Raw genomic sequence first — 144,179 nt, forward strand, 5'->3', positions numbered from 1 at the left:
GTCATCTAGGTACTGTTGGACTTCAACTCTCATCTGCCCTAGCCAGCATGGTCAGCTGGTGTGAGCTGGAACCCACTAATGTCTGGCAGATGACTTAAAGGAGAAAGAGGCTCCCTGATACCGTAGTGGGAAAACCAGGGCCTAAGAGGCCTAATCATAAAGCATATTAAGGCAATCTCTGCTAGTTTGTGTCTGTTAGCTAGCTGAGTGAGTGAGAGCATGGTGCTACGAACACCAAGACTATGAGTTCAAGGTCCACACTGAGCTGACAGAAGCCAGAGGGTCCCAGGTTTAAAAAAGCCCATTCACAGACGTTAGGAAAGATCTGACCAAGCTGCCAGTCAGTGTTGACAATAAGTGGATAAATACAGTAGCCTGATTTAACATAAGGCAACTTCCTGTATTCCTTGTGCAATGTCTTTCTAAGATTATAATGGTATGTGCTGGGCTACTGTATTATAATTCAAGATGTCGCTCGGAGACAATCAGCTGTGGAGGCTGCATAGCTGGAAAGAATGATGCAAAGGCACAGTTGCAGAATACCTGGAGAACTGGTGGAGTTAAGGATGAGATATGATCAAGTGCTTTCTGTGACCCACTTTAAGGTCAACCCTGAGGAACATGGAACACCCGTATCTCTCTTTCAATAGGCTCATCGTAAGGCACACAGCAGGAACAGGCACAATCCTAGTCTCCGGTCCCCTCTCAAGCCATGAATGTAGGCTGTACAAAAATACTCCATGCATTCAACCCAAGCCATTGAAGCAGAAGGAAGAATCATGTGTGCAGCACACCCAGTTCCCCTTCCAGCTCATCAACTGGCAAGACAACGGAGAGGAGTAAGAGGATCCCAGTGAGGGGTGTAGCTGGGACTGGGACACCCCCAGCAAGAAGGGGATGAGGAAGCAGAGGTTGGTGTAGGAAATACTCACAGGGTGGCAGAGGATGGCGAGGGGGTCAGTGCACAGGAACCAAAGCAGCAAGGCCCATCACAAGAGCCAGAGGGGCCCCTGTCTCCACAAACATGGCAGGCTCTGAGGCGTAGGGACTCCAGGAGGCTGAGACAGACTCCCTAGCTGACCAGGTGGGCTCACTAGCTCTGGGAGGTGGTGTGTGATTCCTCAGCAGGTGTAGGCTTGGAGCAGTTGAGGGCTACCTGCCTCATCAAGCCCAGATGTTGCAATCAGCTTGCCAAGCACAAAAAGGAAGCAGAGCTGAGGGGCTGGGTCTGCTCAGGTGCCCATGTTGATGGATCTCAGCTTGGATACTCCAGGATCTCTGTGGGACTGTGCTTCAGTCTGGACTTTGGACATGTGGATTGAACCTGGACTGGGGACTTGACATACTGACTTGCCGCCAGGTAGGCCAGGGGTTCAGGACACCTGGAAGCAGATATTTTCCACAATTGTTCTTACTGCCTAGAACACCCTCTACTCTGAGGTTCACAATACATAATCAAGTTATCTGTTTTAGGTGCTTTGTTGTTGGTTTGGGTGTGTGTGAGTTCATCACAGAGAATTCTCTTGTGCACTCAATCTTGGAGAAAGTAGGATTGAAACCTCCCACACTCACCCACCATCTGGGTGGTGATTTTTGCCTCAGTCTTGTTTGGTGAGTATCCTCCCTCTGCTGGCTAACTTAGGCCAGGGGTGAGTGTCAAAGTTGCCCCACAGGCTGGCGGGAAATAAAGATCTGGCCCACCAGGCCAGAAAGGTTTCCCACCACCCCATCCAAAGAAGAGCCCAAATGCATAGTAAACAGCTTCCCAAAATCTACAATCGGTAAAGGAACTGTGATTAGCTGCCATTCTGTGTTGAATGCACACCTGGTGATTAATGCAGACCTGCCTGTGCCATCATTTGTGAAATGCCCTTTCAAGAGAAAGGCTCTGATAGATTCAGCTTCTTGTAGAGATCAAATGTCTATGCTTGATACATTGAAATGAGAAGGCTTTGCAGACTCATAACACAGCCACCCTCAAATGAGTCAGCAGCACCAACAGATGGCTTACGACATACACATGAGGTGTTCATACAGAAGAAAATTAAACAAATAAAATGAAGATTGGAGAGGAGTGGCACTAGGCTCATCTTGTCAGATGTTTAATTAGGCAGAAGAAACGTCCTAAATTTTAATTGCTTCCCTTTTGGATGTGCTGTGCAATCCAATTTAAATTGTTTCAGTAAGGGCCTTTGAGAGCAATCCAAAGATAGAGCAATCCAAAGTGGATGGGGGAAGGTTAGGGACGCAAGACGCCCTGTGGCCTTCTTCTAAGGGGCTCTAGGACTGTAACCTTAGAAAGGATTGGCACATACAGCACCATCATTTACAGGAAAGGTCATAGAAGTTAAATGAGAAGACTGTATGTGTATTTGTTCACATAACCACCCATTCACTCAGGTTGTTTCCATCTGTTCTGATATTCACAGGGGATTTAATACATTGTGGTGGAGAGGGCAGCATTTGTGATACTCTCCCTTCTGCAAATATCACAACCCATGTTCACATAGTTATATGATTGCCCTTTAACTAATGTAGTTATGGAAATCACAACATCTTTTTCTTTGTCTTCCCAGTCCTCTAAAACTAGCAATGGACTAAAAAGTTCCAAAATGGAGCCCACTATTGGCACGATATTAGGTGTATTTGAATATTAGGTGCTTTGAAGATGCTAAACTGGCAGTTTCAGATGTCGTAAAGACTGGCACTCTAATAACACTCACAAACTCTAAATTCATGACAAGGTTAACTGTGTCAGCTTAAGGCAGGGCTTGATTTTATTCTCATTTATTAGTTGCTTTATCAGTTCCTTTCTGCTTTTGATTGCATTATTCTTTTAATCACACTGCAACATGTTTGTAAGTTTTCCCTGCTTATACCTTGATGGGTTTTCATCATGCACATACCGTATTTTTCGCCCTATAGGACGCACTTTTTCCCCTCCAAAAATGAAGGGGAAATCTGTGTGCGTCCTATGGGGCGAATGCAGGCTTTCGCTGAAGCTTGGAGAGCGAGAGGGGTCAGTGCGCACCGACCCCTCTCTCTCTCCAGGCTTCAGGAACCTATCAGCAAGCCTGGGGAGCCCGCGGGAGTTCCCACAGGGCTCCCTAGGCTGCGGATAGCAGCCTGCTGCCCGCGGCACACTGAAGCCGCAGCTGGGGGGGGGGAATAAATTTTTTTCCCTTTATTTCCCCCCTCAAAAAAAAAAACTAGGTGCGTCCTATGGGCTGGTGCGTCCTATAGGGTGAAAAATACGGTGATCATCTGAACTCGCACTATTATATCTCTCCTGCCCCTGTATTTAGAAATGTGTTTCACTAAACCTTTGGCACAGTGACATGACAGTTTTGCCTAGTCTTAGTAAGCTTAGCCGAAGTCCAGTTTCCTCATATCATCTTAGGGTGGTGGCCAACTGGGTGAAACAGGATTAGTGTTATAAAAGGAACAATGATAATTAAGTAAATACAATTGACAATTGTAAAGGTTATCTTCCTCAAGCTGCACATCCTCAGCAACACACACAGATGCAGAGTAAACTGCAGTATCTAAACAGACTTTGGGGTACAGCTGGGAAATGCACCTCTGCTTGCATTCTACCTACAAGGCTGCATTTCTGATTCTTTGTATAATTTTTGAAATCCAGCCAAACCTCAGAATCCCATCAGCTTCAATTCAAATAATGTCTGCAATCCTATGCACATTTATTTGAGAACAAATCCGAAATAAATGTACACAACACATAGATGCTTTGACTAAATCCCTCCTCACTTTGGAAATTAAGGAGAACTTAGAAGATAATGTAGCCAAATCTAAAGTTCTTAAAGTTAAAAGATGCTTACCTGTAGCAGTGTAATGCTTTCCACTATTATTTTTTAACACCTTACTCTTCCATTGAATTATTCCAGCATGGAGAAGTGTGCTTGCCAATATCGACAAAAATGCAAATAGTATTGTATAATAAACTTTTTCTGAAGGTTTTAGATTCCAGAGAGAGGGGGGGGGGCAGTTTTGGTTGTTTATCAAAATGAGAATTTAGTAAGATGGCTCATATGAGCCATCTAGTGCCAAACATAAAACAGTACAAGAGTGTTTTGTTGTTTTTCTCATTCCAAAGGGTGCATGGGCTCACTGAAACATATCAAGCCAGAAAAGTAGGAAATCATTGTCATAGTTGTCACATTATTCTGAACTAGTAATGACCTAGTTCTGCACCAATCTGTTATGCATGTGAACTGAAGTCATACTTTATCTCTGGCCTGAAGAAATGCATAGCATTTCAAGCTCCAAATCTTTGATAGGAAAGTTGCACAATTAAGGAAGTAAATGCAATATTGGCGTACAAGCACGTAGGCAAGATGTGTTTTGCTTGTTCTTAAAATAAAGCAAGAGACTAGTTTCTGTCTCCCTTCTTCATCTTCCTCCTCCCCATTAGAAAATCCGCCCCCCCAAAAAAGCCTGGGTTGTGAGGAGGTGTGTGCATCAGCTTTGGATGAATATGGAACCAAAGGGTAGGGGCGCTTTCTTGGAGGTAGTCAGTCCAGTCCAAGGAAAAGCACACATTTCCCAAAAGAGCCTAGAGCAGATACACACACACCTCTTCAAAGCCTTTCTCTCTATAGAAGTCTGCTGGTGTCAAAGTGCTGTCTCCTCTGACTTCCGGGGGGGGAGGGGGAATCTGCCCCTCCAAAAATGCCTGCTGGATAAGTTCACCCCTTGCCAAGGAGTGTGTTTTCCCCAATACTTCTCAATGGAGAAGCTGCTTCTCCCCGTTTTCAGGGATACCTTCTATATTCTGCCCCAAGGAACTTGATGGAGGCAGTGCTGTCTCCATTGACATACATGGGGAAAGAAAGCTAAAGTGAGACTCTGCCATTGTCTTGAGTCAAAGCGGTCCTTGACTAAAGGGGACTCACATGAAGCAACTTCCTGTCTGAAACAGTCAGAGTCACAACCAGCCTCTACTCCACTCTCCCATGTTATAGCTCTGGAAGCAGTGTAGCTCCCCACTAATATAGACCTAGCTAGAGGAGCTGTTGCTACCCAAGAAAAGATACTCTTAATATATATTTTTAAAGATAAGTAGCTCTCAGCGCAGTGATAAATGCCGTTCTTGAAGGTTTGAGAGGAAGCTGGCAACCCCTGCCCTCCCCATTTTCCATCCCTTTCATAGTGAAAATTGTCCATATGGTAAAGATGCTTGACATGAATTGCTACCAGCAAGCACTATTGAGTCTGTGGTATTTTCCTTTATTCAACAGCAGGAAGGGTTTGAATAGCAAGTAAGAAGGGCACCTGCTTGGTTTCAAGTGGATAGTTTAATCTCACTACAGTGGTAGTGGCTTCAGGTTACAGACTCCTCTAACCTAGAAATAGTACCTCGGGTTAAGAACTTTGCTTCAGGATGAGAATAGAAATTGTGCTCCGGCAGCACGGCAGCAGCAGGAGGCCCCATTAGCTAAAGTGGTGCTTCAGGTTAAGAACAGTTTCAGGTTAAGAACACACCTGCGGAACGAATTAAGTACTTAACCCGAGGTACCACTGTATTTAACAGGGTTTTTAAAAAAGACAAATATATCCACATTCATTTTTTATTATTTTACATTAGGTTCAATTTTGAGCCCAGCCTATGTGTATATTATCATTTAAACATTCTAAAGGCAAACAGGTATAGGAAAAGTGCAATGTTAAAGCATAATCAAAGAGAGAAATAAATAGTCCTATGACTGGTAAAGTCTCATCTGGAATTCGCTTCTGGTTGAACATCCCAAAGCCCAAAGGTTGTAAGTATGTTCATATGTCTGCCACATTCAGTTACCGAGAAGGCTAAAAAATGGGCCTCATTAAATCACAGAGCTTTCCCTTCACACAGGCTATGATGGGAAACACATGCTCTTGTGGCCATTTGGATCTAGTGCAGAGGTCCAATGATCTCCAAGAACAAAATGGCTTGCATCAGACTTTTCAGCAAAATGGGGCTCAAGACGTGCAGGGAGCAGAAAGTCCATGCACGTTTCAGGCAAGAATCCAGGCTTCCAAACTGGCAAATTGCTTCTGGTATATGAAAATCCTATCTCTGATATTACTGTTCAAAAAACTTCATCTTGGAATGTAATCACAATGCTTAATATACACATACAGTCAATTGAAATGCGCAAATTACAGCTAATAGCACCTGAGCTGCAATCCAAGCAAGAGACACCTGTCATTCAGTAAAATCTGCATGCATTCTATGTGAACAAACTCTTAGGTCTCAATGTGACACATCACCATCTTAGATGAGGTATTCCGTGTGTGACTTCAAAACTGCAGGTTTTGCAACAAAAAACAATGTTTGTAAATCTTATAGGGCAGGTGCTACCTTTTATCCCATCAAGTATTAATATAACTAATCCCATTGTATTAAAGGCTGTTCTCAGTTAGCTGAAAGTAAGCCTCAGTAGACATATGCAGGATTACATCAACTTAGGCAGTTTTACTTAGCACCAGTGCCTAGGCTATGCAGAAGTGACATTCAGGTTGGAGAGGCAGCACAGGATCCAATTTGTAAGGAAGCAGTTGGGTAGAAGTGGCGCACAGAAGGGCAGGCACAATAATACCAACAAGGCCTGGCGTAAAGGGCCTCTACAGCAATGGTGAAGCTATGTCCCAGTGTGCAGAGGAATTGTGAGGTATTTTAAATTTAAACTTTTACTGGTGTTTAATCCCAGAGGAAGGGACGTGGGTGGCGCTGTGGGTAAAACCTCAGCGCCTAGGACTTGCCGATAGCATGGTCGGCGGTTCGAATCCCCGCGGTGGGGTGCGCTCCCGCCGTTCGGTCCCAGCGCCTGCCAACCTAGCAGTTCGAAAGCACCCCCGGGTGCAAGTAGATAAATAGGGACCGCTTACTAGCGGGAAGGTAAACGGCATTCCGTGCGCTGCGCTGGCTCGCCAGATGCAGCTTGTCACGCTGGCCAAGTGACCCGGAAGTGTCTGCGGACAGCGCTGGCTCCCGGCCTCTAGAGTGAGATGAGCGCACAACCCTAGAGTCTGTCAAGACTGGCCCGCACAGGCAGGGGTACCTTTACCTTTACCTTTAATCTCAGAGGATGGGGTTCTGGTTTCAATTTGCTCTTAATTGCTGTTGTATTTTTATTGTCCTTTAGTTTTTTTATTGCTGTTTTAATATATTAAGTTGTTGTTACTTTTCTGTCATACACTGGCTTGGAATGCTACATCAAAGGCTGTATAAAAATCCTTCAAATGAATGTGGCAGGGACCTGTTCAGTGGGAACCCCAAGGCTCAAGTTCTCTGAAGGAAGAGCAAGAAATAAAACATGTGGTTTTTTTAAAAAAGATAATTTTTTTTTTAGGGAACATTCAGATTGTTTCCTCAAGTAGACCTTAAGAAGGGAAACAGAAGAGAAGAAGGTATCTTGATCAGTGGCGTGGGTGAAAGTGTCCAATCCAGACCTGGAAAAGCAGCATGATTTAAAGCACAAAGAGAAAGTAAAGGAAGAAACCACAAGAGATTAGTCTATGCTGAATTTGGGGAGCCAGGGGAAAAGGAAAGACAAACAGGAATCCTTTATGTACTTTCAAGGGGAATCCTGTCCTTTATCAAAAGGTTGATTACCTGCACATGTTTATATCAAACCAGTAATAATACAGTTTAATATGAACAGAAATAGATTCTCTGATCATAATGAACATTCATTTGCTTCAAGCCACATGAAGACTGGCTTCTTCAATATTTTCAAATAAATAATGTTTTAAAATTCACACTGGTGCACAAAAAGGGGACTTAACATTTCTCTGTCATGTGGATTAAAAAGTGCTAGCAGTTACAATTACAAGACCCGTCTGCAAACAAGCTTAGAGCATTTACCACGCAGCAATGCTGTACCTAAGGTGAGGGAAAGCGTCTTGAGTTTCATGGTGTCTGAAAGGTGGGATAGAGTCCTAATAAGTTTCACAAAACTTGTGTAAGGGTTGCAGCTGTTGTCCTCACACTGAACTACTATGTTGTCCTCACACTGAACTACTAATTTGAGACACATGGACTTCAACAGGGTTTTCAAAGGGGTTCTTGTCGGCTGATTGTGCCACAGCAGAACAAAAAAAAGTGCAATTCAACAGAGAGGACTGGAAAAATTAGGAGTTTGTAAGCAATCTTGTCATCTTGGCTCTTCATAATTCACTGTGTGTGTTTAATCCCGAAAGATGCCACAGCTACATCATTTCTAAGACCGCCTCTCCCCTATTTCTGGCTGGAAAGTTAATCAAAGAAATAAGCTTGATCAAAGGAGGAAAATGGCCCTGTGAAAACGGGGTTAAAATTATAGATCAGTGCGTTGGTCTCCTCACTTTTGTTGGGAAAGCGGTGGTTGCTCTTCCGGGCTGCAAAACATTGAAGAAATATGGATTACGTCTATGTTATCAATTGTGAAAGAACAAATTTTGTCAAATGCACTTTAGCAATCCTAGACTAAATGTAAGACTTGGGTCACACAGGGAATTAATGGTCTCCTCAGAGGCACTTCCGGGAAGTGCCAGCCACACACAGGTGTCCCTCTCTCTTAGAAGACAACAAAAAATCCCCCCCTACTTTTAAGCGCTAATTCTGCTACACAAATGCACACAGGATGTATGTTCTGCTGAAATCAACCTTAAGAAATTAGTCTAGAAATTAGTCCGGGTTTTCCCAGACATTTTTACCAATTTTCAGAAATTCCGCCCCGACATTCTTTTCAACGGACGAATCCTGGATATGTCCGGAAATCCTGGATCTATGGCAACCCTAAGCTAGTGTAGTCCTCTTGACACCAATGATATTGGGATGGAACAAGCAGTTTGAGTACTGCAGCTTCCAATCCAGACCAATTCTTCAGTATTTATTAACTTGAATGGCCACTCTATAACTTATGTTCTGTGGGTAGCTCACAAAGTTTGAAGAGTAAAACATAATTGAAAACAATGAAAGCAGCAATTTTTTTTTTGTTCTTTTTCTGGCCTATATATAGTAAAACACAAATCGTAAAGACTAAGAGGCATTGTAAACACTCAAGTTGGATAAAAAGGCCTGGGTAATTAAAAGAAAGAGATGGTAAGGATGGCACCAAGCAAGCTTTTCTGGGGATGTTGTTCTAAAACCAGCATGTCAAGAGCAAGACAACCCTAGAAGATGCCTGCCTTACTTTACTACTAATCTCAAAAATTCTACAGTTCCTTTGACTAGGTCTCTCTGCTCAATTGTTAAGATCAAAACATTAAGGAATGCATTCAGTGAAGTTCTGTTGGTGCAAGGAAACCCGTCTGTGCAACAGAACTTACCTGCTCACTCTCTCAACCCTCCCCACTTTGCCTAAGCTGATCTGGGGTTCCCCCGACCAGGTAGAGGGAAGAGAAAGTCCTGCGAGCAAGTGGAGAACAGGACTTCATGGGATACGACTCTAATATTGACCCCCGCATTGCGTGGATAAAAGCTGGCATTGTTTTGTCTAATTTTTCTTTAATCAGAATATGTGGTTGCACTGCCACTAACTATTCCAATTTATATTTTCACAGCTTAGCTGTAAGAAAAAGCTGCCACTCAACATACAAGCGTTTCTCCTTTCAGGTGAAATTTCACAACTGCCATCTAAAAACTTTTAATACCTTCACTGACTAAGAAGTCAGCAATGTAGTATGCGACTTTTACAGCTGCCTTGGAATGTGGAATGCCTGTTGAGTTCTTCCATTCATATGGGTTTTTTTCTGGATGCCATTGGACGCCGTACACAGGGTATCTGTGAGCTAGAAAATAACCAATTGGTTTCCATCAACTCATGCACATAAGACAAGAAGTTTCTCTTAAAAGTTTGGATGTAGAATTTATAGTTCTAAACAAGATTATAAAGGAATTTCACACAAAATATTACCATTAACAACAAGCATTTAAATAGAGCTTGGGTTGCGTCCAAAACACTTCATGGACATTATCCTTGCATGCTTCCCAAGACAGATGGATGCCGACCAACAACCTTACAAACTCCAAGGTAGGTCAGGGCTATTACCTCCATTTCGCACTGAGACAGAATGGCCAGCCACTCAGTGAATTTGGTGTGGAAGAGGCAATATTCAGGCCCAGAGGGAGAGAAGAGGGGTGGAAGGGTAGAACTGATGGAGCAATGAAAGGAGGAGGAGGAGGAAAGTCCTCTGTAAGCTGCCAGTTCAGATCTCTGGCAAGAGTAACGTGTCACACACATAGACACACCCCAGCAACCCACTGGGCTAGGAGGGAGGAGCATGCAGCCCCCCACCCCCAGGAAGAAAAGGCTTCTGCACTTCTGATTTACATTACCTTCCATGGTAGATATGAAGTCCACGTTGTTATGAACATTAGTTGTTAAGATCTTATAGAAGTTGCGCAACTTCTCATTATTTGTAAAATTCTGTAAGAGAAAGGTTTTTTATTTATATTACAAAATATTCTTTTGGATGGGGTACTTTTATCCTTCTACTAATCCCTCTCCTATTAACATGTGCGTCTGTCCTGCTGCTACTATTTACACCTTATCTCTCACACCTTAGCATGTTGCTTTGTGAGGTCATAGCTGTAGAAGGCAGTTTGGTATATTTTAAATTAATGTTTTACATGCAAACTTTAAAAGTACCTGCACAGAAAGGCTCCAGAAGTGGAAGTTTGATGTCAACGGTTCAGAAGCCATCTGTTGCAACAAATCAGCAGGAAAATCCTGGAATATTCCACTGTTTTTGGCATCTTATACCAAAAATAAAAAAGGCAAGAAGAGTTAACATTACTACCTGCAGCATGCCCACTTGTTTAAAGCATGCCTGATCTGCAAGAGCTCAGGTAGCGCTTAGAAAAACTGAACTGATGTCAAATGACACACACACAGATACACACAACAGTCAACAGCAGGTACCACATTGGTATCCTTTGGGGGTACCTTCCAACTCTACAATTCTATGGTTCTATGATACTGGTGTTTATTTTGTCAGTCTGCATTTCTTAGTGCAGAAAGTATTGATGTGATTTGTAGATATCTTTCCTATTCTACTTAATTCAAGAGGGTCCTGGAAGCTTCTGTGTGAAAGAAACAAGCAGAAGGTTCATGATGATCCTTCAGAGACACTGAGTACAGCTGGCTTAAAATGGTTCTGTTATCTCTTCCATCAAGGTCATGCTGACTATAAAAACAGGCCAGAGGGAAGCGTGGGTTTTGCTTTTCTCTTTCTTTCTCTTTTCCTGGTGTGGTGTTCTGTATAGAGTTATTGTAAGTTTAAGTTAAGTCTGCCACAACTGGATTTCTTACGGACAGTGCCAATTCTGAATGTATTGGATTTGTGACCATTATGCTCATTTGCCTTCAGTAGCAGTAAAACTCTGTTGGATGAAATATTAATTGCCTCTGTTCTATTTTTTAGGAATCCTGCAACATTTTAAAGTTTTTACTCTGCTGACTATAAATTGGAATCTACTCTGGATCAATACTGAGAAAAATTTCCACGACATATTTTGCTCTAGGAGGCTTAGTTTGGTCAGTATCAAGTAAACGTCCAGAGTTAATGCAAAATTATATTGCTTTTGTTAAATGAGCCACCATAGCTGCTAGCTAGAGGGCCATGAAAATTTGTGTCCTGGGCTTTTTATACTTGTCTACTCATCTACTGTCTGGAACCAAAGTGGGACATTGGTTGCCAGATGTGAAATATTTTGACATTATTTTCAACTCTCCCTCCCCACTACATAGAACCCTTTATCAAAGTGTAAATCATAAAACAAACTTCATGAAAAAAAACTCTTTAAACATTGTGTTGAACCAAAGGTGAATTGTTCCAGAAACTTTGCTAACTCCATCTTGGTAGTCAAGATAACACCACAATTAATTGGCTGTTGTTGCGGCAACAAGTTCATACAGTCAAACCTCGGATCCCCAACACCTCTGTTTTGGAACGTTACAGCTCCCGAATGCCGAAAACCAAGAAGTAAATGCTCCGGTTTTTGAACAATTTCGGAAGTCAAACATCTGACGCAGCTTCTGCTTGAGTTCAGGAAGCTCCTGCAACCAAATGGTAGCCGTGCCTCGGTTGTCAAACATTTTGGAATCTGAACGTGCTTCCGGAATGGATTACATTCAACAACGGAGGTTTGACTCTATATGTTTATATTCACTTGCTTTTATATAAGCTAGATGTTATCCTCATCTGTAGGCCTGGGGTGCTGGGCTCTGAGCCCAGAACAGGGAGCTGTCTGTAAGGTTTGGGCATTTGCCACCTTTGCCCTCACCTGGGCAGGTGAAGCAGTGGAAGTCGTAGGAAAAGGGACGCAAGCTGCTTTGTTTATAAATTGTGAATGTTTGCTTGGGCACAGACAAGTCATCTCCTTGCTGCAGAGTCCGTCCTGCATCTGCAAAGGCTCGGAGACCTGGCAGGCTGATTTGCTGTAAGTCTACACCTTCTCTAATAAAGCACTAGTACTGATCACTCCAGCATTTTTGGCATCGTCCTTTGGTACATCTGCACCCAACCACTCCCATGAGTCCTCCTTTGTGCCAGTAGTTCAGGGCATGCATCCCTCGTTGTTTGTTTAATACAAAGCAAATGCTACCCAATCTGCTAAATACTGTATTCAGAGTCATATTCTGGGTCATATTCACTTTAGTGGAATGTATTATGACGCATAGATTCAGGATTAACTCAACAAGAAGACAAGCCACCTATTAATTGCTGGAAGAAGAGCCACACCAGGATTTGGCTTAGGACCTTTCAATGACACAGTCTCTTATCTAAGAACATCAGCCCAGCTTGTTTTCCTGCATTGGCCAATCAGATGCCTCTGGGAATCCCACAAGCAGGGCATTGAGGGCAACAGCTCTCCCGCTATTGTTCCCCAGGAACAGGAATTCGGAGGCACGCTACCTCCAAACCTGGAGGTGGCACAGCATATAGTCATCAGGGCCAGTAGCCATTTCCTTATTAACACATTAGTGCAATCCAGCATCAGCCACACTGTATCCCATTTGCAGTTAATGGAGGTGGGTTAACCATGCTGCAGTGCTGCAAGGAGAGAGCTGTGTTTATTTTAGTAGCAGGGGCAGGAAGGGGTATCCTACTGGGCTCCAGGACAGAGGAGAACAACCACTCAGGCTTCAAATAAACACAGGCTGAAAAATGGTGGGGAATGCTCAGCATCTAAATGTAGTTGTTTAAGGCAATTAAAAACAGTAAGGCTTTTCAGAAATCCATAATCATTCCTCTAATCACTGACAGCATTACAGGCACTGTCCACAACACTTGCGCCCTCATGTTCCCCTTGTGCTTTGCAATGCTCAGAACTGTAATAGAAGCACCACTTTTCAGCGGGGGGCGGGGGGGCGGAGTTGCAATGTGAAGGTTAGAAAAAAAGCAACATTCCTTCCTTAAAATGCAAGAGCTTAAGGGCGTTCCTTTTGTGGTCAGCATGTAGGAACCATGGGTTTAACCATACCAAAATTGTTCTGGGAAAACCCTCACTGACTGCTAATTTCCTGCTTTGCACAATGACTGCTGACTTCCTGCTTTGAAGGAAGACGATACACCTGCTATGTAACACCACAGGTCAGTGCTAACAAAAGTGGAGCTGCCATGTGAAAATTAAATATGAAAAAGACTGCAGTGTTTAAATCATTTCCCCCCCTAATATTTCGACATTTTGCTTATAACCAGATACAGGTCTGATCTGTAGCATTCCAGATAAAGAGTCCCCCCTCCCAGTTCACTGTAATTTTCAAACAGAGGCTCAAGAAGTAACAGCATCCCACACATTATGAAACTCTTAATTTCCACAGCTGCTCTAAACAGCTAGCAAGTGTCATCATTAGCTCTAAGGAGACAGAGCCATTACTCTGGCGTTGGGGCCATCAGTGGCTCCAGGCCAGCAGTGGAGAACTTGTGGCCTTTCAAGTGTTGTCAAACTCCCACCAGCCCCAGACAGCATGTCTAACAGCCACATATTATGGGAGCTGTAGTTCAGCAGCATCCAGAAGGCCACAAGTTCTCGACCCTTTTCCTATCCTTTTCTTAGAGTCCCCTAAAACTCATTATACAGCACAGCTGAACCAACAGCAACAGTCTGCTCCAGCAGAGTTCATGGAGCCAGACTACAATACCAAAGAAGGGACTCTTTCACCAGACCCTGGATTCTACTATCGATCTCCAGCGCAGCACAGTATCAGGCCTCTCAAGCTTATGAGATAGAAGACTAAACATCTCCAGGACCTCAGAGCTTAATGCATTCTCAAAGTCATTATTTCACTTTGACTCGCAGAATTTATTATCACCCCCCCCCCGTCATAAGTCTTCTGTGAACTGAAACTCTTGAGTTTTTACCTGGAGTAAAGTTCAGCGGCAATGCAAAGCCATCCGTATTAGTCCAGGTGAGCAGGTCTTCCCCGCAAGTGAGGACGCTAAGCAGCTGGTGTCCCAGGCATGTCCCCCACACAGGAAAATAGTCCCCTCTATCATTAGCCTGGAAACAACAATAAGGGGGAGAAATCAATAGCTACAGATCCTAGACATTTATATTCCCCATTATTTAACTACCTAGGAAGATAGCAGGATAGTTCCTTAGATTTCCTAATGTGCCCCCAGGTCTCAGAGGGGTTGGGGACTCCCCATACATCACCAGGATAGAAACTGGGGCAGCTCAGTTGGTAGAGCATGAGGCTCTTAATCTCAAGGTTGTGGGTTCAAGCCCACGTTGGGCAAAAGATTCCTGCATTGCAGGGGGTTGGACTAGATGACCCTAGATGAGTCTATTTACATCTTACAGCCTAGTCCCAAAATCATGCACATAAAGATAAGGCAGAGTTGTATGACTGCCCACATGCCAGCTAGAAAGGTGTGAAAATAAGAGGCACCAACAACTGTCATTCCTCAACATTGCCAATGCCCCAATGCAGACATATTGGCATGCTCCAATATTTACCACTAGTGCTTTATTGTAGAATATCTTTGCAACTCTGGCAAATTCAGAAGTCTCAAGGCTAACACCACCTCCGGGATAGAGAATCCTAAGCAAACAAAATGACAACACTTTCGTCAGCAGCAATGAACTGCCGATTGGTCACACAAAGGTAACATGGATAAACCTGGATTGTAATCACGGAAGGATCTGCAATACAATCTTTAAAGAAAAAGTGACATACTCAAGTACTATAAGGAAGGGTTGTTCAGACAGTCATCGTGGAACACGGTGGGAGGAGCAGGAAGATAGTAGTTGGAAATAAAAACCTCAATTTCCAAGTTGTAAAGGTAAAGGACCCCTGACAGTTAAGTCCAGTCGCGAACGACTCTGGGGTTGCGGCACTCATCTTGCTTTACTGGCAGAGGGAGTCAATGTTTGTCCACAGACAGTTTTTCCTGGCCAAGTGGCCAGCATGACTAAGCCGCTTCTGGCGAACCAGAGCAGCGCACGGAAACACCGTTTACCTTTCTGCCGGAGCGGTACGTATTTATCTACTTGCACTTTGATGTGCTTTCGAACTGCTAGGTTGGCAGGAGCTGGGACCGAGCAAGGGGAGCTCACTCCATCATGGGGATTCGAACCGCCAACCTTTTGACCGGCAAGCCCTAGGCTCAGTGGTTTACACCACAGTGATGCGAACTCCATTATTGCATGAGCATTTTTCCATAACCACATTTGTTTTTCAAATGGTTGTTACCTGTAATAAGATCACCGATGATGAAAGGTGGGTTGGAAATTGTGTAAATAAAAAATAAAAATCAAGTGGCTAGCAGCTGTGAATGCCAAATCAGCTCAAATAAATTTGTGTGGAATATGTAGGCAAATATGCACTTTTCATTAGAGGAAGTATCACCCAGGATTCTGTTTAATACGCCTTTTGACAAGAAACCAATGTTAAATGTATATGCTATGCCTGCCACAATAACGATTTGTTCTGTTTGTTTTCATTTCAGCTGGTCTCTTATTCTGGTACTGACAGCCCCACATTTCTGCTTGGAAATGCTAGGAACTGCACACTCAGGTTATAGAATACACAGAATTATCACCAAGCAGAGCACAAAAATGCCACCAGTACAGACACTATTATCAGTACACTATTATCTTGACATCTTTTTCATTATCTATTAACTTCTGTAACACTTTGCATATGGCAATGTACTTTGCAAACCTTATCATCTTCCCAACAGCCTTTCAAGGTAAACTGCTGAGCAACAGACACCCAATGAGATTCAAGGCCTGATAGAAATTGGAACCTGAGTCTCTGATATCGTCTCAGTTGCCTTCCTTCCACTTCACTGCTCTTCACTTTTACTACCAGTAGCAACAAAACAGATGTTCATTAGGACGCTTACCCATTGATAGAATTGAAAATCTTATCATATTCTTCATCTGAACGATTCAGTCTGGAGGAATTAAAAGGAAATGAAAAGTTGCATTAGAGATGTATAGCTTCCCTGCATCAGTTTAGAATAGTTTTTAGTACAGTACCTAAAAGGTTAACGCCAATTTCCTGTGCTACAATTTAAATTCATGTTAAGTCAGTCCCTAGTGCAGACTTCCTGGAAAGTGTCATTAATCAGTCACATCTATGTCCTCTAAGCACCTCAAGGCAGTTTACACATTTCCCCTAATCTTCACAACAACTTTGCAAAGTAGGTTAAGGTGACAGGTTGTGACTGGTCACCAGGTGAACTTCATGGCTAAGTAGAATTTTGAACCTGGATCTTTCCAGTCCTAGTCTAACTCTTGAACCGCTACAATGCAATTGATTCACAAATACACCCATACTGAAGAGTGCTAATCTGCTTCTACCCTAAAGACTGGCAAATATTGTCCTGAGAAAATTTCTACTTTGCACTGCAGGATGTGAGCACATTATTCACACAAGCTTACCTGATTGGTACTACCCGGGCTCCAGCAGATTCAATAAACTTCACATATGAAGCCCCAATGTAAGAACTTCCAAATTTTTGGAAGCTTTTAAAGTCAGTTTCCTGTGCTAATATTCCTAGAAAGATCCAGAGGAAAAAAGTTAGGCATCAGTGAGGTCACAGGAAAAACTGAGATGCCGCTGATAAACTAGCAGTAGGTGGAGTGTGATGATTAATTTAATATTATCTAAATTTGAATCCAAGAAAGAACATGGTGTCTCATAACATCACAATGACAACCCAGCAGCAGCAGCGGGGTAATTACTTGTTCAGATGGTGTTAAACACAACTATATTTAAAATTGGTTTGCATGTTACTCATTTTATACTCAGAAAGCATTTATGTGAAAGCAGGAGTAGATTCCTTTTGTAAACTCCTTTGGGGGGGTTGTTTTTGTTTTTTACAAGCAAACAGTATAGAAATGATATGATATAAATAAATTACATACATGAAAATTGCATGTATGTCTCACTATGTGTTTGAGGAAGTACACCCTGAAAATCTGTGATAATCAGACATGACTGTCTACAAATGGATTTCATGCTACGCTTAAATACTTTCTATATGAAATATGGAATAGCCTGTAAGTCAAAGGTCTGCTATATTATCATGAAAGCAAATTTTTCATACCATATTTTAAAGTACCTGCATTATCCTTTTTAAACTGACTTGTTGAAATACAATACACTTTTGACTGCTTGAGTGCTTCACAATTTGACGCACACAGCTGAATGCTTAGATCCAGACAACAGACAAGTTCCAGCAAGCATCCTATCACACTCTCTATATCAGAAATATGTTTGTTTTTTTTAAAGGAATTTAGAACCAGCTTTCCAAAAGTTCACAACCCAGACACAGCAGAACATGATACCAGTAATTTATGCAATGCTGTCAACAAGACCCATTGCACCACAATTGGGAGGGGGGGAGGTTGAGGCATTCCAGGTTGCCAGCTCATCAACTTGGTGTTGAACAGGCACTTCTTCCTTCTGGAATCAAACTGCAAAATGAGGAGGAGGAGAAGGTGGTGGTGGTGTGTGTGTGTTTTACAGAAACCTTAGAACGAGGAACTTTATAAATTTATGGGTAGTCACACTCTCTCCAAAAATCACTGTTACTGACATAGTTTCCATCAGGGAGTATAGAACAGGGATGGGCAGACTTTAAGTTTGTTAGATCTACTTTGCTTTTTGCTAGAATCCCTATATATACCACAGAGCAGATCTGCCCCTAAAGTCAGGCACAGAAGACTCTGAATGAGTGTTCAGGGTGCCTCCAGTAACATTTTAAGCCCAGGAATTTGTTCTAAGTACCAGAACTGAACTGAGTTCACAGTCCTTTTGCGCAGTCCTTTTCCACCCGATTAGCTTCCTACTTTTCAGCAAAAGTCAATCTGTTGCTCTTGTAAAACAACTGAGGAGTCAGAATCCTTACCAATCTACTTACTGCAAATCTTCTGGATATCTGCTACATACCCTCTGCCAACAACCCATCACAAATCAAAATAAATAAAAGTCGCTAAAAGGTGGATTTTCAACACACAGACTTTGCTTAGTCCAAAAACATATGGAGGACAGCCAATTGATAAAGGCCTCATTAAAGATAGTGAGCCTCTTTCAGAAATGACATTCTTAGTGTTGTTTCAAGATTTCTACAGAGGTACATTTCCCCCAGTAACAGGTGATGTCTGGGTGAATGTGTTGTCTTTCACTACTTGCACAGATAGGCTAAAATCATTATTACATCAATCGAAATATTTTGAAGACTAGGACCATAACCCTGTGCAATTTCTCTAGCAGCTGCTGCTAATGAATTCACTGGGGTGGCTTACTTCCAAGTAAACATACCTATAGGAACAGGCTGTCAACCACGGGAACACATGAATTCTTGTACCCCCTGAAATGAAGACGCTGGAAATGGCAGGAAAAATCAAAAAAGTATTCTAGAAGCTACAGCTGCCCAAGACACCTGAAAGATGCCATGTTTACTTGCTTGTTTTAATCTACCAGTGAAGTCTCGCCAGTGACAGGTGAATACTGATTGATCTCGAACCAACTGCGACAAGGCGGCACCTTGCGGATCTTCCTACTCAAGCCTAGGTCATTTGCTTGGAAAGTAGCACTGCATTTAAGAGCCGGGATTCGTGGAAGACTTCATCCGAAACAACTGGGGTGATAAGAATCAAGTGCGAAAGAGCCACCTGGTCTCAAAAATAATCCCCTCGGGTGATCCCAGTGCAAGCATAACATTGTTATTTTTTAAAAGCAGAAGTTGGATGCTCATCTGTCATTCATGCTTTAGTTGGTCCCTTCCAACTCTACAATTCTATGATTTAAAGGTGCCCGACCCACCGAGCTAAAGGAGGGAGGGAGACTTTTTGCATTTCTTTTATTCCCCCCCCCTCTCCTCTTGCCCTCGTCCACATTCCCTGGCAACAGGACTCTTTCTCTGGCTCTTTGGAGAATCCCGGGGATCCCCCCTTACAAGCGCAGAGCGCGGCGACTCACCGATGATGGGTCTCTCGTTGATGATGGCTTTCTTGTTCGCGCCCTGCAGCGAGAAGGGCAGCGCGGCGCCGCAGAAGAGGCCCAGGAGGCAGCAGGCGCCCAGCGCGCGCCCGAGTCCCGCCCAGCTCGCCATGTCCGCCCGCAGCATTCAGCGACCCGAGCCAGACTCCGCGCGCGACGCCCTTCTTATGGCGCGCGCCTCTGCCGAACGCTCAGCCCCGGCGCCGAGCGGCTTGGCAACGCCATCCAATCAGGGCGCATCTCGGCTGGGCGGCCGCGGCATTCTGGGAAATGTAGTCCTCGGCAGCCGTGACATTCTGAGAAGGCGCGCTTCTTCGCCGCTGCGCCTTTTCTTCCTCGTTCCTTCTTTGCCGGCAACGCAAAAAGAGGCGGAGGAGGAAGAGCTGCTGGAAATGCCTGCGTGGGAATCGGTGCGCGCGGGAGATTTAGGCCGGGTGGGGTTGTTGGAGTCAAGATTTTATTTTGTTTATGTCCATCTTGCTGTTCGTGATATTATACCACTCTTTATAGATCTCGTTATTACTTGTGTGGGGATTGCTTAATTTCGTTGTGGGCGCTTTGATACGGTTTCTTATGAGTGCATTTGGGTAATTATGTAAATGTTGCCATGCCGTAAGCCGCCTCGAGCATGGTTTTTAACTATGGAAAGGCAGCATGCAAATGACGATGATATCTAGGGGGGTTTCTAGGCAGCCAGTAAGAAAATCGCGTAGGAATAAAGGGCAGTTCTGCCCAACAAACTTCCTTGACATTTATTTGGCTTAGTACTACAGCCTAGCAAACTGGCCATTGTGTCATAAATGGTGTAGCACACCTATAACGAATGATGAATTTTAATAATCACCATTTGGGTGTGTCAATGTTTATTCATATTTAGAAATAGTTCCTTGAAGACATAGTAGCGCTGCTGTTTTCTGTGGAAGCAGTGTGTTCGATTTGTATTTGTACTGTATAATGTACAGAGAGAAGCAATAAATGGACTGTTCCCCCAATAGGACATAAGAAGTAATTGTATCCACCTAGACCTGTATTGGAACTGATGCTTCTTCACTTGTTCATAAATGATATGGGATCAAGGGAAGCAGCGTGGGAACCAAGTTTGCTTAACTCAGCACTGTAAAAATGGGGACTGTAAAGAGCTCCAAAAGGGTAACTCCAAACTGAGTGAATGAGCAATAAAATGCCAAGTGAAGCTCAGTGTAAGTGTAAAATGACACAATGGGGCAAAAAGTCACATGTATGCTTATGGGGTCTGAGCTGGTGGAGACTGAGCAGGAAAAAGACCTTGGGGTTGTGTTACATAGCTGATGAAAACTTTTAAGTCACTGTATGGTAGGTGTGAAAAATGCACATTCCATGTTAGGCATCATTAGGAAAGAAATTTAAAATAAGGCTGGCAATATTATATTACCTTTATACAAATCCATGGGGTGAACATGGGGTGAATACTATGCAGAATTCCAGTTGTTGCATCTCAAAAAAAAATACATTGTAGAGTCAGAAAGTTCAGAAAATGGCAACCAAAACTAGCAGGGGTTCATAATGCTAGAAACCAGGGTAATCCGGTGAATCAGGAAGGAAGCCATCCTTCACACAGTGTATTCTTCATTACAAGGCATGTTGCCGCCTATGAACTTAAATGATTTTAAAGGGGAATTCGACAAATCCATGGAGGAAAAGGTTATTGCTGACTACAAGTCATAATGGATATATGTTGTTTGCAGTATCAGAGACAGTATATCTCTGAATACTAGTTGCTGGGGAATAGCAGCAGAAGAGGGCTATTGCTTTTGGGCACTGCTGATGGGCTGAGGGTGGGTGGGAATCGGACAATACCAGTAGACCACACCCCTAATTCACCCAACCCCTGCAGGCCAACTTTGATAAATGGGCTGGCTAACCACCTGTCAGTCACCGGCTGTGATAATAACATCAGATTATTGACACTCATAAAAGTTTTAGAGTGGCAGCTACAGCAACCTCCTCTGAAGATGCACATTCAGCAACCATCAGCTGACTGGCGCTGGGAGCTTGCCTTGTAATGGGCTTGCTGCCACTGCTGATCAGCTGATAGGCAGTTACAGAGAGTTCCTTTGAAATGTTTCTGGAGGAAGCATTTTGAGTGTAAATAGCTTCCTATGTATGGGATGTGGGTGACACTGTGGGATAAACCACAGAGCCTAGGGCTTGCTGATCAGAAGGTCAGTGGTTCAAATCCCCGCGACGGGGTGAGCTCCTGTTGCTCGGTCCCTGCTCCTGCCAACCTAGCAGTTTGAAAGCACGAAGTGCAAGTAGATAAATAGGTACCGCTCCAGTGGGAAGGTAAACGGCGTTTCTGTGCACTGCTCTGATTCACTAGAAGTAGCTTAAGTCATGCTAGCCACATGACCCAGAAGCTGTAAGCCGGCTCCCTCGGCCAGTAAAGTGAGATGAGCGCCGCAACCCCAGAGTCGTCCACGACTGGGCCTAACAGTCAGGGGTCCCTTTACCTTTACCTTCCTATGCAGTAGAAAAACTGCTCCGTTTAAATGGAGCATCCCCCATGCAGACAAAAACATGCTGCTTGGTGGAAGTACTTTGAATGCAAAGCACTTCCTCCAGCCCTATTAACAGAGTTTGTCTTCAAATTTTGACTGCTTAATGAACTACTCTTAGTGTAGAATGAACAGAAATAGACTGTCGTGAAATAATATTTAGTATTGCAATAAAAGCAAGTGGTGTTAAGAAAAAAATACACACTCACAAATGATGGGACAGCTTGGCTCATTTATAATGTTTAATTTTATATGTACAAAATTAGGGGGAAAATACAGCATATAACAAATTGTATCTGCTAACATGTTGCTGGTTGGGTTGGTTTTTTTAGGCACACTTGGTACAATTAGAGTTCCTTTATCATTTCTAAATTACATGATTTCTTCCTTTCTGTTCTACTGATGTCATGCTACCCTATAGGATTCTAAAACTGCTGGATAAAATATAAATTAGGCATCTGAAAATTATATATCTTTCCCATTAATAAATAATTTGCTCAGTAACTGTTAATAGAACAATGTTGGCAAATGCTTAAGTATTTATCACATGTAACATAGAGTATTGTGACACTTTAATTAAAGACTATTTTTTTAGACTGCAATCCAGTGCACTTAACTCGTTGGGGGTGACTTTTAAGCAGAGATGCATATGATTGTCCTGTTATTGCAGAATAAGCTTTCTGAGCCCAAAGCCCATTTTGTCAGATGCATGGCATGGTAAGAGGTTTAGGTAGACAGAGAAAGCTGTAGATCTGTCACAGTAGTTTGTGGGTAATTCACACAAAATCCAATGAAATAAGAAAATTTTATACATCCTGAGGACCTAAAGCTATTGTAGTTGCCACAGAACCATCAGAATAGGCTCATTGCCTTGTGCTGGGAAGTGACAAGGCACTGCAGCGTGATAGAGTTTTCCTTTTTGCTTTGCAGAAAACACTGTTGTAGCAAAACTGTTTCATATTAGCAGGTATTCACATCTTTTCAGGGTGCTGGTCCAAGAGGATAAGCAATCAGGGCTTACCCAACTAGGGAATTAATAAATACGTAACAGCTAAAATGTGGCTTTTCCCATTAGTGCACTATGCTACCAACCCCTCTCTGGCAGCGGTAGCTAAGTATTTCACAGATAATCCACCTCTCCCCATAAAATAATTTCAAGGAATGATAATCTTCTGAAAGCAAACAGTAAGGCTAAAAAGTGTGTCTAAGCACAATCACTATTCTAAGGACTATGCTACAGCTGGTGCATTTTATTTTATGTATTTACTTGTTAGCCCCTTGCCAGCTTGTACAATAAAGAATAAGTAAAACCTGCAATCCTATATTCACTTGTTTGAGAGTAAATTCCAGTAAACCCAGTTGCAATTACTTCGGAGTAGACAGAAGGCTCAGAAAAAACTTCACTGAATATAACAAAGATTAATTTTATGTAAACATAAGCTTAGCCTGCAAATATATCTAAATTACTAGCTATTGTTGTATAAAAAGTTTGATCCCTCTCCAGTATCCCAAAGGCACCATAATTGAAAGTAGGTTCATGATTGATAATAAGACAACTTTGTGTATGATGGATTATTTTATGGCTATTAGTCATAACAGCTGAAGTCAGCTTCCGTATTTAGAGGCACCATATTTCTGAATACCAGATACTAAGGCAAGAAACTGAAAATGGCTACTTCCACTTTGCCACACATGCCAGCTTCTAAAGGGCATCTAGTTGGCCACTAGGAAGAACAGTGGGGTAGATGAGCCTTTGATCTGATCTTAGGCTGTTCTTATGTTTGTTTTAATCGTACATCCAGCAGGCAATTCAATTAACATATAAGAAGCTGCAAAGTGCCTTCTAGTGGAAATATTCCCCTTCCTGTAAAATGGACGGGGAGCCTGTGCCCTTCAGACATTACTGGACTAAAACTCCCATCATCATCCCTGGCCAGTGGCCGGGCTTGCTGGGGCAAACAGAAGCTAGAGTCCAGCAACATCTAGAGGACCCACACATTCACCACCCTTGTTGTAAAATTTCCATTTTACTTGTTCTCTTCCTTGCCTTAAGAAAGAATGCAGCAGATAAGGCATGTATTCTCCAGAAATATTATTCAGATATCAAAACATTTGACATTGGTCTAAAAGCAATTTCACATTTATCTAAGTCAAGTCTGCATATGTAGTTGTTTGTTTCACTAACTTCTGTAGTCTGAGCCAACCTCAACCCCCATTTAATTCTTCTGTAAATCACACTGAAGCTATCATTGTCATCGTCACCATCATCTCTCTCTCATATTTTGGTTAATAATCAAATAACTGTGCTTCTCCCAGAACATACTACTTAATCAGAGTAATACTCTGAAGATAACTTTCAGAATCCATTACAAAGTTAGTCCATTCTTGGGAAAGGCTTTCAATGGCGACAGCTTCACCGCCATATTCTTTTGGTAGAATGCTGGCTGGAAAGTGTTGTTGGAGAGTAGGAACATAGTTACTCCCATGCATGTGGATCTGCAATAAGAGGAATTGTTTCTACCTTTACTTAATACTATTCAAGAAGACAAAATTCACTCTCAGAGCATTGTACAGTTTAATTCCTGTTAAGGCAAGTGGCTTAGTTAATAGGGAAATTGATGTGTACAGTTGTTCATGATGAGACCACTGACTGCCTGTTTCCTACTAGGCCCAATTCAAGGTGTTGAAAGTGCTGCACTCTACCTATATGCAATGCTATTTTTCTAGAAAAAGAGGTGCCAGAGCTCACCATGAACTTCTCCCTTGTTCTCTTGGAATGGCAATGGCACCCACCTAACAGGTGCTGGAAGTGAGCTCTGGTGAGCTCTGGCTGAAACAAAAGATCTGCCTATATGACTTATGATTGCATATTATTTTTATCTGATGTTTTCAAGTTTCATTATTTGCTTTGTGATACATATATTTTTATTGAATTATTTTGTAAACCATCCTAGGATCTGAACAGATTAAGTACAAGTCTGTGAGCATTTTGAAAATGATGCTGTGATTACAAAGACCCAGCATAAGTTTCTCAAAAACAAGTAATGCCAAATTACAGTGGTACCTCACAAGACGAATGCCTCGCAAGACGAAAAACTCACAAGACGAAAGAGTTTTTGGTTTTTTGAGTTGCTTCGCAAGACGAATTTCCCAATGGGCTTGCTTTGCAAGACGAAAACGTCTTGCAAGTTTGTTTCCTTTTTCTTAAAACCGTTAATACCCAGGGTGCATTGCTTCGCAAGACGAAAAATTTGCAAGACGAAAAAACTCGCAGAACGAATTAATTTCGTCTTGCGAGGCACCACTGTAATCTCATTTCTTTTTTCGATAGAGTTACAAGCTTGGTGGATCATGGAAATGCTGTGGACATAGTGTATCTTGATTTCAGGAAGGGTTTTCACAAAGTCTCCCATTATATTATTGCAGAGAAGCTAGTAAAATGTGGCCTGGATGAGGTAACTGTTAGGTGGATTTGTAGCTGATTGCTGCTAAAAACTAAAGAATGGTCACTAACAGTTCCTTGTCATTCTGGGGGAAAGTGCTAAGTGGGGTGCTGCAGGGTTCTGTCCTGGGCCATTGTTGTTCAATGTCCTTATAAGTGAATTTGATGAAGGTAATGGGGTGATGCTCATCAAATTTGCAGATGACACCAAACAGGGAGGTGTAGCCAATGCTACTGAAGACAAAATTGGAATTCAAAATATCCTGACCAGATTGGAGAACTGTGCCCAAACTAACAAATGAATTTTAATAGGGACAAAGATAAAGTTCTACACTTAGGCAGGAAGAACCAGCTGCACAAATATAAGATGGGATTGTCAGTACTACATGTGAAAAGGATCTATGGGTCTTAGACCACCAGCTTAACATGAGTCAACAGTGTGATGAAGCAGCAAAAAAAGTCAATGGTCTTCTAAGCTGCATCAACAGAAGTATACTGATCAAGGGAAATAATAGTCCCGCTCTATTCTGCCTTGGTCAGAGCACACTTAGAGTCCTGTGTCCAGTTCTGGGCACCACAATTTAAGAAGATTATTGACAAGCTGGAACATGTGCAGAGAAGGGCAACCAAGATGATCAAGGGTCTGGAAATCAAGCCTTATCCGGAACGATTGAGGAAATAGTCTATGTTTAGCCTGGTAAAGAGGACACTGAGAGGAGATATTATAACCATCTTCAAATATCTAAATGGGTGTCACATGGAGGGTGGAGCAAGCTTGTTTTCTCCTGCTTCAGAAGCTAGGACCTGAACCAATGGATTCAAGTTACAAGAAAGGAGATTTTGACTGAACATCAGCAAGAATTTTGTGACAGTAGGAGCTGTTTGACTGTGGAACAGACTCCCTCGGGAGGTATTGGACTCTCCTTGGAGGTTTTTAAGCAGAGGTTGGATGGTCATCTGCCATAGATACTTTAGTTAAGATTCTTGCATTGCAGGGTGTTGGACTAGATGACCCTCAGGGTCCCTTCCAACTCTACAATTCTAGGGTTCAATGTGGAGCATCTCTACAAGGGTTGTTGTTCTTGTGTAGGCAACCCTTTGGAGACAGTGGGAAATACAGTGTGGCCTACATGGGAAACGTGCATGAAAATAGCTTGAATGGCACCATCTTGTGACATTTTGAACTATTGTATGAACCCACATTAATGAAATATAAAACTTATAGAACCCTATTGGAATAAAAGAGGTGTAGTCTCTTTTTATTTAAAAAGAAAATGTGTTGGGATAATGTGTGAATTTCATAGAAAAAGAATTAGCATTTACTCACCCGTGCTTTGATCTTTTCTGAGAGGAATGTCTTAATTAGAGCAAAGACCGGGTGAAAGAGCAAAGGCTCATTAACCAAGTGGATTCCACGAACTTTTAGTGGAAAGGCATCCTGCGAAGAGAGCGGAGAGAAGCATGATAGAAGACTAGGACCTTCATATTCTAATGCCTGCATTCACATGAGCAGACCTGCCAAAATGTCAGACTACATTTGATTTTAAGCAGAAGTTTTCTGACCATAGCCACCCCTGGGTTTTCAAGTACTTAGGACTGCATTTATAAAACAGTCACAATGTGCCTATCTCATAAGAAAGAAAATAAATGTGGGGTTGAGAAAATTCAGGAGAATATGGCCCAGTTCAGATCGATATATCTTGCCTTATTAAGCTGAGATATGCCTGTGCCTTGTGCTTAAGCGCTCCAGTCTCACGCTGCCCTCCTCCCTTCTTGGCATTCCTGGGTTAATTAATAATAGTTTCCCCATTACACCTGAACCACCACCAACACTTTCCACCCTGAGCAGCAGGACTTAAGAGGCAGCAGTGCATCCACACCTCTGCTCAGCCCCACAGCTCCCAGTCAGGAGTTATATTGGTTCCCTAAGAAGGACGTGACACACTCTGCCCACTTGACCAAGTGCTAATACTGTAATACTAAATATCGGTAGTGGTGTTGTTAGAATACCTCAAGCCATCTAGAACAGCAGAATTAGACTGTATTAAAAACACAGGAGCTATCTGATGCTCTTGTTCTCCAAAAACATTGGTACGTGAAAGCCACTATCTGCTTACAGCATAGCTACAATTTAGAACCAAAGCTCACTGTGATCGCGGCAGCTATTATCTTGGCAACCGTAGGCGTGATCTGAAATGCATGAGCGAATCTCCATCCTTGAAGATCAAAGATACCCTTGACTCCATTCCGCTGTGTTTCTAGCTCTCTCACAATGAGCTCAGATGTGATAAGACTTAAACGAAACAAATCAAATGCTGTGAATGTCTTTGGGTCCCATTTTTCTAATGACAAAAGAGAGGAGAGAGGGAGATGAATAAAGTAAGCACTTTCCCCCCCAAAAAGTCATTGGAACTAAAATGTCTTAAAAGTGGTACTTTGGCTTAAACTGGACAGTGAATAATGAGCAAAATACACCCGTTTGCTGATTTCTCACCTGCTTTGACATGATGTCACTTAAATAAATGCCTAACCCTTCATGGGCTACAAAAATGCTAAGCTGATTTTAACCTTCAGCCCCTTTTCCCTTCTCTCAATTCCTGCTTGCACACAGACCATCCCCACTTCCATGTCTCCTCCAGTGTCCTAATTCAAAGCCCACTTTGTCCATACAACCCATTATTTTTACCTTCATCTCCTTTATTCCTACCTCCTCCTTCCTACAATTCTCCCTTGCACACAGATCCCCCTCCATTTCTGGGCTTCCTCCTGCCTCAGATTCCACAGCCCCCTTTGCACTCACATACCCTGATGCTATATGTTACTGTACCTTAAAGATGAACAGAATCTTAAGAGCAAGTCTGTCAGTTAGCTCGTTCAGTTAGAGAAGGTTCGACTGAGTTGATGGATGTTGTCACCGTATGAGTGTTTGATAATAAAATATTTGTTCTAAATTTCTACATTGAATCTGGAATGTCATGTTGAAGTCAACACATAGCACCAGGAACTAAATACACTGTGTGAAAGTACTGTGAAATATTTGAGGGCTCCACATCCTCTATGTCTCTCACACAAGGCAGCTGAGGAAAAGAAAAGGGGAAAGAAAAGGGAGAGATATTGAGAGGAAAATGCAGGTTTTAAACAAGTGGCAGAGGTTTGAATAAAGAAAGTGGAAGTGGGAGACACTGAGAGAAAAAGTGACAGTTTAAAAGAAGGTTTCAATGCTGCAAGAAGGGAGCTGGGAGCAGCACTTTTTGTGTTTGCTTTTTGGTGTTAATTTCTGTGTTGTACCCACCTGTGCTACTTTTGTAAACAACCACGACCACAACAACCCTCCCTTTCCAATCTATTCAGACCCCTCCCACAACTTTCCATTCTCGGAGTCCTTCCTAGCTTCCTGCCATGGCCATTGCTGTTGTGAAACCTGCCTTCTCTTCTGCCTCCTCCACCCTAACTTCATGCAAATCCAGGATTCTGATGAAGTACTACAAATCCACCAGTGGGGGCTGCGAGACGACAGCCTTACATTACAAGAAGTCAGAGGCAGAGCATACTACTTGCCAGTGTTGCAAAAAGAAAAGCTACTTGCCAATTCTGTAAATGAGAACTTTGCTACCAGCTGGGTCCCTCTCCTTCAGAACTCCAAGGTAACCAGATTTCATCAGACCAAGGACAGAGAAAGGCCGTACATCTCCAACTATTTCTGGGAATTCAGCTCTCCACTTGTGATAGTTTTTCAATAGCTGGGAAAGAAATAGCAGAAAGAGGGGGAGATAGTACCGCAAAGCAGTCAGTTGTAGAGTATTCTGTTACATGATTCTTATGTTGTAAAATATTACTGCCCTTCCCGCTAAGTATATGCATACTTTTATCTCAGTTAATTTCACAAACTGTGTGCAAATATATTTTAACATTTAGGCTGGTTTCCTTTTGTTGAAATTAATCTCCTGTAACACTAGACTTGACTATAGATAGCTTAGTCGATAAGAGTGTGATGCTGATAATGACAAGGTTGCAGGTTTAATCCCTGTGGTGCAATTAGATAGCAAGGAGTCTGGATTTTAATCCCTACTCAGAGATGAGGCTCACAGGTTAATCCTTTACCATTCAATATACAGCATCTCAAGCTAACCTGCCTCACATGATTGCTGGGGGGGGGGGGCTGGAGAAGCAGGCCCTCGTGTTCATTGCCTTGAACTTGATGGGAGGAAGAACAGTGCACGATTGTGACAGAAAGTATAAGCTTCCAAAACAGGACCAGTATAAGGTTTCCAACCCAGCCTTCACCATAAAGGCAGTGGCGTAGCGTGGGGGGTGCCGGCCGCACCGGGCGCAACATCTGGGGGTTGGGGTTAGGGGGCGCAAATCCACGGGTTAGGGGGCGCAAATCCACGGGTTAGGGGGCGCAAATTACGTGCCTTGCCCCGGGTGCTGACAACCCACGCTACGCCACTGCATAAAGGGTATATAATCATACAACTGAAAACAAGTAAAACTTGCTTACAAGTATACAATATTAAGAAGCAAAACAATTTCAAATAAAAGCAGCTTGGTGTGGGTCAAACAAAGCAGCAGAGGCATGGGTCCCACAATTATTAACATGGTCACTTAGGCTGAATCCTGTGCTCACTTACCTTGGAGTAAACCCCACTGGATCCTATTTGCATCATGTAAGGAAATCACTGAAACCAAGCATGTGGGTTGTATCCAAAGAAGACATCCCATGAGTGCAAAGACTTCTGCCTGCACAACGTGACTTCCCTTCCCCTAAATCTCTGGAAGGTTGGGGGAACCCTCAGAAACAGACTGGGAGGTGCAGAAGACAAGGGAGGAAAAGTCCTGTTGTGCAGGTGAAAGTATTCGTGCTGATGGGATGACTTCATTGGATTCAACCCTACATTTTCCCACACACCACCAGTAAACAATGCAGATAGCAACACCTTTTTACAGCAAGACTATCAAGCACTATAGAGATTTTTCTGGTTGCTAGCCTAGTTCAGAGACAATGTTGGTCTTTCTTTTTGGAGGAAAAGAAAACAGATCCTTTCCCCATTGGTACTGTATTCAGAACAAGGTAGAATTCAGGAGCACTACATAACTATTATCTAACCAGAACATGATTTTTACATAAGTCTTGTCTAACAGGAATTTTACTTGGAACAATATTTGCTACTTAATAGGTTACACTTAGTAGGTAAACAGGGAAATATCCATAGTTTATTTTAAGACTTATCCAGGTAGATGAAGCTACCTTTCAATTACTATTCTTCTGTCAACAATTCATTTCTTTTTCTTTCTCATAAATGCAAAATAATAATACAAGTTTTCTCCTTCATTTTTTGGTCCCATTATCAAATCTGTATAAATTGTCTCACTTTCATTAAGAACAAAGCTTCCAAGGAGTGATTTGTTGATATCTGAATGCACTTGCCCCATGATCAACATGAAGTAAGTCCCTTTAGGCAATCATTCTGGAATATGGAGCAGTTTTTGGTACCTTCAGAACTATGTTAAGTAGCTAAATGTGCTAAACAAAGAAGCTAAATGTACAACTGTGAAGAAGTGCCTGGAAAGAATGAAGAAATGAGCCAAGCTTCTCTTTTAATAGAGAAATCCAGCATCCTCTTTCTGCACTCTCACCTAATGAATACATTTGGGCAGATGATCTTATCTTGCATTCATATCAGTGTACGTACAACCTATAATTTCATTCGAGTTTTGTCTTTCATTGTTCTGATCAGTATCTGCATGTTTCCTGAACATGCACACTTCTTATGTTGGGACAGAGGACTTTGCTTATGGATTTTCACATTTGTACCAATGCACCCACTAACAAATCTGATTCAGTTTGCTCAGGTCATCTGTAGAGTGATCTCATGATCTTAGCCATCAACACAGTTATTCTAAGGCATGTTCATTTACCAATTAAACCAGGAATGACAAGTACCCAGGGCTCAAAAGATAAATTAATGTATAGCTTTAAAGGTTTATGTGCTTCTCATATGAGAAATGATTTATTCACATTAATCATCCTTAGGCTTTCAACCGGAGATATTTGGGTTGGAAAAAGTCTAGCCTCACAGTTTGTTTCCAAATGTTGGAGAAATTCTTATGAACTTTGAATGGATATTTCCCAATGCTTAATTCTTAGCCTTTCCCCCATTTTCAACAGGATGCTTGTTTTTCCAATAACACTTTATGTTGTGACATAATCCTCCTTATTTTGAATAACACTTATGGCAAAGGAAACAGATTTGTTAAGTTTAATACACAAGGGTTCACAGTTTGGGACTGTATTAAACAAACACCATGATTCCTTATCTCTGGATTGTGCCGAGCTCCTAAATCAGGAATACTGTATCACACTGAACTAAAATTGTGTATACATTGCAGGGGTACCATGACCTAAGCCAGTGATGGCCAAACTTGGCCCTCCAGCTGTTTTGGGACTACAACTCCCATCATCCCTAGCTAACTGGACCAGTGGTCAGGGATGATGGGAATTGTAGTCCCAAAACAGCTGGAGGACCAAGTTTGGCCATCACTGACCTAAGCCATATCTTCCCAAGTGCTTCCACTGATGTGAAGTACCTTGAATGAAGCAGTGTGGGAAGGAGACTGATCAGTCAGATCAGGAGGAACCCTTGTGGACTATTAATGGCAAGAGGAAGGCATAAAAGGAAGGCTCAAAAGGTAGGAAATGTGCACAACAGGGGATGGAGTTGGTGGGTGGATGTGGTCTAACAGGAGACAGAGCCAAAAGAAGAAAAGGCTGACAACTGGTATTGGCAGCAAAGTTGTAACAAGGCTTAAGTCAGCCAAGCCCACACAAGCAGTTGTTGTGAGAAGCCCAGACCCTACCTGGAAGTATGTACTTGGAGCAGAAATCTAGAAACAGATTGCCCTGGGAGATTAAGAGAGCAGAGACGTTCTTATGTCTATTTCACCAGGCATATTCATGGAGCACTTATTCATTCATTTATACAGTTGTTTTGCACAAAACTGCTTTTGTACAAAACTGCTGCATTAAAAATAAATTTGACCTATTTACAATTACCCTATTTACAATGGTTACTGTCATCTATCTATAGGGCCAATTGGTATTTCAAGATTCCTTACTAGCCATAGTTCTGAAGGAAATCCTTTCTTGAAGGCAGTATTTCTTCTTTTCCAACTTTGACACTGAGGGTTGTCTCTGAGTAATTTCACTCACTTGAAGTTGTTTTCTAATGTTGTTAATATCTATCTATCTATCTATCTATCTATCTATCTATCTATCTATGCAAAGCATGGGTACTATGAATGTTGCCTTTCTCAATTACAAACCGTTTCTATCTTTGCCATTTCTCAACTACTCAGAGGAAAGCTCCTAGATACAATAGTGATAATAGATTTTCTGTCACAGCCACAGCAGTAAAGAATGTTGGCACACTTGTGTGCATTATTGATCCAGTGAGGAGTTAGGCTGGAGACCAAATGTATCACTTTGCTAGGATCCCCATAACAGTATGAATAAATGTTGCCATTTGTAGCAAAGTATTAGTTGTAGCGCTTGTTCTATTCTGACTGTGAATCAATAACTGCACAAAAGGAGTGCAAGGCAAGCAACTAACTAACATTAACTGATTCAGGAGTGAGTATAATTACCTTGATATAATTCAAGTGGTGCAACCGTGTGGTTTTTCCTCCTCTATCATATAACTAAAGTACACACCCCAAATGAGTAGATAATTGTGGATGCTGGAGACTCCCAAGGCTTTAAAAACAACAACAACAACAACACTGTTGGGAGGATGCCAACAGTTCTATGCTCCCCATCAGACCAGCTTCATATAACTCAAAAATTGTGCTTGCTTGCAAGGTTTTAGGTTACCAGAGATCCTTAAGTTGCCAAGGATCTGAGACTAGTGCACAGGAGATGTTTTTTCTGATAGGCCACTGGAAGTAAAGGTGGTCAGTAGATGGCCTTCCAGCTGCTTCTCTAGCCCACAATGCATCAACAAACACCCTCATCCTGGACCTCTTCCATCAAAGACTTATGGGAGATGACAGCATGTTTCTTCCTGCAAGCACCAGTAAGGGTCTGGATGATGAAGAAGAGTAAAAGAGAGGTGGGGGGATGAGAGAGAGGTCACATGGGTTTGAGGGGCAGGAGAACAGAGAGGAAAAGCTATGGGAGTACTCATTTCCTTTCTGTACTCTTGTGAGTATATGCATGCATACATGTGAGGAGAAATGTGTGTGTGTGTGTGTGTGTGTGTGAAAGGAAGTGTAAAGGTGGGATTCCATACCTATTAAATGAAGGTTTTATATGCATGCTAAAATGTGGGAGAAATGTTTGCATGTGTGCTATGAGGTTTTCTGCAATCAAGCCATATATAAATTTTATGAAATAAAATAAATCAACACACGGGCATCTGTGAATCAGCAAGAGCCCTCTTCCTTCCTGTGCCCTAATTTCCTGTACATTTTTCCTAGAATGAAAGAGAATCAGGTAGCCTTGTATTATTGATGTATGAATGGCACTGCAAACAGACATCAAATAAACTTTGTGCTTTTATATTATTGGAAATGCAGGTATAAGCATTTATATTATCATCAGAAGCTTAAAAGACAATACAGTGGTACCTCAGGTTAAGTACTTAATTCGTACCAGAGGTCCGTTCTTAACCTGAAACTGTTCTTAACGTGAAGCACCACTTTAGCTAATGGGACCTCCCACTGCCACCGCGCCGCCGAAGCATGATTTCTGTTCTCATCCTGAAGCAAAGTTGTTAACCTGAGGTACTATTTCTGGGTTAGCAGAGTCTGTAACCTGAAGCGTATGTAACCCGAGGTACCACTGTATGGGTTTTCAGCTGAGCCATTCAGATCCTATATCCTTCTTCTGAGGATATGTTCAGCTAGCCACTTCATGGTCTGAAGATCACTGTTTCCTTTCTTTTTGCTTTCCTCTGTGCCTTACCCACTGGCAGCATGACTTACAAAATTTAAAGAGATACACAAACATATTTATTCCTTCTTCAGTCGTCCGTTAGCATACATGGCATTAACATGAGTCCATGTTTTATTTGTGACAAAGGGAGGTGCTTAATCTCCTAAATAATCCTTGAAAATTTGTCTTTCTTTTAACAGTGGTAGAGTATCAGTGCTGCACACCCCAAGGTCCAAGGTCCAATCCTCAGCATAGGTCTGGCATAGATCCCAATCTGAAACCTGAAAAACTGCTGCTAATCAGTGAAAACAATACTGAGCTGGGCACTGTAGTAGATAATGGTCTGACTCAATAGAAGACCATCCTATGTTACTATTCTTTGCACCAACCAAGAACCTGGAACTGCACAAACCAGCATGCAACGTGTGTGTGTGTGTGTGTGTGTGATTAGTTTTCCAATATACCCCCAATAATAGCCAAATTATAACAATAACAATTAATCCCCAAATTATACAATTATCAAAATGGCAGTCAACTTCCAATTAATACATTTTAGTTAAATTGGCTCCCTGCATGGTGGTTTGGGTGCATTTCCGATCTTAAATCACTGCATTCCATAATCTTAATGAATGTCAGTTACTTTTCAGTTATAATAATAATCCCTTAGTTAACAGCTACATAATCAATGATTTCTATTCATGATGTTACAATATATAAGTTTATAAAGTTTCAAGTGACAAACTCAGACTATTATCTTTATTCTGTCCTGTGTGTGAAAACTGTTACGTCCCTGGAAATTCCTTCTGTCCATATATGGTGTTGTCTCTTTCACTTCTCAGTTGTTGTTTAACACCAAACGTTAAAAACTTCCCTAAACAGGGCTGCCTTCAGATGTCTTCTAAAAGTCAGATAGTTGTTTATTTCCTTGACATCTGAAGAGAGGGTTTCCACAGGGAGGGCGCCACTACCGAGAAGGCCCTCTGCCTGGTTCCCTGTAACTTCGCTTCTTGCAGTGAGGGAACCAGCAGCCACTTCTCTCTCTTTTCTTTGCAATATGATGTGACATTGGGCTGCCCCAACACCAGCTGTTGGTAGGGCAATGTGCAAGAGCAATGATATTGCATCACACACTGTGTTATAATGGCAAACAAAGAGGGACGAAGAGTGACAGCAGCTCCATATTTGTTTACAAGACATGTTACATGGAGTTCTGTGATTGTAATACTGCACATGCTTTCCCACCCCTTTCAGAAAGCAGCCACAGGGTTGTGTGGGTGTGTGAGAGAGAAATCTGAAAACAAGATTTGGCCAAGTACCCACCAGTTTAGCATCCTGTTCTCACTGTAGTTGGCTATATACCCGTGGGAAACCCATAAGTAGGATGGGAGAACACAGTGTTCTCTCCCAGTGGCAGAGGAAGGGGGTGCGAGGGGGGGTGCGGCTCACCCGGGTGCCATTACTGTGGCAGGGGTGACAAACTAAGGTTTTTCTTTAATTGGGGTCACAAAACTTTTTAGGAGTGACGTGGTGGCTTAGGTGCCTGCAGGTTTCACTCTGCCTGAAACGGCAGCGTGGGACTTGCGTCTGCCTACTGCCTCTCCCTCAGCTGCCCTACAGCTGAGGGAGAGGCAGCGGAGAGGCTCAAGGCATTGGAGAAGCTCGCCCCAACCCATGGGCAGTTCGCCCTTCCCCTGGTTGCAGGACACGCACCTGCACCAGGCACCCAAGCGGCTAGCTATGCCGCTGTTCTCTCTACTTGGGATTCCCAGCAACTGGTACTTAGAGGCATACTGCCTCCAACAGCAGAGGCAGAACATCTCAACAGCTTCTAGGCATAATGGCTACCATTATCCTCCATGCATTTATTTATTTAATTTAGCTAATTTATCCAATGAGAGCCAGTGTGGTGTAGTGGTTAAGAGCGGTAGACTCGTAATCTGGTGAACCGGGTTCGCGTCTCCGCTCCTCCACATGCAGCTGTTGGGTAACCTTGGGCTAGTCACACTTCTCTGAAGTCTCTCAGCCCCACTCACCTCACAGAGTGTTTGTCATGGGAAAGGAAAGGAAAGGAGAATGCCAGCCGCTTTGAGACTCTTTCAGGTAGCGATAAAGCGGGATATCAAATCCAAACTCCTCCTCCTCCTCTTCTTCTTCTAATTATCTTTTAAAGGTGGTGACTATAACTACATCTTTGATCAGGAACAGTGTGTGCGTGGATTAGCCCTTTGCAGTGCTTTTTTCTGGGGGAGACGCAGGGGTACACATACCCCTAAACATTTTGTGAATCTTTGTACTTTTGTCCATTTACTGTACAGTGGTACCTCGGGTTGCATACGCTTCAGGTTACAGACTTTGTTAACCCAGAAATAGTTCCTCGGGTTAAGAACTTTGCTTCAGGATGAGAACAGAAATAGTGCTCGGGCGGCGCGGCGGCAGCAGGAGGCCCCATTAGCTAAAGTGGTGCTTCAGGTTAAGAACAGTTTCAGGTTAAGAACGGACCTCCGGAACAAATTAAGTACTTAACCCGAGGTACCACTGTATTTATTTTCCCTGATTTGAACTATAAAATGGCGGTTTTCTTGAGTCAAAACGAGAGTACTACTCCTAAATATTTTTTAAGAAAAAAAGCACTGGCCCTTTGTCCCCATGTAAAATCCCTGAATTAAAGCACCTACCCAGATGCAACTGGTCTTCTTAGATGTCTGCCACACACCAGAGGAACAGCTAGCATATTAGTATCCTACCTACTGCTTGCTTCAGATAACTTTTGTTTTTTTTTACTGCTTCTTGCCATACTGAGAAGCACAGGCATTACCACGGATGTTTTTACAAACACAAAAAGATACAGAAAGAATACAAAAAGGGTAAGAAAAACAGGCAATTCTAAACAGTATCCTGAAATAAAAAGTTCCTTAAAAGCAAGTGCACCTGGGGGGGGGGGTCACATTAACTGGAAAATATATAAAGTTGAAAGGTTCTAGCCAATAGGGTCCAAAGACAGATGCAGTAATCTATTAATGATGAACTATGTTTTACAAGACCATGTCTCTGGAGTTTTATATGCAAACATAGAAGTGTGAGCTTCAGGACAAATAAACAATCCAAAAGAGACCAGTGGACTTGCCTCTCACTGGGCTTTATAGGACAAACTTTGGACTATTTGCTGCACACAACATGGTATTCTTTATGTGATGCTGTGCATCTAATGCCATATATTTTGTTTTTTGTGATGTAAAGAAACTTTGGGAACTATTTTTTCACTACGCCTTTTTTTAAGGACTTGTATTTTTAAAACAAGTATTTTACTGCCCCTCAAGAATAGTAACATTAAGCAGAAACTGTGCAAAGCAAAAATATACCATCAAATTATTTCATTCTAACATTTAGCAGGTGTGGTGTGTTTCCAGAGCAAGTCCACCCATGAGGGCAGGTGAGGCGACCAACTCAGGCCACAGGGCTCACAGGGGCAGCAGACCTCAATGTTAGTCTTTCTCGCCCCCCCCCCTTAGTCCTGATGTGGAGCTTCACTCACCCCTTCTTGCCTGGCCAGGGAAGGTTGGCTTCAGTTGCCAAAATGTCCTGTGTGTTTGTAACAAGGTGCCTTTGAATAGGAAGCTGATGCTGTTAAATAACTGTAGTGCCCATCCTTAAGCTTGTGAAGGTAGGAAGCCCCAGAGTGGGGTGGGGTGGGGTGGGGTGGGGCCCAAAGCTGCCATGTAAAGCTGCTTTAACTCAAGGTGCTCCTAAATGTCCTGTTGTATTATTGCATGTGCATACACGGCGGTTTCCAAGAGCTGTTCTAAGAGCTACTTTAAATTGCAATGTGATGCTTGTTTCTGATGTGGCTAAGGCCCTCTCCATAGCCTGCCACAGTTCAGCCTGGCTATAATAATAAATAAATAAATAATTTTTTATTTATACCCTGCCCTTCCCGGTTCAGAAAACCGGGCTCAGGGCGGCTAACAACAACTTTAAAACACTTAATTGATGCAACAACAAAACAACATAAAATACAGTATAAAACGTGAATAACAATAAATTCAGAATTCAAAAATCAATTGCACATTACACAGAAGTGCAACCGACCCATGTCCTCCTCTTATGCTTTGCAGTGGGCAAACTGATTCTCTGCCTGCATCTCGCTTGTAGTGAGATACGTGCTGTAGTCACAACCTGAAGCTTAGGCATCTCAAGAAAGCGTGGTAGTGCTGCAATCTTAGGCAAGGTGGGACTGAGTCCCTGATATGTGTGCATTGAAAAACAGAGTGAGCCAGGTAGGTTTCCCCGCGCGCGCTCAGCCTTGAGCAGCCGGCGTCCCCCGCAGCCCGGGTGGGCTAGACGCGCTTATCGTGCACGCGCCCGCACGCTCCCTTTACCTTCCATGCCAGCTCGGCGTCGAAATCCCGAGCTCGCAAGAAGCGGACCAGGAAGGCGTCGGACAGGGACCAGGGCGAAGGCTGTACATTCTCCTCCTGGGCTCGGCGCCTCAGCGCGGCCACGGCGGCCCTCACGACCGGGGAGCCGTCGGGCAGCTCGTTGAGGTTCCCTTTCAGGGCGCACGGCTCGTCTTGGCTCATGGCGCCACCTCCCCGCCGACTCCCTCGCCTCGGCCTGGCGCGGCTGCAACTGAGGGATGAGCAAGGGCTTCCCGCGGCCCCGCTCCTCCGGCCCCATTACATAATAACGAGGGCGAGGAGTGCCTGGCGCGGCTGCCAAATTGGCGGGCGAGCCCGCTGCCAAGCAAGCCGTCGAGTCTGCGCCGCGCCTCCCCATGGAAAACAGGAGCCGCCGCTTTCTTTGGCAGCCTTCGCCCACTCGGCTCCGAGCCAGGCTGCCTCGACTCCTGCGCCTCCGCAGGCGCAACGGACGAGGGTCCCCCGGGCCTGGCGTAACGCACTGTGAAGCACTAGGGGCGGAGAAGGGACAAGGAGAACCCAAGCCCGGCTCCTCCCGTGAGAACCTCGTGGGCCACCAAGCGCAGCCTTGGCTCCTTGTCAACCTTCTTAGCACGTACGTGGCTAATGTAGGACCAAACCACTGGGGTCCTGGATTGGAGGGGTGTGCGCATGGCTTCTAGCTTATATTCAAGACGGTGAAGGGAAGAGTTCAAAATGAAATGCGAGTTGGGGTCGGGGTCACCGGCATTTCATTTCCCTTTCCTGAAGAAACAAGCCTCACGCTCCCTAGCCCTGTAGCAAATGAGTGCCTCTCATCATGTGTAGAGGGGCTTTCCCTTACCCGCTAAAGCCCTCTTCCAGCTGGGAAGTTCATTGAAAGGGCTCGCTCTGTACATCTCCCAGTAAACAATAAGCATGGGATGAGGAAAAACAACTCCCTAGTACAATAATATTAGTCTTGTGAGGGGGCTATTATTCTCTGCAACAACGTTTATATCCAGCATGGATTTCAGAGTACTTCCATGAGGTTCCCGGGTCTTCCATCCAAACACCTGCTCAGCTGTAAAAGTCTAAAAGAGCAATCAGTCATGCTGAGTGTCTTACTTATGAGCAAGGTCATTAAAGAGTGGAATGCCGCAGCACAACTTTTCAAAGCTAAAGGTGGGTATTAATTAGGCCAATTCAGTAGTCAGTGCTTCCTTAAACCATTTTAAAGTAGCCTTGTGCTGATTTCAGCACTAGTTGAGTTGGAATACAGATACAGAAGAAAGCAAAACAAAAGACCTAATTATGTTTGTCACTAAAGCCACTACAGAATGTCACTTGGCCCTGAAAGCCTATGTTACTCCCCACCAGGGACATGGGTTTCTGGGAAATTTTCAAGTGGAAATTTTTCAGTTTGCAATGGGAAATTCTCTTATGCCCTAGAGCAGGCATGGGAGGGGGGAGTGTCTCATGCTATATTCATTTTATTTACTATATGTATATCCTACCTTTCCTCCAAGGAGTTCAAAAGGAAGCAGGATAGTTCCCCACCTCTGTGTGCTATGTTTTTCAGAGCCAAGTGACAATGTATTCTAGCAGGGCCTCTGTAGTGGCTTTATTAGTTGAATCAGGTCTGAGTGCTCTGCTTCTGTTAGAATATTTACTCCATTTAACTGTGTGATGTGTCCTTTAAATGTTTTGTTTGACCATATCCTGCCCTTACGTAATGTCTTATGTATATAGACCCTGGCCTTTAGATTTAGATTTATAATTTGCCAGATTTTTAGGCTCTGAGATTTGTATTGTTAATTTAAAGCTGCAAGCCTGTGCATTCTTATTTAGGAGTAAGCCCTACTGAACTCTGATATTTACTTCTAGTCAACAAAAATAGGATTGAGCTGCATCTTGGTTACATCCAAACTGTTGAACTGAAATCGCCTGAGAAAATGGTTTAAATTCCAGTACTTCCATCTGACTGATTTATGGTTAAGACTTACCAGAAGCTAATTAAATGGAAGCATGAGAATTCCCTAAGGGTGAATATGGAGAAATAAGATCAGGGCTTTCCTCTCCTTTTTCTTTTGGTGTGTGTGTGAGAGAGACAGTAATCACTGTTATGGAGTACTGGCACCTTTTTTTTTTACCCCTCCCCCCAAAAAAAAAACACTGGACATGATTAAGTTGTTGGGGATAAATTGCTTATACCAAAAGCTTGAAATACTTACTAAGTATTGCTATTGAAGTTTAAATGTTTCTATATTGTTTTACTGAATAAACTGATGAAATAAAAAAGGAGTTAATTGGAATCCTAATCTCATGAACTCTCAAATACCTTCCAATGTAACTACATCTATGTAGCACTGATTCTGTAAGGTAAAGGAAGGTCACTACAATTTTTCAAAACAGCCTGCCTTGAAATCTAACAAGTGTGGTGTAGTGGTTAAGAGCGGTAGTCACGTAATCTGGGTAACCGGGTTCGCGTCTCCGCTCCTCCACATGCAGCTTCTGGGTGACCTTGGGCCAGTCACACTTCTGTGAAGTCTCTCAGCCCCACTCACCTCACAGAGTGTTTGTTGTGGGGGAGGAAGGGAAAGGAGATTGTTAGCCGCTTTGAGACTCCTGAAGGGGAGTGAAAGGCGGGATATCAAATCCAAACTCCTCTTCTTCTTCTTCTTTGCTATAACTTTTTGGTTTTAGAGCTGTTATTTGTTTATAAGTCTCAATAGCCTTTTGGTATCACAGCTTCCAAAAATGGTTAAACTAAATTTTCTTCATAAACAAGCCAAATCTGAAAAACAAGCTGATCATTAACTAAGATTGCAACATTCGACCCCACAATCTCTAGAATTTTTAGGTAGATCTTGCTTACTTGTCCTTTTGATCAGACACCAGCCTCGTGGGGAAAAAATGGCTCTATAAATATTTGAGTATCTTTTCATTATTGACTTTGGTGATGTCATTAGAAGTCAAGGAAGCAATACCTATGAGTTACTGAAGTGCAAGATTGCTGCCAGACCAAGGGCTAGATGTGGCTCTCCAAGCAATTTTTTATGCCCCTCACCCTCAATTTTTTTGTGGTTGCACCAAAAACAAAACAAAACTAGAAACAGGGCAGGAAATGTAAGTTTAAACTATTCCTCAACCCAGTCCAGCCCAATAATGGAGATGCGAATTGTCTCCTATCAGACTGATCATCTTTTGATCAGGGAGATGACAGCTTCCATTCTCAGCTGAACTACACATGTGCCCGTATTTGTGTATGCATGTACATGCAAGTGTGTTCTTGTTGGGAGTACAGGGTGACCACACCCACTAGAGCGGGCCTTGCCTGCTCTAAATGAGTGAAGGATTGAAGCCGACTGAGAGCCAATCATCACAATTCTCAGATGCCAGTTCCTCCATGCTTTTAACTCAAAATGCAGAAACCAAACAATGCTAATAGTTAACAAAAAGAAAACAGACACACACCCTTTTTGGAGGCATGCTGCATTTTCCTCTAGCAGTTCTGCCATTTGCCAAAACATTCCGGGAACCAGCAGAGTATCTGTGCTTGTGAATCTGGGAGGAGCTGCAACTAAATGCTTTGAGTGACCTTGTTATGAGGGACAAAATGAGAGATAAACTGTTCATGAACAATGATATAAAGCATTCTTTCAGAGAGAGCTGTGGACCTGTGCACATGACAGAAACATTACAGAGAGCTTGGTTCTGGCATGAATTATTCTGTCAATTTATGCTTTCTCAAACAGATCATTCTTAAAGAAAGCACAAAAGAAAATGAGATGCAATGCAGCCGACAGATCAAGATTACATAAAACTGGCCAAAGTTTATTGACCATAATAAAACTTGTTAACAAAGGAGACCAGATCTGAAGCAGCTTATACTTCAAATGAAATCCTCCTTTCTAAGGCAGCACTTAAATGAGTAGTTTTTTATGCTTCATCCTCAGATAGCAGTTGAGGTACTTCCATGGAATGTAAGTTCACTCTCTTCTCCATATTAAGTGTAAATGTGTAACTCAGGCATTGAATAAGCAACACTTTGAATTCTTTTTACTTCAGAAAATTCTGAAGTTTGATCTCATTCATAAACTATTAAATAAAAGTGGAGATAAAAGTGGAGCTTAATTAAAGCTATCAATTAGCTGCTGGTTTTCAAGTCCAATGCCTTTTACTAGATCCAAGGAAGACACCCTCAGTTTAAATAAACATTTCGAAGAGGATCAGTACATGCCCCTAATAAAAAAACCAAGCATAGCTTTTTACAACTTTCTTCTATTACTGATTTTTCCCCCCTTCCAAAGCTGCAGCTCCACAGGCACAATGGATTTGTGTGCACAAGAGAGCTTTCTTTCCCTGCCAATCCCCACCATGTGCACTCTCAGTCAGCTCCAGAGGGTTGGGAGAACCTGTTCAGCACACTTGGCAGCATGTGTGTGCATGCACAGAAGAAATAGAAGTCTTGTTGAATCAGCAGAACCCCACTGGCACAGCATTAGATGTAACCCACTCTATGTGTATTCCTCCTTTCTCAAAGCTGCTCAGTATTAAGCCACCGATAAACCCACTATCCAACCTGACGTAGTTTTTGTTGTTTTTCGTGTGGCAAATTGCAGTCACACAGAACTATGTCCAAGTGCTAGTTAGTGTATGAAGGGGCGAAGACAACAGGGTTGATTCCTAGGCTCAGCTAGGTTGCACACCCTCCTCTGATGAGAAAGGAAGCGAAGCCTACTCTTCTTGTTCTCTCTCTACACCACGTAACTGGCAAGCGCCGATCTTAAAGCATGTTTGAAACTATCTTTCTGTATTTTCTACCCAGGAGTATTCTGCCTGTGCTCTCTCTGCAGCTGCTTGCACAAATACATGAATGTGATCTTTGGAACATTTTGTAAGTAATGTATTTTTAAACTTACTTAACTGTGTGTGGTCTATTTATTGCAAGAGCGGTACAGAGGGTCTAACAACTTATATTCCTAATGCTATACTGCTGCTTGACTTTTGTGAATTTAAACTCTGTTCTTGGGGGGCTCTCTCCTGCTGGACAGCGAGTTTAGCCCCATGTTTTGAATCTAGGCACCCAACCAATTCTTTTATTTATCCCACCCGCATGGGTCACAGGAATTCTTATTTTCCTCTTACATTTTAAATAAGAATTTGCAATTGAGTATGGAAGCCAACATGTAACAAAAAGTATTGTGGCACCTTAAAGGTGAACAGATTTATCACAACATAAGCTTTTATAGACCACAGCCCACTTCATCAGATGCATGAAAGATTATTCTCAGTTGGTAGATAAATGTGTAACTTAAGTGTCACCTCCCATAGTCCAAGGAACAGTACTCCAGATTGTTCCATGGCCAATTCCAGATACTAGGTTGTATCCAATTCAGGACAAAGCTTTCCTGAGACAGAATACACTCTGGCAAAGCCTAAAATGTGGGGCTAGGAACTTTTGCCCAATATTTCAAACTCCTGCCCATTTACCTTGCACAACATTGCATTGGATATAATCCAGCATGTATTGTGCAAAGTAAGAGGCAAGTTGTGCTTGTGTTCTTCAACAGCTATACCTTTAAGCTTCCAAGTTTCTCCCCCTGCCAATTTAGAGGAAGAAAAAAACCTTTATTTTCATCTGCAGTTAAAATTTATTTGCCTAGATTTTATTTGCCAAATTAAGATTCCAAAAAGCAAAGCTGATATACACAAAAGGAATACATTTAAATAAGAAAAAAATATACAAATTTACAAATGGAAAAAGAGAGGCAACAGAGAATTAACTATTTGTTCTTAAATCCATGCATCTTAAGCTAGTATCACTTGCCCTGAAACCAAAATGGCTTTTGACAATGCAGACAGAATGGCCTTGTTCAGACACAACACTGAACTATGATTCAGTGTTACATGCACATGTCTCAGGCTTATGTGCTCCCTTCCCCACTCTGTCAGTGAAGAGGGTAACGGATGATGTCAGTTCTGTTATAATCAACCACTGTGCTAGCATTATGTCCAAACACAAAACTCTGGATAATCTCAACTATGGATTAATGAAACAATTCAACTTTGTGGTGGAACTTGGGTTGTTTTAGTATAGTACAGTGGAACCTCAGTTCTCAAACACTTTGGAAGTTGAACGTTTTGGCTTTCAAACGCTGACAACCCAGAAGTAAATGCTTTTGTTTTCAAACGTGCCTCGGAAGCTGAACAGCTTCCGAGTAGAGTTTCTCAATTTTTTCAGTGGATTTTGCCAACCAGCAATTGCACCTTGGTTGTTGAATGTTTTGGAAGTCAAACAGTCTTCCAGGACAAATTACTTTCTACAACCGAGGTTCCACTGTACAGTGAAAACGAAACATTTTCCTATGTTTGGACATAATTCTGAACTGTTGCTAATTAAAAATGAAAGTGAAAGCATCCTCACTGTCACACAGACAAGGGGAAGGAGCAATTGATGAGCCCAAGGCTTATTCAGGTAACATTAAACTATAGTTTAAAGCCACAGGAAGGTGCAGCTACAGTGTGCTAAATTTGAAGTTAGTGCTACGAACTGTGTGCTCTGTAGATAGAACATTCAAACTTAGCACTCTTTTTTGTTAATCAAATATTCAGGTAGAGGTATACCATATGAAACAATATACTACTAAAGTATGAATAGAACTGCACACCCTCTTAAGACTAGGGAATAGGTTTATTAAATCATTTATAACTCCTGATGTACAGCCCAATCCAACACATTAGATGAAAAGCCTCATTCAGTTCAATGGAACTTACAAGTAACTCTCTGTAGAACTGCATCCTTACTTCCTTAAAATTCCCAAGTCTTGCCTTTGACAAGATGGATAGCTATTTTGCCATGGATTTTAAAGTGTACAGTATTAAGATTTAATGGCTGATGTTTGAACTGATACATTTCTAGATGCCTACTGAAATGGCTTTTACCAGTTACCAACTTGAACTTTTAAGAAATTATTCAGTTTTGAATTATGAAGAACCAAAGCATCCCCAATATGTGAGATATATTTTGCTAAGCTGGTGGAAGATATTACATGAAACATTTCTCAAACTCCATTATACAATTATTGTGGCCCTTAAAAATTCTCAGTGGTGCAGGAGCTGCAAATCTGAAAGCACCACATGCTGCATCTAAAGTGCTCAGCTACACTGGTAGCATAATCACATGGTTTGGTCATTTAGATGCAGCCCTGAGCCATATGCCTAAAGCACCTATGATGAGGCCAGAACCTCTGAAGGATACCTATATCAGTGAAAGCTAAAAATCGTGACCCTTTAACTGTACATTTTTCTGCATATTTAAACTTCTGAACATGAACTTAGTTTTTCTATCATAACCCAGGAGGTTAGAAGGCATCTAAAATTTTCTCTACAGCTCCAACAATGAGCAAATATTCTATTTTAAATGCTTGCTAATATTTGTATACTTCTGATTTTATACTATTACATTTTGTATACTTTAATGGACATTGCATATTAGTGTAGGTAAGGACCCATCTTTCCTGTTTTTTTCAGTATGTTCCTGACAGAGCCTGTGTTTGTGCAGCTTGCACAGCTCTTTTCTCCCTGCTGATGGAGGTACTGGGTTTTTGTTGTTTTTTGGGGTGGGGGCAATTTCCAGTGCTTCCCTTACAGAAGAAATAATCTGAAGCTCAGAAAATGGACTTGCGGACATACTTCAAGCTGCACTGTAATGAATATGAGAAACTTATCTATTAGCGGTATAGAAATCCCATGAAGCTAATATGCCACGGCTTTACACATGAAAATAGAAAGTAATCAGAAAATGCTTAGTTCTGAACTTAGTAAAGTAACTAAATTCCATATAGCATCAGCTGTCCCCTACCTAGTGCCCTTCAGATGCTTCAGACTACTATTTCCATCAGTCCCAGCCAGAACAACTGTGCTAACTGGGGATGATGGGAGTTGCAGTCCAAAACATCTGGTGGGTACCAGATCTGAGAAAGCTGCACAGCATTCTGAATACTGTCAAATGGCAAGCAGGCCATGATGTGACAGTTTTCAAAATACTGAAGATTGAATCACTTATAATTAAGCATGTCCGCAACAGAAGATTCTTAAAATGTTAGCTAATTAGTACATTAAGGTTTTTTTGTGTTTTGTTTTATATAAAGCTGTTTAGCATTATATCATGAGTATCTAACAGGGCCAAGATAAGTAACCACACCTCCCCCCCTCCAGTTATAAGATGTGCACATACAAGATTTGCTTATAGGTATGGCTGTAACAGCCAAGTATTTCTTACAGATAGCCTTTGTCTTCTGCGTTGATTAAAAAAGGCATCCAAATACAGTATTTACACATCTGATATTGCAAGTGTGTTGCAGTATGATTATAAAGTCAGGTCCCATATGAAATTCTGAAGTTTGGTATCAATTCTTAAAGAGTGAACAGCACAACAGTTGCAGGTTTGGTAGTAGTTTGCCACTTTTACTTGTACTATCATGATCATAATGACTCCAAAGTCCTGAACAAAATGCATGCACACTGTCCCTCAAAGTGGTCAATACATTTTGCAAAGGTTTCATTCAAGTTCTTTGAAAGTAACACAGCAACACTAGCTGCTTCTCACACACTGTACTTCAGCAAATGTGTTGGTACGAATATCAAAACAAAACAAAACCCATGTGTAGGACTGGCCAATAAAAAGGCCAACTAGAAAAGGTCACAAATCAACTTCACAAGTGGGCACATATGTGATCTATAACCCTTTGTTTGCAGAGGTATAAGTTTATGCAGGATCCACAGAAGTTCAAGTTAGATTCTTCAGAGAAGAATTTAAAGCTTCATATATAAATTGGATGATATTGTTTAGAACCAAGCTTCTTCCTACAAGTTGGGCAAGAATTAGCATTTCTTAGCGAATCACGGAGGCACTGACTACAAAAGACATGACCACACTTTGTTGATACAATGAGCCGCCCACTCTGCACAATTTCAGAGTAGCCATCCATGCAAATTGGACAACTCACGGTACCTGAACGCCGTGAATTTGAAATTCCATCATCAAGCAATTCCAATTCTCTGGGCAATGTACCGGTCAGCACCACATCATTATCTCTTGCGTCGTCATCATCACTACTTAGTACACAGCTGTCAAGCAGTTGTTGCCTTCTTAACTCTTGATTTCTTCGTCGAACATTTTCTTCAACTATCACAACAGAATCATTGTGCGTCAGATCAACGACTACTGGTTCTGAAGATTCACAAGTAAGGTCTACGACTTCTTCACAAGCACCTTCTTCGAGGTCAATTGGCTCTGCCTGTGAAGCGGCCTGTGAAGCTGCTTCAGCAGCTGAAGCAGCCATTCTACTTTGCTTGCGTGTTTGTCTGGAATTAATTGTCCCTCCACAACGCTTTTTGGGCACCTCGGTCTTCCCCATCCTTTCACTGGAAATCACAGGAGTGGCTGCTACATCATTTCCGGTGCTAGAAACTGTTGCTGCAGCAGCAGCCATTTGCAAGGAGGCCACAAAGGAAGTTGATGGGGATGAAGAGGGAGAAGCAGGGGTTGAAGCAGCAGGCCCTGCAGGCTTGATCTCCAGGGCACCAGAGAGACTTGCTAAGCCAAGGCCACTGCCCTTCTTATTCTTCTTGCGCTTGGCACTACGCTTGGCATCAGTAGGGCTCATGGTACATGGAGGCAGAAGAGGCGAAACTCCCAATTAAACTAGTATTCTAGGAACAAAAGAAATGCATGATAAATCCTGACACATGACATAGATTGCCCATATACATATTTCCAAGTGACTAGTCACAAAACACAAGACTGTACCCACCCACATTGTGGTATGTGAATGTACTTTTTTAAAAAAAACAAATGCTCTATTCCTAAGTATGGTTTTCTCACATTGTTCAACTGTCCCTTAGTCAACTGGGCTGTGCTGCAGCTGGAATGGAGGTTGATGGTTCTTTGTGTCTCTGCCCCAATTCCTGGCTCAGAGAACAGATTCAGAACTGAACTAAGTCAGTATGCATTCCCTTTCAATGCACAAATAAGCATCAAGTCTACCTAAGTATCACCAAGGCCTCAGCATTAAATAATTAAAATTGCCTACAATCTATTATTAGCAATAGGGCACTGGAAAATATATATCTATGCAGATACTGCAAATAAAACCCTTGCAAATGCCTTAAAAGCACTGAATAGTGAATCAATAAAACATTCAGATTTTGAGAGGTATCAATCTTAGCAGCTCAGGTTTGATGAGGGATAAGGAATATTATAAAAGAGTTAAGACAAGCAGCAAGAGACTGCATTTTGAACTGCCCAAGAACTCATCCTTAGAGACAATATCGTGTTTAGCTTGTCAGAGGGCAAGTTTAAAGGAAAGGTTCCCTGAAAATTCCCAACTAACAAATGTCTAGGCTGCTGATATTAATATGGCTAGAGCACTTGCAAAATCCCAGGCACAAGCAATGGCTACTGATCCATATGAAGCAGAAATGTATGTCGTTTTTGGAACAGAAAATGTACAAAGAGTTAAAACATAAAGCCAAAAGATGGCAATGCAGCACAGAAATTAGTTGCACAAGTAGTTGACATGTTCCAAGCTCAGATCAGGCCCAGCATAAAGGTCTACATGCTATAACCTTTTTGGAACCAACCATTTTGCCCAGGCTGGCCAGATGCTTTCTGCTACTCAGGAGCGCCCCCTTGTGACAGTCACATGGTTTGCAACTGAAATCTCCTCTGGCTGGGCAGGAGAGCTTAGGTAAGCAAACTGAGAAGCTCTTTCATACCATTACATGGATTGCTTCTCTCTTGTGGGCACGGGACATGTTGTGGTTTGCAAACAAACCCAACCTGCAATGGATTTTTCCTGTGCTGACTGATTATTTAAGGGGCTTCTAATGATGATCTTGCTTCTCAAAAGTGAAATGGCTCTAGTACTTAAGCAGTGCCCCTTTTCTTATTTTGCCTTTCATGTCTTCTCATATTTTTGCTGGCTTGATTGGAAGAATAAAGGTTTGCCCCCTTTATTTGGTTTCTGCTGCATCGTTGCTGTTTTTTCCCTAGGAATGCAGGTTGAGCCTGGGGTTGGAGAGAACAGACTGGAAATTGGGGGGGGGTGTTGGGGGGTGTTCCCTTTATGTGTACCTGCCCATTCTGAAATTTTATTTTGCGTATCTGGTGGCATATTTAGTACGGAGAGAGGAGTGCAAATAGAATAAATATTCTTATATTTGAAATAGATAAGAAACCCATTCCTGCTTATTTGTGACAGTGAGATTTACTATATGTGTGCTGTCTGCTTTTTGAACCCAAGTCTGAAGCATGAGACAGAGCATCTTTCTAGCCCTTCCTGGGGATGAGTTAGCAAAGTTTGCTGAGGACATCAAGTTGTTCTGGGTAATTTTTAACTAAAAGAGGCTGTGAGGTGCTCCAAAAGGACCTCTCCAAACTGGGGGAATGAGCAGTAAAATGGTAAATCTGATTCAGTGTTAACAAGGGTATTGTGATGCATGTTGAGGCAAAACACCCTAACATTGTATATATGCTATTGAGGTTTGAGTTGACAGTGGCTGACCAAGAACAGAGATATTAGGGTCATAGTGGATAGCTCAACTAAGATGTCGATCCAGGTTGTGCCAGCAGTAAAAAAACAGGAATTATATTTTAGGGGAAAATAGGAAATGGACTTGAAACATAATGCTACGTTGGCAACTGAAGAGCTTATTCACTGCATTTATATCCCAGCTTTTTCTCCAAATAGTACACACTTCACCCCCTCCCCAGTTAATCCTTACAATAACCCTGTGAGGTAGGTTAAGAGGCTGTGACTGACTCCAATGTCACTCAGTGAGCTTCATGACTGAGTGGAGATTTTAACCCTGATCTCTAACCACTACACCTCACTGGCTTGCTAGAGTACTTCTGCTACTGGGCAGCTATAAATTAAGTACCGTATTTTTCGCACTATAGGACGCACTTTTTCCCCTCCAAAAATGAAGGGGAAATGTGTGTGCGTCCTATGGTGCGAATGCAGGCTTTCGCTGAAGCCTGGAGAGCGAGAGGGGTCGGTGCGCACTGACCCCTCTCGCTCTCCAGGCTTCAGGAGAGCCCCACCGCCAGCCCCACAAGCTCGGGGGACAGCGGGAGAGGCGCAGCGCGCCCTTCCCGCTGTCCCCCGACTTGGTTAGAAGGCTGGCGGGGGGGAGAAGCCTGCTCCTCCCCGTCGCCAGCCCCGCAAACTCGGGAGACAGCGGGAGAGGCGCAGCGCGCCATTCCCGCTGTCCCCCGACTTGGTTAGAAGGCTGGCGGGGGGAGAAGCCTGCTCCTCCCCGTCGCCAGCCCCGCAAACTCGGGAGACAGCGGGAGAGGCGCAGCGCGCCATTCCCGCTGTCCCCCGACTTGGTTAGAAGGCTGGCGGGGGGAGAAGCCTGCTCCTCCCCGTCGCCAGCCCCGCAAACTCGGGAGACAGCGGGAGAGGCGCAGCGCGCCATTCCCGCTGTCCCCCGACTTGGCTAGAAGGCTGGCGGGGGGAGAAGCCTGCTCCTCCCCGTTGCCAGCCCCGCAAACTCGGGAGACAGCGGCAGGGGCGCAGCGCGCCCTTCCCGCTGTCCCCCGACTTGGTTAGAAGGCTGTCGGGGGGGGGGGAGCCTGGTTTTGCGGGAGGCGGGGGAATCCCCCCGCCTCCCAGGAAAGCCAGGAGAAGCCGTGCAGCCCTTTTAAAAGGCGCGCGGCTTCTGCCGGTTTCGCGGGAGGTGGGGGAATCCCCCCGCCTCCCAGGAAATCCAGGAGAAGCCGTGCAGCCCTTTTAAAAGGCGCACGGCTTCTGCCGGTTTCGCGTGAGGCGGAGGAATCCCCCCGCCTCCCAGGAGATCCAGGAGAAGCCGTGCAGCCCTTTTAAAAGGCGCGCGGCTTCTGCCGGTTTTGCGGGAGGTGGGGGAATCCCCCCGCCTCCCAGGAAAGCCAGGAGAAGCCGTGCAGCCCTTTTAAAAGGCGCGCGGCTTCTGCCGGTTTTGCGGGAGGTGGGGGAATCCCCCCGCCTCCCAGGAAAGCCAGGAGAAGCCGCGATCTCTTTAAAGGGTTTGCACGGCTTCTGCGGGCTTTTGGGAGAGGTGAGGGAATCCCCCCACCTCCCAGTAAAGCCAGGAAAGCCCTGTGCAGCCCCTCCGCCAAGGAGAGGCTGCACGGGGCTAAAGGGGAAGCCAAAACAGCGAGCGGGATCCATCCCGCTCGCTGCCTTGGCTTCCTCCATAGCTGCGCGCAACCCCTCTGCCAAGGAGAGGCTGCACGGGGCTATGGATTCTTTAGCCCCACGCAGCCTCTCCCGGGAGGGAGAGGCTGCACGGGGCTAGGGGAAGCCAAAACAGCGAGTGGGATCCATCCCGCTCGCTGCCTTGGCTTGATCCATAGCTGCACGCAACCCCTCCGGCAGGGAGAGGTTGTGTGCAGCCTGTACGCTGCTCTTTGGGGCTGCGGGGGGGGGGGAAAGATTTTTTTTCTTGAATTCCCCCCCTAAAAACTGGGTGCGCCCTATGGTCCGGTGCGCCCTATGGTGCGAAAAATACGGTAGATTAACAAACATGGGGAAAGCCAAATGTCACTTAGAGAAGGATCTGAAATACAGTGGTGCCTCGCAAGACGAAATTAATTCGTTCCGCAAGTCTCTTCGTCTTGCGGTTTTTTCGTCTTGCGATGCACGGTTTCCCATAGGAATGCATTGAAAATCAATTAATGCGTTCCTAGGGAAACCGCCTTCAGACCAGGTCCGGGGACAGTCTGTCCCCGGACCTCTTCTGAAGGCTGGGGGGGGGGGACAAGGGCTTTTCTTCCCACCCCCAGCATTTTAAAAAACCCCGGGACAGCGGAGGACTTCTCCGCTGTCCGGGGCGATCTTAAAATGCTGGCGGGCGGCATTTTAAAATCGCCCCGGACAGCGGAGGACTTCTCCGCTGTCCGGGGCAATTTAAAAGCCCCTGGGAAGGCAGGCAGGGGGGACAAAGACTTTCGCCCCCTGCCCGCCTTCAGAAGGTGTTCCCGCCCCCCGCCCCACTTCGGAACAGCTTTCCGAAGTGGGGCGGCTGGGGCAGGTGTCCCCGCCCCCCTCCCCACTTCGGAACAGCTTTCCGAAGTGGGGCGGCTGGGCCAGGTGTCCCCGCCCCTCATCCCCACTTCGGAACAGCTTTCCGAAGTGGGGCGGCTGGGCCAGGTGTCCCCGCCCCCCCTCCCCACTTCGGAACAGCTTTCCGAAGTGGGGCGGCTGGGCCAGGTGTCCCCGCCCCCCCTTCGGAACAGCGTTTTAAAATGCTGGGGGTCGGGAGCGAAGCGCTGCCGACCCCCAGCATTTTAAAACCTTCCCGGGACATGGGGAGATTTTAAAATGCTGGGGTTCGGCAGCGCTTCGCTCCCGACCCCCAGCATTTTAAAACCTTCCCCGGACACGGGGAGATTTTAAAATGCTGGGGATCGGCAGCGCTTCGCTCCCGACCCCCAGCATTTTAAAACCTTCCCCGGACACGGGGAGATTTTAAAATGCTGGGGATCGGCAGCGCTTCGCTCCCGACCCCCAGCATTTTAAAACCTTCCCGGGACACGGGGAGATTTTAAAATGCTGGGGTTCGGCAGCGCTTCGCTCCCGACCCCCAGCATTTTAAAACCTTCCCGGGACACGGGGAGATTTTAAAATGCTGGGGTTCGGCAGCGCTTCGCTCCCGACCCCCAGCATTTTAAAACCTTCCCGGGACACGGGGAGATTTTAAAATGCTGGGGTTCGGCAGCGCTTCGCTCCCGACCCCCAGCATTTTAAAACCTTCCCGGGACACGGGGAGATTTTAAAATGCTGGGGATCGGCAGCGCTTCGCTCCCGACCCCCAGCATTTTAAAACCTTCCCAGGACACGGGGAGATTTTAAAATGCTGGGGGTCGGCAGCTAACGCTTCGCTGCCGACCCCCAGCATTTTAAAACCTTCCCGGGACAGAGACTTCTCTGCTGTCCCTTGGAGATTTTAAAATGCTGGGGGTCGGCAGCGAACGCTTCGCTCCCGCCCGCCAGCATTTTAAGATCGCCCGGGGCAGGCGGGGGGGGGGGGGAAGGCAGGCGGGGGGAGCAAAGACTTTTGCCCCCCGCCGGCCTTCAGAAGAGGTCCTCTTCTGAAGGCCGGCTGTGGGCGAAAGTCTTTGCTCCCGACCGCCAGCATTTCCCTATGGGCTTTCGTCTTGCGATGCAAGCCCATAGGGAAATTCGTCTTGCGAAGCGCCTCCAAAACAGAAAACCCTTTCGTCTTGCGGGTTTTCCGTCTTGCGAGGCGAGGCATTCGTCTTGCGGGGTACCACTGTATTTTCCTTGAAGCTTGAATTAGTTTATTCTGGATTTTTATTTGAAGTTTTGATGTGTTGTAAACAGCTTTGAGATTTTTCTTTAAAATATAAAGCTGTATATAAATGAAATTAATAATAGTAAACCCCACTAGGGCAAAATGGCACCTAGACATTCTGTTGTGGTGACCGTAACCCAAGTTTACAGTGCCATTTGGTGATTAGCTTATACACCTTAGTTTCTAACACTGGATAGAGCTCATCAGAAAGACGGGAAGTTCAACATCTGTCTATTAAATATATTAACCACGTCACCTCCAGGAATTCAGTAAAACCAGATTATCTGCAAGGAAACTCCACCCGAGGATTTTTGATACCATTTGGTACATAACATAGTGTACCATTTGGTACAAACACAGTACGCCCCATGGAGAACCTCAAGGTCCAAAAATAGCAACACCCTAGTGGTCCGGGCCCTAAGGAAGTTAGATTAGCTTCAACCAGAGCCAGGGCCTTTTCAACACTGGCTCCGGCCTGGTGGAACACTCTGCCTCATGAGACCAGGGCCCTGTAGGATCTGATTTCTTTCCACAGGGCCTGTAAGACAGAGTTGTTCCGCCTGGCCTTTGGCTTGGAGCCAATTTGATTCCCTCCCCCTTTCTTTTTTCTTTCTCCTCCTGTGATGAGGCTGCATTTTAATATTTCAATATTTTAATGTTGTATTTTAATCTTGTTTTTAAGTTGCATTCATTCAACTTGTTTTTATTATTGCTTGTTAGCTGCCCTAAGCCCGGCCTTGGCTGGGGAGGGTCGGGTATAAATAAAAATTATTATTATTATTACATCTACTGAGTCAAGCCTGTTGCGTGTCACTTTGGGTGGGCTATACTAAAAAGGGTTACATACAATCTCATAATCAAGCTAATAAATGCCTTATCTCCATTATAGGGACTAGAACATCAGGCACTCACTGCCACTTCCCCAGCTCCAAAGCTAGGAGAAAGGCTAGAAGCTGGTTTGGCAGCTGAACCCAGGGGAAGCCGCGTGGTGGTGGTGGGAGCACCACACTTCTTTGTCGGGAAGAGGTCCTGACAGACAGGCTGGCAACTCCGATGTTAGGCTTGGTCAGCAACCATCCAGAGGCCTGCTTGCAACCTTTGAGCTGGGGAGATGTGAATTGTTGGTACAAACCTTCCAGGGCCGTCTCCGTTCACAGTTCGAAGGTCGCGGGGGGGGGGGACGGGGGGGGAGAGGCTGGGGCTCCTCGGAGCGTCGAGTCTTTACCCGAGAGCAGCCCTTAGGCGCGCCAAGGAACGAGATTGTGCGCACTTCCTGTTCCCTGCCTAGACCACCACGATTCCAAAAAGCCTCCCATCGCTTGCCCCTTGCGCAGAGCTCGAACCACACCCACATATATTCGTTACGGTTTCGATTCTGAGGGATCACCTCCCTCCCGCCCCAGCCCCACGGAACCCTCAGCCTTCAAAGCCGCCTCACTGGAAAGAAAGGCCCTGCCGAGGAGCGGCCTTTCTGAAGACGACAGCTAGGGCCTACCTGTCACGAACATCCGGCGTATAATGGAAGTCTTTCGAGAAACGCCGCCCCGACCCTCCTCTGTACGGGACGAAACTACCTCAGAACAACCTCTAGCGGCCGCTCCCGCTACCCAGAGGCCCCCAAAAAGGGGAACAAATCCTTTCTTAAACCCACCACAGAAACGGACGACGCTGTAGAAATCCACACGGCCGCACTTTCCCGAGCAGCCTCCCTCCGAAGACTCGCGCGCACCTTCCTCTCCGAGGCTCCCACACAGCTCTACACCCGACCGTTGAGAACGTTAAAACGTCACTTCCTCCTCCTCCTCCTCCACTCCACCCCCCACACCTCCGCAATTCGACAAATTCCGCGCAAGCGCGCTGTCGCTGTTTGCTCGGGCTGTTAACATACGGGACATTTAAGAGGCGAGCGCGCGCGCGCGCCGACGGACGGCCGTTTCCCCCGCCCTCGTCTTCGGAACCACGTGATAGGAGACGGGGACGGAAAGGGAAAAGTCGGCTGCAATGTCGTCAGTGGTAGAGGGAGGGGGGAGAGCGGAAGGTCAGGGCGCCGCGGAGCGGAAGTAGGATCCGGAGCGCGTCCGCCATTGTGGGAAAGCGGAGCCCGGAGCAGGGGAGGGAAGCTGAGCTGTGTCCAGCTGGTTGCTTTCGCAGGTGCCGAGCAGACTAGAAGTGCCCGGGCTGCGGAGACAGTCAGGCGGCGGCGGCGGCGGGGAGAGCGGCGGAAAGGGCGGCGGCGGGGAATTGAGGAAGAGCGGGAGGAGGAGGAGGAGGCCCAAGCGGAGCGGGGTGAGGGGATTGCGGCTCCCCGTGAAGAATGTCAGCCACCAGCGTCGACCAGGTACGGTTTCCGCCCGGCCTGGCCTAGCCGGGAGGATGGCTCGGCCTCCCCTTCCTCACCCCGTCCCGCCCTCCTTCCTCTGGGCATAGCGGGGATCCGCGCCCGCTACATCCGAGGCCGTGCGGCTCCTCCCCTGTTCCCAGGCCCGCCCCCTCCGCAGGCCTGGAGGCCGCTCGGCCTGGGGCCTCCCCGCGGAGGCCGTGAGGCGAACCCGTTGCTTCTCTTCACGAGCAGGCCTTTGCCTCTCCGGGGGCGCCTTAGCTTTCCGCGCCAGCTCTGCCCTCTGCCCGCTTTCCTGTGCCGCCTCCGATTTTCCCTCGCAAGTGGACTTGGAGGGATCCTTACGGCCACCGTTAAACCTCCTTCGTAGTGCAGCCGCCTCTCGTATCTCGTTCTTGCGGTTATATGTTTCTTTGCGTTTCATTTATTGATGGCGAGTCTTCATGCGTGTTTCCGTATCTGCTTATTTTGTTTCCATGCAGCTATTCCATGTACACTTTTTTCTTTCACCCTTTTCTGATCTCCTTATCCCCCCCTCCCAATTCTTTCACCAATTCTCCCCATGGTTGTTTTTCTAGTCTTGATCCTCTCAGTCTCACCCTTCTGGGTCCCCCCTCCCCGTGTAAACATTATTTTTGCAGCTGAGAGCAGATAATGGAGGTCTCTGGTGAACGTTAACTTGGGGGAGAAATCTTGCAAACCAGAATCCATGTCTGCACAAGTTTCATTTTTAAACCTGGAATGTCACTTTTGAAAATACTTGCTTTTAGTATTGGCTCTTCAGCTAGTACAGGTTTTTCTTCATTCTGTCAGGATTGAGTAATTTGCAAAAGTCATTGCAGGGTCAGAGTCATAAAGTCAATGTGGAAACAGGAATTGTTTGTAATGGGAGCTTTATTTGGGGGCAGGGAAATGCACTTAATGAAGTAAAAACATTTTAACATGGTATGTAATAAATAGTATAGTCCGCAATATGTCTAGTTCTGATTTTATTCAGCATCGAAGTGTAGCATTCTTAAGGTACAGGACTAGGGGCATGCAACAGTACAGGCAACACCCCATTTGTGTGGGGGTTGCGTTCCAGGTCACTACGCATTTGTGTGAAATCAGAAACTAATTGAAAAAGTCTACAAACACCTATTCTACGCATTTAGTGACATTTCAATGACATCTTTATAACGTTTCTGGGTTCGGCACATGTGCACGATCATGCACATATCAGTTGCGCCTAAAATGGGAGTGGCCTGTACCTCACCGGAACATGCTATTCGGTCCTTGTTGCATTTTTTCTTTTTGCATTTTACAGGCACCTTTTTATAACTGATTTGATAATAGCAATACATGCATAGTTTTAAGAAATAAAAGCAGGCATAGTACAGTGAAGAGTTTAGCTTCTACAAAATGATCTGATTATACTTTTTATAGTGCCACACATAAATATTGGATGACTGTTCCATTTTGTTTCTGAATGGTAAACTGTAGTTAGGTATCTTAATGTGTACAGTAAGATTGGGAGTCTACCAGTAATCCCAATAAACAGAATTTAGAATGCATCAGGCTTGCAGCACTTAAGTCATAGTTCGTTCTTTTTAATAAAATGGCTTGTATTTTACCATCTTGGGGTATCTTAAAATCACCAAAAATATTTGATCTTTGTGATAACTTTAATGTTCAGTTCCTCTAATTTTTGTTCGTTTGTTTTTCTTGTTTTATCACTAACAGAGACCTAAAGGACAGGGAAATAAAGGTAAGTTGATTCTTCTGTGTTAGGTTCACTGACATGAATAGAGTAATTCAATGATTTCTCTGTAGTAGACAGTTAAGTGTAGCAGATGCATTCAATTGACAGTTTATACTGGAGTAGTAGTAGTAGTAGTCATGAGACTGCACCAGACAGTGAATCATTTTTTTCACTTATAAAGTGGACTTTCCCAACATTTTTGTGTGTTACATCATTCTTAATATATTGATTTTGCAACAGCTTCCATTTGCATATCAGGACTTCTCCTGTGTTGTCCCCATATTTCTGAGGAACCCTCAGAACAGATGGGGGGGGGGGAGCAGGGGAATTCCTCTTCTGCTCATGCAATTATTTAGCTGAATACCTCCCATTATATAGAGTAATTCAGGCACCAGTCTATTCCCACTTATTGAACTCAGTGGGACATCTGAGTAGTCATGTGTAGACAGAATTGTGCTGTCAGAATGCTTTATACTCAGCCAAGAGTATAGAGTCATATATGAATCATACCCTGAGTAGTACGACCTATTAAAATCAGCTAAAAATTAAACCGGAAAGCAAAACGTAAAGCTTTTAAAATTCCAATAAAAGCAGATAAGCAACAGTGCACTTTATGAGCTTATGCAAAGACCATAAAACAAGAAGACAGTTAAATACCTGCCAGAACAAAAAGGTAGTGAAAAACCATAAAAAAATGTTTCTGTATATGAAGGGTTAATAATTGTGCTTATGTGCATGTTATTGTAGGAATGGTTCTTCATTTAGCCTAGTAGCAAGTGTGCTAAACTGATGATGAGTGGTGAGCATATGTGCATGAGAATTTTGAGTCCTTAAACTGTGAGACATACTGGCAAATGAAACAAAAAGTGAATGTAGCATGTTATTTATCTCTGCATACAGGATAGCATCGTGGTATGCTTTAATCTTTAGTGTATTCTTTATCCCAAGCTTTTGGCAGCTCATTAAAAAATTGAACATCTGCATATAGCTATACTGCTAAAATATATACATGGGAGAGTTAAGGACTCCATTTTGTTAGAAGTGAGAGATAAAGCTTGCTAAACATTATATGGTCATAGGCAGTTACCTAGTCATAGCTTAACAAAGGGTGAAATTGTTTGGTATGCATAGGATCAACCTTTCTCAAATATTGAGAACTGTTCAGTTATTGAACTCCTAAAATTTTAGCTGTTTCACATGTGCACTTTACATCACATCTTCATTGGGATATTTTAGTGCACTTAATTTTCTGTAGAGTAAAGACAAGCAAAGAAGTGAACTTCCCAGTGGATTGGTTCACTTGCCAACATCGTATGAATGAATTTCCAATTTCAAAAGGGAATTCCCCTTTAAATCTCCCAGATGTGATCCAAATCTGCTTTGTCAATCAATGTAAAGTTTTTTTGTTTCCATTATATCACGTTAATATCAACAAGAGAAGCTAGATTGAATCTTGTCTCGGCAGGAAAGATCTCTAACCAGCAGTTCAGCTACTCCCCTACTCTGGTTCTCTTCTCCCCCATCCTGTGCTTGAAGGCTTGTATTTTAGGTATGCATATTTACTTAGAATCAACTCCTGTTTGGTTTAGTGGTCTTTAGTGTTAATGGCTTTTGTATGCTGATCCACAACAGAGTTCTCAGGACTTATTGTAAAGATAAAAACAACTTAAATACAGAATAAGGCATAACATCAAAAGCATAATAAATACAAGAAAACAAAGCTCACTACAACACCAAAGTTAAAAGCACTGATTTAAAAAAATGCCCAGATTACACAAATTATTTAAAAGACCTGATCTTTACCCTGGGACTTAAGTAGCCTTAGTAGGCTATTCTATAACTGGAGTGCCCATAATTGAGATGCCTGTCCTGATTGTTACTCACCTTATTTCTTTTTTGGGGGTTTCTCAGGGCAACATGTCATCCGCCGGCATTCCCCCCCCCCCCAAAAAAAAAGATCCCACGTATAGATGAGAAGAGCCTTGTGCTAAAGATTAAGCACTTTCACTTGTGCCTTGTCATAGCCATACTATTCCTAAGATATCTCCAGTATCTGTTTTCCCCTGCTTTTTTAAAAACTCTTCAGCGAATAAGAATTCATAATCTTACTAAGGAACGTATTGAAAGTCTGTGCAGCTAGAGCATTGGACTTACATGTCTGAAACTCTGGTTGAAATCCCTGCTGATCTATGAAGCTCACTGGCACTGTGTATCAGCCTAACTTACCTCCAAGGGTTGTGGTAACGGCAAAATATCACTAAGCTTCATACAGCAAAATAAGGTGCAAATATTTTTTTATAAACTGACAAATTTATTATTCCCATTTGAGTGTGCATAGAATTGCAGTCTTAGCTGTACATATGTCACTGTCATTGATTTGCTGGTAGTGACACCTTCAGTTTAGTGGTGTATTCCCCGTTCCAAAGAAGAGAGACATGAAACATAAAACTGTACTTGAAATACACCGTTGGTAACTGTGGATATAGCATGTGTTTTCCTGTAAATCAAATGATTTGATTATTAAGATTCAACTTGCAGTTCAATAATTCATTTAGAGAAGGACACAAGTTTATTTTGCAGCATACTTTTTTTGTACCTTAAAACATACAGAACTTCATTATACTGGCTGATAACTGTTTCTGAGTTCATAATTCCTTTTAAAGCACATTTTACTATTTGAGGAGAATTGCTAGTATGTGACTCCCTCTTTTCCAATACAGGGTTGGTCTCCTTTCAAACGTGGTATCACTTTAGTCACAGGAGAAATGGCTATCTTTTCTCTGATGAGACACTGGAGAAGGTTTTGAGCTTTTCTGCATCTGTTTATTTAGATATTTAAATACCACATGTTATGCGGGCAACTCAATGCAGCAATATCATAAAATGTAATACAAAGAAAATGAAAATAATCAGACAATAAACATTCTTAAAATTCCACAGCCGCTGGAATCCGTATCCACCAAAAGCTATATAAAACAAACAAAAAAGCAGTGGAATTGCACCACTATTGGCACATTTCTTATTTGGGGGAGGGGGTATTCAATAGTGTGGACTCTGTCACAGAAAAGGCACTTGTCCCTGTTAATGCCATCTGTAGGCTATGGCACAATCAGAAGGGCCTCTGCAGATGTTCTTACTGGCAGGGCATGCTTGTCTAGAGGAAAGCGTTCTCTCGGATAACCTGGTTCCAAATTGTTTAATAACAAATCCCGAAACACGGCTTGATAGCAAATTGGCAGTCAGTGCAGTTCCTTTAACGGTGGAGTTGCAGTCTCATGGCCAGTAACTTAGCAACTACATTTTGTGCTAACTGCAGCTTCCAGACCAGTTTTGAGGGTAGACCCACAGAAAGCACATTACCGTAATTGACACTCTATTCCAATGCATGGGTCACTGTAGCCAGGCTGTCCCTGGCCAGGATTAGTTACAACTGGAGTAATGACTGAAGCTGGTAAAAGGCGGTCCCTGCTGCTGTAGTCACATGGGACTCCAGTAACAACTATAGGTACAGGAACACCCCCATACTTTGATCCGGCTCCTTCACATGGAATGCAGTAGACAAATACAGGACAGACAAACTGCCTACATTCTGGATTTGGAAACTAGTCACCTACAGGATCTCCATCTTGCTACAATTCAGCTTCATTGACTCTTATCCAGCCCATTCCTGTGCCCAGGGCTGCAGAGCCCCAATTGAACAAAAGTAAAGGCCCTTCTTTCTCCCTCACCCCACTCTCTTGCTTCTGCAGTCAGATTTGGAATGTATTGTACTAATGAACTAAAATGTCACATTTCCTTATTTTGCATATATTTGGGGATATAATCAGTGTTTTCAAAATGTTTAAATCATTGCAACAGGAATTGTGGGGGTGGGGCACATCATCTGCTGTGAATGGATTTCTGGCTTGCTGGCTTACTGTCTTCTCTGTTCACTTCCTTCTTGAGGTATTCTATAACTTTGTCTGCTTCATGTGAAAGTGACACTTTCAAAAACACAAACAAAAAGTCAAATGCTCAGAAAATCTAGTAGCATTAAAGGGAATGTTTTGGGCATGGACAAAAGTTTCACCTTTTCTAATGAACACAGAAGTGAATGAGGAAAGAACGTGGAGTTTAGATTAGACCACGATCTACTCCCAGTATAAAACAACTAGCAGTGATCTACCCATTTGGGGGGGGGGGGAGGCCAAAGTTGTTGAGCTTTTTTGGTTTTGTAACATTGAATAGGGTTTCAAAAGTGGTAGACATACTGAATGGCACTTTTTTTTCCAGAGGATCTGATGAAGCTACTTCATCTTTCCTTATTGGAGAAGAATGACGGAGATGCAGGAAAGAATGGACTCTTGAAAGATAAATTGATGGAAATTTGTTTGTGGCAGGAAAGGTTTTAGATGTGGAATAGCTCCTGTTGCTTTTAGGTGTGACTATCTCATCCACGGGAAGTGGTGTTTTGCTGTTGTCTAGTTTGGGTCTTTTATGGTTCTCCAGATTTTTCTCTACAGTTAAGTGAAATAGCGGTCTTAAAAAGTGCAAACAGGAATTCTTGCACCAAGAAGAACACTTAACAGGGCAGCTCGGTTAGAAGTATGGCTGAACATGTTAGCTATCTGGGTGTAGATGCTGCAGAATGCAGATGCTATGCAGCTTCATAGCTGTGTGTGTGGTTTTTAATTGAGTTAGTGATCCAAAGTTTTGGATACTAGTTTTCAGCTGCAGTCTTTAGTTTCAGATCACCTATGTTCTTTATACAAATATGAATAACAACGTAACTAGCCAAAGTATAAATTTCATTAGGTGCATTGACTCCTTGAAAAATCTGTGTGAAATGCATGGGGCAGATGGTTGTTTTTCTTCTAAGCAAAATTAAAAACGCCACAAAGCTCTGAACACACAGTGAATACAAATTACATGTCACAAGTTACTTTGCATATGATGTGAAGGACCTGAAGGTAAGGGGTTTTTTAATGCTAGGAAATCCTGATGATCTTTAAGTGTCCTTGTCGTCCCCCACCCCCAAAAATTATTGCACTGTTTCTCAGCCTGTGTGTGTGCAGGGCATAATTTCCTCCCGGAAAAAAGGCTTTAAGCTGCCATATTCTTACTAATATATATGCATATGTAGTTGCTTTGTCCTTATGATTGGTTGGATGAGCTACACAATACAGCTGGGCTTTGTGTCTGCATTGTGAAATTGGAAACCTAAGTTCTCATGAGTCCATCTTAGTTACTTAGAGGGCAGAGTTTATGTTGTAAATGCTCAGAACATCTCTGGGTCTTGTTTACTGTCAAGAAGTACAAAACCTGCTTTTATTGTGACTGTTTGTGTGGCAGGTTTATTGCAGTGCACCTGTAGAAGTCCTGGGTTGTCAGCTCACATGTAAAAAACTGTTACAATTACTTTTTGCAAATACATTCTTTGTATTTGGTATTAGGAATTGCTCTGTGGGGTGGGGTGAGAACCCTATTGCTGGCAAGGTAAACAAAACCAGATTCATGTTACATTATTGGAAAAGTAGGTCATGCCAAGGCAAAGTTCTAGCTTGTGTGTGCATGTCTGTCTTGAAAGCTGTGCTTGTGCTCTAATTCTGTTGCAGAGAATAGTAGGAACATACAAACAGGAGATGTGTGTGTGTGTGTGTGTGTGTGTGTGTGTGAGAGAGAGAGAGAGAGAGAGAGAGAGAGAGAGAGAGAGAATGATTAATCTGTAGAACTAGTTTGTGTTGCTTTTTCATTTCATTTGCTTGAATTTAACTAGAACTGGCTTACTAAAAATGTTTGCATGCATTTTTGCTATTTTCAGGTAGAAAACCTTTGTATCGAGTACTCGGCATAGAGCTCTATTAATAAAGGTGTCTGCAAATTTCATTTTTGAAGTGAACAATTGCTGCAAATATACTATATTGTTTCTAGCTATGTTAGAAGTGATATTTCAACAGCTAAGCACTTTTTAGACCAATTCCGTTCTTAACTATGGAGAGTTGGTTTCCCTGCTTTCTGTAGGTTTCCCATCTGTTGAGGTGTTGAATTTACAATGTTCCCTTAGGATGTCAGGAAAAATGGTTTAGTGTTCAAATAGTTTATATTGGAAAATTATGCCAGCTAAGTATACCTGCAGAAGATGGTATGGGAAAGTGTTTAGTTGAAGTTATTTGAACAGAGCAGTTAAATCTAATATTTATGCTTGCATGTGAATCCATAAAACTTCAACTTCAGTTTTAATACATATAACTAGACAAAAAGTGCACTCCTATGAATTACCTTGTTTCTGTTGAGAGTAGGGCTGGGTTATCAATATTGCAGTATATCACCAGCTAAACATCTTGATATATGGCAACATCTGAAATAAGGAAGGAACTACACAGAGGCAAACAGGACAATGTCCTGGCATCTGCTACTACTTAGGGGTCTAAAACTAATAAATGATGGCATTATCAATCACTTCATGGTCTCTTTCAGCAGCAGGCAAGCCAAAATGCATCCATAGGCTGCTATTGGTTTTTTGAATTCTAAGATGCTTGTAGTGTGTTGCTGCCTGCTAAAGAAATATTCTGGTTTTTGAAACATTTTTTCCATCATGTGTTTTTAACAACTAAAAAGTTAGGCATAGGACTTCTAGAAGATGTCTAATTTCAGTTATGTTTCAGTTTCAGTGCAAAACGGTTCGATTCATCAAAAGGATGCAGTAAATGATGATGATTTTGAGCCATATCTAAGTAGCCAGACAAATCAGGTGAGTATTTACAAGAATACACCTTTTCTTGTAAGCTAGTGAGTATAGTTTTTAGTTGGTTATTCCTTTATAATAAGCAAGTAACACAAAACAGTTTAAATGGTTTTATAACAGGCCATTGTAAGTTTTCATAGTATTTGTAAATCTCTTAAACAGTGCTAAATGGATTTGTACGAGTTAGGTTCCAAATGAGCGAAGTTACTTTAAGTAGAGGGATCCACTTAAGCTTAATTAAATCTATCTTAAATTAAGCATACCTGTTGTGTGTGCACAGAACAGTACACAAATCTCATGCCCTACTCCTGTAGCAGCCTACAGTGCTACATCCCATTCCATTTCCTTCAGCAGTTGGGATTGGATGGAGAAAGAGTTAATAGTCCAGTCATTTTTCTTATGATTCAGCCTTTGGTTAGCTTTTGATTTTCTGCTCCCTTTCTGAATTCTTACATGAGTTTCAAGTCCAACAAGGATTCTTCCATTTCAGGGATTTTTTGCTTGCAGAAGATGCATGTTGAGAGGCTTTGGGGCAAGGTATTTGGAAAGAAAGTGCAAGAAAGTGGTATTTCTATCATTTTCTATGTGTGTAGTGTGATGGGAGAAACAGTTTATATCCTTATGCCCAACCTTCTATACATTGATAGTGGTTTTGTATGCCTAAATTTGCATGGTGAGTAAGAAATGCAAAGAATATGTGGTGCTTTTTATTGGGCCAGTTCCTTTTGGTGTCGAATGGCCTTGCAGCTAGTCAGTTGCTAGGCAAGAACATACATTACTTGATCCAGCACTCAAACAACCTTTTGAAAAACACACTTGTAGATGAGTGAGCTGATAAAACCTTGTGGGTTTGATCCATTCTTGAATTCGAGTTCTGCTCTGTAGTGGGAAGTGACTTTGCTGATTTCTCCTTGCCTCTGCCTTTCCCTGAAAAGCTGTTTTGGAGGTTTGGCTGATTCTCTGGAAAAGTGTGGCAGCTCCAGGGGCAAAAATCACGTCTCTCCCTCCGCTGGAAAGCTTCTGCTGGGTACTGGTTGCTTTTGCAAATGGAAGGATCCAGCTACGCCAAGGGTGGCATAGTTTAGGCAAACGTTGGAGTTTAATATTCTTTATGTATACATAGAGCAGATAATTGCATTTTCTGTTTTTTGTTATTGGGAAAATAATAGTGACAAGACTCAAAATGCCAAACACAGAACATTAAAATATTGATTCAAGATTGAACAATTAGAGCAAGCTAAGCGAATTAGGAATTGGATCTGGACCAAATAAAAAAGCAATATTTTTTTTTTACCTTTCTTGCAAATGCCAGTCATGGGTGGCACATGGGCAGCCCAAAAGGAACCCTCACACTTATAAAAACTTCCTTGTTTGCTCATATAGAGGTGTTCTTTTATTTTTTACAACAAATGTAGCTAAGCTATAGCCTTTAAGATGTTATTGGACTATCATCTCTGACCATTGGTCATGCTGTCTTTGACTGGTGGGAGCTGGGAGTCCAAAATCATGTTGAGGGCCTCAGGTTAGCTACCCCTGGTTTCAAGTGAGCTAGGTGACAGGGTTTATCAGTACTTGAAGTTCCTTTTCACTGTGCAGGGTGAACTTATTTACAGCTTGGCAAGGAACATGATGAGTTGTTAAATATATACACTGAACCTTATCTATACACCAGAGGCAGGTTTCTCAGGGGAATGTTGGTACACATACATGTTGTGCTAATGGTCATGGTCAGTACTGAATCTTTGATCAGCTGTTCAGCATAGGAGAGAGGCCTAGAAGTAGGACAAGAATTTGCTTATAGGAATAAAAGAAATAAAATGACATCCTGATAAAAAACAGGAAAAGCACTCCTGTTTGGAGATGGAAGAGAATTTTTTAATTGCTCAAAGCACTTTTAATTGTGTTATATTAATTAAAACGGTGTAGGCTGTAATTACTTTGGTTTTGTATGTGAGATTAAAGATAACAAAGGTATCTCTTTTAGATCTCTTTGCTTGAATTTTTTTTCTGTTTAAAATTCTAACTGTGTCGGAAATTTGCTTCAGATGTCCATAAATGCATATTTATAGGCAAAGAATGTAGATGTAGCAATAGAATGATTCTTACACTGATTCTTACACTGATATGCAAAGAATGTAGATGTAGCAATAGAATGATTCTTACACTGATATGTTTTCCTGCAGAATAATAGCTATCCACCAATGTCAGACCCATACATGCCTAGTTATTATGCTCCATCCATTGGATTTCCGTACTCTCTGGGTGAAGCGGCATGGTCCACAGCAGGAGATCCTCCAATGCCATACTTGACAACTTACGGACAGATGAGCAATGGTGAACACCACTACATCCCTGATGGTGTCTTTAGTCAACCTGGGGCTTTAGGAAACACCCCTCCATTCCTTGGTCAGCATGGATTTAATTTTTTCCCTGGGAATGCAGATTTCTCAACATGGGGGACAAGTGGATCTCAGGGACAATCGACTCAAAGCTCTGCTTACAGCAGCAGCTATGGCTACCCACCTAGCTCTCTTGGTAGAGCAATAGCTGATGGACAGGCTGGATTTGGCAATGATACATTGAACAAGGTGCCTGGTATTAGCAGCATTGAGCAAGGCATGACTGGACTGAAAATTGGCGGTGATATGACAGTCGCTGTGACGAAAACAGTTGGTTCCGCTCTGAGTAGTACAGGTATGACAAGCATTGCAGCAAATAGTGTGCCTGCGGTTAGCAGTTCAGCACCTAAACCAACCTCATGGGCTGCCATTGCTAGGAAGCCTGCTAAGCCTCAGCCAAAACTTAAGCCTAAAGGTAATGTGGGAATTGGGGGCCCTGCGGTACCACCTCCCCCTATAAAACACAACATGAATATTGGAACTTGGGATGACAAAGGGTCTGTGGTAAAAGCTCCCCCAACCCAACCAGTACTGCCTCCTCAGACTATAATGCAGCAGCCTCAGCCATTAATTCAGCCTCCTCCAATGGTGCAAAGCCAACTGCCTCAGCAGCAGCCTCCGCCTCAGCCGCCACCAGGACCTCAGCAACAGGCTCCGCCTCATCAGCTGCAGCAGCAGCAGCTGCAAAATCGCTGGGTGGCTCCTCGCAATAGGGGTGTCGGCTTCAATCAGAGCAATGGAGCTGGCAATGAAAACTATGGTATAGGTGTTATACCAGTTAGCTCTCCACCTTCTGGTGTAGAAGTGCACCCAGTATTGGAGAAACTAAAGGCCATAAATAACTATAATCCCAAAGACTTTGATTGGAATCTGAAGAACGGCCGTGTGTTTATAATCAAAAGCTATTCGGAGGATGATATACACCGCTCCATTAAGTATTCTATCTGGTGTAGTACTGAGCATGGTAATAAGCGCTTGGATGCTGCCTACCGTTCACTGAATGGAAAAGGCCCACTCTATTTACTTTTCAGTGTGAATGGCAGTGGACACTTCTGCGGAGTAGCTGAGATGAAGTCTGTGGTGGACTACAATGCATATGCTGGAGTCTGGTCTCAGGATAAGTGGAAGGGGAAGTTTGATGTTAAGTGGATCTTTGTTAAAGACGTTCCAAACAACCAGCTGCGGCACATTCGCTTGGAAAATAATGACAACAAACCCGTTACCAACTCGAGGGACACTCAAGAAGTACCCCTAGAAAAAGCCAAGCAAGTGCTTAAAATAATTGCTACTTTCAAGCATACCACCTCAATCTTTGATGACTTTGCACATTATGAAAAGCGTCAAGAGGAGGAGGAAGCCATGCGTAGGGTAAGAATCTAATGTTATAATAAACTTTTTTCATGCTTTTTGGAGTTTGGGGTTTTTTAAAAAAACAGATCTGCTTGGTTTTTTAATATGTAAAACAAAAAGTAATTAGAAATGGGTTTAGATGGTAAAGGCCAAGGCATGTAACGTACTCAACAACACTTCCTTGCAAGCACATTTGCAAATACAATTTTCCATTCTTCATAGCATTTTACTTCTGCATTAAAACCTTCAGCTAAGTAACTGAACTTCATTGGCAGTCGATTGAAAAAATATGTATTTTAATGGTTTCAGTAGCAAATGGTACTTGTTCCTTAAATCATTTCGTTGCCTGTTTTGTTTTGTGACATTTAAACAAAAAATATGTATATTGAAGTTGTGATGTCTACATGCTTCAGCTGTTGTAATAGTACAATTTTTTTAGATGCATAGAAAAAGCCACATAACACAGAAATTGAGAGCTTGTTAGGAATTTAGACTGCTATCCTATGCCCATTTACTTGATGGTAAGCCCCATTGAACTCAGTAGGACTTGCTTCTTATAGAGATGCATAGGAAAGAAAAAGAAAATGTCAACATGAGTTTAAATGTGTTTTGACCCTTTATAGTTGCTTTTTTGTGAAACATTTCTTATCAAATGTGCCTGGCAGGACAAATAGAAAGGGCTGTATTCAGGCAATGTGTTTCTCCTGATGGAAGGCACTTTAATACAGTGGAACCTTCCAGGGGTCAAGGCAAAATTGTGTTTTTCCTGGCCCCTCTGCAGCCCTCCAGCCTGCTTTGCAAGGTTGAAGAACCCTTTAGAACAGCTTCAGTCCTTGAAGGCTCTGCTGGATCAAAGAGCCTTTCATATGTAAAGGGGCATCATTTGGCTATAACCCAAACAACATTTACGCAGAAATAAATTAACCCAACCCAGGGCTGATTCTTATGATGACCTAGTTATCTTAGGGGAGAATAAAGAGTTGGGAAGAGACTTGAAATTTCTCCCTTCTTATGTGGGATATGCCAGGCGTTGATTGTGGATTGTTCTACATGCAAAACAGGCACTTGCCACCAACCTGTGGACCCCACTTTATTCCATAGGTACTTACTGCTGTAAGCACATGCCAATCCAAGGTATCTTGTCCCATACCAAATGTTATTTATGAAGATCTGTGTGTTTTTGTAATTTACAATAAAAATTAAACACACAGACTCTTAGGGGCCGTACAAAAGGAAAAATGGATGAAGAAAGAAGATGAAAATAAACAAATTCAGGTATCATTCCTTACATAAGAGCTTTCCAAACTTTTCATGTTGGCGACACACTTTTTAGACATGTATCATTTCACAACACAGTAATTCAGTTTTACTCTTGTTAGCTACATACCCTGCTAGCTGCTGATGGAGTCAACTTGCTGGAAAAGACTGTGTACAGTGTATGAACTTGTAAGCTTCTGTACTGTTCAAATGGAAGGAGGAATTACTGTAAATAAGTAGTAGATGGATTCTCCTTTAAGAGCAGGAGAAATAACTTCTGAATGACTGCTTGGCATGATCTTGTGTCCCCATTCCAGGTCTCCTGTGCACCACAGAAAGCTTTTTATTCCATAGGAAGCTGGTGAGAAGGATTCTATGTCATTGTTTGTAGGATGGGAGCAGTTTGGAGAAGAAGAAAAAACAGTGTAACAAGTAGTTAACTAGGGATTAACTAGGAGTTCTGAAGAAGGCTTAAAATAAACTTGCTTGTAATCAAGGAATTCAGTGGCAGAGGAGATGTTGGGCAGAATCTGTTCAGTTCATAATCAAAAGTGGGTTTGAGAATTCTGATTCAGGTGTGGCTACCTAGTAGCCAGCCATTGCTAAATTCACATTGAATGGCATTGGTTAACAAAGCAAATGGGACACTAAGTCTGGTCCTCAGCTGAAGTTGTGACAGAACCTTGAACAGAAGAAAAGGCTGAAGAATAAAAAGTCTCTTTGACCCAAGTTGTCATTTCTTTTGTGCTTCTCATGGTTGATTTTTCTTTGGTGGGATCTACAGAGTGGAACTGAATAAACAGTTTTGTTTTAAGCCCAGGTAGTTTTGCAGTGTTTGAAGAGAAGAAGAAATTATACCTACATATGAAGAGTCCAGCCACGCTCCATAAATAAGCAGGATTCCTTGGGTAGTCTAGTAATGATGCTGCATACAAAATGGCAACTTAAATGTTTATACTAATTAGTTCTTCTGTTTACAAATTTTCTGTAATGGTTCTTTACTTTGACTTTCATTTCAGGTGGTTGTGTTTGTTTTGTTTTTCATACAGTCCTTGTTATTAAGATAATTACACTTGCTATTAGAGATGCATATACAGGCTAGTTCCAGTGTTCTATTTACAAGATTGCTTTTGGAATTATTCTTGTGGTTGTAGACACCTGAAATCAGATGGGGTACATCATCAACCAAGTTGCTGAGATTATTGCCTATTGTCCTCATGTAAATAGCACATTTTACAAATAGGTTGATCTGCTGGGTTTCTATTCATTTTAAAGGGTGTAACTGGATTGTTGGAACAGTACAGAAATTCTAGTGCTACTAATTGTGTTTCTATCAAACCTGTGCCTATCTTTATATTGCACTTGCTTACAGTGGTGCCTAATATGTTGGGTTCCATGGGCATGTTGGGAATTTTGAATATATTATAGTGCTGTCATAAAATGGCTGTCATGGGGTTGTTCCCCTTCACAAAATGACTTGCATGCTGGGTGGAGCCAGACACAAAGTACTCATTTCACATTAAACCAATCGAGATACCAAAGCTTGCACATGCAGCCCCAGAAAGAGAGAGGGAGATGAACAGGCAGCCTCAACAGAAGAGTGCACAGATCCAGAGAAGGAAAAAAAAACAAGTACACATTGCCCTAGAGAGAGAGAGAGAGAGAGAGAGAGAGAGAGAGAGAGAGAGAGAGAAACAGAGTCCCAGAGGGTGAGGTAGGAAAGCACACGGTTCAGGAACCAATAGAGGAGAGGATTGGATCATGTGCATAGTCTGAGAGAGGCAGAAACACAAATTTGCTTTGTTATATCTTCTTTCTTGTCCCTTCAGTCACCTTTTTCTTTGTTTCTAAACATTTGTACAGGATTCTTTCCACTCATGTCTCTCAACTTAATGTTTTGGTGCTGGCCAGCCTGGAAAAGTTCATAGACTTAAGACAGGCCATAGAAGGTGGTAATGCTTTTACTACTACTACTTTTTTCAAGACTGATCACACTCTTTACAGCTTGGAAGGGCAGGCACTGTGTGTCACAGAGACATTTTAAGCACCAAGTGGCTCAATGGGTGCAATCGGAACCAAAACTGTTCTAAAAACCCATTAACTGTTATTGCCAACCTAGCAGTTCGAAGGCACGTCAAAAAGTGCAAGTAGATAAATAGGTACCACTCCGGCGGGAAGGTAAATGGCGTTTCCATGCGCTGCTCTGGTTCGCCAGAAGCGGCTTAGTCATGCTGGCCACATGACCCGGAAGCTGTACACCAGCTCCCTCAGTCAGTAAAGCAAGATGAGCGCCGCAACCCCAGAGTCGGTCATGACTGGACCTAATGGTCAGGGGTCCCTTTACCTTTACCTTTTTATCCGTTACATATGCAGCACATTGTTTTAGTCCTTTGTGTTCTAGGCAGGGCATCAAACTATTTAAATTTTCTGAATTGATTTAATTTTGGTTCTGCCGGTTAACTCTTGGTTTGATTTCACAAGGAAAAGGCTCAATATTTACAAAATGACATTGATTGGTATCTGCAGTAATCTGATTAAATAGTGAGTTAATCTTAATTCTAGGTGACTACGCCAAAGAAACACCTGTTTGTACAGAAAACTTTGAGCAAGGATGAGAATAAAATTTACTAGATTTTGAAAGAAATATTTGGGAACTTGGAAGTGATGACAGTTGTGAAAGCAGATCTTAGAAAGATGTCTGCTTAATACACAGATTCAAAAGTCCAATGTTCTTTTGTTTCCAGGTTGATTCCCTATTTTTGTTACAAGTACAATAATAATCTTGCAGGCAGTAAATATTTTTACCATGTGATCCATAGTTGTAAGTTAATTTTAAAACTAGCTGCTTGTCTGCTACCCATATTGTTTACCTCAGAGTTAAGTGTTTGATGATTTCTCAAAGACTGATCATAATAAATTCACATATGTTAGTAGAAGTCCTGAATGTTCCAAACAATTGTAAGGGAAGAGTTTTGAATGAGAAACATTTTGTGCTGAATTAAACTTCTGCTGTCTGATAGGATTAGTAGATGGTATATGAATAAAAATTTCAGAAGGAAAAAGGTGCAGTACTGGGAACAGTGGGAGAATGAAGGCCTTTACTAGTATGGTTCCAAGAAAAAGTGTATTGATTAGCTTTTGTGAAATTAGGATTCCGAAAAGGATAAAGATAAAAGGGGCCCAGTCCACCTTTTATCTTCATTCCTAATTGTTTTTCATCATTTTGCATGGGATTTGAAAACTGGGTTGAAGCACCTGGGCTGAGGAACAGATGAGAGCATAGCACTTGTAGTTATTTGAAGCATGCACTTCTTTAGAACAGGAGTGATATTCTTTTTGAGTCCCAGGGCCAGATCAGAACTTGCCCAACCTTCTGGGGGCTTCCTAAGAATGGTGGCATGTTAAAACAAAAACCAAACACCCACCCAAAGAAAAAATTGCACATACCTCTTTCCCCTCTCCCTGCATCACAACGCACCTCCAACAGGCACACAGTAAGCACACACGCCTTTTCTTACACATCCATAAATTCATTCACACTCATACATGCAGCCACATATACACATGGCAGGAACATACACAAACAATATGCATTTTGAGCCCACTCTAGTTCTAGGGTCGGGGTGGCTAGAAAATTATATCTGCCTCTTCAGTCAAAGGGATTTTATTTCCCCATCTTAGCACTAAGCACTACAGTATTAATTTCAAAAAATAAATCTTCTGACTGCTCTTTAAGAATAGCAGGTTAGCATTCTGCCCATCCAGTGCTGGAATGGAAGGTGGGGTTGGGAGAAGGCAAAGAGCTTGTCTCCCATCTTAAGTTGAGAGAGCCCTCTGCTGCCCTTTCCTCTCAAAGAGATCTTATCTTCAATCTTAACACTGTGGTTCTTGGGTGGTGCTGTGGGTTAAACCACAGAGCCTAGAACTTGCCGATCAAAAGGTCGGTGGTTCGAATCCCTGTGACGGGTGAGCTCCCGTTGCTCAGTCCCTGCTCCTGCCAACCTAGCAGTTCGAAAGCATGTCAAAGTGTAAGTGGATAAATAGGTACCGCTCTGGCGGGAAGGTAAACAGGTCCCTTTACCTTACTTAGATAAAAAAAAGAGTTCTCTTTAACTCTTCCATGTCTGACATGATATTAGATTTGCCTCCAAATGACCGTGTGGATCAAATAGAAAGCCTAAATGTTTCCCACCACTGCTTCAGATTAAAAATGTGCATACTTTCCTGAACTACAAAGTATTTTCAAAATGTTAAGTAAAATGTCACTAGTGATATGTTGGCTAATACCAGCAACTTAGGTAGTAGGAGTCTAAAGTTTCCATAATTTTCTAGGGAAACCTTACTTCCAAACAGTTCGTGAATTCATATTCTGTAATCATGTCTCATAAAGGGTACATGTTTTTCCATCAGTAGCTTTGTCATAACATCACACATACTACCTGGACTCCTTTGGGAATAAAAGGATATCAGTTGAATAAATAAGGCAATAGGTAAAGGGACCCCTGACCATTAGGTCCAGTCGTGACCGACTCGGGTTGCGACGCTCATCTCACTTTATTGGCCGAGGGAGCCAGTGTACAGCTTCTGGGTCATGTGGCCAGCATGACTAAGCCGCTTCTGGTGAACCAGAACAGCAGACGGAAACGCCGTTTACCTTCCCACCGGAGCAGTACCTATTTATCTACTTACACTTTGGCGTGCTTTCAAACTGCTAGGTTGGCAGGAGCAGGGACTGAGCAACGGGAGCTCACCCTGTCGCGGGGTTTTGAACCGCCGTCCTGATTGGCAAGTCCTAGGCTCTGTGGTTTAACCCACAGCACCACCTGTGCCCCAATAAGGCAATAGTGTGTAACAAACATACTGCTCAGCCTACCTTTGGACCACATCAGCAAAGCTAAGAGGGGGATCCTGTCATCTGGGCTGTCCAGGACCTCCATACCACTGCCTAGGCTTGCATCCTGGGGAAGTGATTTTGGTGCTGCCAGCACAATGGTTTGACTTATCCCATGGAGGCACACTTTGCTGTCTCTTGAGACAGGCAGATGCCAACAATGTATAACCCTTCATATCAGGAATTGCTATTTAAGTCTTCGTGACTTTAGCTAAAATGTTCTGGAAAACAATGTCGGTACTAGATATTTACCATTTGTAAATTATCCCTTGCATAGCTAGTATCTACATGTTACTAAGCTACAAGGCTTCTGAAGTGTCACTGATATCACCAGACACAATGAAACTTAGTCAGAGATTATCAGTTTATAAGAGGGTGTTTTTTGTGCCCTGTAAAGCACTTTGGCATCATCTTGTATCTTTCATTTAAGTTTCTGTGATGAAGTAGAATTGTAAAGATTTGTTGTGTTTGACTTGTGTCAAAAAGTGGCATTATGCTAGTGGAAGTGTTCCTTATATTAATTGATCCATCTTACCCAATGACACCCCCTCCCAAGAAAAAAATCCTCTGGGCTTGGAGACCCTTGGAAACATTTTGAAATATAATGCAGAGGGCTGCAGTTAGCGAAAACTAGATGCCTCACCTTGCAGTAGCAAGTAGGAAGTATTTCTGTGAGAATGGGAAGCCACCATTGGATGCATCCCTTAGGTTGGATTATAGAATTGCACTTTTAATTCAGCTGATTGCTGTAATGTTTCTGTAAAGCTAATGTCATGCTTTTATGAAATATTTATAGTCGCATAGCACTTGTACCGAATAAAAGTCTTCTATGACAGAGCTATACTAATTTTCCTTTCTTCTGTTCTGCAGGAGAGGAATAGAAACAAACAATAACTATATGGCGATGGTCCTGCTAGAATTACAACACTAATGATGTGGACTCTGGAAATGCCTAATATGTCTAAGAAGAAGTTATTAAAGCTTTGTTCCTGCTTAAGGTGACATCTTTGAACACTTTAACACAAAATTGACTCTTCTTGTAATGGTTCTCATCAGTGCATCTGCCCTTATACTCTCTCACCAAACACACTTGAGAACTGTAACTTCGTCAAGCACTTTCTGTCCTGAAGCTTTTACCAGTATCTGCTGTCTTTTGTAATTATGCATCCTAGCTAAGGCACAGGAGATGGAACGAATGCAAGGATTCATTAACTCTTTGAATTTGTTAAATACTAACAATTAACCATCATAAGTGGTTCAATGATGTGAGATTCACATTGCTTCAACTTATTTTTCTTTGATGTAGTTTTTTAATTGTCAGTTTTTAGATATTCAACAGAATTTAAAGCAAAATCATGCCATATTTAGTCCTGGAGTAAAACTCAAGTCTAAATGTTCATGTGAAAATTATTGTAGTAAACTTTTAATATGGCAAAGCAACTTTGAGCTGCAGTTTAGCCAAATGAATTATAACATGAAATTATATTAGAATGACATTTCCCTTGTTTCAAACTGTTTGGTGTAGAGAATATTAATATATGCAGCTTGGTGGGCCGCACCAATTAATGCACATTTCCTTTTTTTTCCTGTAACATGTATACCGAAAAAAGTGCATTTGTCTGAGGAACTGTTTGTTTGCTACCACTCAATCTCAGTTTTGAGTACATGTACCTCAGTCTAAATCAGACTTTTTATGACCTTTATAACTATACTTAAAATCTTTAATTCCTATTTCTGGGTGTTTGCAAGCCTGAAAAGATTGCTATCATGGAAGTGAAAATTTACTCCTCTAGGTGATTCACTAGCTAAATAAACATAATTCTTGTTTTAGCAAGCATATACTCTGTTTCTCAAATTTTGTTTGTTCCCAGCTCTGAATATTATAGTCTGATATTCTTTCAATTCAAAATACTTTGGGAAATAAACGTTTATCCATGGTTTCAGTTTGTATGCTCATGGATGTGTTTACATGTTATCTGTTAGAGCTATATAATAAAAGCCTAGGTACCATATTCACCTGAATATTTTCTATGCTACTTTTTAAACTTTTATTTTAAAATTTCCACTTGCACACCAACATGAATGCTGCCTTGAAAGTGAAGCAACTGTATTGGTTTCATGAAATACTGAAGAGTCTGAAAGCTTTCTTTAAGATCAGTACGAAATCCAGATATGGGGAAGTTGAAAAATAGCTGTTGTATGAATACTTGATGTATCCGTCAAACCCAAATATTTACTTCATGTCTGGATTCTTTCACTGGCAGTCTGTTTCTGAAGCTTATTGGGGAGATCAAAATTGCTTGATCCCATTATTTTTGGCTGCTCTGTTCTTATTCAAATTTGTTGAATATATGGCTGTTTTGGCACAGTGTGACAGTCATTTTTACATTAATTTTGAAAACATCATTGGGTGATGACCATCCAAGCCATACTCAAGAGTAGACCCCTTGAAATTAGTGGACTTCAGGTACTGAAGTCATAAATTTCCGTGGCTCTGCTCTGAGTATATAACATTGGTCATCCACCCACTTGTGTTACTTAACTAAAGGTTCCTCTATATACTTGGATGGAATTCCTTTGAATTCTGTGCAACTTCCTTCCAAATAAGTAACATTTGGTTATTGAAACACCAACAAAAAATTGCTTCATTGCGATTGGTATGAGGATGAAAGGCTAGCCTACTTCAAAAGAAAGCCATAATTGTTCATATCCTCATATTTCAAAAGATGCTGTGTTATTAGAATTTGTGTGTGATCACTATGGAGAACATGATTAATTCAAACATATAGTGCCAAGTGCAGTGCTATCATGTGGACCATGTGTTAACTAAGGTAAGTGGTTTGAAGAGTGGTTCTCCTTGTGGTAATTAACAACACCAGCCCCAAATTCCAAAGAAGAGGATTTTTTCTTGGCAGTGTCAAAATCTTTCTGAATCCAGTGGCAAACTCCATTCACAAAGAACTACCAAATGGCTGTGTTGCAAAGTGACCATGTGTATGAATTGCAGCATATATTAAACACACCTTTCTTGGGGCATACATTCAGTGCTGATCATGGCTAACAAAACTTTGGCGCAATACCAATATAATTCTATTTGTTATTAACTTGTCTGCATTGTACACAGAGGTGTTTTTTTGCAACCATAGTTAACAGTTACCATTTTCATCTTCTATACAGTCGTACCTTGGAAGTCGAACAGAATCCGTTCCGGAAGTCTGTTCAACTTCCAAAACATTTGAAAACCAAATCATGGAAGTCCCGTCGGACCTTCGGGTTTCAAAAGAACGTTCACAAACTGGAACAATCACTTCCGCGTTTGCGGTGTTCAGGAGCCAAAACATCCGAGTCCCAGGGTGTTCGGGATCCAAGGTATATCTTTCTGTTTAGCTCATAAGGAAAAGATAGAGCTGATCATAGAAGCAGAACATCGATCCCCATTCATGTATGTTAGAGGCACACAGGGTCTACTACTTTAATTTGAAGATGGGGTTGTGCTTCTGGCATATATGATGTGGAATAGATGTTTGTAAATCTTCTAGACAAAGAGCAATTTGTTTATCCCACTTGAATTGCCTTGCAAGACCATGGTGGTGGCTTCTCAAAAATAAAACATGAATAAAATGCATTGATGTCCGTTCAATGCTTCTGCTTCTCTGTGATTAATTTGGAGAAAATGAATGTTCTTCTGTTTTTGCAGTGGAAAAGCTGATTTCCAAAACCTGAAAATTAAGCAGATGCTCTTAGTTGCTGAATAATTTTATTCTGCTGTTCAGTCACTAGAAGGGAAAAGGATGCCTGGTTCTTGGAAGCTCTGCCACTGACCACTGAAAAGATTTTCAACCGCTTTTCTGGTTTCTGAAACTTAATTGGAGTTGCTCCCATATTTTCAACCCATGTTTTGGAGGATTAGAAATATTTTAATTAAGATTCTCATGATGCTGAATTCTGCACCCAGTACCAAATTGGCACTTTTTAAATTTTGCAAAAGCACAAAGAAGTGGGTGTAATTTCATCACATGACAATTTCTGTGATTGGGGAATTTCCTAGAGTGGTATTTATCCCTGAATGCGAACCTTGGGATGCTTTAAATTTCTGTTCCAATACTTTTTAGTTGTGTGTTGAATTGCTTTGTTTTGTTGTACGCTAGTTATGTAGCTTTGTTAAACTTAATTTAATTTGTTAAACTTAATTGTGTACCATCCATTTAAGTAAACTTGAAGCACAACATTGGCTTTTTAAATTGAATTTAACTTTTAAGACTTAATTGCTGAATAAATTATTTTGCCATTAGACTTTGGGATGCAAATGTATAGTGAAACCATCCCAATTCATTCTGCCTTGTGCTATGTAACTATAGCCATGCCATAGAGTTCACATTCCTACTCCATCATTGAGGCAATTGGAAGAGAAAGCTGTCTGTGGACAAACGCCGGCTCCTTTGGCCTGAAAGCGAGATGAGCGCCTCAACCCCATAGTCACCTTTGACTGTACTTAATTTCCAGGGGTCCTTTACCTTTTTACCTTACTTAATGTGATGTGAATGTTTGCAAAGCCTTGCAATTCAAGGGGCATTGTAATTTAATACATGCTTATGTCTGTTTCCTGATGTGCTTATTATACTGAAATGTGCTTTCAATCTTTCTAGCAAAATGATATATTCTCCCATTACTTCAAAGTCTAGATACTGCACTTGGATTCTAAAATTAGATAATTGGTGCAGGAGATTCTGCAGAAAGTACAATTACTTTTTTTTACTCGTCCTCTATATGTAAATACTTGTTTCCTCCAAATGTTCTCAATGGCCATACTACTTTCTCGACTATACATTAGTATGTTTTTTTAGAGTTTAGTTTCCTCATGATTTTGTGGCAGTAGCAAATTATACATAAAATTCCTGGTTGCCTTTTCATGCTCTTTTCTCCTTGCCCTCACCACACGAAACAGGAGGGACACCAATTGTGGACAAGAAAGGGGAGGCAGCAGAGACAAGGATATGGCCTCTACATGGGGCTTCTCTCTTCCCTTTGCAAGCCAGCAGCCAGGTATTGTGGCTACATACAATTTTGCATATACACACTGCATCTGAAACAGAGCCCAATATTTCTGCAGCTGTCTCGACAGACATATCAAGAGTTTCCCCCCAGCCCAATCCAGAAACACATCACTTCTCAATGTTGTTTAGAGAATAAAGAGAACTGCTGAGTTTTAGATATTATTGTGAGTGCACATTAGAATTTTCTGGATTATTTTTTTTTATCTATAAGAGATGCAAAAACATATTAAGGGCAATCTTGGATTCTACAATGTTTTTTGGAGATAAATACAGAGGGATGTTCCCGGAGCTACTTCTATCATCTGCCTGTTGCAAGCATAAAACACTTTACTGAAGTTGGCTTCCTTTCCCCCTTTACATGTTTTTGAGTGTCTAGTCCTATTTAATGGCCTGAATAATGCACAAATCTTGAACAGCTTCCATCATATGTTTGATTTTTTTTAAAAAAAAAAAATTTCCTCATGAGTCTTCACACTCAAAAAATGTATCTTCAGCTTTTTCACAGCAAAGTCTCGGAATGTGGCTTCCATTAGAGTAAAATCAGATTCCTGATTACTCTGAGAGAAAGAATTACATCAAGAGGAATAGTCTTCAACATAAAGCCAATGAAGAGTTATCAGCTGGCATCCAAAGAACCACAAAGTGACTTGTGTGTGTACACAGTGGGCCACACGTTCTTTCACATACACCACCACTCATGAAGGTTGGGACCTCTCTGTGGTAGTATCTGATTTTATAAGGCCTCTACAGTCATAAATAAAAAGTCAGCACATAACTGAAATGAAATCCTTATGTGTTAGCATATCAAGCATGGGGAACCTCAGACCTGGGGGCAATGCAGCCTTCCAGGCCTCTCATATCTGGGCTTTTCCTGAGGCCCTGCACCCTCCCAAACTGCACCTTGCTTTGCATCCTCCTCAAATGCTGTTCAATACTGCTTGTTTGCTAAACGGAGAACAAAGGAGTGTGAGAGTGTGAAGAAACCACAGAGGTAAAAATTGCATTTGCTCTGCCCCCTTTTGCATCTGACCAATGGCATGTGGCCCCTGGAATGATGTCCAGAAGGAAACAGCCCTCAAACTGGGAAAAATTATCTGCTCCTGGTGGATATGAGGATCCCTGAACTCTTGCAATAAAGTTATTGATGTTTATTTTCTCCACCTTGAGCTATTTTGCATGAAGGAACTATGTGCTGCACTAGATAATGTGCACTAGAAAATATTCTCAAAAATAATGATTTAGTGCTACAAGAAACTGGCTGATCTGAGGAGCATGTAGTCTATTTACCCAAATGAAACCATGCACTGATGTTAATCTAAATCGAGTGTTAATAGGCTCCAACTCCGACTGAATGCTGAAGAAGAAGGAATTCTTCTGACACAGTTGTTTGGGTTTGATACCATGCAGCTTGTTTCTATTCCAGTGTGGAAAATACACACACACACAATTTCCCTGTAATAGTTGGGATGACTGCTCTTCCAATGAGTGGCATTTGCCAGAGCGTAATAAATACAGAGGAAATTCCAGTTGACACAGATAGAGTATTTATAGCTCAGGACATGATGGAATTTAAAAGCATGAGAATTTTAAGGAACATTACTCATGGAGTAAATATAGTTCCAGTGATAGACACTGCATAAAAGGAAGGCAAGAAGTAACTTTGTCATTTTGTCATCTCTCTGGAATAGAACAGAAATTATTAATCACTTTAGCCTTACTATGTGGGTTTCAAAGCACATGTGAAAGCTATGTAAACGCTATCGGATTTAGTAATTACACTTGTGGACTCCCAATGGAATTTATGTAGGACAGCTGTTCTAACATAGCTTTAAAACTCTTCTATGGGAACTTATCAGGGATTCCTCTGTGGGAAGACAGGTAACAATGGACAAGCTACTGAAAGCCAGGTCTGCGACAGACACCTAAGGTTGCAAGCATTGTGCTGATCGTTTACTCAATGATATCTCTAAATCTGCCACAATACATTGAATCTCCCGAACAGCAAATCCTTGCCGATCTAATTGACAGTGGGTGTCTTACATAGTTTCATGTGAGCATAAAGACTATTCACAAGTAAACCAAAAAAAATCTTAGTGCTTGGATGTCACTCACAACTTCTGGATGTTTAAGGTTGTACTTCAGTAGTGTGTCCCATAGCATATATTTGAATACCTGACTGATGTTAGATCAACACTGATATGTTTGTTCTCTTAGTATGTATTAAAACATCAAATGAATAATCAAATTAACAGATCACTGCAGCAAGCTAACCTGAAAGTAGATTGCTGGTACCCATGCTGTGTTGTCTGGTATTGAACACCAGGATAGAGTATGCAAGAAGGGAGACTTAGGGATATGGCAGAAGATTGGTGGGCAAAGTTGTGGAATAGAATTCCTTTATTCCTTTATTCTGTTAGAGCCCTATGTTGTGTGTTCTTCCAATTTAGATTCTATTGAGCATCTAACTCATGGGTAGGCAAACTAAAGCCCAGGGACCAGATCTGGCCCAATCCCCTTTAAATCTGGCCCCATGAATGGGGAACCAGTGGCAATCTCTAAATTGCTGGACTGCAGCTTCCATAATCCCCCATCATTGGCTATGCTCTCTTGGGGCTAATGGGAAATGGAACTGAGCAAGAACTGGAGGGCCAGAGGTTTCCCATCCTTGGACAACATAGATCCTCAGTAGACCAGATCTTTATCCAGTGAGATGCATCAAGTTGTTCCTTGTGATCTGACTTCCATACAAACCTAAGTGAATCCTGGGGCGAAAACTGCATTTATAAAAGTAAGGAGCATATGACCCATACCATTTCACTCTGGGTGCCCTGCATAGGAAGTCACTCAAAAGGCCTTAGAAGTTGTATCTGTTGTATCTCTAGTTCTTTGTTACTTCCACAATCTGTCAAACTCTTAATCAGGTCAAGCCAGTTAAAATGGTTCAGAGTGATAGTATGTCCCTTTTCTATTGATTGTACAATTCTTCAGTATTTAAAGAATGAACATTGTAAGAGGGGAAATGCAGAATGGTTCTTCTCCTACACAAAGCAAACACCAACAGGAATTAAGGGCATTCATATTCTGAAAGGGTGAAAATAGCTTTGCAAAAAGTTTTAGTTAACCGGCAGATGGCAGTAGAGCAGGATTTTCAAGCTATTTCAGAGCAAGCCACATTTTGTTTGTCTAGATAAGGTGTTTTGACACACAAGCATTTTTTCAGCTATAATAGCAGCTGTGGAAAATGGAAGAAAAGCAGTAAATTTTAAAGACACCCACCCCATTTTTAAAGGCATTATCGACTCTTGTCATATGCCACAATGAGTTAATATGACAATAGGAGACAACGTACTTAAGTTGTGTCAAAGTAGAATCCTATGACTCCTTCAGTTCAATGGGACTTACGTATAGGATTTCACTGTTAGGTAACAAAGTACTGATTTCATTTATATCCCTTTTTTCCAAGGAGTTCACAGGGGCACATCTGATCCCCACCCTCTTTATTCTTACAACAACCTTGCAAGGTAGCTTAGGCTGAAAGTGACTGGCTCAAGGAGTCCAAATGGTTTTCTACTTTTAAATAAAGGCACTATTTTTAATAGTGATATTTCGAAGGAAGAAAAAGACCACCCCACAACTCATGTTCTTTTTTACACAGAATTCTGCAGTCTGTCATTTTGGACGATTTCCCACTGTGTTCTTGAAGACAATGAGCACAGGCTACATGTATAACAAAATTATTATTTTCGCTTCGGTCATTGGAGGAGATTAATATCAGGCTATCCAGTGGCAAAAATGTTAAGGGTGCTTCTAAAGTTTTACACAGTCTTGACACAACATCCTCATTGACATGCCATCCCATATTTTCACACCCTCTTCCCTCAATTTAATCCAAGCATACATTTTCTTCATTTATTGTCAGTGTTGTTTTACTGGATTTGCCCCAGAAACAACAAATCCAGATTAAATGGAAAAATAGAACAGCATTTGGATGAGAGGATGTTGTGTGGAAGCTGTGCAAAACCTGCAGGAGCAACACCAAACCCACAATAACTGCCACATGGAAGGACCCCAAGTGTTTCAAATTTTACTATTGATTTAAGGAATGTATACCACCACTTCATAAAAATATATCAGTGGTATATAAGTATAAGACGAGTCATACCAGGATCCCCATCCTCCATCCAGGCAAACAAGGCACCATCATGTCAGAGATGGAAAGAAGATAAAAGTCCCTACCAGAGAAGAATGGCAGATCAAGTTGGTGAATTATGTCGAAATGGCTAAAATGACTGGAAGAATCAGAAACTAGAAAGCAGGAAGACCAAAATTTTAATAAGTAATTTATCTTAAAGACCATTGTAAACAGTTAAAATCGTTAGTAGGATTGGAATATCACTTGTAGTGACACAATTTTGGACACAATGGAGAGGTGAAAGATATGGATTATCATAAAAGATGCAGGAGGAAATGATTAACAATGGGACCCACAAAGGAGAGGAGGGAAGTCCAGCAGATTCCTTGGAATCTTATTTTTTATGCTGTATGTCGGATATGTGACTGTAAAATTTTAATCTGAAAAACCAAGTAAATACATTTTATAAAACAAACAAACAAACAAACAAACAGAAGGAATTGTCATAGTCTAAGAACGCAGTCCATCAAAAGCACTTGAGGAGGGTGTGCAACAGGGCCAGAGAGATGTGCAGTCTGCAAGGGGGTGTGTGGGGTGGAGAGTCTTCCTGGAGAGCTGAATTTGGCCCCTGGACCTGATGTTCCCCATCCCTGTCTTGGTGGAAATTATTCTGTCCACTAGTGTACCATCAGATCAGGAATTACTCCAATATACTGATCCCTGCTCTGTATGACAAAGCCTTGGCCCAGATTGTTTTTCAGACACTCATCCTGCTCCTACTCTACTTTGGTCTCCATTTTGAAGTATTGTACTGGAACAACAAGTGGGACCCTCTCACAGAGAAGACACAAGAAACCCAGGAAGCACACCTAGTCGCCTTAACAAAGACCTATACTATTATAGCAATGTCACCTATGCTTGCCAAGGGGATACAAACTGCAGATTTATGCAAGTATTTAATAGTAGCTTGCCAAGAATGTCAGCACCCTTTTCAAAAGGAATCTTCTTTTGTGTCTTTTGATATTTAAAGAGCTGTAATTACAATGGCAAAGCTTTGAATTCTTCTCCCCCCCCCCACCCCCCTTTCCCTTTCCCCCTTATACACATTAATTTATGGGGACCAATCCAACATTACAGACAAGCTAATGAAAGAAGCACACATTCCTTTTATATTTTGTTTCTTTTATAGTTTCATTTGTGTGGATAAATGCAAAAGAGTTAATGCTATAAATAAGTATAATGGTGTATCTCTCTCCTCAATTGCTGGTTGTTGATGCTGAAGTCCTGTATAATAGGGGAAAAAATTGAACTGAATTTAAATCTTCATCTCTGCTCTATTTTTCTCTTATTTCAAAAGATTCATCTACTCTGTTTAAGCGTTACTCCTGGTTCTTTCCTTTATCTAGTGGCTCATGATACTATTTCATTCTTTTTGTTTGTGTATTTTTAGCAGTGTAATAAAAACCGAACTTGCAAGACAGAATAACCACATTTCCTCCTATTACATGTATTGAAAGTAGGTTAGTGTATCCAAAATTTCATTACTGTGTTTCTTAAAACTGGTCAGGGCTGGCAAAAGAGGATCAGTCATATTTCAGGGAAGAAGGAAATTTCTGCTATGAGATCCTCACTTCAGAGAGTGCAGTCCTTGCAGGAGGTACTACGGCCAATCAAATTCCACACTGTGATCTCCTGTTCTGTGAGGTGAAGATCTTGGGTGCCAAACTACACACAACTGGATCTCCTAACACAATTTAACCCTTTTAAAATAGCTGCAAATGGTCCCAGATTTGCCAGGCTGTACTGTTAACACTTTCCCCTCTTTGTCATTATCCAACTTTAAATCATCCCCTCAGAAAATTGCTATTAACTCTGGTGGGTAGAAACATCACCTTTTAATGTGCCTTTTTTCCAGGAAAGGCTTAAACACACGCTCAATAGCAGGCATAGGCAAACTCCGGCCCCCCAGATATTTGGGACTACAATTCCCATAATCCCTAGCTAACAGGACCAGTGGTCAGGAATGATGGGAATTGTAGTCCCAAACATCTGGAAGGCCGGAATTTGCCTATGCCTGCTCAATAGGGTTGCTGCAGGAAGCCAGTTATGTTTCTCTCACACATATACACCAGGGCTGCTTGAACTTCAGAAACAAGTTTAAATTTAGATGCAACCTACACCTGGCTGTAGGGACATTTCCAAACAACCTCTTTTCTGAGCATTTATTCTAATTTGTTTTCAAGGAAGGTTAGATGTCATTGAGTCAAAACTAGTATTATTCCACACTTCTCAGGGCATTTCCCATTCACTTTCCTTCTTGCAAGAAGTCTGATCTTTTGGAGAAGTGAGTTTGTTGGGCAAAACCTCCCAATCAGCTATAACTGCACAACCAGAATTTGTTGACATGTGATTGCATCCCTCCTGAAAATAGCAAATATAGTCTAGAACTGAAATAGGTTGTAGAAGTTCTACTTGTGGGATTTCTACACCGCATGTAGTCTGACTTTTAATTCATTTTAACTGCTTTTCAAACACAAAATCAATATGAATCAAGGAGTTGAATGCTCGTTTAACGAAATGCAAAGAATCATCTGTGCCCTTGTGTGAGTCTACTCCTATACAAAGAGACAGAAAGGAAGATCTTGCTTAACTTGTATATGGGGGTGGGTACCTCGGGTTACATATGCTTCAGGTTACAGACTCTGCTAACCAAGAAATAGTGCTTCAGGTTAAGAACTTTGCTTCAGGATGAGAACAGAAATCATGCTCCGGCGGCATGGCAGCAGCAGGAGGCACCATTAGCTAAAGTGGTGCTTCAGGTTAAGAACAGTTTCAGGTTAAGTATGGACCTCCGGAATGAATTAAGTACTTAACCCGAGGTACCACTGTAATGCTCTTTAGTGTGCACAATCCAAAATAGGCATCATTAAATGGTTTGATAATTTTTTAAATGTTCACACATGTGAACAGTTGTACATTGGTCATTATACTATTATGCGTATGATTTTTCCATTTCCCATCATGTGAATAAGAGGCAAAACTGATGCAGGTGCAATTGGCACATGTGGTGATTGACATGCAATGCTCCCAGTTTTATCTTTGTGGGCTCATCGAGGGAGAGCTGGTTTTAGACCACCTGGAATTACTTTTTCAGGTTCCTCTACATATTAGGTCAGTCCACTAGTATTTTAAGTAAGTTTTTCTGATGTTATGGCTAATTTTGACTGATTTCATGCTTCACCCCTATTCTATTCCTCCTGCGTCCCTATTGTGCATTGCTTTATAGAAACTGCATTTAATGGTACATGAATGATGAAAATGAAAAATAAATAAATAAATAAAAATGCTCAGGATCAAAACAAGGAAAAATGCAAGTCCTTTCTTTCTTACCGCTTTGTTTCCGTGTTCCTTTCAGAATACATTGATAAATGCCATCTGTGTTTTAGGATGCTGTGCTGCCTGGAGCCAATGGGTTTTTTTAGTACAGAACATCTGGAGGGCAGCAGTTTGGCAAAAGCTGATGCCCAGAAATGAACGCTAGACAAGAGCTAGAAGCCTCAGCAAGTTCTTTCCTGCTCCCCTCTTCTCTTTTTCTTTCTTGAGAGCCAGGCAAGTCTTTCTCAGGTGTGCTCCAGTTCCTTCCAACCCAGACCCTGATGGTTTACTTTCTTTTGTTTGCTTGTTGAATTTCTAGTCTTTCCTACATTGATTGATGGTCCCAGAGCAGGTGACATCGTAGCAACCTAAAGCGTAAAGCCATATCATCAAATTCATAGAAAGAACAGGAGCAACTAAAATGGGCTCAGATGATAAGGAAGAGGATTGTGATGCAGAGTATGAAGAACTTATTGAAGGTCCATGAGGCTTGGCAGGGGAAGAGGCTTGCCTCAGTAGGTGGTGGCCTCTTCCTCATCAGAGGTCTTAAAGCAGAGGCTGGATGGCTACCTCTTAGGGATGCTGCAGCAGCTAATTCCCTGCACCATCAGGGGGTTGGACTGCATGACCTTTGAGGTCCCTGACTATGGTTCTGTGAGAAATGACATGAAGCTCTGCAGTTTAACATGAATGTGATTCCTGCAAATATTTCCTAATAAACATATATACTGTTGCATCTTTTAACCCCACCATTGGTAGGTGATTAATTATCTCCTTCTCAGTGTCGAGGGAAAAAAAAACATAGAGAAGCAACAAGGCTGACAAAAAAAGAAGTGATATTGCTTTTTGGGAAGCTGGTGTGATCCCCTCCCCGCCCCTCCCACCTTTGTCATCTGTTTTATGCAGATGCCATCCATTGTCTTTGACAGTCAATTCACTTGTGAAACGAAACAGTTCTCCGTCTAGACATTGCTGTATTATTTGTAGTCACCCAGGTGAGAATCAGGCCATTTTCATTAATGTTAATTAGTATTTAATAGGTCTCATTTTTATAGTCTAAGGGTTTTGGCTATTAAAAGATTAGAAAGAAGTACCTTTTGTTCTGCAGTTCAGAAGCTCAATTTTTTAATAGACAAGAATTGAAGGGTAGACTTGAAGCAAAAGGTTAGCTCCTTCTTTGAAGTAAACAACAAATGATACAATGCAGAGAAACTGTTCCGCATGATGGATCTTGCATCCACACATGGAAACCCTGTTTCACTCCACCCACCTGTCTACTATTTTTCACAAGAATCTTGCACAAAGAGAAGTTCACTAAATCCAGAGAATATGGTTTGCATGTGTAAGCTCTTTTCACAGTTAATTGTTCTCCTACATAAATTTTACATTGCACTGTGAATTGTGTGTATATCACTGTTCAGAGAAGTACAGGCTTGTTTATGATCTTGGACTCACAGCCTTGTGGAGCACAGTCTCTACGGGAGTGAAACAAGGTGATCCTGAAAGCACTATTCATATTGTTGTTTTATGCATTTTTTCTATATCTAATGGCAATTCCTTTCAGCTTAGCTGGGTGATGGATATGATGGACACTTGCGGTTTTTCTAAGGTGGTGAAGTTCATTGATACCACAGGACTTGAAAGCAGAAGGAGAAAACCAGCAGGTCTGGATTTCAGGAGAACTGATCAGTTACTCTGGTGCAGGAATCTGGGACTGCCTTCATGCTTGCTTAAGGTGCTGCTGTTGTTGGCATCCATCTGTCTAGAGAGACAATGGAGTGAGCCTCAGGGGATGAAGTCAAAGTGCTCCATTAGCAGCACTAAAGTGATCTCCTCTGGGGCACAGGCCTGGGCAGTATGTATGGAGGTCCTGGGCTGCCCAAATGACAGGACCCCTCTCTCAACCTTGCTGATGTGGTCCAAAGGAAAGCAGAGCAATACATTTGGTACCAGCTTGGCTGCAGGAGTTGACAGAAGGAGGCATACAAGGTGCCATCCAACCATCTTAGGGACTCCACTTTGGATTTGTGTAGGGTTTACTCCTTAGCCTTTTCTTCTACTGAAAATATCCCACAAGGCAGTGGAGGTTTAGTACCAGAGATATACTTATCCTTTCCAGGTGGATGGGCCCCTCATTACAGCATGTGCAGAAACCACCTTCTTGACTGTTGGACTCAGTATTGGTCTTGTCTGCTCAATCCTCCAGAGCCTATCTTCACCTGCAGGGGAAGTTCCTAACTCACTGAGGGTTTGAGCCCATCAGCTACCCTCACCTGGTTTAGCCAGCCAGTCAAAGCTGTTTCCTAGAGTGTGCCTCCTGTCACTACCCCTCCCCTAACATCCCATACACTCCACTTTAGGTGTACATTGTAAATACATAGGTTGTTGCAAATATAATATAAGGGTTCAAACTTCTGTCAGAGTTAGGCTGGCTAAAAGGGTTTTGGGATTGAACCGAAGTCCTTCTGTGCTAGCTGTTTTGCTGGCACAACAGTTATATTAGCAGAACTCTTCTGATATGCTGATGGGAGACTCTACTGCCAGAGCTGTTCTGATGGCAAAGACAGCAGAGCAACTGAAATAGAGTGGGGAGGCAAGGGTGGGGGCATTGGGAAAGGGGAGGAAGAGTAAGTTCCATTGTGCAGGCAGAAGTCCTTGCACTAACAGGATGTTTTCACTGGATACAACCTACAAAGTTGTCTATAGACAAATTCAAAATCTGAGAATTAAATTCTTTCCTGCCCCCAAATTTATTTAATATCCATCATTAATTAAGTCCATCTCACATATTAACAACTTCCATTTACGTTAGGATTTGGCAGGTTAATCCATTGGGTGCAATGTTGGGTCCCTGTCCTTGGAGACCTCAGGCAGTGGCTCTCAGGCAGAAGGAATATGTACAAATAAATTAACAGCAGAAGTTGGTCTCTGTTTGTGACTGCTATAGCTACTGCTTCCTCAGAATACACCATCCTATTGCCACCTCTTCCCCTTCTGCTAAGACATGGGTAGGCAAACTAAGGCCTGGGGGCTGGATCCGGCCCAATTGCCTTCTAAATCTGGTCTGCGGACGGTCCAGGAATCAGTGTGTTTTTACATGAGTAGAATGTGTCCTTTTATTTAAAATGCATCTCTGGGTTATTTGTGGGGCATAGGAATTCATTCACACACACCCCAATATAGTCCGGCCCCCCACAAGGTCTGAGGGACAGTGGACCGGCCCCCTGCTGAAAAAGTTTGCTGACTCCTATGCTAAGAGAAAGGAGAAGGGAACAGGAAAACCTAGGGCAGATAGAGCAAAGTTCTTGCACCACTTTTCTATAGAGTTGTCCCATAGTAGTAGAACCCAATCAATAAGTTTCATCGATAGGTTTCCTCTTCTTCTCTTGCTTCCCCCTCCCCCTCCTCGCATCTTTTAAGTGAACTATAAGTAATTTTCAGCCTTTCCTTGTAAGACATTTCTCATTTCTGGATATTTGTACTCTGCCAACATGGCAGCTTTTATAATCTCTCCCCTGAATCCTTTCCAACTTAGCAATATCCTTCTTGAACTGTGGTCCCCATCCAAAGTGCTCCACATCTGGCCTCAACAGTGCTGAGTTAAAGATTTCTGAGTCCAGCAAATGCTGTTGCAAATGGCCTATTGAGTTACTATCAGGGTCTATGGCTTTGTCATAAATCTATTAAAAACTGCAACCAATCCATCTAATTTATATTCTAAATAGGTCACTTGGGTTTCTTAACTGGGTCTTATTCCTGTTTTCCTATAATAGAGATGTGTTGATTCCTGATGTAGTAGGTATAACTCCTATGTCACTCCTATCTAATTTAAGTCTCTCACTTGAAATTCTGGATTCTGCTATTAATAATTCCTGGTCCTCCCATTTACCGAAGATACATGCAAATATCTGCTGTGCTTGCAGGCTCAAGGACTTTGAATGCCAGCTCATTGCTTTGTCTTTGTGTGGTCACACACACTCTATACATTTAAAGCACATTTAACACACATTTAAAGCAAATGTCTCTCCCTCCCCCATCTTGAGAAATGTAGTTTACCCTTAACTGAACCATATTTCTTAGCACCCTTAACAAACTAGGAGTCTTCAAGGGAAACATGTACTTTAAACTCACTTAAAATGAAGGGTGGAGTCTCCCTTTGCTCTCCATAAGCTATTTGCCACAATGAAGGACAATCAAGATAAAACTGTTTACAATGTATACACGCACACACATATATATTCATAGGCTGACTTTTGGGACAAAGTTCTGTTCCTCTATGAAAGAGTGTGAATCCAGCTGGCATGGGATGAAAGGGCATGTTTGGTCAACACTTTTGTCTTAGAAGTAATCAGGGAACTGTATTTGACCCAAGCAACTTCAATGAGTTCTTTTGACAGTTTCCAAAAGCTGTTCAATGCTTGTACACAGACAACTGGGTTAGAATATTGAAGGCTTGTTTTTTTTCCTAAGGAGTAGGCAGAACACTTCTCTCTAAATTCATCCTCATCATACTAGCATCAGCAACACATGCTGGTCTGCTGATGTACCAGTCTGGGCATATTAGAGTTTAGAGGTCTTACTTTAACTACTAGGGTTGGCATGCTATAAGCTGTTACTTTACAGATACCGTATTTTTTTGCTTTATAAGATGCACCAGACCACCAGTTTCTGGAGGAGGAAAACAAGGGGGGGGGGAATTCTGAATCTCAGAAGCCAGAACAGCAAGAGGGATCGCTGCACAGTGAAAGCAGCAATCCCTCTTGCTTTTCTGGCTTCTGGGATAGCTGCGCAGCCTGCATTCGCTCCATAAGACGCACACACATTTCCCCTTACTTTTTAGGAGGGAAAAAGTGAGTCTTATAGAGCAAAAAATATGGTAGTTTCTTTTGATTGTGTTTTTAATGTATCATATATTTGGTGTTAGCCACCTGAGCCCAGTCCTGGCTGGGGAGGATGGGCAATCAATCAATCAATCAATCAATCAATCAATCAATCAATCAATTTATTCTTATTCTTATTCTTATTCCATTATACCTTTGTTCCTTGGAGACTCCTAGCCCCTGCTTGCTTGGCAACAGGACTCAGACGGGGCTATGACAGATGGGGAACTAGATTCTCACTTTTCATGGGCCAGTTTTTACAGGTGGGCAGGGCCATCCACCTGGCTATCACCTGACAGCTAAGTCAAACTGTGTACAAAAGCTTTTGGCACATGGAGGCAGGTGGGTGTGACTTAGCTGAAATGGCCTTGTGGGCCAAAGTGGGAGGCCTGGCAGGTCTAGCTAAGCTTGCAACTCAGAGGTTCCCCACCACTGCTTTGAAGTAACTCTTGGGCTCAGTGCCGGATTTACGTATAAGCTAAACAAGCTATAGCTTAGGGCCCCACTCTCTTGGGGCCCCCCCAAAAAAATTATAGGAAAAAAGCCTGGGTGTACATTTCCAAAATATAAGATAAAAAACAAATAAAATAAAACCTACATACAGCAACAGTGTTTTGTGTTGTGTAGGCTCCTATGATGTAAGTAATGGGCCCCGCCTGCTAGCCTGCTTCCTAAAATATCACTGGTTTGCTCATTTCTATATATAGGGTGCCTACATTCTGCATGGACATGTGCAAATGGCTTTTGATACCTATTTGTCCATAAATTACCACATAGCATATATTCAACACGAAAAACAGAGACATTTTTTTGTTGACAAAGGATAGCTGGACATATAAAGGGCCCCATTACATTCAGTAGCTTAGGGCCTCATCAAACCTAAATTTGGCCCTGCTTGGACTTGTTCATAAACCAAGTGAATGCCTCTATTTCTTACCTCCCAAGCTCCCAGATGTCAAAAGGATTTGGTGATGGAAGAGTGACTGTAAATGATGCAAACTCCAGATTGATACTGTGTGCTGGTGTGAGTTGTGTGCTCCACAGACAGTTTGGGAAGGCTCATTTTTTGCAAAGCCTGTGGATCTAGAGAAATATTAAAATACAGGGAAACATAGAACTATAAGGTACTGAGAAGGTCAGAAACACGAGGTTTTCTGGGGGTCCTGATCTGACTCAGGGAGACATCACATTTTGACTCGGGAGTGGGAGGAAAGATTCCTGAATCACCCCAGTTCTTTGTTTGACCAATGCACACCCCATAGGCTGTGCACATATATAACATAGTATCTTTCTTCTAACCTGTCAACTTTTTTTAGTGGCCATGCGAATCGTTCTGAGATAGTTGACTAATTTATCAAGTGAAACTACTTTCTTAAAGTATGCAGCTAGACTTCATTCCTACATATTAGATGATATCTTGATTAAGTTAGCTTTTATGTTTCTCTCTTGACAGTCTTTTCTGCGAGTAAAATAAAGGGCTCTGTAAACCAGCATCATTTTTGGTCAGTCAGGACATGCAGTTTTCTCTTCCCCTTGATGTTTGATGAGCATCTCGGCTGCTTAATCGGGAGCAATCAGAATGCCAGCCAAAATCTAAATCAGATTGTCAATGCAATTACTTAAAAGTGGGGATTTCAATCCATACAAGGGACAAAAAAGTGTATTTTTATTGTCATTTATGACTTGGATGGAAGTAATTACCACTCCAGAGTAATTTAATACTCTTGCATTAATTCTGACATGTTTTAGAGCGGTGTTCAGGGATGCTTGAGGATGTCTGTTTTCTATGAAATACCATCCTGCCAGATGATTTTAAACAGCAATCTAAGGTTTATTACACACACGTGATATAATAAAGATGGATCAAAATGTTTATGTGGAATAAGATGTGAATGTGTAATAAAATGTTTGCATTTTAGTGTGCATTTTACTTTGTTCTAATTTGGTGATACATTTGATTTAATTATTGCTTGCCTAGCATATTTGCTTTTCCTGGTGCCATCTAAGGACGTATCTGCAGAGAAATTCCAAGAGTATTTGTTTTGTGCTAGAACTGCAGGAAGCAGACAAAAAAGGGGCCTGATAATCCTCATGCTGAAAATATAGACCTTGCTGTATAAACTCAACAGCCTGCATCAGCTCCTCTCTACAAACTGTTGGCCAGAGTGAGGCAAAGTGAAATTGCATTCATACAAGCTGACAAAACTTTGTGGACAGTGGGTTCATGGGAGGGAAGCTGGGATCATGTCCACAGGCCCTGGCCTTTGCACAGGGCATGAACAAGAAATACAAGTGGGGTAGCCAATTTAGTGCTGGGCAGATTTTGTTGGACTGAAATTCCAGTCTTTGGCATCTAAGTCTAGCATCAAATGGAGGGCGACAGATAGACTATCATTGGTGGTGTGGGCTCCCTCTGCATGATCTGTTTTCTGCAAAAAAAAAATAAAACACAAGGTTCACATCCTGCACACAGAGCCATTGCATGTACAGAAAGCTGTATTAATTTGGAGGATGGGAGCAGGGCTAATGGGCACAATCCTGATCCACTTCCCTTTATTCATTATCCAGGGAATCTGGCTTACAAAACAGAGTGGAAGTGAATGTTATATGCCCTGCCCTTTTCCCTGACAGGGATTCAAGGCAGCCTATGGTTAAAACATAACTGCTAAAAACATGGGGGGGGGGAAATCATTAACAAGCAATTAAACATTGATAGAATATATGCTGCTAAAACTATACAAATAGTTAAAATAAAAACAGCATGGCACCTGACCTTCCACTAAAAAGCAGTCAGTTCTCAAAAGCCTGGTGGTGGAGAAAAGGAGAAAAAGGAGGGAGTCAGTCTAACTCCTTTAGGAAGGGAATTCCAAAGTCTGGGAGCAGCCACTGAGAAGGCCCTCTCCCACATCCCTACCACATGTGCCACATTTAGGGTGGCAGAACTGAGAGAAGGACCTCCCCTGAAGATTTCAAAACCCAGGCAGATTTATACAATATAATATGGCCTTTCAGATAGCTTGGACCTAAGCAACAGCATTAGATTCATATTAGATTCATGTTTTACTCCTTCAAACACCACTAGGCACACATATCGGTGGTAGTTCCCTAGTTCCAGCCTGCCTTGGAACATGTGCTCTACATGGATGGCAGAAAGGAATTGGATGCAATGTTTGGGGTAGGTGGGGGGTTGAAGTGAGCCTCCATAGCCTTGCAACATCCCCTCCCCAATATTCCTTGAACACCATCCCATTTATCAGTTGATAGAAAGGAGTATTTCCTGGTACCAATGAAATTTTAAACTATGATTAAAAAAAAATGTGGGATTGATTTGGATGACCTTAAGGTCCCTTCCAGGCATCGTTGGAATTACAGATGTGAGTCCTGCCAAACTGGTGACGTCAGTAGAACTGCCAGAGATGATCTTAGGGCATTTCTAGATTGTCACTGTTTTGGGCTAGAATTCAATCACATGCCAGCAAGTCCAGGTTGCACAATTGTAGCCAGCTGAGACATCTTGTGCAACAAACCCACTTTCCCAAAAGATCAGAGCACTTGAGATAAGGAAAGTGGTGGACAAGTACCGAAAAGTGTGGAAGAACACTTGTTGTGATGCAATGTCATCTAACCTCCCCACAAACAAATATAAATAGCCAACGCGGTCTAGTCTTCTTGCACACAAATCAATCAGTTTATGAATGCTCAAGGATAAGCTTTTCTGCAGCAGCTTCTTTGAGAGTGGCCAAGTGCTTTATTGAGTTGTCAAGTTGTTTTGCTGCACAGGTTCCTTTGGGTGGTTCATCTGTACTCTTGACTACGGCTACATACACACAACATATTTAATACTCTCTCCAAAGAGTCCTGTGAATTGTAGTTTGTTAAGGGTGCTGGGAACGATAGGCGTACTGGGAACTGTGAGGGGTAAACTGTATTTCCCAGGATTCTTTGAGGAAAGCAAGGTCTTTTAATTGGATAGTTTGTATACATCTTTAGACACAATATGGGCTTGGTTGTGTAGGTTGATGTTTTGAATTGCATCTCACATCAATCCTGCTCTGAAGGGGTCTTCAGGCTAGGGCTGATTGGAGTTGTAGTTCAACCCACAGGCTGTGGAAGGCTGATCTACTGTAGGTTGTTGGTAGTTGGTTGTACCTTATGGTGGAATATTGAAGATTGAATACAGAGCATTTCTGCTTCATCTTTTAATATGTGCAACATCTCCACAATTTCTCCCAAGGGTTCTGATTTTCCAATATTCCAATTGAGCCCCTTACAAATTTGTTTACCCAACCATTTCTAAATAGCCAAGCGTTCAGGCTTCGTAATTCCTCTTGCAGGCAGTCCCATTAAAATCATATGGGAATATTAATTGCGCAGGCGAAGCATGAGGCAATTTGGAGTCATTTAGGGAAGCGCATTAGCTGGAAGATGAATGGGCAGCGAAGGACCAGCAAGACTCCTTTAAACGGCTGCTGTTGAACTGGGACACACTGTAAACAGAGACTTTGCAGTGAGCCTGAAACTGGAGTGCGGCTGCAGAGCAAAGTTTCAGAGGAAAATGCTGCATTGCAGCTCTCCGTCTGCTTTGTAGCAGATCTCTGCTGGCATCGACCACACAGAGGAGTGGCTTCTCACAAGCAAGCTGTTTTCAGCTTCGTTATGCAGCTCTGCTGCCTGTGCTATCATCACCCTTAAAAAGTGTGTGTGTGTGTGTGTGTGTGTGTGTGTGTGTGTGTGTGTGTAGAAATCACTTTTGGAAATGAAAGCAAAGAAGTCAGGTGCCTCATGTGCTAAGTTCCTTTGCTGCTATAGAACTGAGATCTCCCCAATGGATAACATATCTGTCTTTATATACAGATGTAACACTTTTTGACATCTATATTGCTTAATTTGAAGAGCTGTCTATCCTTGGCATTAAAACCCTCAGCTGAGGCTTTATAGAAGTCTGGACAGGTGGAGGGGGGTGGAGCAGAGAATATTTGGGACTAGTTTGGCCAAAGGGCAGGACACCCAACAGTGTGGGCCACTAAAAGATGTGGAGAAGAATGGCTGGAAGAAAATCCAGGCTTTCCCAACACAAAACCTTGACCACACATTGGGATTTGGGACCTGAGGCAGTGGAGTGCTCTGGCTCAGTGTGCCAGTGTTCCAGCCAGCCACCTCTCTCTCTCCCCCACCCCCCAGGGTAGCAGAAGCTGTTTAGCTAATAGGGGTGAGGAGCTGCAAGGCTAGCTTCCTACCAGGGGTGTCTCTGTTGCTTAGCAGGTGGCAGGAGGTTGGTGCAACACTGCTAGAGGCAGTATGCTTCTGAATAGCAATTGCTGGAGGTTACAAGTGGAGAGAGTGCTAGTGTGCTCAGGACGTGCTTGCAGGATTTCCATGGGCATCTGGCTGGCTGTTGTGAGAACAGATGGGCCTTTGGGGTGATCCAGCAGGGCCCTTCTTACAGAAACTAGACTCATTGGGATTAGGTACTATGTGCTTTCTATTTTGCTCATCTCTCAGAATGGTGGCAGGTGATGTGCAAAATCCATAGCAGTCCTTGCCTCTCTTTCCTGAATCAGATTATATTAGGATTCAGCAACCTTGGGCTTGGGGAAACATTTGGAAATCTAAGAAAAAAATCCTAGTCCCTGGAAATAATTGGGTGCTCCCCACAAACCAAAACCAGAAAACACTTGCATGCACCTGAAAACAAACAAAACATGGACGAAAAAAGTAAGAGAAGCAATACCCCAAGCCAAACATCTATTTTTTTTTAAAATGGGAGAGGCTGTGAAGCCTTGCCAGTTGACAGGTGTCTGAGGGTGCTATGGTGCCTATGTTGTGGGGTGCCTGGTTGTTGTAAAGAGAGGAACAGTGTTTAGATCAAACTTCTTTTCTCACATACAGTAATATTTTGTATATATCTGCACACACTTTGCAGCTGTATGCTGAATCAGGCTTCCAGTGTCAAAATGGAAAGGGCTTTATCACGGAGGGTCAGAAAGGATGACAGGCGCTCTTGGCTGATTAGGAGCCCTTAAGAGGCCCATGTGAGTTCGGCTTCTCATTTGAAGCCTAATGCTGAATCCATTAAAAAGACTCCAGCGAGTCTGTGGTGAATATCAGGCATTCCTGGGAGATGTCTGCAGCTCCGTTAACAAGGTTGAAGTTACATGGCCTCAGGCTATATCATCAGTTGGGCTGGTGGTGCTGGAGATGGGCAGAATCTAACTGTTGAAAACACTTTTCTCCCCTGCTTCCAAACTTCCCTTTAGAAGTGTGTCATTGTCACTATCCAATGACAATATTTACAGAACTGTTGAGAAACACATCCAGAATATCCCAAACCCCTTTCAGAGGTGCTATACAGCTTTAATTGTCATTTTAATTAAGCAAATTATCTGCTAGGCTTGACAGATAACAATTTCAGTGTTGATGTCTTAACACAGCAAAGGTAAGAAACGGTTTGCTATTCCCAGGATAGAAGGACTGCAGAAAAACTTGCTTCAGTCCTGAAAATATTGGCAAGTTGAACACTCCCACTCCACCCCCTTCTAAAATCAGTGATATCTCACGTGAGTTATAGTGCAATATCAGGATCCTCTTTAGGCCTGTGTAGGACATTCAGTTGTCTAGGGATATAGGATAATGGTCAGGGGTACCTTTACCTTTTACCTTTGGAACAAGGGCTGTAATTCAGTGGTGGAACATCTGCTTTGTATTCAGAGGGTCCCAGATCATGCAATCCCTATCCTCTCCTGGTAGGACTGGGAATATCTCCTGTCTGAAACCCTCACTGCCAGTCAGCATAGGCCAGGGGTGGGGATCCATCAGCCCACATACCTAATTAGGCCCACCAGTCCTCCCTATTTGGCCCACCAGGCCATCAGCTATTTTTGAGTCATGAGAAACCCCTGTCAAAGCATTGTCTTGTGGAGTTTTATGCAAAGTGCTGTCTGGTAGAGTGCTTTGCCAAGCACTCTGCAAGACCCCTGAAGAGGGAAAAGGGTAACCTGATGTCATTGTGATGTCAGGTGATTGACAAGTGGACAGCTCCATACCTTTCAAACTTGGCCCATGAGGGATAGGCGAGATTTAGTTTCCTGCCTTTGGTGTAGATAGTACTGAGCTACATGGACCATTGGTCTAAGGCAGCTTCCAATGTTATACCAGGTCAGTTCTTGCCAGTCAAATGCAGGATTGTCTGCTTCAAGTGTGGATAACCTTTGGCCCTTCAGATGAATTGCAACTCTTACCATCCTTGGCCATTGGCCATGCTTGATGGGGCTTGATGGCAGTTGTAGTTCAGCAACATCTGGCGGGTAAAAGGTTCCCTAAACCTAGTCTACTTCAGTTGACTATGACTCTTCCGGGATTCAGGCAAGAGCCTCTTTCAGTCCTACCAGAGATTCCAAATTGGACCTTCTTGCATGCAACACATGCAATCTGCCACTTCTGAGCTGTATGGACTCTCCTTTTCATCATTTGTGTGCCCATGGGAAAGAGAAGTCGTGCTCTCTAGAGCTTTCAGCATATCATCATTGCTAGGGCAGGAACCCAAAAGTGTGGTGTTTGGTTAGATTGATCCCCCAACCTCCACAACCGATTTGGTATCACTTATCAAGCAGCCAAAGAAGGGAAAAAAGGGCAATTTGACAGAACTATTTCCCATTCCATCAGAAAGAATTCACGGCTTAGAGATTTAAATAATAAAAGTTAATTACAAAACCAGGTGATTAATTTAAATGGGAAGCTTTAACAATTCTTATCAGTTTAGCTTAGAAATCTCTTGATATTGTAAATGCTCTGCAACAAGAAGTCTTAACTGCTGAATGTGCCTGGATGAATAGAAAATTCCAAATTTGTTTTCGTTTTCTCTGTGGAACTCCCTTATGTTATCCCTGAGAAATCAACCCAACCTCTGCTAGCCTTTATTCGGATTTGCATTATTTAAAAAGAGGAGGTTCAGAGAGAAGGTATCAGATACAGTTACGCATTCTTTCCTCTCCCGTTTTCCCCATTCTACTCTTGCCTTTGGGACGCAGGTGGTGCTGTGGGTTAAACCACAGAGCCTAGGGCTTGCCAATCAGAAGGTCAGCGGTTTGAAAGCATGTCAAAGTGCAAGTAGATAAATAGGTACCGCTCCGGCGAGAAGATAAACAGCATTTCCGTGCACTGCTCTGGTTCGCCAGAAGCAGCTTAGTCATACTGGCCACATGACCTGGAAGCTGTACGCTGGCTCCCTCGGCCAATAAAGCGAAATGAGCACTGCAACCCCAGAGTCGGTCACGACTGGACCTAATGGTCAGGGGTCCCTTTACCTTTTTACTCTTGCCTTTTGGCTTGAGGTGCTTTCGTTGCCTTCTTGCCCTCTTATTTTAAAAACAGAAATACATAAGGATAAAGCATCTCCCAGTGCTTTTGGGAGATGTTATTCTTTCCAAGGAGTAGGGAACCTCAGGCCCAGGAACTGAAATTGACCCTCCAGGCCTCTCTGTGTGGTTCCCAGCCAAGGCCCTTCACTAGCCTCCCCGAGTGTTTGTGCTGGGCTGGAATGTGTCCTTGAACTGCGATAATGCCTCTTGCTTTCCATGATGGAGAGGGGATGTCCATTTGATGGTGTGTTTAGAAACCTCTGGCCTTTGTGTGTCCTACTGTTCAAAGTAAACTTCATACCTTGTGCTGCCCACTTTTGCATCTACTCTCACTTGCCACTGGCATATGGCCCATGGAAGGCTATCCATGAGGAAATGTGGCCATCAGACTGAAAAAGGCTCCTGAACCATGCGCTGCCCAATCTTGTGACACCTCCCAACTCCAAAGGATGTCATTGTCAACTGTTGTTGCCTTCTACCTTGCCCCCATGATGATTTGCCTTAGCAGAATAAATTCTTACTGTGAAGAGGAAAGGGAAAGGTTTTTTGGGAACACTATATGGATCGCTAATTAGGAGCTGCAGCTTGCTAAGGGTGCAGGGAGTTCATGGAGGAGGTAAACTACAGTTCCCAGGATTCCATGGGGGAAAGCCATGTGCTTTAAATGTATGGTTCAGATGTGACTCAACACTGCTGGTGATTCCAGGATGTCTCTGCTGACTTGGGCTGACTTGTATCAGCTGAAGAAATTTATTGGGTAAAAATATGCCTCTTAATAGTTCTTCATCAAATGAATACAAATCATCACCCAACATGCCTGCTAATGCTGTGAATGCTTCACCATATAATGCCTTATACTTGCATTTCCATTAATGCAGCTAACTTGATGGTCACTATGGAACATTAATTATTGGAAATCCATAGCCCTATTGCACTTTTACAGTCTGGCTTAAGAGCATTCACTAATAACCACGCTGCTCAGCATATCAAGATCTACATCAGCAGAAACGGGCCTTTCTAGTGTTGACAAATTAGTAATATGAACAGATGACTTAATTAAAGCCATTGGAATGCAAAGCTCAGTGCTGAGCAAGTAATTGGAAAAGTTGTATGGGAGGGTGGGTGAAGCATTCAGCTGGGTCAGTTGAATACATTCCAGCAGTCAGAACAAGGAGGACATTAGCATTCTGAGGGCTTCTCATCCCATGAAGACTTATACGTAATGTAAGGGCAACCCTCCAATGTTCTCATTTGTGGACCCAAAATAGCCATTCTCTAATTTCAATTCTGGCTTTTCCTTCAAACATTGACTGAAACCATGTGGAGGCTTCGCACAACCCAATCCACGTTGTCTGAGGCACCAGCTTCATTCATCCAGTTCTCAGATAGCGGTATAAGATGGAACATCAGACAGTGAAAGCCTTAGAAAAATGTGATTTGTGGCTAGCGGTGTTTGGGTACCAACTTTTGCTCTTTTCCTTATCTTTTGAATGCGAAGGGTGTGTTCAGCAGAACTCGAAAGGCCAGTTTAGTGTGGACATGTTAACTTTCGGCTAGCAAAAGATATCCCCTGCAGATTAAAAAAAATATGCTCAATGGATCTTTATATGAAATGGCTTTTGGGTGTGGTTAGGGGATGGTTTTATTTCCCACCAGCCCTGCTACCCAAGATCCATTTGAATGGAAGTGCTAGACACTGAACATACAAGAGATAGTCTTTCCAAAATAAATGGAGCTATAAATAATAATAATAATAATAATAATAATAATAATAATAATAATAATAATATCTTTATTGTCATTGCCCCCATCGTGGGACTCTCCTGTGGAAAGGACACACTAAAGGCTTTGGGATCCACAATCTCAAAAGGGGAACAAGTTCAAACCAAGCCCCAAATAAGGGCAGTGACTCGTGATTCTTTTTATGTGGCTCTTTTTCTAGTCTCTTGGAAGCTCTTCTTAATTTATTGAGTGCTTGCTGTCTTTTTGATGACATAAAGTCTGACATTTGCATGGTGTTTTCCAGGGCACTGATAGGTTCTTGAGCTTGTTAATACAGGACAACCATTCCCAACCTGGTGCTCTTCAGATGTTTTGGACTACAATTCCCATCAGTTCCAGATCTCATGGCCATGCTGGCTGGGGCTAGAAAATTGGGAAGATGATGGGGAATCAGCATTGTAAAAGTGGCATGACTAAAAGACACGGGGTGTGGGATATGGTTCTGATATCCTCAGTGTCAATTCCAATTTCATACCACATCCAATCTGATACTTCTTCATACTGCTATGAAAAAGTATGTGATGAGAAAGGGCCTGATTTGTTTCAGAAGCATGCTTCTGAGTTTAGCAATCATGAATTATGGAAGTATTAAGAACAAAAGATGAACTCCACTGGACCTTTCTAGTCCAGCATCCCATTCTCACAGTGGGCAATCATTGTCAAAGGAATGGAAAAAGTTATATATGCAGGTATATAGGGGGAGAAGAGTTAATTTAAAACAACATAGAGAATCACCTTGTTTTCTAATCATCCTTCTCTGTCTGCAGTTACAGGCATCTTAGTCCCACAACATAACTGGTGGTGCAAGGTGGAGAGGGACTTCTACCGCAAAGGATGGAGCTACCTCAAGAGGATTCAGGAGAGCCCTCATGATGTGGGTATAGGGATGCTCATATCTCGATGTGCACCTACATTCACATCAGTTAAACACAAGGGGGGAAGATCACTTAGGCATATAGATCACCTTTGCTGTCCTTGGATACTTGTACTTTATGTACACTTTATCTTAAAACACCTGGCCCACCTATTATTTATAAACATTTCAGCTCCTCAAGAAAACCAGAACTTAGTGAAATATTTTATGAAGCAGGGTGTTTTTAAAAATCAAAAACAAAAAAAATGAAAAAGGATTTACTCTCCTGTCCCCATGATGGGACAAAGCTGAAACTAAAACCCCGTATTTGAATATTCATTTCTTAGGCAATCAAGTATAAAACTCGGAATCTAACTGTATTATCCAGAGTCAGACACAAGAGGGGGCCTGAAGAACACATTCAATTTGGGAATTTTGTCTGGAAGCCTCTGTGTCTATGCCTTTATATATAACTCAATAGAGTCATACATTACAGCTCTGGTAACATGTATCCTGCACAAGAAGATGCATACTGTGGAAATATTATTCAAGCCTTCGTATTTTATGTCCAGCCTGCTGGGGTGGGTGAAAGAAAAAGGGGAATGAAGAGGGGAGGGATGTGTGCTAAACCCATCAAGATATTACGTGCTACAGGAACCTGAAATAACGCTGTAAAGATACAGTATAACATCTCCCAAATTGAAATACATCACACAGTCCCATATGTGGTAAATATTTAGTGGTAATTTTCTTTTCTGCAGGCCTTCATTGCAGTCCTGCAGACTTTGAATAATATAAATCATCCAAGTTTTGTGCGATATTTCACTGTGCGCCTATGGTTTTGGAAATATGGTCTCTGACAGCCTTCTTTGCCACTGACTTCCTGAAATAATAAATATTTATTTTGTTTCATCCATTGCAGCTCATTCCTGTCATCACAAAACATTTGATCAGGTCATGTGTAGCCCCTCTTATAACCACGTCCATGCAGAGTACTTCATCAATATCCCAATTAAGATATATTGTTCTCCACCCAGAGTATTTTACTCAACCCTTCTGATAATGTGTTAAGCAAAAAACTTGTAATTTATAATGATATCTACTTGCATTTCCATGACCTTGACTTCCTTCTTTATTGAAGAGATCTGAATACTGGCATAGCCACAGTTTAAGGATTCTGTCCAGAACTATAATCTGCTGGCATATATGTTTGGAAAGGAGATACTGTCATAAACTTGTATAAAAACTTGTATAAACTGATGACTGAATTTTCATTTTATTTGAACAGTTGTAATACAATAGCCATAATAAATTATGCTGCTTGATGAAGAACTGCAAATGTGTTTCCTGACCCAGCACAGTAGCTGGGTCTGAGTTTGATCTTGTAGGATCCAGCTGATCGTAAGATTTGCAGAGTCATACTGGAACAAGGAAAAGAGTTGAAAACTCTATCTCTTCAGCTACCCTAGGCAGATGAATGAAAATATTACCTGTGTTTGAATCTGACCTGTGCCACAAGCATGTGTGTAAAATTAGAGCAAGACCATTGTCTTTTGATTGCACAATAGATTTCAGGATGAACAGAGCATCTCTGGGACTAATCTTCATTTCACACATCTATTAACATTCACCAATATCCAAGAACAATATCCAAGTTCAGAAATAGATTACTCACTGGATTAATGGAATAGCATCTGATTAATGGGCACTATTGTTTATTCCTGCAGTCCCTGGTCATCTTATCATGTGCTTCAGCTGTTCATCATCCCTGGTTGACCATTATGGGGTTTGTTTGGGGATTTATTTATTTTGCATTTGGGGTGGAGCTGAGAGGTTGCAACTGCAAAGGCTGTCACCAAAACAATGGCAAGATGGTGTATTATTATTATTATTATTATTATTATTATTATTATTATTATTATTATTAAATTTTCTGTTTTAGAATTTAGAATATTCATTTAAACAACCTTAAAAGATCATAGATTTCCCTTCTTCTCTTTCCATGGTTCATTTTTCATAACATAAATCATTGCATATTTTATATAAGCTAAACCATTCTGTATGCTAGGTCCACAAGCTACGCATATTCCATCAGTTTAAGTTGCCATTCTTTTTTAGCCTAATTGCTAACTGCATAACTTTTAACATTCAATGTGTAGGAAAAAGGTGTGTGTGTGGAAACACATTTTTTCCTTTCAACATTTCTGGAGGAGAACATGAAGATTTACTTTTGAGACAAATGGGGATTTTTTAAAAAGCATCTTTCTATAGCAAAGAATCAATGCATGTGTACAGCAGGAAAGGTCAGAACACCATTTATTTCTCAGCACATAGTCAAGGAAAATGGTCTTAGCATTTTCAAGATAATGTATAGCTCATAAAGGCAATCATTTCCTCCTTAGCACATGCTGGCTTTTCTGCCTAAACATGGAGCATCAGCTGATTTGTATAAGAATTCCAGCCTTATACCCCAGTCATATAAGCACCAAGATTAATGCATCCATTTCAAAGGAAGGAGGAGTATCTAGTGCAACATTTGCATGCAGAAGTGCTTTCTAGATTCAGTCTCCAGGTAGTAGTTGAAGGGCCCTTGCAGAGTAGCTACCAGTCAAAAGGAGACAATGCTGGACAACAGCGTGATCTGATATATGGCAGCTTCATATGCCTCCTACAGTCTTTGTGTCATTCCAACTGTACATGCAGCCTCAACACGTGCTATTTATTCTCTTGATCATGAAAGTGGAGAAGCGACTGCACAAGCCTTTCTCTCATTTCCTCACTGTGCTACTTCTTCATTTTCCCCCACAAAGTCTGATGTGTCAAGGTTGAATTCAATGAAGTCATTGTATGAGTGGAATGACTTATGCTCATGTGACAGAACTCACCCCCCCAACAACCCCAGATCTGGTCCAGAGAGCTTAGGAAGCCCCAGAAAAGATTTGGGGAGATGAGAAGGTCATTCAGTGTAGAATGAGTCTAGGGAAAGGAAATTATTCTGTGAGAACAGAAGTCATTCTACTCATGCAGTGAGTTCATTGGCTGCAACCCATGGTTTTAAGCATTGCTCTCTACATTTTAGACAGTGAGATTGAGGTGTGTTCTCCAATTCACTTATTCATAAAACTACACACCTCACACCAAGGTGCTTCTTAAGCTGCCCAATGTGCATTGTGATCTGTTCAATTCTGCTTTGTTTCCTCCCATTCATATTTTGTGGGGGGAAATTTAATGGCTATAACCATTAAATTTTAACAGAAGTAGATAAAACTTGCAGGTACAGCAACCCCACCAAAATCAATAATGCCTGGCAAATTACAGACAAACAGGTCAATGGATTTTCTCTAGGGCACTTTTAAAGGTCTTTTCCTTAAAATTTTTAAATTTCAAATCAAGCTTTTTGGGGGCAGAATTGGATATTTTTGAAGCATGAATGCCACTTCTGAGGGTGTGAATCCTGCCAGATTTCATAAAGATTGCTGACTGGGTTGCCCCAGCTATAGTAAACTTAGAGACAGTTTTACTTTTGGTCGACACTTGCCTACACAAACTGATGTCTGAATCACTGAGGTACCACAATGCATTTCAAGACTCACCACTTTGACTTGTGTTACCTCATACAGGTCCTCTGATAAGTCCCAGATCTTGCTGATGTGCTCTGATTTGGACTGAGTTTCAGTCCTAGGCAAACCATATTACATCTTCAAGGAATGTTGTCAACAAATCAGATGAGTCAAGCTCATGGTTTAAAATATTGCTTCCTACTTTGCAGATTTGTCAGATTTTCTACAATGACCTGGTTGCCATACCTTGTAAATGCATATTTTGTAGGAGATCATCTTTAGCTTTGCTTGTTTAGACAGTTGAAAACAAACAAAATTAGTGTTTACTCCTTTTCTCCTTTCTTGACACATAGGGACAATATGATGGTGCGTTTCAGGATATTTGTACCAATAAACTCTCACACCTGTCATGTTTTTGTCTTTCCTCATGGCAAAGCAGACACGGTGAGGAAATGCTAGAGATCCATTATTTGTATTATAATAGAAAATCCAATTCAGTTTCTTAGATGGGAAATTTCATACCAGTTGTTCAGTGAAGCATTAATTGTCAATGAGCTGTAACAGCATTGGAAAGATTCTCTTTCCCTCCCCAGCTTAAACATTCATTCATTCAAATAAAAAAGGGGGTCACACCCACTGACCCCATCTACAACCTCCATGTGTTCAAAGGTCCCCATGCGTACAAAACCTACCTATAAACACTCAAATGTACATATATCCCTGCATGAATAACCCATTTCCTGATCAAGCTTTGTGGTGGAGTAAGGATTTGGACCTGGGGTCTCTATGGTTTTGGTCTGAAACTCTAACCATTACACCACACTGACTCTCATATACCTAATGGACGAGACATTTGGTATGTTTTGCAAGTCAAGAGCTAGCGTTTAATATATTTCAAATTACTAATGCATTGGAATGGCCTCCTAAGTGGGGGATGCATCCAGTCCCTTTACTCTGCTTTTAGATTGGCAGTTGACATCCATCTGTCTTGGGAGGCCATGGAGGACTGCGTCATTGGAGGTGAGGTCAAGCTGTTGGGCGGTTGCAGCGCCTGCTGTGGCTGTAGAGACCAATGCGGGAGAGACATGTTTTGTTGCATCTGGGGCAGATGAAGGCACACAGTTGTGCTGCTGCAGATGCACCATGGCGTTTCTTTTCTCTGCACTCCTCCCAGCAGTCATCCCACCTCTGGTCAGTGCTATGGATACATGACTTCACTGCCTGTTGCCAGGTAGTTTTCAAGGGATTCCCACATGGCAAGGCTGATGTTGCCAGCCTTCATGCAGACATCTTTGTAATGCAGAGATGCTCTGCCAACTGACCAGCTGCCGGAAGCCAGCTCCCCACAGAGCACGTCCTTAGAGATTCTGCTATCTTCCGTTCTATGGATATGACTAAGCCAGCATAGACGTCACTGAGACAGGAGTGTGAACATGCTAGGAATGTGGGTTTGGAAGAGCACATCTTTGTCTGGAATTCTGTCCTGCCATGTGATACCCCAAATTCTCCTTGGATAACCTGGTGCCCTCCATAGATTGTCCATAGCTGCTTTGGTTTATTTTCATCCTTAGATGATTGTTCACTGCTACTGCCTTTTTAATCTTAGTACTGCTAAAGATTACACTTGGATTTATTTATATTTCTCATTTTGATCATTGAAAATGGTTTTATGTTGACTGCAAAACTGCAAGCCATGTTGCATATTTGTTAGGTGGAGTATAAATGCTGAAAAGAATAAGTAAAGAGTTAATCATCAAACACACACACACACACACACACACACACACACAAATGTAAAATTCATCTATCATACATAACCACAAATGTTCAAAAACTGACTCCCAGCCAGGGCAGATCACAGCTACCAATTTTAATACAGATTTAACCCTAGAATAATTTTGTGAAGCACCTAATATAATTAGACAAGGAGAATTTAAACACACAAGTGGAGAGCAGGGAAGACTTTGTAAATATGATTTTAAAGAAGGACAAGGAAAACCAATATTGTAATTGGGTTTAGCATTTAGCTAGTTGGAGCCCTGGAGCCTCATGAGAAAATTGCTGATTATTGATAAAACTGAGAAGATACACTGCAATTTAAGAGGACTACTGAAATTTCTTTAAAATGCCTGGTCTTCATTATCCAGGAGGGTAAAAGTACCCCAAATGAAATCAGCTTTGGTTTTAAGACATTTTTGGAGGGCTATTTTAATTTAATTAATGAAAAATCATAGGTTAATTGCCTCATGCTTTAATGTGAGGGTATTATGCATACAGGCATATTTTACTTATATCTCAACTGTTTGATGTACACAATCAATTCAAAAAGGGATAATGAAGGAATGTTCCACCCTGTGTAGACTAGTAATTAGGGACTCCAGCATGGCCTTTTCTATTAATTGCACAGTTCTGTAAACATGTTTGACATAATGCCGGAAAAAAGCATTTGTCAAATTTCCATGGCTTTCTGATGTCTGTCTTGTTCTCCTGTTTGTTTTTGGGTTCTGTTTTGTCTTTAAAAATTGTTGGGCATTAATCCTCTGTGCCTCAAAAACAGATCCTAGACAATTCTGACAACATCAGGTAACTGTAAAACACAATTTACATGTAGTTAAAGCTTCGACTTTCGTGTCAGTAGATACTGTTTTTAACCTATCAAATCCAAACGCTTAAACCCAATGGGGTGCTAAGTAAGGGTCTCTTCAACACAAGGATTCCTGCTTGTACAGTGGATCTTCTCCCTCTCCTCCTTCTATGTGAACCCCATACCCTCCTCAAATCTGGTCTGGAGGGTTGTGGGAATCCCCAGAACAGATTTGGGGCCAGCGTCCGGGAAGGAGAGGAGAAGAATGTCCTGTTGTGCAAGCAGGAAAACCCATGCTAATGGATCATTTACTTAGTACAGAACTGGATAAAGACAAAGCACTTATGTTAATATGTTAAAAAACATCTCTCTTTTTTTAAAAAACACCCCTTTATTTGGGCTATCTCCAGCCTTGACGGAACGGTTAGCATGCCTTTGCTGGGTTATCTCTTACATCTGTCACCCCTCTCATATGTCTGGGTGCCCCCATCTATATGGGCAAGCGTTGGCTAACATCTTGGTTGGCCTTGACTAACCAGGACTGAACAGTACTCAGCACTCTGATCACAACATTTAAATATCCCACAATGCCCCTGACACAGCTGAAGGGGCTTACAATCTAAAATAGATAGCAGATTTTAGAAGGTGGTGATGACATTTATTCTAGTCAATAATTGCACTATATACCGGTAATAGTATTTTTTTCTACTGTAAATCACCCTGTGATCCTCAGCAGAAGGGTCACATATAAATTTAATGAATAATGCTAATACTAATACAATATAATGCAGTTAACATACTGACTATGCAAAACTGTGACGTACATCTTCTGGAACACTCTCCCAGGCAAGTCACATGACCTGTGCCTCGCCCTTGCCCTCGAAGAGCACTTTTTGTTAGGGTGTGATCTTGCACAGCGCCCAAAATCATGTGGTTTTGAGTGCCATGCAAGATTACAGCCCTGAAAAAGCACTTTTCTTGGGGTGTGAGAGCATGCAAGATCACGACACTCAAAATGGCCACCAAGATCTTGTGCAAACAAATGGGATGTCCCTTTTTTCAGAGCACTTGGAAGGTATGAGTTAATAATACACATTGTTTTCTTTGTAAATAAAAAAGTTCTATGCCACCAAAAGTAAGAAAAATATAATAGTAGTCAAATACATTCAATATGAGAGGCTCAGACATGCCCAGCCAGTTTATTTTGTCCATACCATTAAAATAAGTATCTTGGCAATGCCATCAACATTTTTGCATTTTCATGAATGACCTTGGTTCTCCACCCTGAGATTTTTCCTAATGCTGAACATAAGGAGGAATAGGTAGCATCACAGGAGGATTGTAAAATAAATATAGAGGTATTATTTGCTGTGTTTCTCTCTCCAGAATGAATAGACCATATCAAATAAAAGGAGCTAGTGGGTTAGCAAAGAGTCCTGCAGGACTATAAAGACTGACCAGTTCATTCTGGCATAAAATTCCTTGGCTAGAGCCTAGACTTCTTTCTTTTATGTATAGAATGAATAAGACATTCTCTGTCTGCTCCTGGGTGAGTTTCTCCATGAGGTTGTTCGATTTCCGCTTCATAGGTTTCAATCCAGTGTTTCCCATGAGGGCACAGTCCAAAAAGAGTAACCAAGTTAGTTTGCTGAAGTGAAAGCAACAGAGTCCTGGCAGCACCTTTAAACTTATTATAGCAACATGAGCTTTTGGTAAACAAAAACACTCCCTCAGATACATAGCAACATGCTGCCTACACCTGATAATGTAGGCTGCTGTTTCCAAAATGTCATGCTAATGTCTCAAGAAACATTCCCTGCCATTTTTTTTTTTTGGGGGGGGGGAATTCTCTCTTGCTTGGCTGTCTGTGTGAAATGGAAGACACTCTTTAGTCAGCCTTTTTGTTTTGTCTGTGCTGTTTTTAGTGATGTAACGTGGGGGGTGGGGCACAGGGACGGTTGTCCTGGGCACAAAATTGTTAGGGGGTGCAAAATTTCAGCAGCTGGTACAGCTGTGTGCTTCTGTCACTGGGTTCCCTTGTTTCTCCATGCAAACCAGGAAGTGACCTTTCCAGACAATGGGATGACTCTTCTTTTCTTACCTCTGTGGCTGTGATGTCCTGGGTGACGTGGATGCCATTAGGCAGTTGAATGAGTAGGCATACTCCGTCCATTTCCCTCCCACCTACCCTCACCCTCTGTGTGACCCAGGAACTGGCAACCCATGCTAAGCCACTGGTTGGCTGGGCCTGATGGCAGTTGCAGCCCAAAACATTTGGAGAGCACCAGGTTGCAGAAAGCTCTTCTATGCTGCAATTCTTACTGTCAGTAGAAACCTTCTAAGGTCAAATAAAATACCCATTAACCACTGACACACAGTCTTTCTGCATTGTCCCCACTTTCAGACGCATGCCTGCTACCCAAATCAGCAACCAAGTCTGCATGCACCAGAGATGTGTTGTCTGAGGAGGTATGTTAGGGTACGGCTTGTATGTAATGCTTCTACCATCTACCATGCTTCGGCCTAAGATGCTTCCCATATGGCTCTGACTAATTTCTGCTTGCAAGGGTGTAGGCACAGGAAACCAGTGGGAGCACTTCCTGTCCATCGCATCTCATCCCACCCCTCACCTTGCCATATTTCTTCCACTGGAGCAAGTACCTGGGTTAGTGGCGATAAACCCTAACATCAGTTTCAAGGTTGCAGCTTGTTATCAACAGAGCAGTAAGTAAGTAGTATGTGAAGTTGAAAACTATTCATTATTTAAACCCATTAAATTATAAATATTTAACTTGCAAGGGGGCAGAAGGCTTTGATCCAGACTGCAGAGGAGGTGGTGGGGAAAAACTGCAAGGGTGAAACAGAAATGTTGAAGTGTCCACTTCAGAAGAGCAGGTTAAAACTCTTGTGCTTGAGGTTCAGCTATATGAGATGGAATGACTGGAGATTCTGCCATTTTCCTCCATAAAAACAGCTGCAGTTTGCTTCGCCCCACAACCACATTTAGAAAACAATTCTAGGACCTCTAGGTGTTTTTAAAAAACCTTTTCCTCTGTGCTTTTATCTAGATAAAAACTCCTCTCCTTTAAGCTGTTTGTGCCATTAACAAAAACTTACATGTATCTCTAAGTTTTCGCTAATGGCCCAGGGTCAAATTTCATTAATGGTGGGATTTTCATTGAGAAAACAACTGGAAGGAGAAATGTTCAGTAATCCTCTCCCAGTGCTGTGGTCTTGATCCAAATCCTGCCATCTACTCTAGTTCATCCCTAAGGGGGGAAAAAGGATTCCACAAGAACAAAGAAATATTATTAATATTACTATTATTATTTAAAATTCATTACTTGCCCTTCACCCTAAAGTCCCAGGGTGGGTTACAACAATTTAAAAAACAGCATTAAGAAAAGTTTTAAATATATATATATTGCAAAATTTATATATTACAAAAATATATATATTAAAAAAAATATTACAAAATCCAGTCACAATAAATTAAGTGGGTCCTGAAAGTACAAATCTGGTGTCAAAGGCCATCATAATCAAACAAGGCTATTGAAGGAAATGGTGTTGGTTGCTAGATATAAGGAAGTAAAAATCACTCAGCAAAAAGTTGTAAACAATGGATGGCGAACCTGTGTTGTTGGACTCCTAACTCCCCTCAGCTCTAATCAGCATGGCTGATGGTTAGCAACAATAGGAGCTGCAGTGCTGTCTAGAACATCTGAAGGGCATTATGTTGGCTGTCCAAGATCTGGAAGGACCCAGGTTTCCTGCTCCATCTGTAAACAACCCCTTGATTTCCAACATCCCATATACTGCATGGTAGCAGAATTATTTCTCGTTTTTTAATCTCTGGGAAGTAATAGCATAAATCCCTTTATTAAAAAGTGCTTTATGCTATGTGCCGCTATTATTATTATGGAGGTATTCAAAAAGGTGTGTTTTTTAATACTTAGAGTAGATCCATTTAAACCAATAAACATGACTAAGTTTGATCATTTCAAAATATCTGCTCTCAGTATATCTTAGTTGAATGCCAACTATATCTTAGTTTAAGCTTCCGCAACGCGAAGGAGGTGGAAGTATTAATTCATTCCTTGGTAGAAACACAGAGTGGAATTCTTCACGCTATGATGAATGTTCCATCTGTGAAAGCATCTGAGCTTGTCATTCAGAGCAATTATTCCTCTCCTCCCCTCATGTGCTATTCTGGCCATTCTCCTGACACCACCCCCCAGCCAATTTGGGGGGTGTGGCGGGCATGTTAGGGGAGTAGGTGCAAGAGGCAAAGCCCTGTTGCACAGGCAGAAGTCATTAAGCAGGGCCTCCACCGCCAGGACTATTTTGGTATATTCCAACCCTAACCCCTAGCAAAGTTGCCATTCCATTGGAACTTAAAACAGGAAAACCAACTTGGACTGATGAGTTCTCACCATTGCCAGGTGTTCTAATTGTGCCACCTTTACTGGTAAAATTCCATCTTGCTAAATTTCTATATCATTATAGGGGTTCAGGAGCAGAGGCGAGGGCAAGGGAGGAAACAGAGAGCGAGGAGGAGGAGGCAGAGGAAAAGATGAGTGATGACGACGACCCAAGATCTCCGAGTCTTTCCAGTGAATCAGAAGATTCACAGAAAGGAGCACCAGTGGCCAGAACAAGGGGGGAACCTAGGGGGACACCCCAGGAAGAAGGGTCCAGAGGGGGCTCAGAGGGGAGCAGTTGGAAATCAGGACCAGCGTCACCAACAGAGAGCAGGGGAGAAGAAGGGCGCCAGGTATCAAGCACTGGCAGCTCGCAACAGGAGGGAGGGCACGAGTCAGGAGTGGCCACACCTCCATCGGGGAGCGAAGAAACGGTCAGGCGGAAAGTGGAAGGTTGGGCGCGCGCGCCAAGTTCAAATGCACAGGAAGGTGGCGCAGTAAGCAGCCCGGAAAGGGAGCCAGGTCCTAAAGCCCGGCGCAAGGAGACAGGAGGGTCCGGGGGGTCCGCGTCAGAAGAATCCCGGAAGGAAGAGACCACGGGGGGCAGAGGGACCCAGAGAAGAACGGTCAGGCGGAAAAGGTGGAGTAAGACTAGGTTAGTAAGCTGGTGCACAGGGGGCGGAGACTCAGACGGAGCTTCGCCGGTCTAACCCATAAGACGTAGAGCTGCACACAGCAGCTTGAGAATGGAAACTGTAACTCAATAAAGACTTTTATAAAGTGAACGCTGGCTAGCGTGATCCTCTGTGAGCTAGGATCTGGAAGCAGCTCTGACAGTAAGCTCCGTCTCAAGTTGTGGGCATCTGCAGCCTCGCGGAGAGGAGAGAAGGCGGGTGCCTACGACCCAGCTCACGAACGGCAGACAATATGACGGCCGAACAGCAGATAGGAGAACTCAGAGAAGCAGTGACACGACTGAATGCAGAGATACTTGCATCCAGGAAGAGAGAGGAGGACGCAGCTGCTGCCTACAGGGATCTCCAGGTCAGGTTGGAAGTGCTTACGAAGCAAGGGCAACGGACACCCAAACCGGAGGGGATTGGGTTGGGGAGAAGAACAGGCGGTCTAGTCTCTCACTTCGATGGGAATTTACAACAGTACCCCAACTTTAGAGCAGATGTACAGTGTGCACTGCAACTGCTGGATAAAGACTTTAGAGATGAGCAAGAGAAGGTGGGATTTATCATGTCCCATTTGCATGGAGATGCTAAAGCATGGCTGCGCAATTTGTGGAGAGATAAGGATCCGGCGCTCCAAACCGCGGATGCCTTTATTAAAGCGATGGATGGCTGCTTTTTATCAAGCATAGACATGGATCTTGCCCGGAAGGAGGTACATGGGCTGAAGCAAGGGAGGGCCAGGGTAAGACAGTACCATGCCCGCTTTTTTGCATTGGTCAGTGCCCTGGAATGGGACAGAGATTCAGCTCCGGTCAGAGACCTCTTTTGGGAAGGATTGAACAGTGCGGTTAAAGACGAAATTGCAAGGGGGGAGAGACCCAGGACCACGCAGGAGGTCGTTCAGAGGGCGCTGGCGGTGGGGGTGCGGCTGGAGGAGCGTCCATGGAGCAGGGACGAAGGGCGTGGAGGGCGTGAACCAGCAAGAGGATTCTCCTTTGTTCCCAGGGAAGCTGCGCGTGCGCAATCCACGCCTCCGCCAGGAGGGGGAGCGGAACCGATGGAGGTTGGCGGGGCCAGGGCTCAGTCAGCAACCAGAGCCACAGCACCGGGAGCAGTCAAAGCGAAGCCTCCTAGAGGGAACAGGAAGTGTTACATCTGCGAAAGTCCGCAGCACATGGCGAAAGAGTGTCCCCAGAGGATCCACAAACACACTGCAGCCTCAGCAATGGTAACTGCAGCAACGCAGCAAGGAGAACCACAGCAGGGAAACGACGGAGTCTGGCTGGAGACAGAGGCACTGGGGCCCAGCCAGACGAGTCAGTGAAGCAGTCCCCAGAGATTTTGCAGCCCACAGACCCCCTCCCGCCCAAACCAGTAGTGCGACTCACCGCATCGCTCCAGCTACCCAATGGAATCACCATGGACGTGCCAATCACCATTGACTCAGGAAGCAATGCGGACTTTATAGGGCAAGACTTTGTCGACCGGCACGCTATACAGTTGCTGCCTGCCACACTGCCCCTGCAGGTTGTCACGGTGGATGGCAGGGAGTTGCTCGGAGGGCAAGTGGTGAAGCAAACGCCACCAATGGTGATGCGCCTTGGGAATCACAGGGAAGTCATCAGCTTCAACGTCACTCAACTATCGGACACGCCTATTGTATTGGGCATGAGTTGGCTGGACAAGCACAGCCCGACGCTGGCTTGGTACCAGAGGCAGCTGACCTTCGGCTCTTCCTATTGTGCTGAACACTGCATCCTGCCCCGGCAGGAAGGAGAGGAAGAGGAGTCACAGCTGCAGCTAGGGACGCTGCAAGCGGTTCCCCACAAGTACGCAGAGTTTTTGGAGGTTTTCTGTGAGAAGGAGGCGGACAAGCTACCCCCCCACAGACCATACGACTGCAAGATTGACCTCCTGCCAGGGGCGGCGTTGCCAAAAGGGAAGCTGTATTCCATGTCTGAGGACAAACTGCAGGAACTCAAAGAGTTCATAGATCACAATTTGGAGCGCGGTTTCATCCGAGAGTCCAAAGCAGTGGGGGGTAGTCCTGTATTCTTCGTCAAGAAGAAGGACACGCCCCAAAAAAGGCTGGTAGTGGACTACTGAACCTTGAACAGCGTGACCAAGCCATCGGACTTCCCCATGCCCAGGATCGACGACCTCCTCGCGGCGGTGCGCAAGGGACGCGTCTTCACCAAGTTGGACCTGTGAGGGGCGTACAACCTCATTCGCATGCGGGAAGGCGATGAGTGGAAGACAGCCATGTTCACGCCCCTGGGCACCTACGAATACAGAGTTATGCCTTTTGGATTGCAAAATGGCTCCCACTGTTTTCAAGCTTTCATGCATCACGTGCTGGCGGGGCTCCTTTACAAGAAGTGTGTCTGTTTCCTGGATGACATACTCATCTTTTCTGAATCGCAGCAGGATCACGACAAAGACGTCAAGGAAGTGCTGGGCAGACTGCAGCAGCATAGGCTCTACGCCAAGCTGGAAAAATGCCAGTTTGACGTGTCGGAGGTGGACTTCCTGGGCTACAGGTTGTCCGACAAGGGGCTCGCCATGGACAGCGCCAAGGTGCGAGCGGTGTTGGATTGGAAAAGTCCGCGCAACCGGAAGGAAGTCCAGCGGTTTGTCGGCTTTGCGAACTTCTATCGCAAGTTTATCAAGGGGTTTGCGATGCAAACGGCAGCCATCACAGACACACTCAGCTCCAAGAAGAAGAAGTTCATCTGGACGGAGCAGGCGGAGCAGTCCTTTCAGGCACTCAAGCGTCTCTTCGCGTCGGAGGAGCAGCTACTGCACGTCAATCCCAGCAGACAGATGAGGGTGGAGACGGACGCCTCAGACAGAGCCGTGGGAGCAGTTCTGTTGCAGCAAGACCCGCAGGGGGCTTGGAGACCGGGAGCGTTCTACTCCAGGAAGCTCACTAAGTCAGAACAGAACTACACCATCTGGGACAGGGAGTTGTTGGCCATTCATGCAGCCTTCAAGGCGTGGAGGCACTTCCTGATCGGAGCCAAGCACACGGTGCAAGTCTGCACGGACCACAAGAATCTGGAGCACTGGCGCACGGCACGGTTCCTGAACCAGAGGCAGATACGTTGGGCAGAGTTCTTCGCGGACTTCGACTTCCGTATAGAGTATGTCCCGGGGGACACCAACATCATGGCGGACGCCCTCTCCCGTAAACCGCAATACCTCGAGGAGGCGACACCAGCGGCGGCCATGCACATTTTTGCACCGACAGCGTGGGCGTGCGCTTCGGTGACTGTTGACCTGGAGGCGGTAAGACGTGCGTTGCAGGACGACTCCTTCGCACGAGCCAAGATGGCAGAGGCGCAAAGGGGCACGGCGGCGACCGGCGAGTTCCAGGTTCACGATGGATTACTCCTCCGTAAAGGGGCCATCTACGTGCCGGGGGACGATCTTCGAGCCAAGGTACTGCAGCAGTTGCACGACGCACCCACTGCCGGGCACTTTGGCACAGAGAAGACGATAGAATTAGTAGCCAGAGACTTCTGGTGGCCCAGAATGAGAGGGGAGGTCGCGGACTACGTGGCGAGGTGCGACACCTGCCAGAGGGCCAAACCAGTACACAGACCGCCAGCGGGACTGCTGGAACCGCTGCAAACCCCGTTCGAACCGTGGGAGAGAGTGGCCCTGGACTTTGTCACGGATCTGCCCAGCTCGAGGGGCAAGACGGCAGTGCTGGTGGTGGTAGACTTGTTCTCCAAGATGGCACATTTCATCCCGTGTGCGAAGGTGGCCACGGCGGAACAAACCGCCAAACTGTTCATAGATCACGTGTTCAAGGTTCACGGTCTGCCGCGGTCGATACTGTCCGACCGGGGGCGGCAGTTCATCTCGAACTTCTGGCAGAAGCTGATGGGCTTCCTGAACGTCAAGATCAACCTGGCTTCGGCTAGACACCCGCAGACCAACGGACAAGCGGAGCGGGTCAATGCCATCATGCAGCAGTACCTGAGATGTTATGCAAATCAACAGCCCGCGACGTGGGTGGATTACCTGCCTCTCGCCGAGTTCGCCTACAACAACACGAAGCACGTCTCCACGGGGGTGACGCCGTTCTTCGCCAACAACGGAAGGCACCCCAGAACCTTCCCGGGACTGGAAAGAATGGGAGACGGAGAGCCGCAGACAGCAGACGCATTCGCGTCGGAGTTGCAGGAGGTCCACGATCAGCTTCGGCGGCACCTGGAGCTGGCCAAGCACGCATACAAGGTACAAGCAGACAAACACAGGAGGGTTGGCGAAGAGATCCATGTGGGAGACTGGGTCTGGTTGGCAGCCCACGCAGTACCGGCCAGGTCCTTAGCGAAGAAGAAACTAGGGCATAAACAACTGGGGCCCTACCAAGTCGAAGAGCAGGTCAACCCGGTGGCTTTCAGGCTGGCGCTTCCGGAGGGCTCCAGGATGCATCCGGTGTTCCACAGATCGGTGCTCACTCCCTACAAGGCACCTCACAGATTTCAGGAACCAGGAACGGCACCGAGTCCGCTTCGAGAGGGAACCGAGCAAGGGGGAGTGGCACAGGAGGAGCCCATCAACGAAGTCACAGAGATTTTGGACTCCAGATGGGGGGAAGAGGGGGTAGAATACCTTCTCGCCAAGGAGGGCACCCCAGCCAGTGCCAACAGCTGGGTGCCGGGCTACGCTTTGGAGGAACCTCTGCTCAAAGACGAGTTTCACGCCCTCTTCCCACATAGACCCATGCCAGCAGACTTTTTCGACGACTGGCTTTTCACACCCACGCTTTCAGCCAGCACGTTCCAGGGGTTCGCCTCGGACGAGGAACCGACACGAGACGCCCGCTCCCCGGAGGGGTCACCCTCGGGATCTGCCTCAGAACCCTCGTATTGGTGTGACGATAGACCAGAGGAGCAGTGGCGCAGGAAGTGGCTGGAGGGTCCCGGGCGAGCAACACCCCCAGGAGGGACCGACGACGAGGCGGACATGGACGTGTTCGGGGACGATCCGGGTTTCGAGCACGGCGGCACAGAGATGGAAGCGGAGGTGACCGTTGTCGACGAGAGCAGGGAGGAAGAACCGGAAGCCTTCAGTTGGAGGTCCGCCACGGGAAGCGAACTGTATCCGACATTCGTCCCCATGACACGGCAGCACCCAGCTCCCGCACCGGAAGGAGGGGAGGGGGGAAGGGGGGGCTTCGAGGGGGGATGGATGTCAGGGGTTCAGGAGCAGAGGCGAGGGCAAGGGAGGAAACAGAGAGCGAGGGGGAGGAGGCAGAGGAAAAGATGAGTGATGACGACGACCCGAGATCTCCGAGTCTTTCCAGTGAATCAGAAGATTCACAGAAAGGAGCACCAGTGGCCAGAACAAGGGGGGAACCTAGGGGGACACCCCAGGAAGAAGGGTCCAGAGGGGGCTCAGAGGGGAGCAGTTGGAAATCAGGACCAGCGTCACCAACAGAGAGCAGGGGAGAAGAAGGGCGCCAGGTATCAAGCGCTGGCAGCTCGCAACAGGAGGGAGGGCACGAGTCAGGAGTGGCCACACCTCCATCGGGGAGCGAAGAAACGGTCAGGCGGAAAGTGGAAGGTTGGGCGCGCGCGCCAAGTTCAAATGCACAGGAAGGTGGCGCAGTAAGCAGCCCGGAAAGGGAGCCAGGTCCTAAAGCCCGGCGCAAGGAGACAGGAGGGTCCAGGGGGTCCGCGTCAGAAGAATCCCGGAAGGAAGAGACCATGGGGGGCAGAGGGACCCAGAGAAGAACGGTCAGGCGGAAAAGGTGGAGTAAGACTAGGTTAGTAAGCTGGTGCACAGGGGGCGGAGACTCAGACGGAGCTTCGCCGGTCTAACCCATAAGACGTAGAGCTGCACGCAGCAGCTTGAGAATGGAAACTGTAACTCAATAAAGACTTTTATAAAGTGAACGCTGGCTAGCGTGATCCTCTGTGAGCTAGGATCTGGAAGCAGCTCTGACAGCAGTCATAAGAAAGGTCATCAAAGCCAGTCTGACAACCACCTGAATAGCCATACTAGCCAAATCATATGCCATTGTACCCAATGGAACATGAGTAGTGTTCTGTTTGCACAAAGGGATCTCCCTCTCTCTCTTCTTTCCACACCTTCCCGAAATCTGCTGCTGGGGGTCTCCCACATTTTTGAGGGTACTATAATGAAACAGTGCATTTGAGGGGCTGGGGTGGTGGAGGACATTATCCAGCTATTTCAGGGGTAAACAACATAGTGCCCTCCAGATATTTTGGATTACAACTATCATCCCTGACTATTGCCTGTTGCTGATGAAAGTTGTAGTCCACAGGACCTCAAAGGCACAGTGTTGGCTATATTTGATCACTTTTATTGTCTCCTTTATAAAGAGGCCAGATACATTCCTCCCCCTCAACTCCCACTTTACTTTGAATTTTGAGGTAGTCATCAGTAAACCCAGTTTGTGTGTGCGTGTTTTAAAAATATTGTTATTGACAAAGACAGACAGGTTGTGGGGAAAGTTGCTTCATTTGCACTGTCAGCAAAGAAATAAAGGCAACATATGAATATTCAAGTTGTTTATGCAGTTATTTGTTTTTATTCATTTTTATACAGATTTGTACATTTTGTGCAGTCTTGTTTATCTTTTCTCCTACATATTCATTTTTTGTATCCTTGATTTTGTCATGACATGGTCAAAACAATAAACTTAAATGAAAAAGATATTTAGAGCTGTCAGGTGTCATACATCAAGCTTAGATTTCTAGCTTCTTTTTATATGGAAATTCCTAAACCTCCATTCAAACTGAGCAAGGAGTTGGATTTAGCCAAGTATTGGCCATTCTCTACTCTGAGATATTTATTAATGAATAAGTGATATTTTTGCAGCCTCAGAAATGGAAGAAAACGTTCCCTTTTCAATCAAGTTTGGCCTCAACACATTTCTGAGATGGTTAAAATATTGCTAACTAATTAATAAATACCCCAGACTGGAGAATGGACATTATCCCAGAGTATGATGTGGAAATATATGGTGACATCTTGCAGAGAAAAGTTTACAATTAGACCGCAAAATAATATAGTGGAACCTCGGTTTTCGAGCATCTCTGAAGCTGAATGATTCGGAACTCGAACGCTGAAAACCTGGAAATGAATGATTCCATTTTCGAATGCGCCTCAGAAGTAGAACAGCTTCTGAGGTGTGTTTCTCTATTTTCGCAATGGAATTTGCTGACCGCCCATTGTTTCTCGGTTGTCAAACGTTTTGGATGTCGAATGGTCTTCCGGAATGGATCATGTTCGACAGCCAAGGTTCCACTGTACATCTTTTCCAAGCAAGGCTTGCGTTGATGACATGCTAGTGAGGGCCTTTGATTCTGACATCAGTCCTGGTGTTTCTTTTTGGACCAGTAAGACACTGGATAGTTTGGAACCCTACGCCACATCTCCATGCATGGATTTGACCTTCTGAACCAAAACCATATACTTATAGCTTGTGGATGAGTAGACTCTTCAGAAAATCAGATGCGGTAGGGGTCAGGGGGCAAGATCCCAACTGCACCTTCTTCTATGCATTCATTGTATGTACTTGAGTCGCATTTGTTAAGCTCCTTAATGTTGTCTCCTGATATATTTTGATTCGTATACAACTGGGTTTTGTGGTTTTTAGTTGTTTTACTTGCGTACAATGCTTAAAGGTACTTACTGTCTAATTATCTTCTTAAAATGTAGAATTATTATTATGGTTATTATTATTATTATTGATTTTTTAAAGTGCCTTCTAAACAACCATCTGAAGGCAAATGTATACCAAAGATAATTAAAAACGGTTCAAAGCAGCAAATATATTTAAAACTAAATGAAAGCCATATAAAATATACACTCCTGGTAAAGACCCACTTATTCATCTGAGAACGCCTGCTGGAACATACAATAACAGTCTCCGGTTGTTTCATGAAAGTGCAGGTAGTGGGGGGTCGGGTCTGTCATATCGCCACAGCATTTCTGCAGCCACACTAAAGGCCCTGCTCCGAGTTATTGCAGAGCAGCCTTCTGAGATCTTTTGAACTTTCAGGGGAAACTGTTCCTCAGCCTGCAGCAATCTATGGGGTGTAGAACAGATAAAGCAGTCTCTCAAGCAGACTGGTCATAGAATTGCAGAGTAGGAAGGGATCCTGAGGATCATTGATTCCCACCCCCTGCAATACAGGAATATGCAGCTGTCCTGCACAGGGATCGAACCTGCAACCTTGGCGTTATCAACACCACGCTCCTGAGCTGTTTAAGGCCTTATGTTATGTATGTTATATATTAGTGTTAGTATTAGTGGTATTGGTCCCCCCCATTATTTTTTAATATATATTTAATATACAGTTTGTTTCTGAATGTGGAAATTGCATTGCATTCTTATATGCAAGCCTAGAAATTTCTGTTGAAATATGAAGCAGTATATTAGTTAAACAAACAAACAAAAACAAACAAACAAACAAACAGTTTCATACTTTCCCCTTGAAATAAATGCATGTCTCAAGTACTCAATGTTGGGTAGATTCTGTCCAATGTACGTCAAGTGTCTTGGTTATTCTAAGAGGCTATAGGAAGTCCCAATGGTGCCACTGGAAGCAGCCTGGGTGTATGGGTGGGATTTTCATCACCACCATGTTGTAGGAGGAAAGAGTGAACTCTTCCTATCTGTGCACCCTGATGAGCATCTTTGACGATGCTATTGATCCTGCACAGAATGCACTTGGCCATCCCAACAAGGGCAAAAAAGGTAGAAATTGGTTCCAGGAAAATGGGGAACGGTGTGAGCTCAGAGGGTTGCCTTAATTGTTTTGGGGAAAGGAGAAGAGAATCCATGGGACGATGGGTAGAATGTGAAAGCTCTGGTGGTAATTAGATAGGTTCGGCCGTCTTTATGAGTGGCTTACGTTTCCTGATTAATGTCCCACTTGTGCACAGATGTGATTTAGCTTGCTGCTGAATAAACACAACATGAGGATGGCAAGGTGATAACTACCATGCTCAGCAAAAAGCGGGAGCCTATAAATATGCCACTGGGTCAATAGAAGTGATTTCATTCTTCCTTCACGGGACTGCTGATGAAGTCTGACAGGGCAGCTCTACTTCATTAATGCATCACAATGGCGAAGAAAGCCTGAAGGGCAAAGGAGGGGGGGCAGAGAAAAGAATGAAAAAAAGAGAGAGCCACTGGCAGCAGATTGCAGCTTGGCTTGCAGCTGTCGGAGAATAGCCAGGGAGAAAATGAAAAGAGCTGCAACAATGGAATAAGGGAGATGTTATTGTACGATAGACTAAGCACACACCACCGCCCTGCTACAATGTAAGTTGCAAACTTTCACTGCATCCTTTTGAGATGAGAAATGTGAAAGGAAATGTTCACTTGGATTGGACCAAAATATTTTTTTAAAGAGGGTGACGAAAATATCAAGATAGATGAGCAGCTTTTGATACAGGATGGGTAACTGGCACTTGTTACATCAGCAGAGACCCATGCTGTATACATTTGCAGGAGCGAATATTCAGATTTAGCATTTAGTATTGCCAACCTAGCAGTTCGAAAGCACGCTAGTGCAAGTAGATAAATAGGCATCGCTCCAGCGGGAAGGTAAATGGCATTTCGTGCGCTGCTCTGGTTTCGCCAGAAGCAGCTTAGTCATGCTGGCCACATGACCAGGAAAAACTGTCTGTGGACAAACGCCGGCTCCCTCGGCCAGTAAAGTGAGATGAGCGCTGCAACCCCAGAGTCGTTTGCGACTGGACTTAACTGTCAGGGGTCCCTTTATTGTACTTCTGCTACTTATTTAGGGTATGGTCTGAAGGCATGCGATGGTACCACTTTGCTTTACCTAGGCAGGTCAGAGCCTGGATGGGAAATCTCCTGAAACTGCAGGAATTTTACCTTGGGTACCATAATGGAATAAATGTGGGACATAAATGGGTTTTTTAAAATTGAATATTTTTTATTTAAAAACCCAGTCAAAAATTAGTCTCTCCTTAGATCCCTGCCTTTGAAATAGTATGTACCAAGCTGCCCCCAATTCTTAATGTCTCCTCTTTCCACTTCTGGAAGAATACACTTGCAAAAGGAAATATTTAAATTGCTTTGGAAATTTCCTGTGTGCCTATGTCATCTAGGATGGCCACGTATACATTTCAAAAAAAGAAAAAAGAAAAAAAGGGAAAAGGTGCACCATTTGGCATAAAATGTATATATGCTAATTGATATAATTCCCCAGTGAGGAAAGGTTATGGCATGTAGGGCTTTGTAGTTTAAAGATAAAACAAGTAAGGGACGATATGCTGAAAGGTTAGAGCATTGTGTATGACATGGCAAAAGTGGATAAAGCTTTTCTTCCTCTCTCATAATACCACTACTTGTGGACATCCAATGTTGCTGAACGTTAGAGGATTGAGGACAGATAAAAGAAAGTACTTCTTCACACAATGCAGTTAAATTATGGAATTTGCTCCCACAAGAGGCAGTGATGGCTATAAACTCAGATGGTTTAAAAAGAAGAATCCCCCAGATCTGATTTTGAAGGTGTGATTGTTGGAGGCGACAGGAGGAGAAGAGGAAGCTTCATTGCACTAGTTGAGCTGCCGTGTTGAATATAGCCCTTGGATTTTGCAGTGTCTAAACACTAGGTTATGAATGTAACAAAAAGTGACAACAAAGCACGTACAACTGACTCATGCTTCCTCTTTTTACACTTTATGCGTTGTATACAATGTGCATTTTGAGCTCTCCCCAGCAGAAATGTGCATGAGCTAGAATTCATCTCATATTGATCTAGAACTCATTTATCTCATCAGGGGAACATACGTAACACACTTAGGACACTCACAAGAACTACACAGATTTGTATCCTTTTAATGACTGAAGCCAGTCTCAGTAAGCAACTCAGCTAGATTACTGCAACGTGCTCTCTGTGAGGCTGCCCTTGAAGAGTTTTCAAAACTGAAGCTGGTGCGAAATGCCACAGCTTTCTTGTGTACATTTTCTAGAAAATATTACACCAGTTTTGTATCAATTACAGTGGCTCCCAAGTTGTTTCGAACCCCAGATCAATATGCTACTGCTTAGACTGCACAGATTTTGTATCATTAAGGACTGGTGCCTTACTTTGCTTGCAACCCTTGAAAACTTGAAGTGCTTTATATCATCATCTTCTAATACTTCCACTCCTATAGCTGTGACTGCTTAGCGATAATAGGATGCGCTTTTGTCCTATTACCATATAATTTCACCTTTTCTTCCCTATTCTCCTCAGTATGACAAAGTGATTACAGGAGAGAAAGAGTCAGGCCAAACTGCTAAATATGATTTTATTAACAAATGTTGTATCATGTGTGAACTATCTTGGAAAAATTTGAACCCTGACAGGCCGGATATAAATAACTATAATCAATAACAAACACATATCTGGTACAGAGCTCGTATGAATGAAGACAGAGTCAACTGTTGTTGTGGCATTTACTGAACTCCTATTATCTGGACAGATAGTTAAGGCCTTCTTAGAAGTTCATGGAGGAGGCAATGAGAAAGTGGAATTAGACATGTTGCTTCCACTCATTTATTGAAAGGTCAGAACAGAGTTAAAATAAATATATCTGCAGAGATTTATCTCAAATTTTCCCAAGGGTCCTGGACTACAATTCCTATGAGCCCTATTGGCCATGCTGGCTGCAGCTGATGGGACTCACCAGTGCTATTTTTCTAAAAAAGGAGGTGCCAGAACTCACCATGAACACCTCTCTCACTCTCTTATAATGAAAGTGGTGCCCACCTGAAAGGTGATGGAACTGAGTTCTGGTGAGTTCCAGATGAAAAAATAAAAGCCATAGGAAGCATAGTCCAAAACATCTGGAGGGCACCAGGTTGAGGAAGGTTTGTCAACGTACGCATGTTTGCATCCCTATCATGTAACAGCATAAGCTTCCTTTATAGTTTAAGCAATGCGAACTTGTGCTACTGGTGGCAACTATCTATGGATCACTTCTTGCTAAAAATCTGTTCTTTCAACACATTTTGTGACCAACACTTTGGCACACAAGTATTTTAATCAATCTTGCCTTTGTTGCGGCTAGGCAATTTCCTCCCATGTCTTGATAACTGTACTAGATATTATGAAGGCTGAGATATTTATCTCAGTGTAATTGGTAATACATGGCATAGTTTTCGCTTATAAGAGTTGCTCATTTAAAGTTCACGTAAAGTCTCTAAATAATCAGGTCTCCTGTACAAAGTGATAGAAAAGTTTACGGTTAGTAGAGTGAAAATCCCGGGACTGTGAAAATCACTCCATAACGCCGTGGCATTCGAAAATTAAATTTCTGCAATAACGAATTACGATATAATGAGGTCACATTAGAGGAATAAGAGGCCCAGATGCCTCAATGATTTAATCTATCTCTTCCTGTAGGCCTGCACCTAATTTTAATGAGTATTTTGATAGATAACATATTTAGTTCAAAATAGGTCTTTGAAGACAGTTGTGAGTGTATTACATTTTAAAGATGCTGTGATAGAAATTCATTTCATTAACTAGCTGATAAGAAAAAATGACTCTACAAATGTATTGGTATCTGACATACTATTATGACCCATCTGCTCTAGTAGAGTAAAGTGACAGTAATATATCTTTATTGGGCTGTTGCCTTGAATGCTGCAGAGGCTCATTTTCCTTGGCTAATGAAAAAGCAAGTGACGTTAATGAAACAGGTATCACCTGAGCCTTAACTTCAGGGAAGAAGATGCAGGACAACAAGGAGAATAAAATGTTCCAAACGAGAATAACCAACAGGGGCTATTTGAGGAAATGCATAGAAAATAACAAAACAGAACTAAAAATGGCTTTCTTCATTTTTTGGAGTCACACAATTATGACTTCCTGTCCATACCTAGTCATGCTTTATATTGAGTTGATTCATCAACATTTAGTAAGCACTCTTTAAAAAAGCACTCTTCTACTTTTTTGCAATTTGAGCTGCAATCCTTATTTATTTGTTTTTTGTTTGTTTCATAAAATTTATACACCACTTGACTGTGGTGCTTCCCCCCCCCTAGAAAAATAGGTGCTGTTACTCACCATGAAGTTGCTGCAGTAAGTGCCACAATTTTAACCACAAAAAAGAGGTGCCACATAGCCTTGAGTGCTCCCTGAAACAAAGCACTCCTTGATTGTAAACACACACACACACACACACACACACACACACACACACACACAACTGTTTACAAAAGGATAAAATGACAATTCTATCTATATTCAGGTCCCAAGAAAATTGGGGGCTTAAAAGATAAACACCAACATCTTGAATTGGGCCAAGAGCCAGTCCAAATGAAAAGTTCATGTAACTTTCAGAAAATGTTAAAACCTATTGTGATTTCTACATGTCTTTAGGGTTTCAGTTGGATCTTTCCAATGGGTATTTTCTGGACCCTGGTTGCTTCTTAGAATATATTATTGTATAGCGCTTGTGATGTTTGCAGGCAGTCTTGAGGTGCAGTGCCAACTTGGTTTGCAGAAGCACTAGCTGAGACACAAATAGATTTTCCTGAGAGTCACTCAGCCTCCAGGGGAAGGAAATAAAAACTTAGAAAACATGATCTTAGGTGTCAGAATACTATTGAAATTCGTAGCAATAGGTTCCATGACTTTTAAGGGACCAGGACTTGCAAGGGTACACACATAACATGTTAATACGACAAATATAGATGCGACTCAGTGTTTCCCAGTATAGGCCTATTTGACTTTACCAGCTAAGCTGAAAATGTTTACAGCTGAACATTCAGATGAAAATAGCTTTCTGCTAGCATCTGTTTAATGGTAGTGCTATAATGTCATTTCTAATTAAGATTGGGAGGGACAGTAGTTAGTCAGTGGTGGTAAATTTAAAATCCAAGGGAAAAGACTGTGCAAACTTTTGGAACAATTCCCAAAGCAATATGGGGGCATTTCCCCCTCCTCAAAAAGCTGCTGTTGTGGAGATCTCCTGTATGTTGTTGATAGCAGTGTGTGTACATATGTGATAGAGTAAACTCTGTTCTAGTAGTTATCATTACTGATAGTAATCCTGCCTTCATATTTCATTGTGCTCCATATTATAAACCTAATTTACTTTGCGCCTATCTGCGGTAATGCTTCTGAGACTTGCCATTCATATGGTAATGCTGTAAGATCAAGTTGACAGTAGAATTATGCTCATGCTTGAGTATTTGTGTATGAGTGATGTTTGTTTGCTGAAATGGTATGTGCTTGTTTAGGCAAAGAATCTGCATTATCTAGCTAACTGTCTGGTAGAGAGCTAAAAGCCCTTTGCATTTTAGTATGTCATAAAAGTGACAATGTTTCGAATCCTAGATTATATTGATAAACTGATTACTGTATATGCTTTCTTTCTTGCTTCCCTTCGAATTTGAGAGAGCTTCAGTACTGAACTTGAATGAACTGAACTCAGCACTGACCATTTTCTACTGCAGCTCAAATATTTGGTCTTAGGATGTGTGTAGAATTACACATCTCCTCAGTTTTGTGACATTTGGTGCTTGTCTTCTGAAAGCAATTATTAAATAAGCCTTCTTTTCCTTTAAGCATTTCTATCAATACTTAATATTAAGGCCACAATTGTATACACATTTAGGGTGCTTCCAAACTGGTGTTCATTTATTTAAATAGATGCTCTTCATGCATGCCTTTTTAAAAATAAGAATTTATTACAACTTTTACATAATGCAATAAGATAAAAGAAACTGATGTAAATAAAAGCAGAAACAGAAAGAGAAAGAGAAAGAGAAAAGAAAACACCAAAGGAAAACAAAAAAGAAAAGAGAAGAGAAATAAAAAGGACTTCCGATTTTCCATCTGCAAGTTACAGAAAAGAAATTATTCAGAATATTCACTCTAGACTGATACCCAACTGATCTACTTTCATGCATACTTTTTTTATTAGGGTTCCCGCCCTCCCCAGAATGCCAGCCCATATTTTATCCAACATTTAATGCAAATCTTTCTTTCAAGGGAAAAAATCAATAAGTTGGTTTTTTTTTAACCTGTTGCCAATAAACTTTGTGATACAGTCAAATCTTGGTACTCGAACGGAATCCATTCCTGAAGCCTGTTCAGCTTCCGAAATGTTCAACAACCGAGGCATGGCATCCGATTGTTGCAAGAGCTTCTTGCACTCAAGTAGAAGCTGTGTCGGATGTTTGGGTTACGAAAAAAGTTCAAAAACTGGAACATTTACTTCTGGGTTTTTGGCGTTCGGGAGCCAAAACGTTTGAAAACGGAGCCGTTCAAGAACCAAGGTTTAACTGTATCTGGTTGGCCCTTTATAATATTAAGCCCCTATCTGTAAGGACCATTATTTCAGAGTAAGTCCCACTGAAGTCAGGGAATCAGAAGTCATCCCCATTGAGTTCCATGGGAATCACTTCTAAGTAAAGTTATAATAGGGTTATCCTGCATGTATTGTTAATACTAACCAGGCTGACATGCTGTTGAAACCAAGTGCTTCTAACAGCAGAATGGTCAGGACAAAGCATCAAAATGATATAGTGAGGAATATCAGCCAGTGATGGCTTCCTATCTCAGTGCCAGGAGCCTTACAGTAGAGCACATCTTTGCTCCATGGATATACCGGTACATGGTTGTAAAAAGAACATTCCTTACTTACATGTTTACACATAATTATTATATATAGGAGGGGAAAGCTCATAAAGTCCCATAAAGTGTTTGTTCAGGATCTCCAGTTGCCAGAAAGGTACCTGCTGGTTTCCTAGTTCTGAAAAAAAAGGAATCTCGTTTGATGACCTCTTTTTCTTTTCTTCTTTAAAGCCTCTAATAGTAAAGCAGTTCGAGATAGATTGATTTATTATTCATTTACTATTTCTGCCAATTCACTCAAGGCACTTCACAGTTTAAAACAACGGCTTACAATTTAATACATGTGAATAGATGGTTAAATTTTCAATAGACGAAGGGAGGGAGGAGAAAAATAAGCAAATCCAGGTCATTGAAAATGCCAATTCAAGACAAGGAGGAGTCCAGTGGTCATTGACCTGAGCCAGGCCAATGGAGGGAGCCTTTTTGTTGCACTTCTACCTGTGAGGAAGCCAGCTGGGATGGGTACTGATGTAAAGGGGAGGAGTCGGTTGTTCTCAGCTGAGCTAGATTGAGTGGTTCACTAAGGAAGTCTGAGGGCCAACCATGGAGTGCAGAAGGCAGAGTGTCTTTAGGTAATATACTCCAGCCTTGCAACTTCTCCTCCTTCTCCTCCATTTGTTTTTATTGATGTTTAACACATCGGAGGTAACATGAAACCTTCTGATGATGCTATATAATAACTTCCAGTTAGCCAATGCAGTTTATCTGTGCTGTGTATTTTGCTAGCCTGAATTCCTTTCAAGTCAAGCAGGGGTTGTATTTGTCTTCAGTTAAATACATGCATGTAACAATATACTTTATTAAAATGTTTTAAAGATGCAAACACAAATATTCAAAATAGTTGCTGTCTTGTAGTGCTGCTAAATAAAAAAAAATGTCAAGAACAAGTCTGAGTTGAATATTTTTCTGCATTGTACCCATTTTCAGGGTTCACAACCTTTAAAATCTTCCTTTATAGAAACCCAGAGACATAATTTTATTCCCTTTTACAAATCTCCCTCCATATTTTTGAGCCTCAGACAAAGCAGATGTCATTTTGAAAATGCAGATTTGCAAAATACTTAAAACCAGCCTTCTTCCAGAGCACTGCTATGCTCTAGTCTCAAGTTGCTGGTAGAAAACATGTGCCAGGAATACCAATTATTATTTTTAACATAGTATTTTAAAAAGAGACAAAAAATGGCTTTAGATCAAAACAAAAACAATGTCCAATTTAATCAACCTGTGATGGAGTAGAATGAGAATGAACCTTGTTTCCATCCTTGTCTCCTTCCATTAATTAGAGGGATGACTCATGAGTTAAAGTGTTTTTCCAGAGTCTACATGAATACAAAAGGCTCTGGAAGAGTCTAGAAGTTACCTCTTTACCTCATAGACAGTGATGGGTGATTAGAGCTCGCATATGCAGCCTCAATCTTCCTCTTTGTGGGTTGATTAAACATAAAGGTTGAATGCTTGCATAGGGCATCTATCTGTCCTTGGACTCTGGGATGACAAGGGAGTCAAAGGTGCCCCAAATGGATGGTAAGAAGACTGCAGAAAAGCTGAATGAATTATTTGCACATGTCTTTACAGTGGAAAATATAGGGCAGATCCCAGTGCATGAGATAACTTTTGCAAGATGGAAGGCTGAAAAACTTAGCCAGACAGTGGGGGGTGAGAAATGAAATTCTTGGCCTAACTGACAAAACAAAAACAAACAAACCACTGAGTCCAGATGGCTTCTACCTGAAAGTTCTCCAAGAACTCAAATGTGAAAATATTGATATTTTAACTAAGAGATTTAACTTGTCCCACAGATCAGCCTCCATACCTGAGGATTAGTAATGCAGTTAATGTAACACCAATTTCTAAAAAGGGATCTAGAGGGAAACCTGGAAATTACAGGCCAGTTAGCTTAATGTCTGTCCCATTTTCACTCCCACCCTGACAACAGGGTGTGACATCCCTGGTTGCCCATTAATTAGCATTTGCTGTTAGTGGTTGACCCATTCCAAAGCAAAAAGAAGGCTCTGAACAGCGGGACAGAATGGCTCACATTTAATTAACAGATGTCAGGAAAACTTTATGCTTCAAAGCTCTTTTGGGTGACCCTCCTGCTAAAATCCTGCTAAAATATGTATAAACCATGGAGGCTAAACCCCGGGGGGGGGGGGGAATCCCAGGAGCATTTCCTGGATCATAATGATGCAATAGTTTCCTGTCCTAGTAATGGCTCTTGTCCCAGAGCACCTCAGCATCCGAACTAATGCTTGCATTCCGTGAAAGCTACTGAAGTACCAGGATGCTGCTATAAATGGCTGGAGTGTGGTTGCAGGCCCTTTTCCCACCCCCCTTAATTTCTTCCAACACAGCCTAATGGAGATTAAGAGCCATTAAGAGCTCTTTGCCTATGTACAGTTGCTATTGATCAGGCTAACTCACTTGTTCTAGCCAATGAACTCTTTACAAGCGTTGTCCCTTTCCCATGTTTTACTGGCAGAAGGAAACCTATAAACGTACAACATCCTTATCGGACCTTCTGCGTGCTTTCCAGTTGTGCTCAACAACTTTTAGCTCCTGCCACTCTCCATAAACAATTGTTCCCATAGGCGCCGACTCCATGGGGCCTGAGGGGGCCCGAGCCCCCTCAAAAATTCGTTTGGGGGGGCTCCGCCCCCCAATAATCTCAGGCGCCCCTCCAGCAGAGCACCACCGCCGCCCCTCCCCCAGCCCAAAATGCACAGGGTCGGGCTGCATGCCTCCTGCCCTCCCTCCCGAGCAAAAGCTCCACCCAATTTCCTTCGGAGCTGATTAATAGGCGCAGCACGCTCTCCCCTATTCGCTCACGAGGAGGCGGCGCCACTTTATCTGCATATTCATGAACTTATTTATTATTCATGAGCTTTCGCGGGCTCCCCCAATATTTTTTATAAGTCGGCGCCCCTGATTGTTCCTATGCAGGATTCCAACCATGTGCACATTGTTCTTCAATCCACATCTGAAGCGAGAGATGCAGCCTCATGAAAACACAGCAGACTCCTTTCTATCCTACACCTGGTCTTCCTCTCCTTCTCACCACAATTCAACACTGTTTGGTCAATCCGCTCTGCATTGGCTGCTTAGCTTTCTGTGGAGTGAATGGTGGATTCATTATTTGTCATTTATAGAATGCCATCATGCAGGGCTGGTCCTTACAAGCAACCCAAGCAGTCAATTGGGGCAAAGGTATTTTTCAGAGGTGCCAATGAAGATAAGAGAAATGGGCTTCAGATATCTGGCTGTCAACAAAACGGTCTGTTCAGTGGCATTGTTCAGATTATGCAATGTTTATGCGAGGGTTGCTCATCCAGTGTCCACTTTGATGTGATTTTAAAGCCACCATTAACTGTTTAATTTTATCGGCTTTGTCTTGCTGATAGTTTTCACAATGCTCTTTTAGGTCATGTTGTTTTTAGTATGTCATCAGTATGCTTCCCCCGCCTTCACCTCAATCTGGAGAAAGTTAGTCATGCCAAAAGTCCCTCTGTACTCAACGGGACACCTTAGAGATGACTAACCAACGGGACACCTTAGAGATGACAATGAGATGACTCATTGATTTCAATGGGAATTCAAAGGGGCTGACTAACTTTGGATTTGGGACATTGCATTTTGATTCTTTGTAAGCTGATTTAGGAACTGGTCTGAATACATCTCTCTAATAAAAATTTAATAAACAATAAATGGCTCAGGAAAGGCACACAATTGCCTCACATCCTTCTATTTCTTCAGAAGATCAGACATATACAGCCTTGCATGATGTTGGAGTATTTAAGTTTGAACCAGAAAAGTTGAACCACAGTGAATGTATTTGCTAAACTAGATTCTTCAAGTTTCTGTTACCTACTGCTGGCCTGACCAAACAGTGACACACACCATCAGTTCCTGTGAGGTGGTAGCTCTAAATCACGCAACAGTGAGGTAACATAAGCTGTTGCAAGACTATATATATATATAGAGAGAGAGAGACTATATATACACATACCCATATGTTCATGATATAGCCACCTTGGGAAAACTATATTTTGAAAGGTTGCATAGAAATTATTGAATAAATACAACAATATACTTACCCAAAGCAACGAGGAGCTTCAGAGGAGGGTTTTCCTCAGGAATGCAGCAGGGGCAGAAATTCCTCTTCCTGCTGCAATCCCAATTATTGCAACCTCCCACCGCACCCATTATTTACATTTTTTTTAAAAAAAGCAACCTGCATTTAATATTACATTACATCCAATTGAAGAAGAAGAAGAAGAGTTTGGATTTGATATCCCGCCTTTCACTCCCTTTAAGGAGTTTCAAAGTGGCTAACATTCTCCTTTCCCTTCCTCCCCCACAACAAACACATTCTCTGTGAGGTGAGTGGGGCTGAGAGACTTCAGAGAAGTGTGACTAGCCCAAGGTCACCCAGCAGCTGCATGTGGAGGAGCGGAGACGTGAACCCGGTTCACCAGATTATGAGACTACCGCTCTTAACCACTACACCACACTGGCTCTCAATTGGACCCCTTCATTCACATTTATACCGGTTTCCATTCAAAACAGAACTTTTGTAGAACTGTGTCCTACTTGTCAGTCCCCACAGAAGGGTAAGCCGCTAAAAAGCAAAGGCCCAGGATTAGAAAATGCAGTTTTGTACAGATGTGTGGCAGTTCCCGTTCTCTCTTAACAGATGGGTGGCTCCCAGGAGTGCTCTGTTGCCTTCATTGAAGGACGACTTCTCCAGCAGGGAATAAACAAACACACAAGTGCACCGCTCTCTTTGGGGAGTGACTGTGGCACAAATCTCAGGCCTGACAGCTAGAAGAGAGTCTCTTTTCTGTTACATATTTATTACTCACATATTTGAAACCAGTGCTTCGAGGAACAATCCACTGCTTCATTTGTGTTAGCTTATATCAAATATTTTGCCCTCATAACTTTTTTTGAAAAACCCTCTAATAAAGAGGTGTCCTTTCCCTCATATGACCTCCCCCACCCCAATACAACCTTCTTTATCCTCATATGACACCCCTCTCCAGTTACTTCACGAGGCAAATCAAAATGATTAGATAAAGTTTTAACTTTTTATTCTGCTTGAAAAATGGCAGTACTTGATCCCTAGATGTAAGGCCTTAAAAATGTGGGATGTGAAACCCAAGAGCAGTCAAGTACAACATCCCTAGAGTGGACATAAAAGGGAATGTCTGGACCAGCCAGTCGGAACTTCCTGTTTCTCATAGACTGGGACAGACTTCCTCTGCATGTGACTAGAGGTGGGCATGACCTCATCTGCCCAGGTAACAAAAGAGCAGGACTCATCAGCCATCTCTCTCTCTCTGACAACATTCATCAAAGAAGCAACATTTGCTTAGCCTAAGATGTTCTCTTGGCTTTCAGCCAAGCGAGGACAAAGGGATTGTCTCTTTATGGGATAGATTCCAGGTATATTAATTTTGTAACTTAAGTCTGCCTTCTGGGATCCATCTGTGAACAGAATGTGAGTGAGTAAACTCCTTTTATACTTTTATAGGAGACTGTGTCATGTCTATCTTTTTATGAGGGACTAAAGGGGAAATTACCAAAGAAACATATTTTTGGAGGCTTTAGCGAGCCTGAACAAACGCATCCGCTGTGTAAGTTTAAAAAGGGGAATGTTGCTCTGCTAAATTGTACAACTTGTTAACACAAGTTGTAAAGGATATAATCAAACAATATATCCTCTCCTGTATCCCTGAACATTCCCACAAAAAAGGTAAAAGTAAAGGACTCCTGATAGTTAAGTCCAGTCACACTAAAAACACCATCCTCTGATTCGGAAACCCTTTCTCAGTGGCAAGTAAAGGAACTTCACAACAGCCCTGGGGTGGGAGCCACTACCGAGAAAGCCCTCTGCCTGGCTTCCTGTAGCTTTGCTTCTCACAGTGAGGGAACTGCCAGAAGGCCCTTGGTGCTGGATCTCAGTGTCCAGGCTGAATGATGAGCGTGGAGACGCTCCTTCAGGTATAAAGGGCTGAGGCCATTTAGGGCTTTAAAGGTCAGCACCAATACTTTGAATTGTGCTCGGATGCATACTGGGAGCCAAATCAGGTCTTTCAGGACCGGTGTAATATGGTCCCAGCGGCTGCTCTCAGTCACCAGTCTAGCTGTAGCATTCTGGCAAGATGTTGCAGGATAGAGCTTTGCATGCTGCACAACCTGCCCTGTGCCTTCTAAGCTAGTCTGTTGCACTCAGGTATGCTGGAGGTTGCTGTCTTTTCACTAGTGCTGATGTGAAGATTCAACTGATACTCCGTTCAGCTTCTGTACCACCTTGTCCTTTGCCTCAGGCAGCAAAATGTCTTGGGCCTCCCCTGAATGCCCAATGTCTTTCGCTATCTTTAGGTCACTGCATATTTCCAGAGAAATGTGAATGCCACTTGGCATCATGGTGGTCCATTCATAATTCAACAGGAATCTCATTAAATATCGTTTAAACTGTCTTGTGATAGTGTTTGAAGCAAATGAGAAGCAGGGCATTTGCTACTGCAACTTGCCGAGATATGCTAAGCACATAAAATGAGCCAAGTCCTTTTGATCAAAATATATAAAATTATTATTCCTTTATAGCATGTCACCATGAGCATGACACTTCTATTTGAACTGATAAATGTTTCCTATTTGAGTCCCTTTTTTGAAGGCAGATTTATGCCATACTCTTTCCACCACATGCACAGAAAACTCGAACACTTAAGCAATTTTAAAATATTTACTTAGCCACATCTGAGTGTCCAATTTTCAAATGAAAGGGGAAAGTAAGCCCACATTTACTCCGATTTTCTTTAAGCACTAGAAATCTATGAAATGAACCTGAAATTTAAGAGAGCAGATATGGCTACATTTCTATTTTAATAGTGAAATGTTTTAAAATTTATCTGTCACCAGCAGGACTCATATATATTTCAAAACAAAAAGAAAGAATGCTGAAATATAAAGCATAACATTCCTTTAAACAGGCAGAATATACATGCGAAGATTCATGCAATTCTGAAATGTGGGTATGGTCAGCAACTAAAAACTTTTTATTTCATTAAAAAAAATTCTAAAATCAAATCAGAAACATAAATAAATAGGAACATAGGGAGAAACTGTCTTCTGTTGAGCTAAATACTGTAGACCAGGGATGTCCAACAGGTCGATTGCCATCGACAGGTCGACCCCTGGTTGTTAGAAGTTGCTGCCAGTTTTTCATTCTGTGAGTAGATCACAGTCTCTTGGGAGTTGGATGTCCCTGCTGTAGACAATAGTCAATGTAGGCTGGCAGTGGCTTTCCAGGATTTCAGACAGTGGTCTCTCCCAGAATTGGGAGCTTCTGCTTCCCAGAACTGAGAGTGGATGCTCTGCCTCTGATCTATGGTTCCTAATTCCTCTAATATTTAATCTCAGCAGTAAAGTAATAAAACATATTATATCTATATCCCATCTCACTGTCATGCCTTATGAGAGAGGGAGAGCACTTCTTCCTTCTGTTCCTGCCCACACCTTGATTCCCCATTTAGGAATCTAACTTTCCCAGTTCCCCTTCTTTCTTAATCAGTCTATATCTTACCTACTGAGGTAGCATTCATAGAACCTTAGAATTGTAGAGTTGGAAGAAACCACGACTCTTGAGTTGCATCCCTAAAACCAAACTTAAAACAGAGAGAACATGAAAACAGGGATAAAAGAAAGATGTGATACACCACTGACAAACAGTGTCCCCATTAAGGCTAAACTTTGGGCATCCAGCGCCCCCACTCAGCAAAATGAGCAGGAGGGCTCCTAAATGCCACAGGACTGACTTACCACATTTTGAAGTAAGTTGAGGAATACCATATCATAAGGAGGAAGGGGCCCCATAAGTCCATTAATTCTGGAGTCTAAAATTACCTAACAGCATCTTTGTTCACAAAAGACCAGTCCGCTCTGGAAATAAACCAGAGCTCATTTTGAAGCTATTCTCCATGTACAACACACTCTGGCTAAGTGTTCCTGAAACGTGGCTCCAGTTTGCTAGTTTATTTATTTATTATTTAACATATTTGTATATATAGCCTACTTTGGGGGGGGGAACCTTTAAGCAATTTGCATAAAACAATATGTAAATAACTCTTATGGGAGATCATGTCTACACATGGCAGGTACCTCAACCCACAGCAACCTTTTTTGCCTGCTCCTTCCTATCAATGTCATAGGTTGGAGTGACTGGTAAAAGCAAAGCCCACTCATTGGATGGTGAGAGAATCACATTTGCATTACGCTCATCTAGTTCAGCCACCTCCTGCACCAAACACATAGTGCAAGGACCACTTAGTGCAAGGCCACAAGTCACTGAAGTGAGGAATCGAAGCCTTTATAAGAATGTTTCAAAGTAGGCACTGTAAGGCTGCAAACACATACCTAAGTCACAGGTGGAGAACCCTTTGCAGCCCAAGGGCTACATTCCATAGTGATCAGCCTTCTGGGAGCCACAGGTGAGTGGTTTACATGGTCAGAGACAAAGGTAGCTGGGCCCAGAGGCAAAAGTTGCTGGAACAAAGCATATGATGTCTGTCCTTTTATGAGAAGTCAACAGTCCTCGGTGCAAAAGCCAGCCATTTCAAAGTAAACACTGCTCTATTGGCAGCGCTGCAGCGCAAATTGCCTCAGAGCTTCCTTAATAGAGTACACATGCACATTCACCAGGATGCTCCAGTTAATGACATCCTGAAACTTTTCACATGTAAGCTCCTTTGGGACAACTCAGCTCTCACAAGTCTATCGATTCAGAGGTAGGGGATCTGGACAATGTACCCATCCGCTGGGATGCAGTTATTCCAGAGACAGGACAAGGGCAATAAATAATAATAATATTATTAGCACAGTGTGGACTACCATGTAAGAGGAAGGTCTTTTTTTAAGCCATCTTCCACTTTGGTATGTGGGAATGGAAGTAGCATAGACAGGAAAGGCTATCTATTTTAATTGGAGAGCAAAAATACTCATGTAGAAACATTAGGAATACCCAGTAGGTTTAGCATCTTCTAATGGCTGAATTTTGTTTGTCAAAGGCATGCCTCCTTTTCAGCAGGGAATAAATAGTTCTGTCATTTTGGAGAATGATCGCACTTTCTTGTTATAAATATCTGTCAAACACAGTTTATGCGTGGTCTGACTGAGAGCACATGGTGCAGTTCCTTTGTTGAAGGTAAACATGTCTAGGTCCTGCCTGATAGCTCTACCTGAGAAGACCAAGTATGCCATTATAAGTTCTGTGATGGAAGAAAGAGAGAAAAGCAAACCTGGGATAGTTGTTAGGCTGCTGGATTTACATTGGGGAGAGCTGGATTCGAATCCCCAACCAGTCACAAAACTTCCTCACTATCTCTCCACCTGGCCTACCTCACAAGGTTGTTGTGAAGATAAAATACTCCACTCTGAGTAAATAGAGAGAATTGGACACCATTGTTCTGTTTGTTCAGCAAACATTTATCTCTGTACTTTGCCATTTGTACTCTAGTTTGGAAATAAATAAATAAATAAATAAATAAATATAATAATAATATGTTCAGAAAGCTGAACATTGTGGACATCAGTATCCTTCTCTCCTCTGTATTTTGTACAGAAATACATGGCTTTGCTTTTGTATGCTATTTATATACAGCTTCTCTACAGAGATCCTTCCCCCTCCCCCCTCCCACAGAGGCTCCTTGTATCTTCATACTACAGTGAGCCACCACCTGATGTCCTATTTTTTCATTGGCTCTTGCTGTTGCTGAACCTTGTGGGCTCAACTAGCTCCAGTACTGGCTACAGATTTCCTGTAGTGAGACAGAATGTTCTCCCTCCCACTTCCCTTGATGCTTTCCTAAGGAATGGATGCATCGCGATGAGGTCGCATGTTCGCTGGCACAACCTTGCAACTTCCCGTACAGCTGGGAGGTGATTCTGGAAGCAAGGAGATCACTGATTATGCTCAGCTGTTCTGCAAAAGCAATTGTATCTCAGCAAAACAGCAATGTGCGGCTGCCCCGAGATATTGATTTAGGGTCAGGGAATTTGTATTCTCTCTAAAGAGACCAAGATATCCTTTCAACCAGACAGTAGCTATTATTTAGCAGGAAGTTAGGAAGAACAATTCACTTCTGTGGCTGGGCTTCTTGTGCTTATACCAAGAGGCAAGGTCACACGCTGAGCGGATTGTCATGTGGCTTTAAGGTGGCTGGGGAGTCTGATAGGAAATACATTGCAGGATGAGTCAAATGTCACACTTATGCAACGGTAACATTAAATATCAGTGCCTGAGTTAAGCGATGTTATTTCACACTATCATAGGGTTTCGTGAAATATGTCTTGTTTGGTTCCTTCCTCCAAGAAGCCTTTCTCTGTTCTTACATCTCAGTGTGTAATGATAAATAATGCATTGTCTTCCCAACTGCCTCGATAATACTCCTTTCCTTAATGGTATAAAGGGATACATTTCAAAAAGAGAATGAAGGGAGCATAGAAATGGAAATTAACCCCATTACCACCAGCTTTCTATTTAGCAATAATGATGACTGACAATTCCTGGGTTAAAGCGAAAAGTAGGCTAGATTTTGTTTCCTTTCTCTCCCTCTCTTTTTAAAGCAAGTTCCGTTCTTTGTTCTTCTTTTTTTTTTTTTTGCATGTGTCATTGTAACAACTGTCATGTAAGGTTAACAACAGCCTCTCATTACCCTTGTCAAATATGTAATAATGTGGCCCAACAACAGGGCTGAATGGTTCCTGCTTGTCAGATCCCTATGTTTTGGGTAGCAGATGGTCACTGTATTTGGAGAGGCCCTGCTCAGATCCACCAGCCCTATCCCGGACACGTGTGTACAGAAAGCATTTTTCTCTGATGGTGCAGCTCATGGATGGAATACTAATTGGCTACAGCAATACAATTAAGGTTTTTTATTTTTTTATAAGATATTTATTAAGATTTTCAAAAAATTACAAAATAAAAAGAAAAAAGAAAAATACAAAATAAAAATAGTTTAAAAATAGTTAAATCTTTCTATCACATATTTTTCATTTGCTTATTTCCCGGACCTCCTCCCGCCTTCCTTTTCTGTATTCCAGTTCCAATTGTTAATTCAGCAAATCCCTCCCCTCTTCATTCATCTTAATCTTCAATTTTTAAATATTATAACATTTTTTTAACCTATTAATAACCATTTTCTCATATTCCCTTATAGCATTACAGCAAAAGACCACTTAGTTTCTATCCAACATCATTCTAACATTCATTAATTTTACAGTGTTTCTGTAAATAATCTTTGAACTTTTTCCAATCTTCTTCCACCGACTCTTCTCCCTGGTCTTGGATTCTGCCAGTCATTTCTGCCAGATCCATATAGTCCATCACCTTCATCTGCCATTCTTCCAGGGTGGGTAGATCTTGTGTCTTCCAGTACTTTGCGATGAGTATTCTTGCTGCTGTTGTGGCATACATAAAGAAAGTTCTATCCTTCTTTGGCACCAATTGGCTGACCATGCCCAGGAGAAAGGCCTCTGGTTTCTTCAGGAAGGTATATTTAAATACCTTTTTCATTTCATTATAAATCATCTCCCAGAAAGCCTTAATCCTTGGGCACGTCCACCAAAGGTGAAAGAATGTACCTTCAGTTTCTTTACATTTCCAACATTTATTATCGGGCAAATGATAGATTTTTGCAAGCTTGACTGGTTTCATGTACCACCTGTATATCATTTTCATAATATTCTCTCTTAGGGCATTACATGCCGTAAATTTCATACCTGTGGTCCACAACTGTTCTTAGTCAGCAAACATAATGTTATGTCCAACATCTTCTGCCCATTTAATCATAGCAGATTTCACAGTTTCATCCTGAGTATTCCATTTCAACAGCAAGTTATACATCTTTGACAAAGTCTTAGTTTTAGGTTCTAACAGTTCTGTTTCTAATTTTGATTTTTCCACCTGGAAGCCAATTTTCTTATCCAAGTTATATGCCTCCATTATCTGATAGTAGTGAAGCCAGTCTCGCACTTTATCTTTTAATTTCTCAAAACTCTGCAATTTCAATTTGTCTCCTTCTTGTTCCAAAATTTCCCAATATTTTGGCCATTTGACCTCCATATTAAGTTTTTTTCTGAGCCTTCGCCTCCATTGGTGATAACCACCTTGGGGTTTTGTTTTCAAGTAAGTCTTTATATCTTATCCAGACATTAAACAATGCTCTTCTGACAATATGGTTTTTAAATGCTTTATGTGCTTTAACCTTGTCGTACCACAAATATGCATGCCACCCAAAAACATTGTTAAAACCTTCTAGATCCAAAATGTCTGTGTTCTCAAGAAGCAGCCATTCTTTCAGCCAGCAAAATGCTGCTGACTCATAGTAAAGTTTAAGGTCTGGCAGGGCAAATCCACCTCTGTCCTTTGCATCAATTAATATTTTAAATTTTATTCTGGGCTTCTTGCCCTGCCAGACAAATCTAGAAATGTCTCTCTGCCACTTCTTGAAACAGTCAATTTTGTCCAAAATTTGCAATGATTGAAACAAAAATAACATTCTTGGCAATACATTCATCTTTATGACAGCAATTTGACCTAACAAGGAAAGCTTCAAGTTTGACCATATCTCTAAGTCCTTTTTCACTTCTGACCAACATTTCTCATAGTAGTCTTTAAATAAGTTTAAATTCTTAGCGGTCATATTCACCCCCAGGTATTTTACTTTCTTGACTAATGTTAAACCTGTCTCCTTCTGAAACCTCTCTTTCTCAATCGGTGTTAAATTTTTCTCAAGCACCTTAGTTTTTAACTTATTCAACTTAAATCCTGCCACATGACCAAATTCCTGAATCAATTCTAATACTCTTTTAGTACTAGATTCTGGCTCCTGTAACGTCTACAATTAAGGTTTTTTTAAAAAATAGCTCTTAGTCTGTTTTGGTCAACAGAAGGAGAAAGATATAAGGGACTTTCCTCTTGTCTTTCTTCTACTAGTGTGATCTTAAATATATCAAGTAGAATCAATGGGACCACTTACATATGCTTAGGATGGGAACAGAAAGGTGGCAAAGTAGCCTTCAGTTATTTATGGCACCCATCTCTCTATCTGTCTGGAAATTCCATAACCTTCACATATTCTTGCGTAGCTTCATTTTCCTTTCTAATGTTTTTAATAAGACGGGAGCAGGAGGAGGAAAACAGATTTGGCTGTAAGCAAATCCAATGCAATTTATAGATGAAATTGTTACCCACCTATTAGCGCAAATACGCTTAATTTGCATCGCTTAGTAACCTTAGTTGGATTATGGTATTTGTTTATTGCAGAATTCAGAGTGTTTTAATGAACTTAAAAAGAAGATAATAATAGGAGAGGGAGAGGGAGCAATAAGGATGGTTAAATCTGACGAGTATCCAAAAACATGGTAGTTTTTGTGATTGCTGGAAGTCAAAGTTGCCCATGATTCAATATTAGTTTTCTGTTAAGCAAACATAGCCCCTACATTTGCTACCTGTCTTCATGAGGTCTAGAAACATGCTCTCTCTCTCTCTCTGTATGTGTGTGTTTGTGAAGATTCTATGTCAGCTTATTTCTAGCATCATTATGTCAGGATGGGCAACCTTTTTTCCATTGGTGGCTGCAGTCCCTTGAGGGTAATCTGTTAGGAACTGCATGCTGGCAGTGGCCAGAGCCAATGATGAGTAAAACCAGAAACCCTACCCATCCTTATTCGGTTTTCACCATGAAAACCTATCATAATTTCCAGCAGAGGATTTTCCCCCTCCACCACTATAATAGACAAATGCAGGTAGTGCGCCAAAAGTGGAAGTATTTTCTTTCTGATATAAGTGTGCTATAGGTAAAAGATACAGTGGTACCTCGCAAGACGAATGCCTCGCAAGACGGAAAACTCGCAAGACGAAAGGGTTTTTGGTTTTTTGAGTTGCTTCGCAAGACGAATTTCCCTATGGGCTTGCTTCGCAAGATGGAAACGTCTTGCAAGTTTGTTTCCTTTTTCTTAAAACCGTTAATACAGTTGCGACTTGACT

General features: G+C 42.6%; 4 protein-coding genes and 1 long non-coding RNA gene across 9 annotated transcripts; 2 read left to right on the forward strand and 3 right to left on the reverse strand.

Moving 5' to 3' along the window:
• Nucleotides 1–8,005: 8,005 nt before the first annotated feature.
• GGH (gamma-glutamyl hydrolase) lies at nt 8,006–20,150 on the reverse strand. The gene is made up of 9 exons (XM_081205008.1): nt 19,425–20,150; nt 16,880–16,994; nt 16,339–16,389; nt 14,948–15,032; nt 14,350–14,488; nt 10,632–10,738; nt 10,319–10,409; nt 9,634–9,771; nt 8,006–8,376 (listed from the first exon to the last, which is right to left on the reverse strand). The coding sequence occupies exons 1-9, from the start codon at nt 19,570–19,572 to the stop codon at nt 8,255–8,257; spliced, it is 996 nt and encodes a 331-aa protein (XP_081061134.1). The 5' UTR covers nt 19,573–20,150; the 3' UTR covers nt 8,006–8,254.
• Nucleotides 20,151–22,203: 2,053 nt separating this feature from the next.
• Nucleotides 22,204–39,209, reverse strand: TTPA (alpha tocopherol transfer protein). The gene is made up of 5 exons (XM_081205142.1): nt 38,730–39,209; nt 29,008–29,161; nt 27,570–27,763; nt 26,749–26,859; nt 22,204–24,475 (listed from the first exon to the last, which is right to left on the reverse strand). Exons 1-5 carry the CDS (start codon nt 38,928–38,930, stop codon nt 24,302–24,304), a joined length of 834 nt encoding a protein of 277 aa, XP_081061268.1. The 5' UTR covers nt 38,931–39,209; the 3' UTR covers nt 22,204–24,301.
• Nucleotides 39,210–41,486: 2,277 nt separating this feature from the next.
• Nucleotides 41,487–47,067, forward strand: LOC308593220. The gene is made up of 2 exons (XR_014010863.1): nt 41,487–42,712; nt 43,558–47,067. It is a non-coding gene; the product is annotated as an uncharacterized lncRNA (long non-coding RNA).
• A 57-nt stretch (nt 47,068–47,124) lies between these two features.
• On the reverse strand, nt 47,125–55,896 carry RNF4 (ring finger protein 4). Of its 2 annotated transcripts, none has more exons than XM_081205121.1 (2): nt 55,744–55,896; nt 47,125–48,446 (listed from the first exon to the last, which is right to left on the reverse strand). In XM_081205121.1, exon 2 carries the CDS (start codon nt 48,398–48,400, stop codon nt 47,555–47,557), a length of 846 nt encoding a protein of 281 aa, XP_081061247.1. In that variant the 5' UTR covers nt 48,401–48,446; nt 55,744–55,896; the 3' UTR covers nt 47,125–47,554. The 2 variants fall into 2 exon arrangements, with proteins under 2 accessions (XP_081061247.1, XP_081061248.1); XM_081205122.1 differs by having other exon boundaries at nt 55,588–55,886.
• Nucleotides 55,897–56,056: 160 nt separating this feature from the next.
• YTHDF3 (YTH N6-methyladenosine RNA binding protein F3) lies at nt 56,057–76,804 on the forward strand. Of its 4 annotated transcripts, none has more exons than XM_081204668.1 (6): nt 56,057–56,430; nt 58,153–58,177; nt 59,637–59,720; nt 64,816–64,901; nt 67,079–68,662; nt 75,663–76,804. In XM_081204668.1, the coding sequence occupies exons 1-6, from the start codon at nt 56,407–56,409 to the stop codon at nt 75,684–75,686; spliced, it is 1,827 nt and encodes a 608-aa protein (XP_081060794.1). In that variant the 5' UTR covers nt 56,057–56,406; the 3' UTR covers nt 75,687–76,804. The 4 variants fall into 4 exon arrangements, with proteins under 4 accessions (XP_081060794.1, XP_081060796.1, XP_081060795.1 ...); XM_081204670.1 differs by having other exon boundaries at nt 56,061–56,430; nt 59,608–59,720; XM_081204669.1 differs by lacking the exon at nt 59,637–59,720 and having other exon boundaries at nt 56,062–56,430.
• The last annotated feature ends 67,375 nt before the right edge of the window (nt 76,805–144,179 follow it).

This window comes from Podarcis bocagei (genome assembly GCF_964188305.1).
Source record: "Podarcis bocagei genome assembly, chromosome: 8".
Taxonomy (NCBI): Eukaryota; Metazoa; Chordata; class Lepidosauria; order Squamata; family Lacertidae; genus Podarcis; species Podarcis bocagei.

Coding starts and splice junctions, on each gene's coding strand:
- TTPA (XM_081205142.1), bottom strand. CDS start 38,930: ATGAGCCAAGACGAGCCGTGCGCCCTGAAAGGGAACCTCAACGAGCTG. Junction 29,162..38,729: donor ACGCCGAGCTGGCATGGAAG/GTAAAGGGAGCG, acceptor TTTCTTTCCCAG/CTATTGAAAAACTATCACAA. Junction 24,476..26,748: donor CAGAAAAGATCAAAGCACGG/GTGAGTAAATGC, acceptor CTCTTATTGCAG/ATCCACATGCATGGGAGTAA.
- GGH (XM_081205008.1), bottom strand. CDS start 19,572: ATGCTGCGGGCGGACATGGCGAGCTGGGCGGGACTCGGGCGCGCGCTG. Junction 16,390..16,879: donor GCCCGGGTAGTACCAATCAG/GTAAGCTTGTGT, acceptor TAATTCCTCCAG/ACTGAATCGTTCAGATGAAG. Junction 10,410..10,631: donor TCTGGAGCCTTTCTGTGCAG/GTACTTTTAAAG, acceptor TTTCTCTTACAG/AATTTTACAAATAATGAGAA.
- RNF4 (XM_081205121.1), bottom strand. CDS start 48,400: ATGAGCCCTACTGATGCCAAGCGTAGTGCCAAGCGCAAGAAGAATAAG.
- YTHDF3 (XM_081204668.1), top strand. CDS start 56,407: ATGTCAGCCACCAGCGTCGACCAG. Junction 56,431..58,152: donor CAGCCACCAGCGTCGACCAG/GTACGGTTTCCG, acceptor TATCACTAACAG/AGACCTAAAGGACAGGGAAA. Junction 59,721..64,815: donor CTTGAAGGCTTGTATTTTAG/GTATGCATATTT, acceptor GTTATGTTTCAG/TTTCAGTGCAAAACGGTTCG.